This window comes from Asterias rubens, unplaced genomic scaffold (assembly GCF_902459465.1).
Source record: "Asterias rubens unplaced genomic scaffold, eAstRub1.3, whole genome shotgun sequence".
NCBI lineage: Eukaryota > Metazoa > Echinodermata > Asteroidea > Forcipulatida > Asteriidae > Asterias > Asterias rubens.
In genome coordinates this window covers 310,781-454,959 of record NW_022985698.1, presented here as the reverse complement: position 1 = coordinate 454,959, position 144,179 = coordinate 310,781, and the positions used below count along the sequence as shown (strand labels likewise).

Below are 144,179 nucleotides of genomic sequence, written 5' to 3'. Positions count from 1 at the left end.
GTTGTAACTTGTGTTTTTTCTGTGCACAAAAATCCCATAGGTAGGCTTGTTGAGTTAGCTTCGGAGCACAGCCGCCTACTTGTCATTTTCGTTATCAAGAAGTCCGGAAGCCGCCCTAAAACTTTCAAATTCGGATGCAGGGACATACAAGGATGACTCAGGTACAAACCGCGTCTCTCTAGCATTTTTAGTTCCGGAATGATTCAAGAGCATAGCTGACAGTTTTTATAAGTCCGGGCTTTTTTTTCAATGAATATATTTTTTCCCATTTATCACCACGCGCCGTGTAAATCATGCATTAAATTCACCGAATTTTGGGGTGTGTGTCGGGTCTACTCCCTGACCTCTAGCCTCGCTTTGAAAATGCCCACAACACTAAGTTTGATACGAGAAGAAAGCCCTTGATCATATCTATCCAATGGTGTAAAACTTGTTTAGATTGAGCAAGTATTTGGGGTCGAATTGACCAGTTGTAACTTGTGTTTTTTTCTGTGCACAAAAATCCCATAGGTAGGCTTGTTGAGTTAGCTTCGGAGCACAGCCGCCTACTTGTCATTTTCGTTATCAAGAAGTCCGGAAGCCGCCCTAAAACTTTAAAATTCGGATGCAGGGACATACAAGGATGACTCAGGTACAAACCGCGTCTCTCTAGCATTTTTAGTTCCGGAATGATTCAAGAGCATAGCTGACAGTTTTTATAAGTCCGGGCTTTTTTTTTCAATGAATATATTTTTTCCCATTCATCACCACGCGCCGTGTAAATCATGCATTAAATTCACCGAATTTTGGGGTGTGTGTCGGGTCTACTCCCTGACCTCTAGCCTCGCTTTGAAAATGCCCACAACACTAAGTTTGATACGAGAAGAAAGCCCTTGATCATATCTATCCAATGGTGTTAAACTTGTTTAGATTGAGCAAGTATTTGGGGTCGAACTTACCAGTTGTAACTTGTGTTTTTCTGTGCACAAAAATCCCATAGGTAGGCTTGTTGAGTTAGCTTCGGAGCACAGCCGCCTACTTGTCATTTTCGTTATCAAGAAGTCCGGAAGCCGCCCTAAAACTTTGAAACTCGGATGCAGGGCCATGCAAGGATGACCCAGGTACAAACCGCGTCTCTCTAGCTTTTTTAGTTCCAGAATGATTCCAGAGCATAGCTGACAGTTTGTATAAGTCCGGGCTTTTTTTTTCAATGAATCTATTTTTTCCCATTTATCACCACGCGCCGTGTATATCATCCATTAAATTCCCCGAATTTTGGGGTGTGTGTCGGGTCCACTCCCTGACCTCTAGCCTCGCTTTGAAAATCCCCACAACACTAACTTTGATACGAGAAGAAAGCCCTTGATCATATCTATCCAATGGTGCTAAACTTGTTCAGATTGAGCAAGTATTTGGGGTCGAATTTACCAGTTGTAACTTGTGTTTTTTTCTGTGCACAAAAATCCCATAGGTAGGCTTGTTGAGTTAGCTTCGGAGCACAGCCGCCTACTTGTCATTTTCGTTATCAAGAAGTCCGGAAGCCGCCCTAAAACTTAGAAATTCGGATGCAGGGACATGCAAGGATGACTCAGGTACAAACCGCGTCTCTCTAGCATTTTTAGTTCCGGAATGATTCAAGAGCATAGCTGACAGTTTTTATAAGTCCGGGCTTTTTTTTCAATGAATATATTTTTTCCCATTTATCACCACGCGCCGTGTAAATCATGCATTAAATTCACCGAATTTTGGGGTGTGTGTCGGGTCTACTCCCTGACCTCTAGCCTCGCTTTGAAAATGCCCACAACACTAAGTTTGATACGAGAAGAAAGCCCTTGATCATATCTATCCAATGGTGTAAAACTTGTTTAGATTGAGCAAGTATTTGGGGTCGAATTGACCAGTTGTAACTTGTGTTTTTTTCTGTGCACAAAAATCCCATAGGTAGGCTTGTTGAGTTAGCTTCGGAGCACAGCCGCCTACTTGTCATTTTCGTTATCAAGAAGTCCGGAAGCCGCCCTAAAACTTTGAAATTCGGATGCAGGGACATACAAGGATGACTCAGGTACAAACCGCGTCCCTCTAGCATTTTTAGTTCCAGAATGATTCAAGAGCATAGCTGACAGTTTTTATAAGTCCGGGCTTTTTTTTCAATGAATATAACTTGTGTTTTCTGTGCACAAAAATAGGTAGGCTTGTTGAGTTAGGCTTGTTGAGATTGTTTCTGAGCACAGTTGCGTACTTGTCATTTTCGGTATCAAGAACTCTGGAAGCCGCCCTAAAACTTTGAAATTCGTATGCAGGGACATGCCAGGATGGTTTAGGTACAAATTCCGTCTTCCTAGCATTTTTAGTTCCAGAATGAATCAAGAGTATAGCTGAAGGTTTTTATAAGTCCGGGTATTTTTGTCAATGAATACATTGTTTTTCTCCAATGTTGAACACGTGCCGTGTGTATCATGCATTAAATGCCCTAAAATTTGGGGGGGTGTCGGTTCCACTCCCTGGCATCTAGCCTCGCTTTAAAAATCACCATAGCACTACGTTTAGTACGAGATGAAAGCCCTTGAAAATGTCCTTCTAATGGTGCTAAACTTGATTAGATTGAGCAATGATTTGGGGTCAAATTTATCCGTCGAACTTTTGATGTTTTTTTTGCACAAAAGTCCCGTAGGAAGGCTTGTTGAGTTAGCTTCGGAGCACAGCTGCGTACTTGTCATTTTCGGTATCAAGAACTCTGGAAGCCGCCCTGAAATTCGTATGCAGGAACATGCCAGGATGATTCAGGTCCAAATTCCATCTTCCTAGCATTTTTAGTTCCAGAATGAATCAAGAGTATAGCTGAAGGTTTTTATAAGTCCGGGGTTTTTTTTCAACGAATAAATTGTTTTCCTCCAGCTGCCTACTTGTCATTTTCGGTATCAATGAAGAATGAATCAAGAGTATAGCTTTTATCTTCATGTAAACAAGTACAAACATTTAGTGTACAGGTATGGCTTTTGGGTAAAATAAATGCATTGGTCATGTGAAAAAGGAAACAATTGTGTAATATAGACTGATCATTGTAAAAAAATAATATAAACACCCCGCCCTGTAAAACAACTGTGCATTGTTTTGTCAAAAATAATGTCAAAGGAAAAGGGGCCTGTGTGAATTATGACTTGTTTACCTGTACAAAAATTCTGCAAAATCTTGAGGTATTTGGTTTGTATCCTACTCCAGTCATTTTGTCTTTGTTAAATCCAAAATCATTTACAATTTGCCTAGATTTCCCTTAACATATCTTGAAACTGTGCACGGAGGAAGTTTCATTAAAGAGATAGTACACAGTAAAAATCTGTTTTGAGAAATGTTTGTTTTAAAGCTCGTTTGTCGTTGGTTAAAGACTCTTTGTTCCAGAATTTTAAACCTTACTTTGTAGTAGGCCTATACACTAGAGTTAATCTGCGAAAAATAAATTCAAAAAGCGTTTTTGAGAAACTGCCAGTAACTCCATTGCGATTTGTGTCAACATAGGAAGAATTTTCCCTTTAGGAATACAACCTGGAAAGCATTACTGCGGTAACGAGTCTTATGTTCATTTCTGAGTGGGGTTCAAAATTGTTACCCCTTTTCCATCCCCATATGTACCAATAAGTGAAATGTTTCTCAAAATGCATTTATAAAGCTGCTGTACTAAGCTTCACCGCATTTATAAGTTTGTATACTGACCATTATTTCAGAGTTGAATATTATCTATAAAAATATCATCTGAGAAGCATTAACGCGGTAATGCTTGTTTTGATCGTTGGGGAGGGTGGTCAAGTGTTTGTACCAAGAAGTGAAAAATATGTAAAATTTGCTTGTAGGGCCTACTCTTCAACTGTTGTAGGGCCTAGGCATTTTATAAAGTTTTATGGCCATTATATTCCAGAGTTCCATATTGTCCAAATAGAAAGAATTTAGTCAAAATAGCATACAATAGGGATACAATATGAGAAGCGTGACAGCGGTAATGTTTTTATATTCAATGTTGGGGTAATGAAAAGTGGCACCCCGTTACCCGCACGTATGTACTTCTCAACCGATGCAATGTACTATCCAAAGCTGTTGTACTTCCTACCACATAAGTTTGTTGCCATTAAATTTTCAGAGTTTCATTTTCCAAATAGGAAGAATAGTTCCTGAAGAAACACAATCTGAAAAGCATTATCGCAGTGACGCTTCTTACATTCAATTTTTGGGTGGCCAGTTTCTGTTAAGCATATACTTGTTGGTGCTTAGCAAGTTTTTGTGCTTCCAGGCATATTGAAATTAGGCCTACATTCAAGTATTTTTCCTGGCAGGCAATACATTTCACTGCTCATATGAACAATGCTGTATAATAGCGACCAAATAAATAGAAGGCTGGATTTTTGATCAAACATTTTCTTATATCTTTTTAAGCTCAATGTTTAGACAGTATCGATACTGAAAAAAATCGATTATTTCGGTGTCGGTTCTTTCAGTGTATATTTTTTGGGTATCGATTTTTTTGTATCGTCATTGAAATAATCGATTCTTTTTAGCATCCATTCTTTTGGTATCGTTATTTCAATAATCGATCTTTTCAGTATCGATTTTGTCAGTATCATATTGATTGTTCCAGAGAAAATCTAGAATATTCTAGATACAATATCACGTGGTTACGTGGGTTGCCAGTTTTCTCACCGAAAGAGAACAAAGTGTTCGCTACCAAGGTGAAACCAGCGATTGGATCAAGTTAAATGGTGGAGTACCCCAAGGCACTCGCATTGGCCCACTTGGTTTTGTAACCATGGTGAATGATGCAGCCTCTGATACCTCCCTTACATTCCTGAAGTACGTTGATGATCTAACCTTGATTGAGACAAGAGCGCATAAAGAACCATCTGTCATGCAAGATCATCTGGATGAACTTGAGAACTGGGCCGCAGTGAACCATATGAAACTTAATCCTGAGAAATGTGCTTCCATGCAAGTATCTTTCATGAAACACAGCCCCGTTCAACAATCTCCCAAAATTGCCAATGTTACTTTACAGACTGTGGAAGTTGCAAATATTCTAGGTGTTCACATACGGTCTGATTTAAAATGGGATAGTCAGTTATCCACATTGTTTGATAGACGAGAACAGCTTTGCCTTAATTTATTCAAATCACTAATGAAATCAGAGCGTTTCCATATTGGGTCCCTCCAAAGAAGAGTACCATCCACAAACTATGATGGCGACCAGTCAACAAGCTTCACGTTGTGCTCTCACTCTTTTGCTCTTTTGGGTAGTTCTGAGCACTCTAACCTGTTTGAATTTTACTTCATGTGATAGAGGTTCCCTTGCTGACAACTTTGGTGTATTTCATCATCAGTTTCATGTCAACACTTTTAAGATTTCCAGTGTTTTCCAGAAAGTTTGTGATCAATCTGATCAAGAAAATGAAATCCAACTGTCCAAGCTGCTCCTCATGCCTGAGCAACTGCATTGTCATGCAGGAGCATGGAGTCTTGCTAGGCCACCTTCTTTGTCATCATCCTGCTTTGTTGTACCAAGCTCCACTCATCAATGGGTGAAGTACAACATTAAGCTCTCCAGGAACAGTACACTCTATTATGCAAACTCCACTGCATGCTTCAACATTATTCTTTCTGGTGACATCGAGCTTAATCCAGGACCTGAAGCACCATCTGATGAGTCATATACAAACACCTTCACCCGGAGCCCTCCAAATTCAACATGCCAGATGTACATACAAAATGTAAGAAGTTTGAAAAATAAGCTTGACTCTTTCCACACTTCCTTGGTTGCTCATTTGCAACCTGGTGGCTTTTACAACTTCTTTGCTTTAACTGAAACCTGGCTCACTACTGATGTGATGGATTCCGAGTTAAATATCCCCAACTACACCATCTTTCGTAATGACAGAGTAAACAGACGCGGAGGAGGTGTACTTCTAGGCTGTCACAATAACTTTGTATGCCGTAGAAGGCAAGATTTCGAGCGTAATGATCTGGGGCTGTTATTGGTTGAGGTACGTCTGTCTAGCCGCAACAAAATGCTTCTTGGTGTTTTTTATAGGCCACCGAACAGTGGAGTTGAGCCACTAGAGGCACTGGCTGACACCTTAACTATTGTTTCCAGCCACTACAATAACATTTGTATTGTTGGAGATTTCAATCTCCCTACTTTACAGTGGAACCCTAGAAGTAAGCTGGCAGTCTCAAGTGGATCGACGATTGATGATGTTTTTGTTGATGCTGTCATGTCTGCTCACAATTTGCAACAAGTAAACTTTTGCTCCACGAGAGGAGATAACATTCTCGACCTTGCCCTTACTTCTAGTAACCTCCTAGCTTCGTCTACAACTGGTGATGACTTTTTTCAATCTGATCACAAGTCAATAAGATTGAGCTTTCTTTTCAATGATACTTCAATGCCTGTTTTACAGCCTACCAGTCGGCCCATTTTCAACTTCCGTAAAGCAGATTTAAAAGACCTCAACAGAACACTCGAGTGCATTCCCTGGAATCTGCTCGAAGCCACTGACAATATTGATGATGCTACATCTCTCTTCTATGATCTTGTTGAAGCTGCCATCATCGATGTTGTCCCTGTTGTCCGTCCATGACGTCCCTCACCTCCTTGGTTTGATGGACAAGTTCATTTTGCCCTAAGAGCCAAAGAACGAGCATTTCGCCGCAAGAAGTCCAATCCTACTCCGGAGAACATAGCATCTTTTCAGCAATCAAGAACTGATTTCAAGAAATTGGTAAAGATTAAGTATGCATCATATCTTCAATCAATCACTGATGACATTGGTAAAAATCCAAAACGTTTTTGGAGTTTTATTAAGGCTCGATCCCGCCGGCATGCCTTGCCTTCAACTCTTCGTCATGAAACCTCAGGTCTAGAAGCTACCGATTCGTCTAGCAAAGCAGCTCTTTTTATGGACTTTTTCCAGTCTGTCTATCTTCCACCATCTGATGAATCTGATGCAACGGAGACTATGCCTACTCTTCAGTCTGCTAACTTGAATGCCATGCCTGCTATCCAAATAACTGAATCTGATGTTCTAAAAAAGTTAAACAATATTGACTGTTCTAAAGCTAGTGGATCAGATAATGTATCAGGTTTTGTTTTTAATTCCTGTGCTGGTGCCCTCTGTGGTCGTACATTTTCACAAGAGCATCCAAGTAGGGATGCTTTCCTTCAAGTTGGAAAACTGCTAACCTTGTTCCTATCCATAAGACTGGTAAAAGGTCAAGTGTCTCTAACTATAGGCCAATTTCATTAATCCCTCAGGTAGCCAAGGTTTATGAAAAAATACTATGTGAGCAGATTTTTTCCCATGTTCGACCTGCGATTTCTGAGCAACAGCACGGTTTTGTCTCTGGAAGGGGTTGTTCTACAAACCTTACTTCACTTTTACTGGAGGCATACCGTGCTGTTGATCAGAGAGAGCAGTTAGATGTTATATATACTGATTTTTCCAAAGCATTTGATCGAGTCAACCATGATTTTCTTTTGTACAAACTAAATTCCTACAATATTCATCCAAATGTATTAATTTTGTTACAAAGTTATCTAACTGGCAGAAAACATAGAGTAGTTGTGGATGGTTTTTCTTCCGAATGGAAAACAGTGCCCTCTGGAATTCCACAGGGTTCAATTCTAGGACCTCTCTTATTTACATAACTTGTTAACGATCTTCCTGAATGTTTAAGTAATACATGTTTACTTTATGCTGATGATCTAAAGGTTTTTCGTCAGATTGGTTGCACAGCCGATACTATTTCTTTGCAGGCTGACTTAGATAGAATTCTTGACTGGTCTAAAACATGGCGTCTATTTCTTAACGTTAACAAATGTAGCATTTTAACCCTGACTCTTAAGAAGAAGCCTGTAAAATTTGATTATACCTTAGGTGATAATATTCTTACTCGTGTTGATGTCCAAAAAGATCTTGGTATTTTCATTGACAGCAGACTCACTTTCAACTCGCATGTTAATACTATTATCAAAAAAGCCAATCGCATGAGTGGTTTAGTATGGCGTAACTTTCGCTCCTTAAAGAATGAGCATGTTTTACGTACCTTGTTTTGTTTTCTCATCAGACCTAATCTTGAATTTTGTACCATTGTATTTAACTCTATTTCAGCCCATCAAGCACATAGACTAGAGGGAGTTCAGTTTCGTTTTCTCAAATTTATTCATAGGACACTAAATAATGGCACTGTTTATAACTTGGATTATCTTGACCTATGTAAAATGTACAGACTTCCACCCCTTAGACTGTCTATTTCTATACAAATCTTTCCACAATCATTTTAGCAACACTGAGTTCAACCCCTTTGCCTTACATGTTCCTAACCGTAACACTAGACAGTCTATTAAACACATCTTATATGTGCCACGGAATCGGGTAGATGTGACAAAGCGTGGCTTTTTGTCAAGGATTTCCTCCACATATAGTAGTATCCATGGTTCTTGTGATGTGTTCGGAGCCCCTTCTCTTAATTCCTTTCGTGGTCAGGTTTTGAGTGCCATATCATCTTCCAGTAACTAATGTATACATGTATTTACAGTGTTTTGTTTCATTAGCTGTTCCGAACTTTCAGTCGGAACAGCTATTGTTTTCGTCCCGATTATTATTTTTTTTTATTATTATTATTATTATTATTATTATTATTATTATTATTCTTTGTTTCTACCAAAAACCCATTGACTTAACACATGAACTTTCTTAATAACATAATATTAATTTACCATTATAAGAAACAAGTAAATGATATACCACATGAAAGCCTATGATTTGACTTACTTTTTAAATGTCGTTTGATTAAAATTCTTAATTAATTATTCACGTTACAGGGGTGTGAATATTTAATTAGCCAATTTTGTGACAGTCATATCTCAAGAAGTATTCATCCGATCCTGAAACTTTTTTCAGCTATACACTGGTCAGGTCCTGTTAATGTGATTTCCGACATAAAATTCTGGACGACGTCACCATGACGTCATGTAATGCACGTTTTGTGTCTGTGCACAAACACAATGTCTCTTGAAGTGTAAACAAACCCAGCTTTCCAAAACATAATTTATTCGATTAAAATTAAATTACATGTTGTACACTTCCCAAAATTGCTTTAGATTAAGATATGTTATTGATGGTCATTTTAAAAGCATCAGAACTTATAGAAACAGTGTAATTATTTTAAAAAACCTGTATTTCCGGGGAAGTTTTTTCAAAGATCATGGGTACGGCGTAAAACTTGATTTGAATAGTCAAAATTGTAAAACTGTTAACGTGACCAAGTCCTTATACCATTTTCGACCGGTGTTATTGCGTTTTTTTGTTCAATATACATAGATTTCTTACGGTAACCGACTAGCACAAGTCTAAACTTGTTCCCAAAATTTGACAAGCCTGAGCATGGTGCGTCGTGGACCGGGTTCATTTCAGCCGACGAGCGTGGACGACGAAAACAGACCGCCCGGGATTTGGAATTATTTACGGGTAAAGTCACCTTGTTCGCGCCGGGGACCATTTGCCTAAACTAATTCCAGTATTTCGCGTTACGTTCGGAAATTAGACCATGACAAACAAAAACTCTTTGACAGGAATACAAAAGCAGAGATTTTATTATGCTGACGTTTCTCTGGTGGTTGAGTGGCTCAGTTTTATAGAGCTGCTTATAATAAACAGGCAAAACATTTTGCTTTACAAAATTGCAGAAATTGAGCAGAATACCTGGATTGACAACTTGAACATGAGGCATGGTTAAGCTGCTTTTTGTGTTTAAAAAGCTATTATGTAGTTTGGTCCTGGGCCAATGGCTTTTAAAGGAAAGAATCGCAGCGCTTACGTAATCAGGGAACTGTGCTTACGCTAAGCGTATTTTACAGCTTAGCAGGGAATGTGTTCTTCACGTCACAATTCGCATAAAAAATTTTGCTACAGTTGACTAATTGTGCTCAACTCCTGCGAAACTTTCACTGCGAAAACAGTGACTTAAAAATTTGATTTGCATTCGCAGGAAAAACCGTGCTTTACTTGTGACAAAAGTAGGCAGGGGCGACTAGTGTGCTTTAGTGTTAAAGTCGCGACTACAATTATTATTTGAGTCGCGACTAATGTTTTTCTCTACTCCGTTATAATCGTGTCCACACATCGACTACAAAATTTGTCCCGACTACCTGTTTGGTGAACCAGTTGTGTTGCTTACTACTATTCGCAACATAATTAATATTGCCCTTGCGGCATAGCGGCACAAACCTTGAGAATCTGTACTTTATCTCGACAAGTGTCGTAGTTAGGTTTGAAGTGCGACTAGTCGAGTAGTAAATTTCACTAGTCACACCCATTCGCAACATAATTAAAAATTTGTCCCGACTACCTGTTTGGTGAACCAGTCGTGTTGCTTAAATTCGCAACATAATTTATATTGCCCTTGCGGCATAGCGGCACAAATCTTGAGAATCCGTACTTTATCTCGACAAGTGTCGTAGTTAGGTTTGAAGTGCGACTAGTCGAGTAGTAAATTTCACTAGTCACACCCATTCGCAACATAATTAATATTGCCCTTGCGGCACATAGCGGCACAAATCTTGAGAATCCGTATAATTTTTATCTCAACAAGTGTCGTAGTTAGGTTTGAGGTTCCACTAGTCGAGTCATGATGGGAACTTGCTTAATGAAAAAGATTCAATGCTCTGCAGAAGCATTGAATTCTGCGCTTACGTCAAGCGAAATAGACTGCTTATAGCAGGGATTTCTTTTGTTTGTGTGCTTTTAAGTTCGCACATTATTTTCCAAGCTTGCACATCACAGTAAAGCGGAAAACGGTGATCGTAAGCGCAGACTTTGGTGGTCATGAGAACCATGTAATTTTGCCCTGTTAGTAGGTTTGGTAAGGCCTACACTTCAAACATGTAAAGTCAAAAAAGATTGTTAGTACATGAGGGGAAATCTTGTGAATCTGGTCCAATTTGACTCTGCTTCACCGCGTAAGCAAAGAATTGACACATCAGAAGCGCGGATATTATCGTTTACTTAAAGCATATTTCACAGCTTAGCAGGGATATTTTTGCTTGTGCGCGGGGAAACTTATCATATGTAATCTTTGCTTTGAACTAGTTGTACAGATATTTCAGCGCCTGCACAGTAAGCGGAGAATGGTGGTTGTATAACAAATGGGCAGAGTTTGGTTGAAGCAGACAGAGCCATAAAACTGGGCCGTGTTCTATAGGGGAAATTATAGCTTGACATTTTGTGACAGTTTTGGTCTCTGCGACGTACACATACAAATACAGAGTCAGATACAGAAATTACGGTGCAGAAATCGTGCAATTGAAATGTCTCATAAGAGCGCCCCCTATCGGCAGGAGTAGGAAAATAAAGGAGTATATACAAATTAATTATGTGTTTAAAGACGTAAAATAATATCAAATGGAAGCTTTAGGATGTTTAGCTTAATTCCTATCATAAAACATATTAAAATTATTTATTAATTAACCACCAGTGACCCTCATATGCATATTAATTAGGAAATCTTTGCAGCATCATCTCAAGAACTTCACGGCCGACTTTTCAACTGTTTGTTTTTAAAGACTCCTTGGGGGTTGGAGATTAATTTGAAAAAACTGTGACCTCAAGTTGACCTCTACTTCCGCGTCAACCGGAAGTGTCACCATATCTCAAGAACTATACAGCAGATTTTCAAAATATTTTCAGTTATAAACTCCTTAGGCATAAAATATTAACTTTAAAAAACCGTGACCTCAAGTTGACCCCTACTTCCTGGTCAACCGGCAGTGGGACCATATCTCAAGAACTATACAACAGATTATCAATTTTGGTTCAGTTATAGACTCCTTGGGCATTCAATATTAGTTTGAAACAACTTTGACCCCATGTTGACCTTTACTTCCGGGTCAACCGGAAGTGAACCCATATCTAAAAAAGTACAAAGCTAATGTTCAAACTTCAGTTGTAGACTCTTAGGCAATAAATATTAGCTTTGAAAAACTGTGACCCCAAGTTGACCTCTACTTCTGGGTCAACCGGAAGTGGGACTATATATCAAGATCTACACAACCGATTTTATAGACTCCTTGACATTGCAGATTATGTCATAAGGTTGTAATGTTTGTGAATTTTCGCAACTTCGATACACTTGCGACTTTTGAAAGGAAACGATGTACCTAATTTGATCTTTACTTGAAGCTTGAAATTAAGCAAAATTACCGGAACAGCTCTGTGATTGTTAGTAACAATCACTATCTCTAGTTTTATTTGGTATTGTTTACATCCATTTTTTGTCTTTTTTATCGTTTATTCTGTTTTTAATTTATTTTAAATATATTTTCACAGTCGTTCATGGTGGTCTGTTTCTGTTCCCTATTTTATTTTACTTAATCTTCTATGTATGCTTTAATTTTCTTTCCTAAGATGATTCTATTTTAATTGTTAACTTTGTACATATCAGATTGTTTTTATATAGGCTATATGAATATTTCTTATTGTTTTTTTTTGTATCCTTTCCTGTAACTGGCGGCTCGTCCGCTGTTGGTTTGGTGAATAAATATATAATAGAGACCTAAGGAACTCAAACAAACTGTCCGTTCCTAGATGTAGAACAACTCGCTGTCAGAAAAACCCTCTCATATATATGGCTAATATGTGGAACAACAGTTCTGTTTTACTTTGATTTATTTTTCAAAGTTTTTTTTTTTTTCCCCATCCGGACCCCATAGTTCTCCGGCCTGTGCTTATGACTCATGGCTTGTTGTATTTTGTTACCTGGTTCGATTTGTACAATATTGATTTTTTTTTATTGCATTCCGTTTTATAAAGCTCTTTTGGTCTTGTTTGTGTTGCAGAGTTCTTGTTAAATGCTGGGTTTTTTTAGTCCAAGTGTGTACATGCGTTTTTGTTCCTTTTTGTGTGTGCTGGTGTGGTGTGTGTCTTGCCAAAGGTGTGTGGTTGCTGTTTAATTTTATTCCCCTTTTTGCTTGTGTATTTTATATATATTTTTTTTGTATATTGTTTGTTGTTCTCTTAATGATGTCCTTTTAATCTTTTTAAAATATTGTATCATAGTTGCAATTCAGTTTTTATGCTGTGATGGCTAGTGTCAATAAACCTTTTATCTATCTATCTATCTATCTATCTATCTAATGGTTCTGCAAACACCCTCATAATTTAACACCATAGACAATGTTCAGTATGATCAAAATGTAGCAATTGCTTTTAATGGCCTTTCAGTTCAATACTCTATTGGCTAGTAAAATGGCCACACTATAGACGATGTGAGCTCTGACGTCACACGAAAACCGTAACATGATTCGCGCGCATACCGCCGGGCAAAACCTTTGTGTTTTGGCAGCCAGCTAGAAAGTGTACGCAATCTTACTGTGACTGCGCAACTCAGTGCCCGGCGAAACATGACGTATAGAGTGTTTTGTCAACAGAGGGCGGTTTGAATGTAAACATAGGTTACATCTATACTATTAAAAGCGTAACCCGCGCCATCTTGGATTGAAAATTAGAAGGTGCAGTGGCATGGCATCCTTGTGGAAATCAACACGGTCAAGTGTGTGGAATTCAATACCTTTGTGTGGTTTCAGACGTCGGGTTGCAAAACCCTGACCCAAACTCCCACTTACAAGTCATCTGATTGGAGAAAGTTTGGGCAGCGACCGTGTGTCAACCACTGGTCGATGTTGTTACCAGACTTCCTAGAAATCTTTCTGACAGGCGACTCATTGGACAGTGTTTCGTAGATGTTTCTCCGGATTGGTTCACTCATTGCACCTTGCCCGCCCACCCGCCATTCGATCCGCTCTTTTTGGTAGGGTTACTTTCATGTTGTACTAAGCATGGTTCTCCGGATTGAGAATTATCATGATGGACAAGGATGGGATCAAACGGAAGCTTTATAATTTGGAAACATTGGGTAGGGCCGGGTATAGGTTGGAAGGTGTCTAAGGGAACTTTACAATTAATAACATTTTGGAGTTGGGGGGGGGGGCCTTACACAAAGGGCCTAACCGCTCATTACATTCTGGTCAGTGTATTGTGAGTGGTGTGTTGTCTGGTTTTGAGACAGGCCACCTGTTGCTTGGTGAAGGAGGTCGCCGTGGGACCACTTTAGGTTGAAAGTGGGTGGCGACCTCGGACTTACAAAAGTCTCCATACAGAAATTGCGCTATTGATGCAAAACGTATCTTGCTGTTTTTAAACTATGGACACTATCTTTTGCTTGTAAACTCAAATGAGTACTTGAATACCGTTTTAGAATACGGTCTGTTCATGGAGGTATAGTGTTGCAGTTTCAGAGTTTAACCCATCACGGAAGTTTGTGAAACTTATACACGTAGGTCAAAGGCTGTTTGAAGCTGTAAAAAAGAAGTTTGCATTTGGTCAAAGTTGTTAAGCAAAACGACATTAAGTTTCCTTTTGAATAAGTCCATTCACAAAATTGGTTAGAGCAGTGTGTCGGTCAGGTCTCAGAATGTACATTTTGCCAAATCCATTTTGTAGCCTAATTTAGCAATCGGCCCGTCGGGTTGGTTACTGGAGATAATATTAACAAAAGAGACCTCATGCGGCTGAATGGGGTACATTTTTAGGAGTTTGTCTATTGACCCAAACTGGACGTAACAAACTCTAAAAAATAACTTGACATGCTTTCTGAAAGTGAAATAAGTTAGAGAAAATTAAGGAGTGACGATGAATTTATCGTTTTTATTTAGTTTGTACGATATAGGGTTCCAGAGATATGGGATGTATGGAGGTTTGTTCCTAGAGCAGCGTGAACATGAACGCGGTCAGAAATTGTGTCGTTTGTCGTTAAAATTTCGCGAGATGCAATAAGCCCAAAGTGACAATAAACAAAACACTTTTTTGACGTTCACGTTTAGTGCTCCCGTAACGTGCAGCCTATTGACCAGAAAGTTTACAAGACCAATTCAGATGAGAATAAACTAAAAAGAGGCCTACGCTCTTACCGGCCCCCCCCCCCCCGAAAAAAACCCCAAAACATTAGATAAATTAGATTTGTGGCACACAGCATGTTCCGAAAACTCGCTTTACTTATAGTGCTGTAGCAACGCTATGTATCGTGGGTTTTAAAATGTCATTTTTTACGATGTTTTTAAAAAAGGAAATGCAAGCATTATGAATGTATATTGAGTGTGTGGGGAAAGTTGTGGTAGTGTAGTACAAAAGAAACTTTAGTTATTGCTGGCTAACGGTCAGTTTCACCTATTAACGCTGATTTGAAAAACGTGTAGCGTTAAGGAGGCCCAAAATGTTAGACCCCTATAAGGCTCACGGGGGAGCCTTTTAGTTTCTAGAAGTATGCATAAGGTACGTCGTCTAACCCAAAACGAGGTGGGCGCAGCCACTGCAAGTAGTGGCGGACGTGCGCAATAGCTTCATTTTGGGTTAGAATTGTGACGCCATGCATACAAATATTTATTATGTGTAAAGGATTTTCATCATCTAGCGGGGTGCCGCGCGAAGCGCGGCATCCCGCTAGTGGTCTATAGTTTGTAAAATTAGAACTTTTATAGCGCCCTCTAGTGGCAGCCTTCATTAAATCACTGTCTGTAAATATCGCCAATATCACCAATAATTTCACGAAATTGTACCTCAAAATCACAGATTAATCTTCATCCATCAACCAGTTAATTCCCGCCAATGCGTGCCGTACAAAAGTGAGTAGCACTTTTTTTATTTTATTATTCTTAAGATGGGATATATCCTCCTCTTAACAGTTTTCACGCTATATGGCTTTTTCTTTGAATTGTGAAAAAAATAATGATGCCATATCAACCGATGCCCTCATTATCTTCATTTGTTAATAATATTATGAAGTATGCAAACATTTTTTATATTAAATTTGATGGACATTGAAATGTTCACACTACACACCGATCTTCGATGACTTCAACTGGCCCCATTCGTTTTGAGTTTTTCCAGTTTTCACGGCAAACAAGAAAGTATGGTTTCCCGGTGAAGCCATACATACTCAGTCATGGTCATATAGGCCTACATGGATTGGAAGAAACATCTGCAGTGACTACACAAGTGCTCTTTGAGATTCTGTGTATGACTCTATAGCCAGCAGTTGTCTTCGTTTTATTCAAAAAATGTTTTTATGAAATTTTAAAAATTACAATGGTAATTTGCAAAAAATAAAAAAATTAAATAATTTTAATAAAAAGTGTGAATTATATTGGCTTTCAAATCTGATTTTTATTTAGTATTTTTCCTTTTTTTTCTTAAAATTTACAATAAAGCGTATAAATAAACAGTGATAATTGAATCAACAAGCTGATGTTTAAATTTTAATATTAATAATAATATTGATACGAGGGTTAAAAAATAAAAACCTCAAAAAGTATTAGAAAACGATGTACGGCACATGGCTTCTTTAAAGTCACCTGGAAATAGAATTTTTTTTCTTTCAAACATAAGAGTTTGCTTACGAACAATAAACTAATTTTTTTAGTAATTGTTTGTCGTGATTTATATATGTTTAAATAATATATAAAGTTATTTGGGGGGCTGACTACGCCTACCCCTTTTGTGACGTCAATTGAGGCAGACATGCCTGCAATACGTATAGTAAACACACGTGCAAAGTATGTACGTCCAAGTGGTGAGTTGGTACATTTCAAAAAGTGTTTTTCTGCATTCAGCAGTAATACACCTGGTCGGCATTGCCAGAAAAAAAAAAACTCACGACTTGGTCCGTACATGTACTTTGCAATTGTGTTTACTCTACGCATAACAGGCAGAGTCTGCCTCGATTGACGTCACGAACAGCGCCCTCTCGGGTCGGGGTCTACTCTTAAATTTGTAAGTAACATAAGAACTGACTTTTTAAAATCTAAGTTAACTGTTTATTCACATTCCACTCATCAAAACACATATATTAGTGACAAAAGCTTTATTTTGAAAAAAAACCACTTCCAGGTGACTTTAAGCCTAGAGCCCCTGTATTTTTTTCTCCAGAATGCTCAGCAAAATGTTCAGTCACATGATTTGATCATCATGAATTGTCAATTGAAATAGTGTTTGATGAAACTCTTTGGGTGGGCAAATATTTTTATATGGCCTCAACATTAAATGACATATTTTTGTACCTTGTAGAAATGCCTAAAACACCAAACTTCTTGCATTTACAAGTGCAAATAACCAGTGGAGCCTTACATGTTTCTAAGTTTTGGTCAAGGGAGATTAGACTCTTTGCTTGGCAAATAAAACCAAATATTTTATCTAGGGACTAATTTCATCGCGCACAGAGAGGTAGGCCTAAAAGATTTGCCACGATTTTAGGGACACCTCGAAAACAGGACCTCCTACGATAGGCCTATTGGTAGTTTGGGGCTCATGGATCAGTATAATGATTTCCATTGATGGCCTGCATGCCCTGTCCTGTGTGCATGGGAAAGTTTGTTATTTACCAGTTACTACATGTATATCCTGGTGTCATGTGTTTTCAGTAGGATAACAGGAAAATTGTTCACAATCAAAAACTGAATGTTTTTTTTCAAATCATCTATCCAATTTTTTAACAATAACACTTGGACTTTATGGTGTGTTGAAATTTTTTAAGTTTTGGTTACATTGCGAGAGACAGTCTGCCATTAACAGTGCTTATGCATGCACGTCATTGATTGGAGCAACGTCATATGTTTTCACACCTTTCATTGGTTGGTATTTTATAGAATATTCAGTAGCTAGTATGGTGTGCAAAATAAATCAAAAATTATATTCAATTACTACTTAAAGCCATTGGACCCTTTCGGTAAACAGTATTGTCCAAGACCCACACTTCGTGTATCACAACTTCTATATCAAATAATTCCCAAATAACGAACCTGTGAAAATTTGGGCCTAATTGGTCATCGAAGTCAGGAGAAAATAACGGGAAAACCCACCCTTGTATCCGCGCGTTTCGCCGTGTCATGACATATCCCAGCAGGCACAAGATGGTCATAGTATCGACCATGATACAAGGTAATTTTTCCGACCACAAACCGACGACGACAGACGGTCAATAAACGAACGTCATTTCGACGTCGGCAAATTTCCCAAAACATGGCGTCAAATCCCGACGTTGGGTGATGGTCGGCTCATGGTTCTATGTCAAAGTTTGTAGGACGTCTGTAATCGACCATGATACAACGTCATTTTTCCGACCACAAACCGACGTCGGCATATTGTCAATTAATGACATCGTTTAGACGTCATTGGAATACCCCAAACCTAACATTACATCAACATTATCTACGTTTATTATTTATTAGTTAAATAATTTTTAATTATTAACATTATCAACTAATACAATGCACACACACAATCCACTTGATCTCCCTGCATTGACCTCTAGTCACCTCACCTATGCACTATTCAATGGTACAGCATGTGTATTATATATACCAATCGGTTTCAAGAATTTGAAAGAGCTGTCAAATTTAGTTCACACATTTAATTTATCATAAAATCTATTGGTATTTAACACAAACAAAACAAAGCATGTGTTTGTAGTATCTATTACCGATTAATTTGTTGTATAATTGTTGCAGTATGCAACCACATCTAAGCCGGACCTCAAAATTTGCATAATATGCAAATGATGTCGTGACGGTAAATTGCCGTCACAAGCTGACCATAATATGAGGAAATACTGTGTACATATTATGACGTCCTACTGACGTCACAGGTTGCCCAAAATATAATTACGCTACTAACTTGTTGTAATACAAACAATAATATGACGTTTGTTTATGGTCGGCTTATGGTAATACAATTATGGTTACAAAGGGACATACAAAAGACGTCTATGCAACGTCTACTCCTTGAGGTTACTATCTGGTTAAAAGACAAACATTAATGCGACGTCTTATTATGGTCAGACTGTTGTAATAAAACGATGGTTAAACTATGACAATAAAATTACGTCTAAGCAACGTCTGGTCAATGACGTTTCTATTTTAAATCTACCTAAAATGTAACGTTCATTTTCGGTTACATTTTAATTATCATTGTCATGACCATCTTACGACGTCCATACGATGTTATTAATTTACGTTTGATACTTGTCGCCAATCTGACGTTGTATTTTAGTAACTTTTTGGTAATCTGGCGTCGCAACTCAAAATCAACCATAATATGACGTCAGAAAGACGTCGTGTGCCTGCTGGGATGTGTTTAAAATAAATCCGTAATTCTCGTTAACTACTACCTTCTGTAAACCCTGTAAGTTATTTGTAAATCTGTAACTTTTTTTTTTTTTTTTTCTGTGCCGAAAGGGTCCAATGGCTTTAAAGGAACACGTTGCCTTGGATCAGTCGAGTTGGTCTTTGAAAAGCGTTCTGTAACCGTTTCTTATAAAATCAGTATGGTTAGAAAGATGTTGACTCCCATAAATGGCCGACCGTGTTAGTTCGCGACTTAAAATGAAAACCGTGCAATTTTGAGTGATAATTGTGTGGATCATTATATTTTACTTTGAAACATCTTTCTAACCATTTATAACAAATGGTTTTCATAGACCAACTCGTGCGATCCAAGGCAACGTGTTCCTTTTAAAGGCAGTGGACACTATTGGTAATTACTCAAAATATTTATCATCACAAAATCTTTCTTGATTACAAGTAATGGGGAGAGATAGATGGTATAAAACATTGTAAGAAACAGCTCCCTCTGAAGCGATGTAGTTTTCAAGAAAGAAGTAATTTTCCACGAATTTGATTTCGAGACCTCGAGTTTAGAATTTGAGGTCTCGAAATCAAGCATCAGAAAGCACACAACTTCGTGAAACAAGGCTGTTTTTTCTTTCATTATTATCTAGCAAATTCGACGACCGATTGAGCGGAAATTTTGACAGGTTTGTTATTGAATGCATATGTTGAGATACACCAACTTTGGAGACTAGTCTTTGACAATTACCAATAGTATCCACTGTCTTTAAAGGCAGTGGACACTATTGGTAATTACTCAAAAAATTTATTGCCATAAAACCTTTCTTGGTGACGAGTAATGGGGAGAGGTTGATGGTATAAAACATTGTGAGAAACGGCTCCCTCTGAAGTGCCATAGTTTTCGAGAAAGAAGTCATTTTCCACGAATTTGATTTCGAGACCTCAGATTTAGAACTTGAGGTCTCGAAATTAGCCATCTAAACGCACACAAGTTCGTGTGACAAGGGTTATTTTTCTTTCATTATTATCTCGCAACTTCGATGACCGATTGAGCTCAAATTTTCACAGGTTTGTTATTTTATGCATAGGCCCCTACTTGTTGAGATACACCAACTGTGAATGCTAGTCTTCGACAATTACCAATAGTGTCCACTGCCTTGTCCGAAGGCACTGGGTACTATATTAGAATCCAGAGATATCATGAGGCATGAAAGTAAAACACTCCCCCCCCCCTTGAAGCACACACACTTCATAACAATCCGTTTTCCCCCATTTCAGACCAGTAATGTTTGGTTTCAGGAGATAAGAAACCAATCTATGATATTTTCTCTTTAATGTAGAATTAATATTTATTACGCTTTTAAATCGGAATTTATTACAGTATGCAGTTAATAAATATATTTTAAAAAATTAATTTTCACTTAAAATATTTAAAATTTTTCCCCATATTGGCACACCATAGAATCCCAAATAGTAACCACCTCACGCAATCCATCTAGTGACTAAAACAGAATGAAACTTAATCTTGCAGATAGTAATTTTGTTTTGAACTTGCGAGGTTGGATGGTGTTTCTTTGACTCATTTGAATGTGGGCATAATAATGCACTAGTGATTTGTACCAAAAATCAATCATTTTATAAATGTTTGAGCATAACCAATGACACAGGAAACTTTATTCTCAGCATGATTAAGCCTGATGAAAATACAGACCGTGAGTAAACTACATAGCTTCTGTCACCGGTGCAGCTTGCACAATCTCGCGGTAAACGGTAATCAAAGTTGGGGTTCGAAAACATATGAGGGTCGATAACGTATGATTTACCGTACATGTAGTTACAGAAGTTCCCGAGTACTTGATCATCAAAGTTATTGGTTATTTAGGTTACTATAGTGCTCTTTTTCTTCTATTTGGGCCTAACAATAATCCAGTTGCTTTCCTCATTGATTTGTTTACAGTATGCCAGTAGAGTAAGTTACTGTTCCAGTTATTAAGCCTTTCTTGTTATGGTGGAAAGCACGCAGTGTCGTGGCCGAGCGATTAAGTAGAGCACCAACACTTACTACACTGGTGTTTCTGATCAGCACAGTATGGGTTCGAATCCTCAGTCGTGACACTTGTGTCCAAAAGCAAGACACTTTACCATTGCTTTGTCCTTCGGATGGGACATAAAGCTGTTGGTCCAATGTGTTGTGTAAAGTTGAACGCATGTAAAAGTACCCAGTGCACTTACCGAAAAGAGAGGGGATTTGCCCCGGTGTTCCTGGCTGGATTGGCAGCATATTGCACCACAGCACCTTCTAAATCATTACATTGTGCTATTAATTAGAATGGACCCTTCCCATGAAATATGCTAATCACATTCACGCATGCGTACAGACCCTGTTGGTTGGCAAACGCCATAGAGTTGTGCACAAAGCAGACGCGCAATCGCGTCTGTGTCACGCACCCATTAGCCGTGTAAAAAAAAGCGCGATATTCCCTCATTTTGCCAACCAAACCAAACTTCGTCCCAATCCTTGCAGTAATAATACCTGGCGCTTTGTATCCTTTGGCAAAAGGCTGGTTTATAAATAGTTATTACTATTGGATTGTTTGGGTGTGAAGATTGACCCTGTGCCTGTTTATGGAGTTGATTAATGGACATTTTAGTCTTTTTCTGTTTTCCTTGTAATAATCTGTGCCTGTATGTCAAACCTTCGCTCAAAGTAATTGTTTTGTTCCTTTATTTGTAGAACCACGGGTAAAGCTCACATAAAGCTCAGGACACTCAACATGATTTAACACACAGTTCACCACCAGTCTGGCTGTCACATTTTGTTCAACCTACTTGCATGCCCTGTTTCTGCTGTATTGTCTTTAATAATTGACACTATGTGTGTGTTTTGTGTAGATGGATGTGATGTGTGCTTTGTCTACCCATGCCTGCTTCTACTATTCAGTCATCATCAGTGGTAAAGTTCGTTCATTTCAACAATGGATGAAGGTAAGCAAAGAATTAACAATTTACTCCCGATTTCTCCTCCCCCTTTTCTTTTCGAGATACTTACCTTAATTTGTTTGTTACTGTTTGTATCCTATTTTTCCTAGTTTTCCCTCTAGATTGCCCCTTTTTGAATATTGTGTCATCATATTTGACATGTTTGTACCTTGTCTTTTTGTATTATTTTTGTAAGTGCACTGCTCTTGTTATAATTTCAGCAACTCCTAGATTAGTGTTTGTTTTTGATAACCTTTTGTTGTGTAAAAGCCCCAATAAAAAAAATATTGAAATAGGTTAATACAACAATTCATGATGGCCTCACATTTGAACCTTAGATGAGTCTTTCCAAAAAGCTAAAATCAACTCCTCTAGCATTGAAATGTGCGGCCATTAACATTGTTTTGTATTTATACTATTGGTCATTTTGGTTTGTAAGCAGTGTGAAGCAGCTAATTCTATTTATTTTTTCAAATGAATTAATAGTGGTGTGGGGAAACCTATAAACAAAGGTGCCTGCAAAACAAATCAATAAAGTCTATCCTTCCTCTCTGAGTCTCATAAATCCAAATCTTATCTCTCGACCCTCATGAAGATCGTGAAGAAGGAAGCAGCCCAAGAGAATGCCTGTAATTGAAACTCTACAGGATTAATTCAACAATGAGAAAGTCTTAAAGAGAGAGCACACTGAGATTCTGTAAGAACTACTGATGGAGTTACATTATGGTCGCCGTTCACGAGAAACAACTGACCAAGCTGAATGGACAACACAAGAAGTAGGTAAGAAGCAGGCAAGCTCTTTCATACAAGTACCACATATTAGCCTGGTATGGCCGAGCAACCAAGAAGACTTGATTCAGGCTCTGTTGTTTCTGGTCAGCATAGTGTGGGGTCCAGTGCTTGTCACTTTGTCCTTAAGACGCTTGACCATTATTGCTTTATACTTGGTGATGAGTGTGCAAGGTGGATGCGAAATTTTCATGCTAACCCGTGAGCAAATTTGCATTCCGTAAAGCAGCAACAGAAAATGGCCTCAGTGCTTGAGTTGATGTTATGAATTTCTTGAAAAAGAAGGGGGAAAATATCATCAACACTTCTATCAAAGTGCAGTTTTTAATTTGTAGGAATGGCTGTAACAAAAACCTTGGAGTATCAAGAAGACGATACCCATACCAGATTAAAGGGACACACCAGCTGAATTGGGCTATTTGGGCTACAAAACAGACTAAGATATGACTTTCCAGTGGTCTTCCAGGAATAAAGAACAGTCCTTAAAAAAAATCATAAAATGTAGCCGTTTTTGAGCATTTTAAGACAAAAACGAAGGTCGCGTGATTTTTCTAAGCAAAAAGTGTTACAAACAAACACGTGACCTTCCGGGCTAGTTTTACTTCCGAACCAAATTTAAATCTTTTTATTTACAAAATTATGAATGAGTAATTGACGATGAAGATCATGTATTCAAATTATTGCTAGAAAATTGAAATAATGGTGAAAAATCTAGCGTAAGATTCGCATTCAAAGAGTCCGTGTAACGGAAGCTTGCTATGTTATTATGGCCCCACGGCGCGGAGCAATCGGAACGTAAGCCTTGGGGCATATCACGTACTGCACATGCCGTGTCTGGTGGGGCTGGAGGTGTAATCCTGGGCGCTATGAACTCCCAGCTTGCGGGTCTCGTCGAGGAGCTTGGGAGGGGTTGGGAGCCAGACATCAAAGTACATGTTTGTCATCGTGGGTTTGTCAGTCAGTACACATCGTGTCGATTCTGTTATTTCTTATGATCGCAACGTTCCAAAATAATGCTCTGTTTTTTTTCACGGCTCCTAACTTCTTTTTGTTAGGAGTTTTCAGGTAACTAAAAAAGATTGATGATATCAAAACGTAGGAATACCGCATTTTGTTATATTGACAGTGTTATTGTGTGAGTAACAATAAGTAAGAATAGGCTTCAGTAAAGTGTCAAAAATTCTCATAAGCAGATGGGGCTTAAGATCATTCCCTACATGTTTACGAATTGTAAAAGCAGCTTTAGAAGCTTTGTCAAGAAGATTTTTGTTGTGCTTCTTAAAGGAACCAGATGATTGAAAAACAACACCTCAACATGTATAAAAACGACACACTTTCAATTTCTTCTTGGTTAAAATCAAATGTACCGGTTTGTCCATTCCGAAACTTAGAAAGATCACTGTTGAAAGTGACAACTTTGGTTTTCTGAGTGTTAACAAAAAGGCTCCACTTATTACAACAGTTTTCAAGCCTTTTGCGTGAGAATTGAAGATCGTCTTGCGAATCTGATAAGAGAACCATATCGTCAGCATACAATAAAGAATTGATTTTCCGGGTACCAATTTCTACACCATAAAAAGGAGCTCGGCCAAGCTCAGTCTTCAGGTCATTTAAAAACAGAGAGAAAAAAAAGAGTGGGCTTAAAACTGCACCCTGCTGAACACAAGTGTACAGGAAAAAGTATTAGTAACTCCATGCATTTAACACAACCATTAACCGAACTATACATACTTTTCAAAATGTTTAGGCATTTATGACTTGTACCCTAATTCCTTAACTTAAACCAGAGAAGAGAACGGTCAACACAATCAAAAGCTTTTTTGAAGTCAACAAAACAAGCGAATATTTTTTTTCATTTTTGCTGCGGGATTACTGAATGACAGTATTTATTAAAACAAACACATTGTCAATGGTGCAACACCCTGTTTTAAAACCAGTCTGGTTATCCACTAAAAAGTCATCAGCTCATTGTTGAAACCTGTTCCTAATAGCTCTGTGAAATAATTTACCTAAACAGCTCAATAAAGTGATGCCCCTGTAATTTCCTGAGTCACTTCGTGACCCTTTCTTATGAATTGGGCATATGAAACCATCAGACCATGAGGACGAAACTTGCTCTGTATTCCAAATAAAATTAAATAATTTAGTAATTGGCTTGCACAAATAAAAACAAGCAGAAGAGATCATCTCGGACCTAATGCCATCTTTGCCAGGTTGTTTGTTGTTTTTCATGGCTTTGACGGCCTTTCCTACCTCTTTCTCTGTAACTGGACAATCAAGTAACTCCAAAACATCACGCCTATACTAGTATTACCCATTTTTAACAGACAATGTAAAGGCATCATCAAAAGAATCATAGTTAGTTGAAGGGTTGCATAAATTAGAGAAAAAATCATACCACTCATCAGGATTAACATTGTCCAAACCATTGTTTTGAGTATTCTCATTGCTACTCAAGTCCCTAAGTTTACTCCAGAAAAGCTTAATATTTTCTTTACAAGAGGCTTCAAGTTCACAGATTTGCACCCTTCTAAAATAGCGTTTGTTTGCTCTAATTGTGCGCTTGTAACATTTATTCTGTTTACAATAAAGACCTTGGAGATGAGAGTTTTTCCTATCTCTAATAAGAGCTTTACAAGTACTCTGCACTTCTTTTCTTAGCTGAGTACAATTGTTATCAAACCATTAACAACATTTCTTGTGATAACTCTGAGAGTGCTCTTGATGTTTACTTTTAAACCGAGCTGTTTTGGGAAGCACCCTATTAGCAACATAATAAATAATATCATGAAAGCTATCTAAAACTTCATCAGCACTACTGTCAGTAAAGTAATCGCCATTAAAAGTTGTCAATTTCTCTTGAATATCTAGAGCATCATATTCATTACTACATAAAAAATATGCATTGATATACTCTCCAGACCACTTGTAATGTGGTGTATTTAAACTCTGAATATTTTGACTACTCAAACTGTTATCATATGTATCTGTACTCACCACATTGTCAACCGATGATTTGAGCGTAACCTCTAGCAAACAGTGATCAGAAAATGGATTCATTGGAGTGACATCCAATTTAATAATCTCGCTTAGAAGCATCACTTCTGAGGCTACTACATAATCAACCACACTACATTCAACCGTGCTGTCTTTACGAGGCTGATAACAAGTCATTTTCCCATCATAATCATTAGAAATTCTACCAATGATTTAAAATGCTAAGTCCAGCAGAAATATGTACCTAGATGTAGACCGGACCTAAATGTAGCCCCAAACATGTAACTAGATGTAGCCCGAACCTAGATGTAGCCCAAACATGTACCTAGATGTAGCCCGGACCTAAATGTAGCCCCAAACATGTAACTAGATGTATATAGCCCGGACCTAAATGTAGCCCTAGGTGCCGCACACTGGACGGAAAGCTGGCCAGATGTGGTGTTTGATGAGACACGTTGCAGTAATGTTGGGACATCTTGTTCCAGAAGGAAATGACCATTGGGAGGTACTTCTGTTGCTTTTGCAATGTATGAATCTCCTTTTCGCCCCTGTAATCAGCAATGAAGAAACAATCTACTTGAAGCATCTTATTAAATATCACCACAGTTCGTTCTTGAGGTTTTTAGCGATCGCCACTTAAAGCCCAAACATCACTTAATGGCACACTACCCACTGGCTATAAAGAAACTTGGACCTTTAAAAAACGTTTTGGGGCCATGCGATTTGTGGCGAGCTAGCTCATATCGTGTTATTGTTGTCACTCTGGATGATGCCCAGAATTTTTACAAAGGTTGTTTCCATTTTTATTTTTGCAGGTGATCAGTCACACAGACCAACATGAAGCTGCAAGCGCATCAAAAGCTATCGGAGCAGATTTTGTACGTGTACTTCTTTAAATATTGCACATTTTATACTTCAATGCTTAATATTTGTCGAATCAAATCATTAATACAAACCATTTTGAGAACATAAAGTCTTTAAAATGGATCAGATAAGACTTTTGTTGAGCTCCATTCTCAATTTCGTATAATTGTTGTAATTAGCACCTGTTCGAAGTTCTCAACTCAAGATGATACAGTTAAATTGAAATTTATAGACTTAGTAGTTTTAAATAAATGCTACACTTTAATGTTTAAGAGGCCCTGGTGGGGAAAAAAAAATTGGGCTTCAGAGTATACACTCTGCAAAATGATGTATTTTTTATTGTATTGTATTTATGTTAAGATTGTACAAAATTACAAACATTTCAGGTAGTCAGGGACATCTTAACGGCTGATGGTGGTTGTGATGAAATTATTCAAGAAATGGATAATGGCGAAATTAGCCGAAAATCACGAATTAAAGTAGTTAGGATACTAGTGTCCTACTTATGGAACACCATGGCAAAAGGTAATTTATTTTTATAATACAAATCACACAGCTTTGCCCCCCCCCTCTCTAATGGCCCCCATGTCTCACCCTTATAGTCTTTTGTACATTGTCTAAAGGCTATATATTATGTCAACACTACATGTACCTCTCTACTTGCAATGTGGCTACTAAACATTGTGCAATCTACTAGCTTAAAATGCTAAAAAACAAATCCATTCAGATGTGAAATAATCAATTTTAAATGTTTAAACAAAAATTAGTGTAAATTTATGTTCCTTTAGTACTACACAGGTTGTGATGGCTACTGTGTATGCATCAGAAAGATACATTTATGACAATACAATCCATGGTTAAAATCATGGCTACTAAAACTTCCTGGGGGCAAACTTAGCCATGTTGGCTACTTAACTTAGCTTTTAAAGAGCAAAAGGCCCTTTTGGTTTTAAAGTCACCTGGAAGTGGTATTTTTACAAAATTAAGCTTTTGTCACTAATATATGTGTTTTGGTGAGTGGAATGTGAATAAACAGTTAACTAAGGTTTAAAAAAATCAGTTCTTATTTTATTTACAAATTTAAGGGTAGACCCCGACCCGAGGGGACGCTGTTCGCGACGTCAATCGAGGCAGACTTTGCCTGTAATGCGTAGAGTAAACACAATTGCAAAGTACATGTACGGACCAAGTCGTGAGTTTCTACGTTTCAAAAAAAAAAGAAAATGTTTTTTCCGGCAATGCCGACCAGGTGTATTGCTGCTGAATGCAGAAAAACACTTTTCGAAATGTACCAACTCACGACTTGGACATACATGTACTTTGCACGTGTGTTTACTGTACGCATTGCAGGCAAAGTCTGCCTTGATTGACGTCACAAAAGGGGTAGGCGGAGTCAGCCCAAAACAACTTTATATATTTTTTAAACATATAAATCGTGACAAACAATTACTAAAAATATTGTTTTATTGTTCGTAAGCATATACTCTTATGTTTGAAAAAAATTCTATTTCCAGGTGACTTTAAAGTATAACAGCTTAACTTTTTATAATAAATAAAGAGGTAGGTGCTTGCAAGTCACATTGTCTCATGTTCAAACGTTGTTTATTTATTAATTTGTTGCTTGTTTTGTTAAACAGACCAGAAGCATCTGTAAAACTCGCGATGGCAAAGGCCATCGTTCAGGAGTTTCCACTCCTTCAAGATGAAGACAGTGATGGCCATGTAAGTTGATACTATGTCTTAGCAAACAAATTTTGAAGCATAATTACACCCTAGATTTAAAGTGTTTTATTTATCATTAGGCAAACTTTATTCAAATAGACAAATTCAAATTTCACCCTTTGACGCACTGTTCTTTGCGAATGAATACAACATTTCTTTCTTTAATTTTTTGTTGCCAACCACATTTTCAATTTGAAGAAATGATAAAGTGGATGATATAAACTTCATATTGTAGTTTGTGGGTCTCGAATATTAACCAGTTGTAAAGTATGTTATTATTAAGCATTGTTAAATATAACATTTTTTTAATAGGAGGCGTGGTACAGTTCGTGTCGAGGAAGGCACTGCGCCACCGGCTTCCTCGAAGAACGACTAAGAAATGTGCGGAAAAGAAGCAAAAAGGGAGGAGGACAATAGCGGGTTGATTTATTAAAAATCACTATAAAACAGAAATTTGTAATGTTGTGTTCAGCTATCAATTCATTGTTGTGGTCATGTTTTTCTCCAAATAATTTGGCTACAATTTGACCGTAAAAACTTGACCCCGATTCTTCGGTTTTGAATTTTTCCGCCCTGTACTGGTTCCCGGCTATTAATCCAACACTAAAATCCAAGCGGATCTGCGAACGCCATGAACGTGGTCAAAAAGTGATGACGTCATTCATACCCATAAAGCAACGAGAGTGAACTAAGATTACGCCATTTTATATTCCTCGTATTATCCGAAGCTCGTCTTAAACGCAGAGCGCTAAATATAGATACATACGTCGTCATTGTGCATGCACACAACAGATGCATGGCAGAGCTGCAATTGACTACTGTGTGCGTAGAGTAGTGTGTGCGATGTACTGCACAAACAAGAACACTATTGGGCTAATAAAACTTGTTTAACTAAGTTAGTTTAGTTTTAAATATGTTTTGGGAAGTTTCCCTTGCTAAACTTTGGTCGCCGGCAGTTTTTTGCTAATGCAATAAATAGAGTCTTCGTTTTCATTGGTCACTACCTATTTAATGCTGGATGGTTCATTGCTACTGCGAGATACCAGGGAAAACCTTGCTGCTGCAATGCATATTGCACACGCTGTGAAAATAAACGAACGCACCCACACCGATCCAGTAAGCCCCGCCCCATTTGTCATTGACCAATCACAGCCGCGAAATCCGTGATCACCATTGGAGCAGCCATTTTGGTGATCTTTTGCCCGAGCCGCGAGGTGACGGTGTACTGAACAGCGGTATATTGAACAGCGGTATTTCCGTACTGAAAAAAAAAAACAATACCGCCCTCAATATATTTCCAAGTGCAATCATAACAACCAAGATGTCAAACTGTGTAGTTGAAGGCTGCAACAACAGGGCAGGAGAGCTTGGGCTTTCTTTCTATAGATTTCCTGTCGATCCTGAAAGAAGAAAGAGGTGGATAGCCGCCGTCAACAGAGGTGACTTATGGAGTCCAAGTGACCATTCGCGACTCTGCAGTGCACATTTTATTTCCGGTAAGAATTTAGAATGGAGTAGCACGTAGGAATAGGATACATTAAGTTAACATTGTGATTACTTCTAGTTCTAGAAACTATAAATAAGGCACAGGGGAGCCTGTGAGCCTGATAGTTTCTAGAAGTACATTGTGATATTCATGATCACCAATATAATAATCATCACCATGTATTTAAAATCATGAATTTATAACAAAAGTTATATTAATTTTTATTTTTATTTTATTTTTTGGTTTACCCATACACCGATGTGTGTTAGCAAACCAAAAAATTAATATTCTTTATCACCGATGCAACATTAACATCTATTACAATTTATATTAGTTAGTACTTTACTTTTGATTGATGAGTCCTATCCGAACCACCTGAATGGGGTGGAATGTGCAAGATATTTGTCTCGGTGACTTGTCTTTATTCTGTGCCAAAATCTCCTCCTAGCTGCCTAGCCCTATGTGACTTAATATTAATACAATAATAAATACTGTACATGTACTACGTACTAGTACTAGTTTTGTAGTACTTGTCTACCCCATAGTAAACGAATTCAGACAGTAGTTGTTGTACGTAGGATAGCATGGTTCGCTAAGCTTTCCTTTCGTACCGTACTACCAGTACTGCTACCCTTACTAGATGCGAAGTAAAGCTTGACGAGCTAACTTGCTTCTCCTGACTTGCTTACTCAAGCTTTTTCGAGGGTGTTGGGCCTACCTTTGGCAATTGGCATTGATTTCCCTTTTTTGTTTTATTTCCTGCAATGTGTAGAGGGGAAAACCAATGACTTTCTGTCGCCAGACTTTGTGTCCAGTTTGTTTGAGCACATCACACCACCCAGCAGAGAGGAAAGACAAAGAGCCATTGACCGCTATAAAAGAACCAAGACCAGATTGTCGAGGAAACACGCCTTTCTCAGAGATGGATTGAGGTATATAATATGAGCCGTTTTAACACGAAATAACATCAAACATAACAAACTTTAAATCGCCACTTTTTTGAAAGCTTTATTCATCTGCATGTTGTTGCTTAAAACAAATCTGTTGGCATGCTCTGATTTGTGTACAGTGAACACCTAGCCATCATGCCTATCTTCTGTCACAAAGCAAACATTTGTCATTACTATACCTCATACATATTCACGACAGAGAGTCGAGTTCTCATTGGTCCATTCATCATCTCGTGCCAAACGCGAACATGAGTATTCACGCAAGTGGTAAATTTGATGACAATTAACAGTTCCCGGGAGCTTTTCTTCTTGTTATGTGCATATTACCAATTGCGCGACGTCATCCCCGGGTGCTATTGATTGTGTTTTGGCACCGTTTTGTATACATGCACGAACAGCGCTCCCTAAGCGACATCCAACACATGAACAAACTTATCATGTGCATTTTGTTTCACAGTAGTAATAATTTTCTCTTGCTCAAAACTTATGTTCCGGTAACTGGATGTGCATGAAGTATATTAAAACAATTATAACATGGGAACTAGTTTGTCAACTTCCAATACCGAGGGGAGCTAATATTGACTAGTCACCCGAAATAAACCATGATATATTTGTATATTACTGGCTAGATAGCTTGATTTCAACACAACTGAAAAAAAGTAGAACTCAAGGAATCATGAGTGTTTGCACCACCAGCCATCTTTTATTTGATCAATCTGAACTTGTGCACTAAACCAACTAAAGTTGACACTAGATAAAACATTTCTTACAAGAATTTGTCATTTCTGGCAGCACCATTTTAGTTCTGTTTTAGAGTCAGGTCAGATTTTTTTTTAATTCGTAATTTATTTTAACCCAACAGTGATAAAAAGGGAACACCAAAACTGGCCAAGTGTACGCCACCCCTACGATCAGTTTATAGTAAAACTGCAAGTTTGTCTACACAAACAGAAGAAACAAGTAAGTAGCACAGTTTACCTAGCTGGAATGTTGTAGCTGTATTAAAAAAAATTGTATTCTCCAGACAAACCCAAGTAAAAAGCCTATTCTAGTTGCAAGACATTCTGCATCTGTGTTAGATGCATTGTACTTAAATTTCTCAACTGTCTGCTCCAGGCAATAACACTATTCATGAGTTCATATTAAGTGTGATTTTGACTTAGAATTCTGAAATGCCCTTGGAAAAACATAGATTGAAATACGTCATAACATTTAAGTTCTAACAATGGCTTAACCCTATCTGGACCTGTGTGTGTGTTTGGGGGGGGGGGGGGGAGGTTATTTATTCAGGAATATTTTAGGCAAGTAAGGAGGGCATAAATGTGTGTCCTACCCTCACCGTTTTATCAACATTCCAAACAGTCTGGTCAAGATAGGTTTAAGAAAGGCATGGCATGTACTGCATAAAACTTTGCCAAAGTTAAAAGCATTTCAGACATGAAATTCTTGTCTGGCAAAATTCGTTGAATGTGAACGTCCTTCTTGGTAAAAACAACAAAATCACAAAATGGAGCTCCAGTAACCATTAGTTGCCCTTGGACTTGATAATAGTAAACATGCTTTGGATTCAGAATTATTTCTCCTTCTTGTTTGAGGCAGAAGTTTTTAACCTTCAAAATTTCCTCTTTCGCTGTCATGTCCCTGGCTGCATATGGGCACTTAACCTCAAGAACACCACAGAGTAGTTCATCACAAATCTTTTCATCAGGACTGGCTCCCAGAAATGAAAATTGTGGGTTAACTACAAGGCCACAGTCATGAATGTGAACATTCATTATGTCACAGTAAGCTTTTTTCCTTTGTATTTCATGAGATCTGCCATATGATGTAGCTTCTGTAGAAAGCTCTTGGTTCAAACAGAGACTTTAAAAATAATACTGTTTATGTCCTTTTTGTGTGTACAAACTTTTCCAACACTTGATGAGGTTAAACGTTTCTGTTGCTTGTTAAACCACAGTTTGCATTTGTTCTGCTGACATGTGTTATGCTCTAATTTATGAGCATCTTGTATGCTGATATGGAAGGCACCATTACATGCAAAATATTGTTTTTCCAGTTCAACATGCGACTGCTTGGGGAAGAGTGTGTCACCACGAGGTGTTGCTGTTGTTGCCACTGGGACGTCCTTGTAGCTCTTTAACTGTATGGTACATTTGAAGCAAAAACAGTTTAATATTAAAATAACACCTGATTTTTCATGTTTTTACAGTGTTTCATCACTTGACATGTTAGCTACCGAGTCAAGAAAGAGAGAACTTGAAGATGAAAGCAGCACACTGTCAAAACAGCTTCATTGCCTGAAGCAAGAAAATACAGAGCTTAAGAAGATACTTGAAAACTCTGAGAAAGAACAACATGCTTTAACCTTTGATCCAGATGTTGTTAACACACACAGTACAGGAAACTTCAACAATTTGTTTGTTTATTATACTGGCTTATCTTATGTTATGTTCATGACATTATTAAATTTTCTTATTCCTGATCCTCATAATAGCCCTTTTCATTATTCTGAAACTAGACGTGAGATTCAGAACTTCACTCTGAAACAACAGCTTTTCCTAGTTCTTTGTAGACTAAGAATTGGATTTCATTTGAAGGACATTGTTTTTAGGATTCATGTGAAGCCACAGACAATTGGTACTATATTTAGTAGCTGGATTAAATTCATGTATGCAAAACTTGGATTCTTGTCTTTTTACGATTTGTTGGGCAGTTACAAGAAGTTGGGTTTAATTGAAGAAGGAGATGCGATAATGGCCGACAAAGGTTTTCACATTGAAGAACATCTGATTAAAATAGGACTTCAGTTGAATGTGCCTCCGTATCAACTTGCTCCGTATGCATCAGCAACCTCACAAATGAGGCCAGAAGATGTGAAAAAACACGACAAATTGTTGCTCACAGAATACATGTAGAGGGGGCCATTAACAGAATCAAGAGATTCCAAATTGTTGGCAGAAGAGTTCCAATAAGCCTGTGTCATCAAATTAATGAAATATGGTTTGTGTGTGGTGTGCTTACCAACTTCCAAGATACATTGGTTAGATTGTAGGTAATGCTTTAATCTGTTTCCTTCATTTACACAGAGAAGCTTGGTATTTGTTGACTCTTTTGACAAGGTGAATAATGGGGTTAATTTTAGCTGAAAAGTGGGTTCCAAATTCAAAGAAATTCAGCAAGCACTCTAAGGGTAAAGGTTTTTTGTACTTCTTTGTTAGTCTTAAAGGTACACCAAATTGTAAAGCTGAAAATTTTGATTTGAAACCTTAAATTTTGAGGATTTGGTAAGCACAAAGTTATAATATATTTGTGTAACTCTACTAACAAGAAATGGAAGAGCTGAGCCAATTTGGATATGGCCTATCATGTAATGGCCTATCATAATTATGGCCTATCATGTAACGCGATGTGCATCCAGGAGAAACGCGAGAGGGGTTGATGCACAGCTCCTAAGCAGGTCAATTTCTTCTTTGGTTGGAGGTGTGAATCTGTGGTGTTGAACAAAATATAGAGTTAAAAAAAAATGTATTAAGAACGTTAATTGTTTTTTATGAACAATACATCAAACAAAATTCCTGTGTTGAGTATTTGAAGGGAACTCTTTGTCGGGACCTGCCTTGCGCCAAATTTGCTGCTTGGGTAGCAAATAGTGACTAAAAAATTTCCGCTAAGCAAAAATTTACAGGATACCAGTCACAGATGATGCATGTGGAATGGTATTTTGGCTGTTAACTTTTCTGGTATAAAGTAGAATTTTGTGGTATTTTAGCTACTTTTTGTACTTTAGCATCTCTATGAAAAGTTTCAACAAAATACCACTGTTTAATTTTGTTGTATTTGTGTTTGTATTTGAAATCAAATTATTTATTGAACAACATAAATTATGAATATACTTTTCTTATAAAAATAGCAGGATACATCTGGTACTACTGTTTTGTTCTGTATATTATGTTTGTACTTTGTTTGTGTTTTTATGCTGTATAAATAATAGTAATAATAATAATAATAATAATAATAATAATAAAGGAAGCTATCATACACTTGTATTTATCAGAAGTACGGATTATAACTTTTCCTGACCAAGTTGAAAATGTAAATAAAAATAACTACCTCCGGGATGAACTCAGAATAATTGTGTATAATTATGTTTAACAATTGTTTTTGTCCATTTTAAAGATCTAATGAATTTTTATAAGATTTGTAAAAATTGTATTTACCCTTTGGGTTTCTTGGCAAGATTCGGCTTCCTTTTCCTGGGCTTGTCCTTAGTTTGGGACTGATGATTTTTCCTCTAGGTTTGTGCCAAACTTGTCACAGATGGAAAGGCTGGCACTTCCTTCAGTCCAAGTTGTTGGAAATGGGACACAGTGTAAACGACACCAATTGTGTGGCAACATGTCCCAGAAAGCCTAGTTGTAGTAAAAAAAAATATGACTCGCATTAAAATTTGTAATGAAAAGAGTGCAGTTTGTGCGAACTTATTTTTTATACATTGTGATTTTCAAAACAAATTTAAAATGCCCCAAAAAGTTCAAGTTGATTATGTTTCACTATCATCTCCTGCAAACTAACGCACACTCCATCTTCTAAAATTAAACACCCTCTACTGTTTAGTAAAGTGATGTATACTTAGCATAACAATTCCAACCCATTCTCTGCTTCGTGAATCAGGTTGACAGTCCCCCGCCAATAGTTTATAATATTATAGATTTGTAATGTAATGTTATTATTTTTTCCCGCACGGTACGGTGCTATCACAAACCGGATTAACCATGTCAACAGAGCTCTTTATAACTTTAACAATTAGCTGGTTAGAAAAGCCAAGTTCAGTATTTTCTTGTGTCAATATCAAACTTACCCTGCAACACAACTGCAAGTGCTTTCTGTAATGCGATTCTTTCTACCGTCGTCTTGTTGGGTTGGTGGGGAGATGATTAAATTAATTTTATGAGGGGGCTGTGACTTGCGCATCGATCGGTAGCATTTCGCTTTAATTTCCACGACGTCGGAATCGTTGTTTTTATAGATTACTGTTTCGTGAACATATCCCTGACGGAAAAATAAATACCCCCTCTCTTTCGATCGTTTAGTCAATGGTGTATCACCAAACAAAGAAATACCAACTTCTACGGAAGCCGGATAGTGCCAGGAGATAAGAAGTGAAATATTTTTTTCATGAGTGCGAGAATATTTTTTTGTACCATTTATCTGGCGGCCGCCACATATTATCTGGCGGCCGCTACATAATTATCTGGCGGCCGCCACATAATATTCTGGACTACACGTTCTTTACTTTGCGGATTTCGAGTGCGTGTTTTGATGCTCTCGTGTTACCACGACGACTTGCTCCACCCTGATCCTGCTGCTTCGCTTCATGAGGTAAAAATCACCTTTAATCTACTTTTAGTCCTTATTTTGTATACGTTTAGCATGACCAAGTGTCAAAATACAATGTTCAGGAGTGAGCATGTGGAGCAAGCCGTTGTGATGTACTCGGGGGAAGGGGCATACAAAACACACCCGCACGCACTCAAAATCCGCAAAATAAAGAATGAGTGGTACAGATAATTAAGTGGCGGCCGCCGGATAATTAAATGGCGGCCGCCGGATATTAAGTGGCGGCCGCCAGATAATTATGTAGCGGCCGCCAGATAATATGTGGCGTCCGCCAGATAACTAAGTGGCGGCCGCCGGATAATATGTGGCGGCCGCCAGATAGTTATGTAGCGGCCGCCAGATAATGTGGCGGCCGCCAGATAAATGGTACAAAAAAATATTCTCGCGCTCATGAAAAAAATATTTCACTTATCTCCTGGCACTATCTGGCTTCCGTAAACTTCAAACTTTATAGATGAAATATTCGTTCGCACTGAACGTGAAAAGAAAGTTTGTACCGCCGCCATGTTTTGCAAACTTCGTCGCTAGCGCTATTAGGTCATGGAGGTAGCTAGAGGTCATGGAGGTAGCTGTCAAACCAATCGGTGTACACACGTGCTCGCACGTGTGTACACGTTGCTAGGCTGTTGCTAAGTAGGCGGGGCTTACTGGATCGGTGTGCACGCGCTGTGACGGAGTCCATGGCGTTTTGTACACTCAAGGGGGAAAATGGAACCCAAGGCGAGTTCAAGGGTGCCATTTACCCTCGAGGGTGTACAACACCCATGGACCCTAGTCACAGCGTGCAACAATTGTTCTGCTATACCTTTGTATATCCTGGTGTCATGTGTTTTCAGTAGATGACAGGAAAAATGTTCACAATCAAAAACTGACTTGGTTTTTTTTTCAAATCATCTATCAAATTTTTTCCAAAAACACTTACACTTCATGGTGTGTTGAAATTTTTAAAGTTTTGGTTTTATGTTGCGAGAGACAGTCCGCCATTAACAGTGCTTATGCATGCGCGACATTGGAGCAACGTCATATGTTTTCACACCTTTCATTGGTTGGTATTTTATTGAATATTTAGAAGCTAGTATGGCGTGCAAAATAAATTAAAAATATTATTCAATCATTATGGCTACTATATTAGAATCAAGAAATATCATAAAGGCATGGTAGTAAAACACCCCACCCCCTTAAAACACACACATTTCATAACAATCCGTTTTCCCCCGTTTTAGACCGGTAATGTTTCGTTTCAGGAGATAAGAAATCAATCTATGATATATTCCCTTTAATATAGACGTAATATTTTTTACGCTTATCGGAATTTATTACAGAATGCAGTTAAAGGCAGTGGACACTATTGGTAATTGTCAAAGACTAGCCTTCACAGTTGGTGTATCTCGACATAGCCATATAATAACAAACCTGTGAAAATTTGAGCTCAATCGGTCATCGAACTTGTGAGATAATAATGAAGGGGAAAAAAAGACCGTCAAACGAAGTTGTGTACGTTTAGATGGTTGATTTCGAGACCTCAAGTTCTAAACTCGTGGAAAATTACTTCTTTCTCGAAAACTATGGCACTTCAGAGGGAGCCGTTTCTCACAATGTTTTATACCATCAACCTCTCCCCATTACTCGTCACCAAGAAAGGTTTTATGCTAATAATTATTTTGAGTAATTACCAATAGTGTCCACTGCCTTTAATCAAAAAAATAGTTTTTTTGTCATTTTCACTTAAAATATTTAAGTTTTTTCCTAATAATTGGCACATCATAGAATCCAAAATAGTAACCACCTCACGTGATCCATCTGGTGACTAAAACAGAATGAAACTTATCTTGCAGGTAGTAATTTTGTTTTGAACTTTCGAGGTTGGATGATGTTTCTTTGACTCATTTATAAAATGATTGATTTTTTGGTACTTACCACTCGTGCATGTGCATTATTATGCCAATATACAATGTTTGAGCATAACCAACGACAGGAAACTTAATTCTCAGCATGATTTATGCCTGATGAAAATACAGTACGTGAGTAAACTGCATAGCTTCTGTCTCATGGGTGCAGCTTTCACAATCTCGCGGTAAACGGGAATCAAAGTTGTGGACCGAAAACATATGAGGGTCGATATCGTATGACGCTGCGATAATTGTTATTCCTCTTCTGGAAGTTCGTTGTCATCTTCAAACATTATTATGACGGACTATTCATTGTTTAATAAGCAGACGAACAAGAACATTTCCCTCGAACCCGCGGTGATTTCGTACATAGGCTACAACGCCGGATACGATCATGTTCGTCGAGCCATGTAACATGCGTTTTTGTTGCGCGTCACATGATTGGTTCTCGACCAATCAAACTTCACAGTTTGTTAGCGAGGTTATGCTGCTCGTGCATTGACGACGTCGGCCGAGTAATTCTCGGCTTCCTCTGCCGGTTCCGCTGGTCTCAAAAGAATCGGGTGGCATTCCAGAAAAGAGAGGGTGAGTACTTGTTAATAATGAACAAATCTATAACTACTATTAGGATTCCATTATTAATTCAGGCCCAATACATGTAATATAAAAAATAGTAAACAATCTCTACTCTTTTGATGCAAGGAACAATCATCGGAAAAGTTTCCGTATGGCGCCACCACTTTTTCAATCGATATGAAATAATATAGTATCTTATTTACCTCAATGAGATATCCCTTTTTGTAAAAATGAGTGAAAAAGTGGTGGCGCCATACGGAAAGTTATCCGTAAATCATTTATTGATTTCCAGTCATCTCGCCCCCTGCAAAGTTGCCCCCTACAAAGTCACCCCCAGCAAGCCCGCCTCTCCGGGTATAAACTCGCCCCCTCACAATGTTGCCCCCTACAGAGTCGCCCCCCCCCCCCCGACACAGTCGCCACCCCCCCCCCCCACCCTGACAAAGTCGTCCCCTAAAAAAGTCCGCCCCCCCCCCCCCAACACAGTCGCCCCCTACAAATTTTGTCATATTGATGGATGTCGGACACTTCGTACCTTTGCCACTTCGTACCCTGGACACTTCGTACCTTCGGGACACTTCGTACCGTACCCAAATTGGTACCATCAGATAAGTCACTTCGTACCGTCAGCCAAGTCACTTCGTACCTTCAGTAAAATTATAAAAGTATATAACTGAATACCTCATGAATTGTTATTAATGTCTAAAATGTGAAAGTCCTTGTCAGTGTGAAGTTTAAAATATCATAATTTAATATTGTAACATTCGTGCGGATCAGCCATTCGTTCCAGTCAGCCATAGAGGGCGCCGCTCCGCTGGAAGTTTTTGAGGCCCGGTGTACATTACGTCATCCGATGTTTCCGGATATAAAGGAAAAGATGGAATACCAGTTTTTAAGTTAAAAGTATTTATTTTTAAAACGTGTTTTACTATGATTTACTAGGATTTTTTCTATGATTTATTTATTTGATATGGACTGTAGAGTGAAGTTCATTAAAAATAATGATTACTGTTAAAAATATTTGTGGAATATCCTTGGGGTTGTGAAGTGTTTGGGTGTTTCTTGTAAGTGTTTTTAAGTTGTTCGTAAGTTACATGCTTTCAGTCGGTATTATGATTTATTTATTTGAAAATAATATTGATTTATTAATTTGATATTACAAATAATGTTTGTTTCCTTGAAGGTACGAAGTGTATCACGGGAAGGTACGAAGTGTCTCAAGGGAAGGTATGAAGTGTCCAGGGTACGAAGTGGCAAAGGTACGAAGTGTCCTGACACCATATTGTTTCAATGATTTTCTAAAGGGAATTTTTAATTGTTTTAACTTGATTCAAAAAAGGGAATCGTTATATAAAGACCTTACCTTATACATTTTTGCTGAGAATTTTCGCACACGTTCGTCTGTCCTAGAATTAAAAAAAGCACTTGATCCGTGCTTTGTGTACAAAACATATGGACACACCTCTAGGAATCAGACGTCTGGTTCCCAGACGCGTGTCCATATGTTTTTGTACACAAAGCACGGAACAAGTGTTTTTTATTCAAGGACAAACGTGCACATGTGTCAACCACCACGCAGTTCCTTGGTGGAGAAAAACAACAACATAGCTTATCTGCAATATCAGTTTAAATTGATAATGTATGAATTTTGCCAATAAGTTATAAAACGCAAGACAAAATTACCCCTCCCCTTACATTTCTACTGACGTAAGTGCATGTGTTGTTTCAATGAATCACATACATCATAGATGTATTATAACGTGAATGGAGGTAAACAATAAACCTTGTCCATCATGTTCGTTCATGTTTTAATTTAGTCAAGGATAGCCTTCAACTATTTTTGGCAGCAGAAATAAACTCATCAAACGAAACATCATTCAGTATAATTCATGAAACGTTTTGTGGCCTTACCAGTCTGTCTTTAGCGCCGTCGAAAAAGTGGTGGCGCCATACGGAAAGTTATCCTCGACTCAAGGATAACTTTCCGTATGGCACCACCACTTTTCACTTTTTCACTCATTTTTACAAAAAAGGATATATTAACCAGGTAAATTAGATACTATATTATTTTATTTCGAATGAAAAAGTGGTGGCGCCATACAGAAACTTTTCCCTACCTCTATGACTACATGTACTCGTAACACGGCTTCGGCTTCTCTCTCGTCCGGTGAGCTCCCCTCAAGTGCCTCCCTGATATGCCTTTTCCTCATTTATACTGTGGTTTTCCCAATACTCGCTGCCATCGGACATTTTCGCTGTTTTTTATTTTGTGTCAAAAAAATGCAGCCTATAGTGTCAGATTAAATTCCGCATTCAATGTACATGTACAGTATATAAAAATGCATGCATACGATCGACCCGACACACTGTGTACAGAGCTTCGGTACGTGGTGTGACGTCACACACTGTGTATGAATGGTTCGTGGGTCACTGGCTTTGCCGAAACTGATTCTTCTGGGTCGGAGTACGCCACGCGAATTTTGTGGGTTTTTTTGCACGAAGGAAAAGGTTCGATTGAATACTACTAAAATATCAGTCCTGTTTTTACATTTCATATTTTACATTTTTTCAACAAAAATAGTAATAATATAGGCTATATCAATAATCTGTTAAAACCGATCTTTAACAAATAAAAAAAACATACAGGAAAAGTTAACATTTGTCTATGTGCTTTATTGTTGATTGCTGTTTGAGCTATTAAACGAATAGATGTTAAAAAGATATTAAACATTTTAATGTAATAACGTTTAACTTCTTAACGTCTAATGTTTCAACTTAACATGTCAGTGTTTAATGTCTAAACATGTAATATTTAATATCTAAACACCAAGTGTCCTACTGCTAAACATTAAACATGTTATAGCACCTGAACATGTTTACAAAGTGTTTAGAGTGCAAGGCAGGGCTCTCCATAAGGGTCATTTCAGTATACCTACCAAGGTCATTGTTATGCACTTGTGGTAAGAACGCTGTTTACCAGCTTGGTGAGGGTAAGGGGAAACCCGAAACTTTGGGCTGTGTTGGTCATTGGGGGCTTTTCTCAATTCTAAACAATAAGTATCCTTACCCTCACTTTAGTATGGTGGGGTGGCCCTGAAGGGACATCGCAAATATTTGCGATGTCGCAAATATCTTTGCAAATACTTGCGATGAATACTTGCGATGTCGTAAATATCTTTGCAAATATTTGCGATGTCGCAAATATCGCTTTGCAAATATGTTTGCAGATATTTGCGATGTCGCAAATATCGCTTTGCAAATATGTTTGCAGATATTTGCGATGTCGCAAATATCGCTTTGCAAATATCTTCAAAGATATTTCGTTATTTGCCATGTCGCAAATATCTTTGCAAATATTTGTGATGTCGCATAGTTTGCATATTTGTGTCCGATATTTTTTCAAGAGCCTAGAAGGTTGTTTGGGTTCCAGTTTTTATTCCATTACTATGTGCACAGCGAGTTGTACTTTGTACACAATGAAGTTAGTAAAGGCACTTCGCGGCTTCGTTGCTCACCTCGATAGTCTTTTTTCCTGCGTTACATTTTTGGGGCTGTGCGTGCTATCCGGTGTGCTGCGTGTGCATCTTGTAATGGCATAAAAAAAACACATGCGGACTCTATCCGCCTATCCACCTGTGTGTACATGTTAGTGGAATGAGAAGGCTGGAACCCAAACAAACCTTTAAGCTTTTGAAAAATTTCTCGCCACAAAATATGCAAACTATGCGACAAAGTATGCGATAAAATGTTCGACATCACAAATATTTGCAAAGATATTTGCGACATCGCAAATATTTGCAAAGGTACTTGCGACATCGCAAATATTTGCGAAGAAATTTGCGACATCGCAAATTATTTGCAAAGATATTTGCGATGTGCGATGTCCCTTCAGGGCCACCATACTTTAATGATCGCAACTTTTGCATAAAATAACAAACCTCTGATTATTTTGGCTCAATTGGTCATTAAAGTGTAAGAAATCATGAAAGAAAAATATTGTTGCATAGAATTGTGTGCTTTTTGATGCATAAGAAACACTCATTTACGCCGAAAGCCTAACTCAGATTCTTAATTTGGGGCAGGATATTACCTATTTTTTATGTTTTATAATTTCAACAATTCTTCAGTGCTATTTACCAAGTAGTTTGTTTACTGTTATTATTATTTTTTTCGTATGCGAAAAATATACCCTTCCTTTAAAGGCAGTGGACACTGTTGGTAATTACTCAAAATAATTATCATCATAAAACCTCATTTGGTAACTAGTAATGGGAAAAGGTTGATAGTATAAAACATTGAGAAACGGCTCCCACTTTCGAGAAAGAAGTAATTTTCCACGAATTTTATTTCGAGTTTGAGGTCTCGAAATCAAGCATCTGAAAGCACACAACTTCGTGTGACAAGAGTGTTTTTTTTTCTTTCTTCCATAGTTATCTCGCAACTTATAGTTATCTCGACGACCACTCAAGCTCAAATGTTCACAAGTTTGTTGTTTTATGCATATTGTAGCGGAATATGCATTGCGTGCTGGAGGGAATTTCCCTTTTGCTTGGCGCTGGTGCGCGGGCTGCGGTCCGTGCATCAGATAGCGTTGCGGGTACCCCGCGCGGGTATATAAGCGCGTCGCACGTGCTCATTCGGTCTGTTTTCTCCCCGCTGTTCATTGAGTGTCGTGCTTCTATCTCTGTTGTTTTCTGCTGCCGGCTGTGTTACTGCTCGGGGCTGTTCTGTTTAATTGTCCGGGATCCGGGAGCAAGTGAAAGACCAAATTGTTGCATTGGAAGCGCCGCCGGACTAGGGTGAGTAGCTGCACCTCGTAAATTAAATCAGTCCCGATGTCCATTCATAATTAGTTACTAAATTCTAGTGATTCTATAGATTGCCTCTCATTTAACAACCAATCAGCCTCGGCACCTAATCAGGAACTCTAATCAATGCCAGTAATTATTCAATAAACCAGCCCAATTCCGAATATTAATCAGTGTCAAGTGCGAACTAATTGGAGTCTCAGCCCTGTGTGTGTGTGTGTGTGATTAAGCTAGGCGCCTGGTAGTCTTGGTTCAAGACTCTCCTGGATTTGTCACAACAGGGCGCGCAATCACCCCCAACGCGCTATCAACCACGAACCGCTATCACCCGAGAACCGCTATCACAGGAGAGTCTTGGCACATTCGTTAAATCTCCCCCCCAAAAAGGGGCGGGCTCTGCGGGAAACCTACACACGCGCATTATGTTTCCCCCCGATTTTGGGGGGAGATTTAACGAATGTTCCAAGACTCTCCTGTGATAGCGGTTCGTGGTTGATAGCGCGTTGGGGGTGATAGCGCGCTTTCTTGTTACAAATCCAGGGGAGTCCTGAACCAAGACTAGGCGCCTGGGGGTAGATTTCACCCGAAACGAGTCCGCCCCACCGGTCTCTGTGGTAACCGCTCATCCAGAGGCCGAAGTCCCGAGGTACCCGGCGAGATACCGGGGTGAATCCGCAACAATATGTTGAGATACACCAAGTGAAATGACTGGTGTTTGACAAAAATTACCAACAGTGTCCATTGTCTTTTAAGGCACTTGGTGTATCTCAATTACATGCATAAATAACAAACCTGTGAAAACTTGAGCTCAATTAGTCGTTGCGAAAATGGACAGAAACCAACTGGTTTATAATTTAAACCTAGTTACACACAGTTAAACCTAGTCAAAATCAGTTGGTTAATTTGGAAAATGGACGAGTTCTATCACTATGCAGTTAAACAGTTGACCCCAGTTAACTTGGTTCAACTGGAATTTTGACCTGGGATAGTTAGTAGGTGTACACATAATTATTTTTGCGCTTGATGACACACCCCAAAATGCATCGTCGAAATTCCTAAGAATTTGGAGACCGCTTACTGTGCAGAGCGCCCTCTGTTGATTGATTGTTACAACCAGACTTTAGAGTGAGAGTGTCATCAGCAGGGTTTAAAAAAACATAATCAACTGGGGCCAGCCGAAGTTACACGAGCTGATGAATAATATCCGGTACCGGTATGCAAATAGTTTGTTTTATACTGTAGCACTATTGGTAATTGTCAAAGACCAGTCTGCTCACTTGGAATGGTGTATCTCAGCAGATCTTTGCACACATTGTGAGATAATAATGGGGAAGAAATATCCTTGTCACACCATGGTCACATAAAGTTGTATGCCTTCAATTGCTTGATTTCAAGACCTCCAAATCTAATTCTGAGGTTTCAAAATCAAATTCTTAAAAAATTACTACTTTCGAAAAATATGTTTTCTTAGAGGGAGTCTAGTCTAACATTATTAGTAAGAATGTTTTATACATCAACAGGGGCCAATTTCATAGAGCTGCTTAAAGCAAATAAATTGCTTAAGCTCGAAAATAGCTCGCTTGTTTTACACATACTATCTGGCCAACATTTCATGCCATATACATTTGTGACTGGTATTGAGCTGTTGCTTACTTAGCATAACAATGAGCGGAGTCTTGGCCGGTATTCTGACTTTACTAAGCATTGATTGATTATTTTGCTTAAGCAGCTCTATGAAATTGGGCCCAGGTAGCTCTCTATCACTCGATATCAAGTCATGTCCACCATTTAAAGTCTCAATACCCAATCCTTTATTCAACATCACGGACGACTTTTGCATTCCTGCACATTTCTTTACATTTCGCTTTTCTGGTAAAATTAGGAAACTTGACCCCATGCAAGCCAAAGTTTTGCTTCATGAATGTGAATGAGATATATACGTGACAGCAATAGTGAGAAGCTGGGCGGGGCTTATTTTCCACTTGAGATTCTAAGCGTACGATTGGTTGAAATTTGACATGCAGCTTATAACGGAAGAGATTCCCCGTTGTTATGCAATTCACACTTGTTATGGGTGTGCCATTTTTTAGGAAAGTCCTCACACAAGAGGATGTGCTACAGCTGTGCTCTAAACGCACGTGTTGTACCATGGTTGTACCACCCTCCCACCGGACAGGAGACATTTTCATACTCTTTGGAATTAAACTGTGGCTCATATAATTGGCAAAATTCTGTGTTATTGGGAAACCGGCTTTGAGAGTGGGACCTCCAACGAGAAACAACATAACGTCTGCAACATACTGACTTCAATGTGGAACCGTACTCATGGCTGTGCGAGTTCCACGGAGTTTGTCTGAACTTTTAAGCCAACAGCTGGACTAAATTCATTCGATGGGCCTATGTAACCGCAGGAGGTATTCGAGCCATTTGTTATTCTATTTATTGTTCAAAATTTGGCGACAACTGTGTTGAGCTTTGCTTTGAGAGTTCTACATCGTTTGTTGTGGAACTCTTGTCTGTGCGAATTCCACGAGTTGGCCTCATGGCCTGATGAAGACTGTAGCTAATGGAGCCATTTGAATACATGGTAAGCTGGTACGGTAGGGGAGCACAGGGACGGACGACATGACCGGGGAGGCCGACACGAGCATGACGGGGAGAGAGAGCCAACCACACGGCATGCATTCAGCCACGCGCCTACAGGGGCCCGGGTGCGTGCGTGCGTGCGGGTGTTTCAGCAATGGCGAATAGTGTTTCTTCAAATCAAGCCAATTTTCTTTTTCAGATCATGGCCCATGAAAGCTAGAAATGAACATGAACTTCACTTACTTAAGACATGATCTTTTGGAGAAATATGTGTGATATTTTGTCTCATGATGATCAGCAATGTCTATAAGAAGGAAGTTTTAAACTTCAATCGAGAAATCTTCAAGTTCACTATTTTGTCTTATGAGCGATATGTCATGACAAGTTCTCAAGAAAGCAATATTCAAGCAAGAAATCTTCAAATACACAGGTATTTTGTTTATTTGTCGCGATTTGTCCAGATACTATAGTGTTCACAAGCTAGAAATCTTCATTTTTCTATTTTTATGTAATGTAATTTTTTAGTCTTACCCATGCTTTGCCCAAGTCTTGCCTGAAACCTTTGCATTAGAACCAAGGTAATGTAAATTTAAATTATGTATCCTCCGACACCCCACATCTGCGCGTTACAAATAATCCCGCAGGCACCTTTACCGCCGCGTAACTTTTTGTTTACAAAACGCAATGACATAATTTTTTGATTTCATGAAAGTATACAACATAATCTTCAATCTCTGCAAAGATGGGACAAATCATAGCCTTTCTGGTTGATATTTTAGATAATCTATAATTTTAGTAGAAAATCTTACCTTTAGACTAAACACAAAATATGCTTAGCTAAAATGGTTGATAAGAACACTTAAAAAACCCTGAAAGTTCTTTGCGTTAGTTGTCTGCCATACTTCACTACTTCAATAACAAGATTACATGATTTTTACATGACAACAGAGGGGATAGGTTGAAGTGGATGTGCGCCTTATAGGCAAATTTCTAGAAATTACGAATTTATTGGAATTTGCACATGGGTTAAAAAAAAAAAAAAAAACTTCGGAAGCCTTATTGATAAAAAATACGCTCATTTATTATTCATAATTTGTTATGAGAAAATAGAATTAGCTGTTGCAAACAACTTACAAGCCAAATGGACGAGAGTATAAAAAATGCAAAAAATAGTTAATGGCCTGACGCTTCGACCCTAGCAGAGTCTTTTTCGAAGGCTAAATGACAACACAACAAACATGAACAGGTAAGTACCTGTTTCCCTGCCGCAAAAAGGCGGCATAGAAAGGGTCCCAGTATTGGATGTGTCAAAACAAGTGCGTGAATTTATGTGACGCAAAACTAATGCCGACAAATTGGGGTCGTTTGCATATGACTACCTCCGTTGTGCTTCGATGGCGTTCTACGGGCTTGAAATTCTCCTCTCAGGTGGGCTATGACATCGGACAAATAAAAATAAAGCTCAAAGTTGTTCTTGGTTCTGTTGATTAAACTAAAATTCTATCTCAAGTCTTCAGTGCGTGAATATAGGGTACAGGAGGATACATAAACTCTTAACTGAACCTTACAACCTATCACATATGTGAACTGAACTGAACTTTTTCCCCCTTTTTTTCCCCTCCCTTTTTTAAAAATTGGTGTTCAATTGAGCATAATACTCAGTCCGCACTGATACAATGTCTTCAGTAGTATCTTCTGTATCATTTGAAAGCATAAAATAAACAGACCTTCGTTTATAGAAATAGAAGAGCTCTTTTAATCGCTCTCCTGAGAATACTCAGGAGCTCAATTTGAGCTCCTAAAAAAATCACTCTTCTTAGATTGTCCAGGAGCTCAATTTGTTTGATTAGCATACTCGGTTTATGATGACTAAAATGGTCAGGTCGGATCGGACTCGGACGTACACAAATAAAATTTACAGACAAAATAAAATAAAACAACCCGATCCCACTCCCGTTTGTGACAAAATACCGCACGATTTTAAGGTTTTATGTTTTTATGTTTCCATTTTTTCTAACATGTTTTCACATTTGATATAAAGCATTAGAAATACGTCGTTGATCCATGGTTGATCTATTAGTAGTTCTAGTATTGCACAGACGACGTATACTGTACCGTTTGTGTGTGTACATTCGTGTAGTAATGTACCCGGCTGCAAGTTCGTAAAGCTAGCAATCTGTTAATTTCGCTGCTCAATCTTGAGATTGCACCACAGATGTTGATCGAGCTACGTACGCTGACGGTATGCGCTTCGCCCTCGCATTTGCGCCGCCTGGAAATGCGCTAAAACTCCCACATGACGTGTCGAGTCTTGTCTCAATGCGTTTATTACTGGTTCGCGTAGATTTTACCAATAGAGGGCGTTTAGTATCACACTAGTGCATCGTTCCAAAGTGACCTCTAGTGTTCCATGTTTCTTTTATTTATTGTCGCACGCAAAGTAACAACGACTTCCATGAAATCTGCTTTTGTGTTATAAATAAAATACACCGTAATGATCAAGGAGGAGCACTGTCGATCGCGCACCTAAAAACAGCCCCAGGAGCGCGGTAAGAGCGCGAGCGTGATCGCACTCCTTAAAAACGAAGGTCTGAATCAACAAAATTTTGTCCACCCCAAATCTTGAAAAATCGACCCATGTCGGCATCACAGATTTTGTTTTGATTTTTGACCAATAACACAAACTCATAAAATTCTTAATAAATCTCAAACTTTCGCTAATATACTCAGTTTGCACTGATAAAATGTCTTCAATATTATCCTCTGTCATTTGAAAGCATAAAATCAACAAATTTTTTTCACCCCAAATCTGAAAAACCGCCCCTCGAAGATTTTTTTTAATTTTTGACCAAAAACACAGACTCACAAAATTCTTACTAAATCTCAAACTTTCGCTAAAATACTCAGTCCGCACTGATAAAATGTCTTCAATATTATCTTTTGTATCATTTGAAAGCATAAAATCACCGAAAATGTTTTCTCCCTAAATCTGAAAAATCAACCCATGTCGACATTACAATTTCTTGGGGGATTTTTGACCAAAAACACATTTCAAAATTCTTAATAACTCAAACTTTCGCTAATATACTCAGTCCGCACTGATAACATGTCTTCAGTAGTATCTTCTGCATCATTTGAAAGCATAGAATCATCGAAAAAAAAAATTCTCCCAAAATCTGAAAAAATCGACCCATGCCGGCATTACAGATTTTTTTTGTATTTTTTGACCAAAAACACAAACTCACAAAACTCTTAATAAATCTCAAACTTTCGCTAATATACTCAGTCCGCACAGATAAAATGTCTTCAATAGTATCTTCTGTATCAAATGGGGTTGAACAAAGAATTGACTAGAGTGGGATTTGAACCAACGACCTCCGGATTAACGTGCCGGCGCTCTACCAACTGAGCTATCTAGCCCTATATTTGCGGTGTCCCTATTTTGTCAATATCTTTTTTCAGGGGTGCCAGTCAGAAGCCATACAACCGTTATCTGCCGTGTAGCCAGTGATCACACCCAAACTACGATACAACCTGGGAAGCGACAGCCAGGGGATGCGACTTTTTGTTTCAGAAATAAATATAAACCACAAGGGAAACTGACTGGGTAAATTTTGAAATGATTTTTGGGGTTGAACAAAGAATTGACTAGAGTTGGATTTGAACCAACGACCTCCGGATTAACGTGCTGGCGCTCTACCAACTGAGCTATTTTGTCAATATCTTTGTTCATAATGCTTTGCCACGCCACCAACTTCAGCTGTGACTGCACGAAATACTTTTTTTATCTGCTTATAAACACTATCCCATTTTTCCCGTTTTTCAAGTTCGTAAGCCTACTTCATATATATGGTACTTTTGTACTAAAATATCTTTTAAATATGTTAGGAACATTTCATTGTAATAAATGTGTATGCTACAATGATTTGTCTTTTATTAAGAGATATTACCTTTATTTTTGTTTCTTTTATTTTTAAAGCCTTGTATTTGAAAGATGTAGCCCTGCTGGAGTATGAGCAGAATAGAGCCCCAGCAAAGGAGTATCTTCATGAAAAGGGGATATAGTAGTTACGGCAGTTGCCTTCACCAAGGCAATGTATGCAAGGGATGTAGAGCACACAACCGAGGATGGCCTGTCCACCCACTTATCTACCCTCAGCAAGCCATGGTAAGTGTAGTATTTGTTTGTGTAGCGGATATTTTGCATTATGGTTAAGTTTTCTCTCTTTTGCCTTTTTTTTCAGGTTATACCATTTAGCTTATACCATTTTGCTCATTATTGGAGAATTGCACATTATTTTAGAGAATATTAATCCCTTACTTATTATCTTAGATCACATAGATTTGTAATATACCCTTGTAGTATATTTAACGACTCAATCCCTGGATGACCTTGTGCATGTTGCACCACTCTGTCCCTGCCTAACCCCAATGCATGTAGCTTTCACCTACTGGACTTTCTGATTTATGACCTCGTGGGAAACTCTCTGGGCAGTCAATACCCTGGTTACCAAGGTCTTAAACCCATGTATACCTTCCCACCAAGATGGTAGATTTAAAAAAAAGCCGCGAGTCGATCGACTTGTGAAAAGGATCCGATGCAATTGGTAGTCTACAGATAGCGCGGCAATACGTAGACTCGCCACATTTCCAAGGTCCCATGATGGGATATCACGCCAAGATTACGTACACATTTGACCAATGAACTAAGGTAGGGTGGATTTAGAACTATTTTGATTTAGTTATGGGAGACGATAGCGGACAACCCCAAAATAGTTCTAGAAGTAGGGTAGATTAAGAGTGGATTTGAACTGGGAGAGCTGGCAGTGACAACAGGCAGAGGAAGATTGTTCCATGCAGGGGTAATTCTGGGGAAAACAGTTTTTATAGATGTTGGTGCGGGGTGAAAAGAGATTGTGTTTGTTTTTGTTTTTTGGTAATCAATACCGATGTTCCGATGTTTTAGAGTTTGGCTCTTTGGTTCAGACATTTATTTTATTTGTCATATTCACTACAATTAATATACAAAAGGGTATTGTTTTATTGCTGATTTTTTAACAAAGCCATGCGTGTCCAGAATACGAATTCTTCATCAAAGAAAGTGGTCCGATTCGTGAAACTGTTTTGTCCAACATGTTCCATTCAATAAGCCTATCAATGACTGGCATTCAGAACGTAGGTTTCATCGAGATTTTCTAATTTTCTCACATTTTCCACTAAAGCTTTGTTAATCTTATTTATGATTTTTTTAAGGTAAAATACCACTCAGTGAGTCCCTTAATTATTGTGCACCCTGGGCGTGCATACCGCATACTACTCTGCTGCTATACAGTTTGCAAACTTATCTGCGCCGGGGGTGTTTTTTTTAAATGGTTTTCTAAACGCCTGATCATTCGAATGAAGGCAATCAAACACTGCAATTCCCTTAAAAAACAACTTATGTAGCATTACTGATTTTATCATTCAAACTTAGCCAACTAAAGACTGCCATTCCCTATACAACTTAGGACTTGTGTAGCATTACTGATTTGACACCGCGAGTCCCTTTGCAGCATACACTGCCATGCGTATAGTGTACAAACTCATCAACGTCGTGGGTCGATTTGTAAAACGATTTATCAACATGTTATCATTCAAACACAGCCAATCAAAGACTGACATTCCCTATACAAAGGATTCATTTCATGCTCCTTCGCTCCGCTCATACGCATGAAAAACAGTTTATAGGCCTATCTATTGGAGACAAATAATCACAAATTAAGACACAGGTATATGATTCTGGCTGCTGTGTGTGTGTGTACTACACAATCATTCCTACAGTGTACAAACTCATCAACGCCGCAGGTCGATTTGTAAAACGGTTTATCAACTCAATATCATTCAAACTCAGGCGTCTTGTCAAAACCTCCAAGCTGTTCCATTCCGCGTGCATTCTGCGGGAGGACGCGTTTCTTTGCCAAAAATCAGCGGCGTCTCATTTACATATGTCAATAAACAAGAACATTTCGGCGGCTCTGCGGAGCGACCAGTCGGCCATTGTGAGGTCCAGCATATTAGCTGACCGGCTGAGCCCGGAGGAACGCAGGTGGTTAACAATGGTTTTACCTTTGCAGATTGAAAAGCAAGGTGAGAGTGGATGTGTAGCTAAAAGCCATTTCCTCCAATCTTGGTGGGACCTACTACATGCCCCAAACATGAAATGGTTTTCTTTATTCCGGGCTTCGAGTGACAAAAGTTTCAGGCTACGTGCAAGCTCCATTCCGAGTGAGCGTCAGAGTATAGCAGTGACAGAGGGCAATTTAACACTTATATAAATCTTTTGCAGCGATCATGATTAGCATAAAACTACCTACATGTACATACATGTATACATGTAGTTATTATACAGGAAATTTGATTTTACTCAACAGAATGCTATGCAGGAAAACCTTGTTAAGAATACTAGGCCTACATTAAAATATCTGAGCTGGAAGTTAAAAACCTGTTTAAGAAACTAAATTCCCATAAAACAAATGGGCTCGACTTCATCACCTTCAAAGTGCTAAAGGTTTGTGCAGACAAACTTGCTGTTCCGTTCCGTACATTGTTCCAAGCTTCTATAAATAGTTCTTGTGTTCCTACACTGTTGAAAATCCACTATTATTCCTATTCCAAAGAACTCGAAGCCCAGAGAGATGAATGACTTGCGCCCACCCCCCTATTCCTATGAAGTGCCTTGAAAAAGTTGTCATGACCAGATCACTGCCATATATCACAAAACGTTTAGATGAGTGTCAGTTTGCGTACAAACCTCGTAGCAGAACGGAAGATGCGGTATTGACATCTGGAGAAAGCGGGAACATACTTTAAAGTTTTGTTTGTTGATTTCTCTAGCGCTTTCAATACCATCCAGCCAAATCTGCTAGTTAGAAAAGTTATTACCTTTTTGGTCTTGTATAATGCTAAAGATTGAAGATTTAGGATTGAAATATGAAGTACATTATAACAAAGGATATAAATATAAAGAGGACATAGAGGTCATGTCAATCTATCCTGGATGAAGTAAACGCATTATCCGCATAAATGGATTATTTTGTCTTTTGAGCATATTTTAATTCAATGGGCTATGTCATTGTATTAATTTTATCTCAACTGCACTGAGTATTTCCTCCCTAAGCCAAAATTTACCTAGTCGACTGAAAAATATAACACACGTACTGCTATAATTACACACTTATTTTCTTGTACTGAGCGCATTGGGTATAAATCACTTGCACGCATATAATAGTGTCGTCAAGAGCCAATTAAACAAAAACATTTTTCTAACCTGATAAATTTTGCTTCAGTGGTATTTTGGTTCCCTTCTCAACAACTCATAGGTACCTCCATGAACAAATCCATAGTCACCGTCAATAGCCGCGCGGAGTTACTCAACCAAATTGGCTCGTAAGAGACAGGTACATAATATCCTCCTCAACAATAATCATGGGTACTAAATAGCAGAGGAGATCCGACTAAAAAGGCTTGAAAAGTCACAGCTAAAATCCGCAGAGTTTATCCGACTGAAAAGGGAAGAAAGTAAATAGCTGATAAAAAAAAACACCGGTTGGCGGTCCGCAGGTTCAATCGTGTTGAACAGATGGTAGCGAAAAAGTTCAGCAATAATAAATCTGCAAAACTTTATTGAAAATAAACACATTGAATGATTGGTTGCTTTGTTGAACTATTTATTACTTTGTGTAAAATAATGCTACGCGATTTTAGAATCTTGGACCCTTTACATATTCATCGCAAATTAATCGAGCGTCACGTCCCACGATACATAGCGTTGTTACAGCATTAGCGTTGTTACAGCACTTTTTTTATTCAGCTTCAAAACTGCCTTTGACGTACGTGTATTAGTTTCATAAACTTCCGTGATGGGGTAAACTCTGAAACTGCAACAGACCCTATTCCCAAATGGTATTCATGTACTCATTTGAGTTTACTGGCAAAACTTATACGAAAAGAATCAGAATGTGTACACTCTCTTCTTGTAAATAATTTGTTCTAAAGATAGTGTCCATAGTTTAAAAATAGTGAGAAATGTTGCAATTTCTGTATGGAGATTTATTGTAAGTCCGAGGTCGTCACGAGTCCTTTGTATTGGGGATGGCAGTCTTCAATTGGCTTCATTGGGATGATTGATAAATCGGTTTACAAATCGACCCATGGCGTTGAAGAGTTTGTACACTGTACTCATGGCAGTGTAGTACACATGCACAGTTTGCTGCAAATGGACTCGTGGTGTGAAATTTTCAAAAATCTGAATAATGGGGCTTCCAAAAAATATGATAAAATCAGTAATGCTACATGTACGTGAATCCTTAGCATAGGAGTGGCAGCTTTTGATTGGCTTAGTTTGAATGATAACATATTTGATAAACGGTTTTACAAATCGACCCGCGGCGTCGATGAGTTTGTACACTGTAGGCATGGCAGTGTATTTTGTAGTATACACACACAGTATGCTGCAAAGGGACTTGTGGTCTTTCAAAAATCTGAAATAAATATAATGTAGCTTTTTAAAATTATGATAAAGTCAGTAATCTTATATGGATGTAACTTGATTATATAGATCACAATCAAGTCAAATGTCAACATGGCTCTCTTATAGGAGAGTTGAGCCAATGAGCATGTAACAAAAACATAGCCATAACAAAATATAATTTGTCAGAATTCACTAAGAAAATTGTGGGGAATAGTTTTAAAATGCCAGTTTGAATCAAAGCATTATTACAATTATAAGTACATTTCACTTTTACCATGGATAAACCAACTTCAGAATTTGTTTTTCTGATTTCCAATATCCCATTGAATATTGTGGTGGTTCAACTTACCAACAGGTGGCTCAACTTACCCATAGTTCAGGAGGGAGATAGGGCCACTGATTTTCCGCGATCGCGGAAAACGGACGGAATTCGCGGAATCTGCCCTTTGAAACGGAAAACGGGATTTCAGAAAATTTGATTTTTTTTTTTTTTTTTTTTTTTTTTTTTTCTTGACGCCAAAACTATTGAAATTGCATTCTTTATTAAGATTCTTTTTGTTAAACTAAAAAGGCATCAGAAATCAGACCATTAAAAAGTACGAGATTGTAACCGTGGATCATTCTGTTCTACTTCACACCATCCTCAATGTTTACACACATGATGTACACACGTTGTTAACATGGTTAAGCAAAGGGCATTATTCGCGGCACGTTTTAAACATTTTTTGTTCACCCAAATTGCATTTTCTCCCTCTCTTTTACCAACAATAATACACAAACTAGCTTACCTATGATCTATAAGAACACATACAATGTTTTTTCATCTCGGAAAGGTCTAAAATAAAACCGTAAACTGTCAACATTCTGTCGCCAAAGCGAAAACAAAATGGCTGACATTTTGTTTGTGGATGGAGAATGGTCACGTCCATAGACTTGTTCCCAAGTCTTTGATCATGCTGAAACAGCGCCCTCTTGTGGATACACTCCTGTCATTAGCCTACAATGTGGCTGATGCAGAGAATCAACTGCAGTTTTAGACTTGGAATCAAGTCTATCACATCATGTGCATTGATACTGCAGTCACAGTGCAACCTTTTTAGAACAGCAGTATACAAAATAATCCACAATTATAAAAAAAAGTATTTTTTTGAAATTTGTCAGTTCAAATGAACATTTTACGAAGTCAACAGTGCAACTTATCTCAAATTGATTTTTATAAGTGTGTCCCTGGGTATTAAACAACCTTTTATCTAATTAAAAAAACATGAAACAGAATTTTTTGTGCCTGAAACGGAATTCATGTTTTTGCCAAACGGAATTTGCACTTTTCTGAAACGGAAAATCAGTGGCCCTAGGGAGAGTTGAGCCACGTTACCAATTATTTTTCCGAGTCACTTTGCCAATTTTTTGAGCCACTTAGCAAATTTTTTTTTCAAGCGTCTCCTTTGAATAAACAATAGCAGTTGGTTCAATTATTTTATTATACATAGAAAGTCAAAACTTTAAAGCTTAACATTTAGTTAGGGATCCATCCTACATTTCATCTTTGCAGAATGGTGCAGTGTAAAAAATGGCTCAACTCTCCCGCATCTCCCCCTGTCATTGCTTATGCACGCACATAAAAGGGACTCTTGGTCTTTAATATTAACAAACCTAAAATAAATACTAGAAATTAAGAGCTTGTAAACAAACACGAGGTGTTCGTTTTCCTGGGAGTAAAAGCCTGGTGTTAAAAAAACCCAAATATTACACCTTGCTTTGTTCTCAAGATGTGTAATAAATGATAAAAATTGTCAAAACAACGTGATGCAACATCAAGATGTAGTTAAAGTTGAAGAAGTTAATGTCATTGACTAACAATAAACCAAGTTTCACCTCAGTTGAACTTAAAAGCCTGCTGGACAATAATAAACGAAGCGACAAACCCATGAAGTTAAGCCTATTCAAAGCATTTTACATTCCTTTTTGATTAAGACAGGCCAAAATGTCAAGAGAAGGTCACCAACGTACCAATTTTTGTGAAGTACGTAAAGCCCTTTCATGATGTATAGATTGTCAAAATAGCTTTTGTGGTTGAGGAAATAATAGGAACTGATGAATAATGACGACTGGAGAAGAGACTAACTTAATATGGTCGTAAAAAAAAAATGTATTTTTTTGACGGAAATATACAAAAATCTTATTTGAACCAGAAGACAAGGTTAAAATGGGGTCATGTCATGTTTTTAACGACTTTTACGATGGTGTATCGATTGTAAGAATCCATTATGTGGATCAAAAGTTATGATTCTTAGAATTAATGAACTTTGAATTTTCATAACTCAGGAGTTGATGACGTCATCATGACAGAACTAATACATTTTTCCTCCCCTAGTGAATATCTAACTATGTGCGAAGTTTCAAATTCAAACGAGTTTGGGAAAGTTGTTTTGGTAGGGGACAAGGGATGCTGAGAAGAAGAAGAAGGAAAAGAAGTATGAAGAAAAAAATAAAGAAAAAAAATAAGAGTTGTTCAGGGCCGTTGCCATGAACACGTAATTAGACAGCTTTATAAAAAAAAAATGATAAAATCAGCAGAACTAGATGAATCCCCTGTGTACGGAAAGGGATTGCTGGTCTTTGATTGGCCTAAACTTGAATGATAACGTGTTGAGAAGTTTTGCAAAGTTAATTGACTCCGATCGTAAGGTCTAATAGCACCTGCAAAGACTGCATGCAACTCTTCAAGGTAGAATACAACAAAATTATAAAGAACAAATAAACATAATTGCACATCTATATTATAAAAGCGCATAAATCGCATGGGCGCCGCCATGTTGTTTTCCCGTTAAATGATGCCCGCACCCTGCTAAAATGATGCGTCCTGGGGTCAATTTCGGGGTACCCATGGGATGGGGATATGTGTTGTTTGTGACGTCACAGTCAAAGCGTGAGGGCGTGTATAACTTTTTGATTGATTCCTTTGTGTTGCACAGTCACAGCGCGACCGTCCAGTACATACAGTAAAGAGCAATGCATAAGGGGGGAGTTAGGCACGACGGCCGGCTGTTGGGGGTTGTTAGAGCACGTTGACGGACAAGGAGAAGGAAGGGGCATGCAGTGTGGAAGGGGGCGGGGTAACGGCAAAATATGAAGGGAACATAGTAAAAGGGCTGGGAAAAATAATACGGAAAGGGGAAAAAGAAAAAGGGACTAATGATGACATTGGACGGGGAAAAGTAAACTGGACAGGGAAAAATACACGAAGTGGAGAACCACCTGACTGGCTGGACCCGCTCGGGACGGGGAAAATTATGGGCCGGAAGAAAGTGCACAGAACAATTCACGGGTGGGATGTAGGGAAGGAAGTACGGGTTAGATTTAGGTTTGGGACAGGAGGAAGGGGCACGAAGTGGTACGTCTGTGTAATGGGGGACGGGCGGGGGAATGGCAAAAATATAATGACGGGGAAAATGAACAGGGCTGGGGTAGGGATTGAAAAAATGAAAAAGGACTATCATGATATTGGACATGGAACAGGAAAATATTAAACTGAATAGGGGGAAATCAAGACCATGAAACGGGAAAGAACCACAAACGGGACCTGCACGAAACTGGAAAATTTGAGTTATTGGCAAACGGTGGCAAGCAAAGAACAATGCCAATGCATGGTATTGCGGGGACGGGAGGTGTACGGAGGCGTGGGTTAGATATGGGACGGGATAGGGAAGGGGCACACGGTTGGACAGGGAAGGGGGGAAAAATGAACGGAGCTGGTGAGGGGGAAAACAGTAAGGGGACTTGAACACGATATAGGACAGGAAAATAATAAACTGAACAGGAACAAAATAAACGGGATATAAACCGGACTGGGAAAGAACCACTATCGGGACCCAATGGAAACTGGAAAACACTGGATGGGGTTGACAAATAATGCCGAAATGGAAAAAAGATGGACAAGGATTAGTGTACGATTTCACATTTGAAGCACTAAGATTCGTCTTAACTTTTGATGGGTGGTTTACCAGAGTGATTTTTATTTTGACCCTGCCCAGCCACTTTAACCCTCCCCTGTACACAACGCTACACTTGCAGCATTTTACAGTCCCGCTAGTAAACATTAAAACATGTAAACAAATTATGGTTGATTTGTTAAATATTACGTGCAACGACTCACAGAGTTTCGCGTGCACCCCACCAGGATCGCAAAGATGCGCAAAGTATAGTACACGCAGCTAAAATGTAGGCATTTTCCACTCCCGTCAAGCACATTCAGCAACAAGAGAAATGCTGGACAGACTTGGTCAAGTCTAAAAGCGTGCTTACCAGTGTGGTTATACTTCGGATATTTTTTTAGTTATGAACCCATTTTTATGCATACCCTCTTTCTTTCCTGAAATCACTCAATACACCGATCCAGTAAGCCCCGCCCCATTTGTCATTGACCAATCACAGCCGCGAAATCCGTGATCACCATTGGAGCAGCCATTTTGGTGATCTTTTGCCCGAGCTGCGAGGCGACGGTGTATTGAACAGCGGTATTTCCGTACTGAAAAAAACAACAATACCGCCCTCAATATATTTCCAAGTGCAATCATAACGACCAAGATGTCAAACTGTGTAGTTGAAGGCTGCCACAACAGGGCAGGAGAGCTTGGGCTTTCTTTCTATAGATTTCCTGTCGATCCTGAAAGAAGAAAGAGGTGGATAGCCGCCGTCAACAGAGGTGACTTATGGAGTCCAAGTGACCATTCGCGACTCTGCAGTGCACATTTTATTTCCGGTAAGAATTTAGAATGGAGTAGCACGTAGGAATAGGATACATTAAGTTAACATTGTGATTACTTCTAGTTCTAGAAACTATAAATAAGGTATTCATGATCACCATAATCATCACCATGTATTTAAAATCATGAATTCATAACATAAGTTATATTACTAGTTAGTACTTTACTTTTGATTGATGAGTCCTATCCGAACCAGCTGAATGGGGTGGAATGTGCAAGATATTTGTCTCGGTGACTTGTCTTTATTCTGTGCCAAAATCTCCTCCTAGCTGCCTAGCCCTATGTGACTTAATATTAATACAATAATAAATACTGTACATGTATCGTAGGAGGTCCTGTTTTCGAGGTGTCCCTAAAATCGTTGCAAATCTTTTACCTCTCTGTGCGCGATGTAAACAGTCCCTAGATAAAAATTGTGTGGTTTTATTTGCCAAGCAAAGAGTCTCCTCTCCCTTGACCAAAACTTAGAAACACGTAAGGCTCCACTGGATATTTGCACTTGTAAATGCAAAAAGTTTGGTATTTTAGGCATTTCTACAAGGTACAAAAATATGTCATAATGTTGAGCCCATTTAAACATATTTGCCCACCGAAAAAGTTTTATCAAACACTATTTCAATTCACAATTCATAATGATCAAATCATGTGACTGAATATTTTGCTGAGCATTCTGGAAAAAAAATACAGAGGCTTAAAGAAGCCATATGTGCCTTATATCATTTTCTAATATTTTTGGAGATTTTAATTTTTTAACCCTCATATCAATATTATAATAAATATTAAAATTTAAACATCAGCTTGTTGATTCAATTATCACTGTTTATTTATACGCTTTATTATACATTTTAAGAAAAAAAAAGGGGAACAAATTAATAAAAATCAGATTTGAAAGCCAATAATTATTCACAGTTGTCAAATGCCCTTATATGGTAACGGTCGTTTTGTGAACGGACGAATCCAGTTTGCAAAAGAAATTTTGCCAAAATAAAGACACAAAAGATATAGAGCGCCTGAAGCGAGATTTTTATAAGATAAATTTAAGAACTATGCCCCCCAAATAAAACAAACGAAACTTTTTGGGATGATTTGTTTTTTATGTCTTCTTCATTGAAATTAAATTGGTTTTATTTTGTACTTGTCTTCTTTTGACAAAGAAAATTATATTTAATTAATTGACAAGGGTTTCTATATGAAATAGGATATGATTAATCAATGTCTTTAAGATATGATTTATCAATATCTTTTTTTCATACAAAAAAACCTGTTCCATTGGGTTAACCACCCGAAGGGAAACCTCTGCCCAATTTAAAAAAGAAAATTATTTTATTTTATTTTTATTTTTATTTTATTTTATTTTATTTTATTTTATTTTATTTTACATCTTTTTCTTCAAGTTTTAATTAACTAGTTTAATAAGGCTGTTTGATAACTTAATGACCTTCACACCTTCTCTATATTACGTTTACGCGTGATTAAAAAAAAATACAGGTTTTTGATGCAAATTACAGGTTTTGGGGTTTCATAATACAGTTTTGTGATCCCAGAGGTTGGCATGTCTGTATTTGTATATTACTGGCTAGATAGCTAGATTTCAACACAACTGAAAAAAAGTAGAACTCAAGCAATCATGAATGTTTGCACCACCAGCCATCTTTTATTTTATCAATCTGAACTTAAATCAACTAAAGTTGACACTAGATAAAACATTTCTTACAAGAATTTGTCATTTCTGGCAGCACCATTTTAGTTCGGTTTTAGAGTCCGGTCAGATTTTCATTGAATTCGTAATTTATTTTTAACCCAACAGTGATAAAAAGGGAGCACCAAAACTGGCCAAGTATACGCCACCCCTCCGACCAGTTTGTAGTAAAACTGCAAGTTTGTCTACACAAACAGAAGAAACAAGTAAGTAGCACAGTTAACCTTGCTGGAATGTTGTAGCTGTATTAAAAAAAATTGTATTCTCCAGACAAACCCAAGTAAAAAGCCTATTCTAGTTGCAAGACATTCTGCATCTGTGTTAGATGCATTGTACTTAAATTTCTCAACTGTCTGCTCCAGGCAGAAACACTATTCATGAGTTCATATTAAGTGTGATTTTGACTTAGGATTCTGAAATGCCCTTGGAAAAACATAGATTGAAATAGGTCATAACCTTTAAGTTCTAACAATGGCTTAACCCTATCTGGACCTGTGTGTGTGGTTGGGGGGGGGGGGAGGTTATTTATTCAGGAATATTTTAGGCAAGTAAGGAGGGCATAAATGTGTGTCCTACCCTCACCGTTTTATCAACATTCCTAACAGTCTGGTCAAGATACATGTAGGTTCAAGAAAGGCATGGCATGTACTGCATAAAACTTTGCTAAAGTTAAAAGCATTTCAGACATGAAATTCTTGTCTGGCAAAATTCGTTGAATGTGAACGTCCTTCTTGGTAAAAACAACAAAATCACAAAATGGAGCTCCAGTAATCATTAGTTGCCCTTGGACGTGATAATAGTAAACATGCTTTGGATTCAGAATTACATCTCCTTCTTGTTTGAGGCAGAAGTTTTTAACCTTCAAAATTGCCTCTTTCACTGTCATGTCCCTGGCTGCATATGGGCACTTTACCTCAAGAACACCACAGAGTAGTTCATCACAAATCTTTCCATCAGGACAGGCTCCCAGAAATGAAAATTGTGGGTTAACTACAAGGCCACAGTCATGAATGTGAACATTCTTTTTTATGTCACAGTAAGCTTTTTTCCCTTGTATTTCATGAGATATGCCATATGATGTCGCTTTTGCAGAAAAAGCTCTTGGTTCAAACAGAGACTTTAAAAAAATACTGTTTATGTCCTTTTTGCGTTTACAAACTTTTCCAAAACTTGATGAGGTTAAATGTTTCTGTCGCTCGTTAAACCACAGTTTGCATGTGTTCTGCTGACGTGTTATGCTCTAATTTATGAGCATCTTGTCTGCTGATATGGAAGGCACCATTACATGCAAAATATTGGGGAAGAGTGTGTCACCACAAGGTGTTGCTGTTGTTGCCACTGGGACATCCTTGTAGCTCTTTAACTGTATGGTACATTTGAAACAAAAACAGTTTTATATTAAAATAACACCTGATTTTTCATATCTTTTTACAGTGTTTTCATTACTTGACATGTTAGCTACCGAGTCAAGAACGAGATAACTTGAAGATGAAAGCAGCACACTGTCAAAACAGCTTCATTGCCTCAAGCAAGAAAATACAGAGCTTAAGAAGAAACTTGAAAACTCTGACAAAGAACAACATGCTGTCACCTTTGATCCAGATGTCGTTAACACACACAGTACAGGGAGCTTCAACAATTTGTTTGTTTATTATACTGGCTTATCTTATGTTATGTTCATGACATTATTAAATTGTCTTATTCCTGATCCTCATAATAGCCCTTTTCATTATTCTGAAACTAGACGTGAGATTCAGAACTTCACTCTGAAACAACAGCTTTTCCTAGTTCTTTGTAGACTAAGAATTGGATTTCATTTGAAGGACATTGCTTTTAGGACTCATGTGAAGCCACAGACAATTGGTACTATATTTAGTAGCTGGATTAAATTCATGTATGCAAAACTCGGATTCTTGTCTTTTTGGCCTCACAGAGATGTTCTTGTCAGCAAAATGACACCTGAATACAAAAAGAAGTTCTCGAACTCCTTGGCTATCATAGATGGAACTGAAATAAGACTTGAGAGACCATCATCATTGAAACATCAGAGTCAGTGTTTCTCAGATTATAAATCAACCAATACACTAAAATCACTGGTTGTGGTCGATTCACGAAGATCCGTTATGTTCCTCTCTGAGCTGTTCTCTGGCTCAATATCAGACAATCCGATCTGTGAGGACAGTGGGTTTTACGATTTGTTGGGCAGTTACAAGAAGTTGGGTTTAATTAAAGAAGGTGATGCGATAATGGCCGACAAAGGTTTTCACACTGAAGAACATCTGAATAAATTAGGACTTCAGTTGAATGTGCCTCCGTATGCATCAGCAACCTCACAAATGAGGCCAGAAGATGTGAAAAAACACGACAAATTGCTGCTCACAGAATACATGTAGAGGGGGCCATTAACAGAATCAAGAGATTCCAAATTGTTGGCAGAAGAGTTCCAATAAGCCTGTGTCATCAAATTAATGAAATATGGTTTGTGTGTGGTGTGCTTACCAACTTCCAAGATACATTGGTTAGATTGGTTAGGTGAATAATGGGGTTAATTTCAGCTGAAAAGTGGGTTCCAAATTCAAAGAAATTCAGCAAGCACTCTAAGGGTAAAGGTTTTTTGTACTTCTTTGTTAGTCTAAAAGGTACACCAAATTGTAAAGCTGAAAATTTTGATTTGAAACCTTAAATTTTGAGGATTTGGTAAGCACAAAGTTATAATATATTTGTGTAACTCTACTAACATGAAATGGAAGAGCTGAGCCAATTTGGATATGGCCTATCATGTAATGGCCTATCATAATTATGGCCTATCATGTAACGCGATGTGCATCCAGGAGATACGCGAGAGGGGTTGATGCACAGCTACTAAGCAGGTCAATTTCTTCTTTGGTTGGAGGTGTGAATCTGTGGTGTTGAACAAAATATAGAGTTAAAAAAAAAAATGTATTAAGAACGTTAATTGTTTTTTATGAACAATACATCAAACAAAATTCCTGTGTTGAGTATTTAAAGGGAACTCTTTGTCGGGACCTGCCTTGGGCCAAATTTGCTACTAGGTAGCAAATAGTGACTAAAAAATTTTCGCTAAGCAAAAATTTGCAGGATACCAGTCACAGATGATGCATGTGGAATGGTATTTTGGCTGTTAACTTTTCTGGTATAAAGTAGAATTTTGTGGTATTTTAGCTACTTTTTGTACTTTAGCATCTCTATGAAAAGTTTCAACAAAATACCACTGTTTAATTTTGTTGTATTTGTGTTTGTATTTAAAATCAAATTATTTATTGAACACCATAAATTATGAATATACTTTTCTTATAAAAATAGCAGGATACATCTGGTACTACTGCTATTACTGAGTATAGGGGTATAAGTACCAGGGATATTAGAATTGAAGGCCTTCGGGCTACAGTTTTTAGGTAAACTTGTTTAATTCCATGCACATGTCCCTGGCTTTTGTTTTGTTCTGTACATGTTTGTTTTTATGCTGTATAAATAATAATAATAATAATAATAGTAAAGGAAGTAATCATACACTTGTATTTATCAGAAGTATGGATTATAACTTTTCCTGACCAAGTTGAAAATTGAATAAAAATAACTGCCTCTGGGATGAACTCAGAATAATTGTGTATATGTTTAACAATTGTTTTTGTCCAATTTAAAGATCTAATTAATTTGTATAAGATTTGTAAAATTGTGTTTACCCTTTGGGTTTCTTGGCAAGATTCGGCTATCTTTTCCTGGGCTTGTCCTTAGTTTTAGCAAAGACCATTGATGATACAGGTCTGGGACTGATGATTTTCCCTCTAGGTTTGTGCCATTGTTGTGGCAAACTTGTCGCAGATAGAAAGGCTGGCACTTCCTTCAGTCCAAGTTGTTGGAAATGGGACACAGTGTAAACGACACCAATTGTGTGGCAACATGTCACAGAAAGCCTAGTTGTAGTAGAAAAAAAAAATATGACTCGCATAAAAATTTGTAATGAAAAGAGTACAGTTTGTGCGAACTTAATTTTTTACATTGTGATTTTTAAAACAAATTTAAAATGCCCCAAAAACTTTAAGTTGATCATGTTTCACTATCACCTCCTACAAACTAACGCACACTCCATCTTCTAAAATTAAACACCCTCTACTGTTTAGTAAAGTGATGTATACTTAGCATAACAATTCCAACCCATTCTCTGCTTCGTGAATCAGGTTCACAGTCCCCCGCCAATAGTTTATAATATTAATAGATTTGTAATGTAATGTTATTATTATTTTTTCCCGCACGGTACCGTGCTATCAAAAACCGGATTAACCATGTCAACAGAGCTCTTTATAACTTTAACAATTAGCTGGTTAGAAAAGCCAAGTTCAGTATTTTCTTGTGTCAATATCAAACTTACCCTGCAACACAACTGCAAGTGCTTTCTGTAATGCGATTCTTTCTACCGTTGTCTTGTTGGGTTGGGGAGATGATTAAGTTAATTTTATGAGGGGGCTGTGACTTGCGCATCGATCGGTAGCATTTCGCTTTAATTTCCACGACGTCGGAATCGTTGTTTTTATAGATTACTGTTTCGTGAACATATCCCTGACTAAAAAATAAATAACCCTCTCTTTTGATCGTTTAGTCAATGGTGTATCACCAAACAAAGAATTACCAACTTCAAACTTTATAGATGAAATATTCGTTCGCACTGAACGTGAAAAGAAAGTTTGTACCGACGCCATGTTTTGCAAACTTCGTCGCTAGCGCTAAAAAAACAGAGGTCATGGAGGTAACTGCCAACCAATCGGTGTACACACATGCTCGCATGTGTGTTCACGTTGCTAGGCTGTTGCTAAGTAGGCGGGGCTTACTGGATCGGTGTATTCCATTCTATCCTCTCCCCTCACAGTTTTGAGTTTGTTAAAGTTGCCCGCAGACATGTGAGCATACCAATTGTGAGTCCAAACCATCTTTGGAATGGTGCTGCAGTGAAGCGCTTGGCAGGCCAGGGTAATCTGTTTGTCCGGGCAACAGCACCACTGCCCACCAGTGAGGTAAATTAAGTACACAAGATTATAATACCGGCCATGTTCAATATCAAGTTCTTATGTATTTGCTGAATTTTCTTTAAAGCACACATGTATTTTGAGAAAAAAATACAATTAGACATGCTGAGGTTGTCCTTTTTTCAAGAGATTTAAAGCCCTTATCCACTTCCGGTACAGGAAAAAAGTTCACAGATTTACAAATAATTTACAGGGTTTACAGAAGGTAATGGTGAAAGACTTCTCCTGAAATATTAGTCCATGAAATGCTTTACTTTTTGAGAAAACATTAAAACAATATCAATTCTCGATAGCGAGAAATACGGATTTATTTTAAACACATGTCATGACACGGCAAACTGTGCAGAAACAAGGGTGGGTTTTCTGATTATTTTCTCCTGACTCCGATGACCGATTGAGCCTAAATTTTCACAGGTTTGTTATTTGATGTGATACACGAAGTGTGGGCTTTGGCCTTGGATTAATTCTACATGATTTGGTGGAACTTGCTGTACTGAGTTTATTCTTCAATGTGTTCATTGCATGTGGGATAATGAAGTTGGTCACATAAATCGATATAAGACTTTACAGATATACTGAACCATTGTAAAAAATACACAGGAGCTACATGAGCAATTAGCTCCACAAGTCTTGCATGTATGCAGTTTATATACATAATTTTAACTCAAATAGCTTTTTTGTGAGTGCTGTGAAGTTATTTCATTTCCACAAACATTCAAAATAAAAGTGTGTTTTTCCACCACCAGATCCATGATTGTGACACTGACAAGCTACTGGGGCAGGCAACAGATGATGCCATGGAGCTTCTGCAAGAAATTGGACTGAGGAGACGCATGCCACTATCAAATAAGAAAGAAGTGAGTTGGAGTTTCAGACTTTTTCGACCAAAAACACAAACTCACAAAATTCTTAATAAATCTCAAACTTTCGCTAATAGACCCAGTCCACACTGATAAAATGAATTCAGTTATATCTTCTGAGTCATTTGAAAGCATAAAATCAACAAAAAAATTTTCTCCCCAAATCTGAAAAATCGACCCATGCCGGCATCACAGATTTTTGGGGATTTTTGACCAAAAACCCAAACTACATACATACATACATACAACTAAGTATTTATAAAGCGCCTTTACATCAAGATCAAAGCGCTGGAAAGAGCAAGACCAATGGAACTACAAATACAACAAATTACATCTGATACAAGTGAGTTTTGAGAGATTTTTTGAATAAAGGCAAAGAGTTACAATTTCTGATGTGTACTGGGAGGTTGTTCCATATTCGCGGAGCAATAAAGGAGAAAGTCCGGTTGTGAGCAGATGAGAATGTTCTGATGGTTGGGTGTTCGGTTAGGCGTGTGTTGTCAGAAGCTGATCGCAAGCTTGAGCGTGGCGGTTGGTAGAGAGCAAGGCAAGATGATAAGTAGCCTGGTGCTATTCCTTGAAGACATTTAAACACAGTAGCTAAAACTTTGAAAGTTACTCTCTCTTTGACCGGGAGCCAATGTAACTGCTGAAGAACTCACAAAATTCTTTTAAGTTTCGCTAATATACTCAGTCCGCATTGATAAAATGTCTTCAGTAGTATCTTCTGTATCATTTGAAAGCAAAAATTCAACGAAAATCTTTTCACCCCAAATCTGAAAAATCAACCCATACCGGCATCACATTTTTTTTTTTTGGATTTTTGACCAAAAACTCAAACTCACATAATCTTAATAAATCTCAAACTTTTGCTAATATACTCAGTCCGCACTGATAAAATGTCTTCAGTAGTCATGGTAGTATCTTTTGTATCATTTGAAAGCATAAAACCACTGAAAATTTGTTCACCCCAAATCTGGAAAATCGACCCATGCCGGCATCACAGATTTTTTTTGATATTTATATTTCTCAAACTTTCGCTATTATACCCATTCCGCACTACTTGGATTCGTGACTTTCGGCTTAGGTTTCCCTGGTCCATTTCAGACACAATTACCTTTCACCATATTGTTCCATTAAGCTGATGGACACCAGGGGCTGTATTCACGAAGCCCTCGTAAATTGGTCACTTTCGTGGCTCTTAGTAAGACTTTAGTAAGCCCTTACGTGTTATTCATGAAGCATTCTTACCGCTTTACTACCGCGTTACTTACTAAACCTCTCGTAACGCCTTCTTAAGCGGGAACGTGCTTGAGCTGAACAGTCATGGATTTTTATGTCATTCACTGAAACGTGATCTCATTGTCCAGAACGAGTATTTATACAGTGTACAAGATCTACATTGGCTACCCATTAAGGACAAAATCATCTTCAAGATCCTTGTGTATATCGCTCATCAAAAGGCACTTTACCACCATATCTCTAAGAAGGACTCCAACCTCATATTTCCAACCGCCAGTCTATGCGATTTAATAACAAGCACCTTTTAAGGAAACCCCTTAAGGGAGCCAGACTAAAGCAAGGAGGAAGACCGTTGTCCCGCAACGCGAGGAGGAGTCAAAGGGGAATCATTCGAAGGCGAAGTTTCTCGCCAACTGAGATAGTGAAGTTAGTTGACCTTGTTGTATTGAATTGGTAGGTGCTTAACAACAAGTTTTCAGATGTTGTAACGCTGAAGAGAAAGGCCGACACCTGGGCAAAAAAATCGCGGAGAAGTCCTCGGAACTACCAAAGTGGTTCTTTACAAATGGGATGACATTCAGAGATTTTGCACGCTTTCACACGACGCAAACATGCAATGAGAGTGCAAAATGTAGTTGGTTACCCCTGAACTAAAAAATAAAAATAAAAAAAATAAACGAAGTAAATAAACGAAGTAAATAAATTAAATGAAGTAAATGCTACAGAGCAACTCGTTCACACCTTTGTAACCTCCCGACTTGACATGGGAAACTCTCTCCTCTATGGATAGCTAATAATCAAATTTACTGCTTGTCTCGCCTTCAAAATATTGCCGCCATATTTGTAACCTGGTCCAACACTAGAGTACACATCACACTTATCCTACAAGATCTACATTGGCTACCTATTAAGGACAGAATCATCTTCAAGATCCTTGTGTGTATGTCTATCGCTCATCAAAAGGCACTTTACCACCATATCTCTCAAAAGGACTCCAACCCCATATTTCCAACCGCCGGTCTATGCGATCTAATAACAAACATCTTTCAGGGAATCCCCTGGCCAAAACATCATGGGGTGAAAGATCATTAATTACTTCTGCTGCTCCTTCATTATGGAACGACTTGCTGGATCATGTTAAACTTTCTCCATTAAAAGCTTTGTTCAAAACTTCCCTCAAGACTCATCTAATGAGGACTTCATAACTTGTCCATTTCCGACACAATTACCTTTCACTGTATTGTTCCTTTAAGCCGGACACCATTATCCTAGGTTGCCCTGTTCCATGAAGATGGACGTCGGTATCCTAACTACTTGGATTTGTGACTTTCGGCTAAGGTTTCCCTTGTCCATTTCCGACACAATTACCTTTCACCATATTGTTCCATTAAGCAGGACACCAGTATCCTAACTACTTGGATTCTTGACTTTCGGCTTAGGTTTACCTGGTCCATTTCCCACACAATTACCTTTCACCGTATTGTTCCATTGCGTTGGACACCAGTATCCTAACTACTACTTGGATTCGTGACTTTCGCTTTGGTTGCCCTGATCTATTTCTGACACAATTACCTTTCACCATGTTGTTCCATTAAGCTGGACACCAGTTCTAACTACTTGGATTTGTGACTTTCTGCTGAGGTTGCCCTGTTCCATTAAGATGGACACTGGTATCCTAACTACTTGGATTCATGACTTTCTGCTAAGGTTTCCCTTGTCCACATTCGACACAATTACCTTTCACCGTATTGTTCCATTAAGCTGGACACCAGTATCCTAACTACTTAGATTCGTGACTTTCGGCTTAGGTTTCCTTGGTCTATATCAGAGACAATTACCTTTCACTGTATTGTTCCATTAAGATGGACACCAGTATCCTAACTACTTGGATTTGTGACATTCGGCTTAGGTTGCCCTGTTCCATTAAGATGGACACCAGTATCCTAACTACTTAGATTCGTGACTTTCGGCTAGGGTTTCCCTTGTCCATTTCCGACACAATTACCTTTCACCGTATTGTTCCATTAAGCCGGACACCAGTATCCTAACTACTTGGATTTGTGACTTTTGGCTTAGGTTTCCTTGGTGTATATCAGAGACAATTACCTTTCACTGTATTGTTCCATTAAGATGGACACCAGTATCCTAACTACTTAGATTCATGACTTTTGGCTAAGGTTTCCCTTGTCCATTAATTGTTAACAACGTGTGTACATCATGTGTGTAAACATGGAGGATGGTGTGAAGTAGAACAATGATCCATGGTTACGATCTCGTACTTTTTAATGGTCTGATTTCTGATGCTTTTTTAGTTTAACAAAAAGAATCTTAACAAAGAATGCAATTTCAATAGTTTTGGCGTCAAGAAAAAAACAAAAAGAAAATCAAATTTTCTGAAATCCCGTTTTTCGTTTCAAAGGGCGGATTCCGCGAATTCCGTCCGTTTTCCGCGATCGCGGAAAATCAGTGGCCCTACCATTTCTGACACAATTATCCTAACTACTTGGATTCGTGACTTTTGGCTTAGGTTGCCCTGTTCCATTAAGATAGACACCAGTATCCTAACTACCGGTACTTGGATTCTTGATTTTCTGCTGAGATTTCCCTTGTCCATTTCAGACACAATTACCTTTCACCGTATTGTTTCATTAAGCTGGACACCAGTATCCTAACTACTTGGATTCATGACTTTCTCCTTAGGTTTTCCTGGTCCATTTCTGACACAATTACCTTTCACCGTATTGTTCCATTAAGATGGACACCGGTATCCTAACTACTTGGATTCGTGACTTTCTGCTAAGGTTTCCCTTGTCCATTTCCGACACAAATTCCTTTCACCGTATTGTTCCATTAAGTCGGACACCAGTATCCTAACTACTTAGATTCGTGACTTTCGGCTTAGGTGGCTCTGTTCCATTAAGATGGACACTGGTATCCTAACTACTTGGATTCGTGACTTTCTTCTATGGTTTCTCTTGTCCATTTCCGACACAATTACCTTTCACCGTATTGTTCCATTCAGCTGGACACCAGTATCCTAACTACTTAGATTTGTTCGGCTTAGGTGGCTCTGTTCCATGAAGATGGACACCAGTATCCTAACTACTTGGTTTTGTGACTTTCAGCTTAGGTTTCCTTGGTCCATTTTTGACACAATTACCTTTTACTGTATTGTTCCTTTAAGATGAACACCAGTATCCTAACTACTTGGATTCGTGAATTTCGCCTTTTGTTGCCCTGTACTATTTCCGACACAATTACCTTTCACCATATTGTTCCATTAGGCCATATCCTAACTACTTGGATTCGCGACTTTCTGCTTAGGTTGCCCTGGTCCATTTTCGACACAATTACCTTTCACTGTATTGTTCCATTAAGCTGGACACCAGTATCCTAACTACTTAGATTCGTGACTTTCGCCTAAGGTTTCCCCTGTCCATTTCCGACACAATTACCTTTCACTGTATTGTTCCTTTAAGCCGGACACCATTATCCTAGGTTGCCCTGTTCCATGAAGATGGACGTCGGTATCCTAACTACTTGGATTCGTGACTTTCGGCTAAGGTTTACCTTGTCCATTTCCGACACAATTACCTTTCACCGTACTGTTCCATTAAGCTGGACACCAGTATCCTAACTACTTGGATTTGTGACTTTCGGCTTTGGTTGCCCTGATCTTATTCAGAGAAAATTAATTTACCTTTCACCGTATTGTTCCATTAAGCTGGACACCAGTATCCTACATGTAACTACTTAGATTCTTGACTTTCGGCTTAGGTTGCCCTGTTCCATGAAGATGGACACCAGTATCCTAACTACTTGGATTCGTGACTTTCGGCTAAGGTTTCCTTGGTCCATTTTTGACACAATTACTTTTTACTGTATTGTTCAATTAAGATGGACACCAGTATCCTAACTACCGTATTTTCCTGCAGATAAGACGCCCGGCGGACAAGACGCCGGATGCTAAAATGACCGAAAAAAATTCCAACTGTCAGCAGGCAAGGCACATCGCCGCACAAGGCGCATGTTTAACAGCACACAAAAGAACACCTGGCGCCACCCGGTGTCGGTACATTGACACAAAGACGTAATTTGTCGCCTTTGAGAACCTACGTATACCGACCTTCATCCAATCAGCCAACGCTGTACATTGTTAAACATAAAGTCCGGCCCAATCATTGGGCAGAAACCATGGTCAATGCACTGCAATGAACACAATGCCTCCCTGGACATCTGATGTCCCATAACGAGGATCCTTGCTATATTAGATACATTGCAAAACAGAGCAAGGACAGACGGACGTAGCGTGTGTGTGTAGTAATGTATCCGCCGGCCGGGATGTCGCTGCATGCACATTAGTATGCACATGTACACTGTGGATTGCGCTGCTCAATCTCGAGATTGCACAACTGATGTTGGGGACATGTGGGCACCGTATTGAGCGATGTTTCGCCGATGGGTTGTGCTACGCCCTCTTTGTGCTGCCTGGAAATGCGCTAAAATTTCCACGTGACTGTGCGGATCCTAAGCATGCCCAGACACGTCGAGTCTTGTCTCTATGCATTTATTGCTGGTTCACGTTGTTGAGGGCCAAATAATGTTTTATTGTCATTGCTATTTTCATCAAGAATGTGCGAATGTACGGTTCCGTCTTTAAAATAAGTAATTTCTCACTAAAATATTATAATTGAATTTGAGACCTCTCAGCTGAGGTATCGAATTCAAAGCCTGAAAGCACACATCTTTGTGCTGCAAGGGTGTTTTTTTTTTCCATTAATCTCTTGCAACTTCAATGACTAATTTGGTTAAGTTTTTACAGGCTTGTTATTTTATGCATATTTTGAGATACACCAAGTGAGAAGCTTTGACAGTTACTAAAAATGCCCTTTGTCGTTAAAGGAAGGGTATACTTTTGGCAAAGACTTTACAGTAAAAAAATTACAGTAAACAAACCTACTTGATAAATAACACTGAAGAATTGTTTCTATTATAAAACATTTAAGAGGTAATTTCCTGCCCCATGCATCATCTGGTCCAGGATCTTTCTTTCCTCTTTTCCGAACATTTTGTATCCTTTCTTCAATAAACCCAGTTGCGCAGTGCCTTCCTTTGCAGGAACTGTACCACGTCTCCTATTGAACAAAAAGTTATATTTAACAATGCTTAATAATAACATACACACAAACTACAACATGAAATTTATATTACTCACAGAATCATTTCTTCAAATTGAAAAATGTGGTTGGCAAAAAAATATTAAACAAAGAAATGTTGTATTCATGCGCAAAGAACCGTGCTTCAAAGGGTGAATTTGATTTTTTTTATTTTGCAAAAACTTTGCCTAATTAAATAAAATAGTTTAAATTTTGGGTGTGATTATGCTTCAAAATTTGTTTCCTAGGATATAGTATCAACTTACATGGCCATTACCATCTTTATCTCGAAGGAGTGGAAACTCGTATTGAACAATGGCCTTAGCCATTGCAAGATTTACATGCGCTTCTAGTCTGTTTAACAAATTAATAAATAAACAACATTTGAACAATTATTGCCTAACACTGAATTCTTTATATGTGATGAGCAAAAACAAATTCTTGATAAAACAGGATTTATTGGTAGAGCTACAAAAAACACACTTGAGACAATGCGACTTGCAAGCACCTACCTCTTTATTTATTATAAAAAGTCAAGCTGTTATATTTAAAGACCAGAAGGGGTGGTTTGTTGTGGGTGCAGTTTTTTTTCTTCAATAGCCTGGTTTTGCTTGTGTTTTAATGTTTTCTTTTATGTGATTTTCAAATGTTTCAGTGCAATTACCTTTTTTTATTTTGTATAACTATATTTTTATCGTTGGCAGGGGTCTGGTTTTACACATCTTTTGATGACAGTTTTTATACGTTAAAACTTTGTTTTAACCTTGTCAGCCCCTGTACAACTTGTAACTATTGTGTAGGTCTAAAGATTAAAAAAAAAAAACTAACAAAAAAATAAAAGCTTTTTGTAGCCAACCTGGCTAAGTTTGCCCCCAAAAGGTTTTAGTAGTCATGGTTTGAAACATAGAATGTATTGTCAAAAATGTATCTTTCTGATGCATGCTTAGTCACAACCAGTGTAATACTAAAGGAACATAAATTTACACTAATTTTTGTTTCAGCATTTAAAATGTATTGTTTCACATCTGACTGGAAAAAAATACGCAATTTAAACTAGTAGATTGCACAATGTTTAGTAGCCACATTGCAAGTAGAGAGGTACATGTAGTGTTGACATAATATATAGCCTTTAGACAATGTACAGCATCCTATAAGGGTGAGACCTGGGGGCCATTAGAGAGGGGGGGGCAAAGCTGTGTGATTTGTATTATAAAAATAAATTACCTTTCGCCATGGTGTTCCATTAAGTAGGACACTAGTATTCTAACAACTTTAATTCTTGACTTTCGGCTAATTTCGCCATTATCCATTTCTTGCATAATTTGTTCACAACCACCATCAGCCGTTAAGATGTCCCTGACCACCTGAAATGTTTGTAATTTTGTACAATCTTAACATAAATACAATACAATAAAAAATACATCATTTTGCAGAGTGTATACTCTGAAGCTCAAGTTTTTTTTCCCCACCAGGGCCTCTTAAACATTAAAGTGTAGCATTTATTTAAAACTACTAAGTCTATAAATTTCAATTTAACTGTATCATCTTGAGTTGAGAACTTCGAACAGGTGCTAATTACAACAATTATACGAAATTGAGAATGGAGCTCAACAAAAGTCTTATCTGATCCATTTTAAAGACTTTATGTTCTCAAAAAGGTTTGTATTAATGATGTGATTCGACAAATATTAAGCATTGAAGTATAAAATGTGCAATATTTAAAGAAGTACACGTACAAAATCTGCTCCGATAGCTTTTGATGAAGATGCGCATGCAGCCTCATGTTGGACTGTGTGACTGATCACCTGCAAAAATAAAAATGGAAACAACCTTTGTAAAAATTCTGGGCATCATCCAGAGTGGCAACAATAACACGATATGAGCTAGCTCGCCACAAATCGCATGGCCCCAAAACGTTTTTTAAAGGTCCAAGTTTCTTTATAGCCAGTGGGTAGTGTGCCATTAAGTGATGTTTGGGCTTTAAGTGGCGATCGCTAAAAACCTCAAGAACAAACTGTGGTGATATTTAATAAGATGCTTCAAGTAGATTGTTTCTTCATTGCTGATTACAGGGGCGAAAAGGAGATTGTATTGTCATAAATGTATCTTTCTGATGCATACACAGTAGCCATCACAACCTGTGTAGTACTAAAGGAACATAAATTTACACTAATTTTTGTTTAAACATTTAAAATTGATTATTTCACATCTGAATGGATTTGTTTTTTAGCATTTTAAGCTAGTAGATTGCACAATGTTTAGTAGCCACATTGCAAGTAGAGAGGTACATGTAGTGTTGACATAATATATAGCCTTTAGACAATGTACAAAAGACTATAAGGGTGAGACATGGGGGCCATTAGAGAGGGGGGGGGGGCAAAGCTGTGTGATTTGTATTATAAAAATAAATTACCTTTCGCCATGGTGTTCCATTAAGTAGGACACTAGTATCCTAACTACTTTAATTCGTGATTTTCGGCTAATTTCGCCATTATCCATTTCTTGAATAATTTCATCACAACCACCATCAGCCGTTAAGATGTCCCTGACTACCTGAAATGTTTGTAATTTTGTACAATCTTAACATAAATACAATACAATAAAAAATACATCATTTTGCAGAGTGTATACTCTGAAGCTCAAGTTTTTTTTCCCCACCAGGGCCTCTTAAACATTAAAGTGTAGCATTTATTTAAAACTACTAAGTCTATAAATTTCAATTTAACTGTATCATCTTGAGTTGAGAACTTCGAACAGGTGCTAATTACAACAATTATACGAAATTGAGAATGGAGCTCAACAAAAGTCTTATCTGATCCATTTTAAAGACTTTATGTTCTCAAAATGGTTTGTATTAATGATTTGATTCGACAAATATTAAGCATTGAAGTATAAAATGTGCAATATTTAAAGAAGTACACGTACAAAATCTGCTCCGATAGCTTTTGATGAAGATGCGCTTGCAGCCTCATGTTGGACTATGTGACTGATCACCTGCAAAAATAAAAATGGAAACAACCTTTGTAAAAATTCTGGGCATCATCCAGAGTGGCAAAAATATCACGATATGAGCTAGCTCGCCACAAATCGCATGGCCCCAAAACGTTTTTTAAAGGTCCAAGTTTCTTTATAGCCAGTGGGTAGTGTGCCATTTAGTGATGTTTGGGCTTTAAGTGGCGATCGCTAAAAACCTCAAGAACAAACTGTGGTGATATTTAATAAGATGCTTCAAGTAGATTGTTTCTTCATTGCTGATTACAGGGGCGAAAAGGAGATTGTATTGTCATAAATGTATCTTTCGGATGCATACATAGTAGCAATCACAACCAGTGTAATACTAAAGGAACATAAATTTACACTAATTTTTGTTTAAACATTTAAAATTGATTATTTCACATCTGAATGGATTCGTTTTTTAGCATTTTCAGCTAGTAGATTGCACAATGTTTAGTAGCCACATTGCAAGTAGAGAGGTACATGTAGTGTTGACATAATATATAGCCTTTAGACAATGTACAAAAGACTATAAGGGTGAGACCTGGGGGCCATTAGAGAGGGGGGGGGGGCAAAGCTGTGTGATTTGTATTATAAAAATAAATTACCTTTCGCCATGGTGTTCCATTAAGTAGGACACTAGTATTCTAACAACTTTAATTCTTGACTTTCGGCTAATTTCGCCATTATCCATTTCTTGCATAATTTGTTCACAACCACCATCAGCCGTTAAGATGTCCCTGACCACCTGAAATGTTTGTAATTTTGTACAATCTTAACATAAATACAATACAATAAAAAATACATCATTTTGCAGAGTGTATACTCTGAAGCTCAAGTTTTTTTTCCCCACCAGGGCCTCTTAAACATTAAAGTGTAGCATTTATTTAAAACTACTAAGTCTATAAATTTCAATTTAACTGTATCATCTTGAGTTGAGAACTTCGAACAGGTGCTAATTACAACAATTATACGAAATTGAGAATGGAGCTCAACAAAAGTCTTATCTGATCCATTTTAAAGACTTTATGTTCTCAAAATGGTTTGTATTAATGATTTGATTCGACAAATATTAAGCATTGAAGTATAAAATGTGCAATATTTAAAGAAGTACACGTACAAAATCTGCTCCGATAGCTTTTGATGAAGATGCGCATGCAGCCTCATGTTGGACTGTGTGACTGATCACCTGCAAAAATAAAAATGGAAACGACCTTTGTAAAAATTCTGGGCATCATCCAGAGTGGCAACAATAACACGATATGAGCTAGCTCGCCACAAATCGCATGGCCCCAAAACGTTTTTTAAAGGTCCAAGTTTCTTTTATGGGTATGAATGACGTCATCACTTTTTGACCACGTTCATGGCGTTCGCAGATCCGCTTGGATTTTAGTGTTGGATTAATAGCCGGGAACCAGTACAGGGCGGAAAAATTCAAAACCGAAGAATCGGGGTCAAGTTTTTACGGTCAAATTGTAGCCAAATTATTTGGAGAAAAACATGACCACAACAATGAATTAATAGCTGAACACAACATTACAAATTTCTGTTTTATAGTGATTTTTAATAAATCAATCCGCTTGTCCTCCTCCCTTTTTGCTTCTTTTCCGCACATTTCTTAGTCGTTCTTCGAGGAAGCCGGTGGCGCAGTGCCTTCCTCGACACGAACTGTACCACGCCTCCTATTAAAAAAATGTTATATTTAACAATGCTTAATAATAACATACTTTACAACTGGTTAATATTCGAGACCCACAAACTACAATATGAAGTTTATATCATCCACTTTATCATTTCTTCAAATTGAAAATGTGGTTGGCAACAAAAAATTAAAGAAAGAAATGTTGTATTCATTCGCAAAGAACAGTGCGTCAAAGGGTGAAATTTGAATTTGTCTATTTGAATAAAGTTTGCCTAATGATAAATAAAACACTTTAAATCTAGGGTGTAATTATGCTTCAAAATTTGTTTGCTCAGACATAGTATCAACTTACATGGCCATCACTGTCTTCATCTTGAAGGAGTGGAAACTCCTGAACGATGGCCTTTGCCATCGCGAGTTTTACAGATGCTTCTGGTCTGTTTAACAAAACAAGCAACAAATTAATAAATAAACAACGTTTGAACATGAGACAATGTGACTTGCAAGCACCTACCTCTTTATTTATTATAAAAAGTTAAGCTGTTATACTTTAAAGTCACCTGGAAATAGAATTTTTTTCAAACATAAGAGTATATGCTTACGAACAATAAAACAATATTTTTAGTAATTGTTTGTCACGATTTATATGTTTAAAAAATATATAAAGTTGTTTTGGGCTGACTCCGCCTACCCCTTTTGTGACGTCAATCAAGGCAGACTTTGCCTGCAATGCGTACAGTAAACACACGTGCAAAGTACATGTATGTCCAAGTCGTGAGTTGGTACATTTCGAAAAGTGTTTTTCTGCATTCAGCAGCAATACACCTGGTCGGCATTGCCGGAAAAAACATTTTCTTTTTTTTTGAAACGTAGAAACTCACGACTTGGTCCGTACATGTACTTTGCAATTGTGTTTACTCTACGCATTACAGGCAAAGTCTGCCTCGATTGACGTCGCGAACAGCGTCCCCTCGGGTCGGGGTCTACCCTTAAATTTGTAAATAAAATAAGAACTGATTTTTTTAAACCTTAGTTAACTGTTTATTCACATTCCACTCACCAAAACACATATATTAGTGACAAAAGCTTAATTTTGTAAAAATACCACTTCCAGGTGACTTTAAAACCAAAAGGGCCTTTTGCTCTTTAAAAGCTAAGTTAAGTAGCCAACATGGCTAAGTTTGCCCCCAGGAAGTTTTAGTAGCCATGATTTTAACCATGGATTGTATTGTCATAAATGTATCTTTCTGATGCATACACAGTAGCCATCACAACCTGTGTAGTACTAAAGGAACATAAATTTACACTAATTTTTGTTTAAACATTTAAAATTGATTATTTCACATCTGAATGGATTTGTTTTTTAGCATTTTAAGCTAGTAGATTGCACAATGTTTAGTAGCCACATTGCAAGTAGAGAGGTACATGTAGTGTTGACATAATATATAGCCTTTAGACAATGTACAAAAGACTATAAGGGTGAGACCTGGGGGCCATTAGAGAGGGGGGGGGGCAAAGCTGTGTGATTTGTATTATAAAAATAAATTACCTTTCGCCATGGTGTTCCATTAAGTAGGACACTAGTATCCTAACTACATGTACTTTAATTCGTGATTTTCGGCTAATTTCGCCATTATCCATTTCTTGAATAATTTCATCACAACCACCATCAGCCGTTAAGATGTCCCTGACTACCTGAAATGTTTGTAATTTTGTACAATCTTAACATAAATACAATACAATAAAAAATACATCATTTTGCAGAGTGTATACTCTGAAGCTCAAGTTTTTTTTCCCCACCAGGGCCTCTTAAACATTAAAGTGTAGCATTTATTTAAAACTACTAAGTCTATAAATTTCAATTTAACTGTATCATCTTGAGTTGAGAACTTCGAACAGGTGCTAATTACAACAATTATACGAAATTGAGAATGGAGCTCAACAAAAGTCTTATCTGATCCATTTTAAAGACTTTATGTTCTCAAAATGGTTTGTATTAATGATTTGATTCGACAAATATTAAGCATTGAAGTATAAAATGTGCAATATTTAAAGAAGTACACGTACAAAATCTGCTCCGATAGCTTTTGATGAAGATGCGCTTGCAGCCTCATGTTGGACTATGTGACTGATCACCTGCAAAAATAAAAATGGAAACAACCTTTGTAAAAATTCTGGGCATCATCCAGAGTGGCAACAATAACACGATATGAGCTAGCTCGCCACAAATCGCATGGCCCCAAAACGTTTTTTAAAGGTCCAAGTTTCTTTATAGCCAGTGGGTAGTGTGCCATTAAGTGATGTTTGGGCTTTAAGTGGCGATCGCTAAAAACCTCAAGAACAAACTGTGGTGATATTTAATAAGATGCTTCAAGTAGATTGTTTCTTCATTGCTGATTACAGGGGCGAAAAGGAGATTGTATTGTCATAAATGTATCTTTCGGATGCATACATAGTAGCAATCACAACCAGTGTAATACTAAAGGAACATAAATTTACACTAATTTTTGTTTAAACATTTAAAATTGATTATTTCACATCTGAATGGATTCGTTTTTTAGCATTTTCAGCTAGTAGATTGCACAATGTTTAGTAGCCACATTGCAAGTAGAGAGGTACATGTAGTGTTGACATAATATATAGCCTTTAGACAATGTACAACAGACTATAAGGGTGAGACCTGGGGGCCATTAGAGAGGGGGGGGGGGCAAAGCTGTGTGATTTGTATTATAAAAATAAATTACCTTTCGCCATGGTGTTCCATTAAGTAGGACACTAGTATTCTAACAACTTTAATTCTTGACTTTCGGCTAATTTCGCCATTATCCATTTCTTGCATAATTTGTTCACAACCACCATCAGCCGTTAAGATGTCCCTGACCACCTGAAATGTTTGTAATTTTGTACAATCTTAACATAAATACAATACAATAAAAAATACATCATTTTGCAGAGTGTATACTCTGAAGCTCAAGTTTTTTTTCCCCACCAGGGCCTCTTAAACATTAAAGTGTAGCATTTATTTAAAACTACTAAGTCTATAAATTTCAATTTAACTGTATCATCTTGAGTTGAGAACTTCGAACAGGTGCTAATTACAACAATTATACGAAATTGAGAATGGAGCTCAACAAAAGTCTTATCTGATCCATTTTAAAGACTTTATGTTCTCAAAATGGTTTGTATTAATGATTTGATTCGACAAATATTAAGCATTGAAGTATAAAATGTGCAATATTTAAAGAAGTACACGTACAAAATCTGCTCCGATAGCTTTTGCTGAAGATGCGCATGCAGCCTCATGTTGGACTGAGTGACTGATCACCTGCAAAAATAAAAATGGAAACGACCTTTGTAAAAATTCTGGGCATCATCCAGAGTGGCAACAATAACACGATATGAGCTAGCTCGCCACAAATCGCATGGCCCCAAAACGTTTTTTAAAGGTCCAAGTTTCTTTTATGGGTATGAATGACGTCATCACTTTTTGACCACGTTCATGGCGTTCGCAGATCCGCTTGGATTTTAGTGTTGGATTAATAGCCGGGAACCAGTACAGGGCGGAAAAATTCAAAACCGAAGAATCGGGGTCAAGTTTTTACGGTCAAATTGTAGCCAAATTATTTGGAGAAAAACATGACCACAACAATGAATTAATAGCTGAACACAACATTACAAATTTCTGTTTTATAGTGATTTTTAATAAATCAATCCGCTTGTCCTCCTCCCTTTTTGCTTCTTTTCCGCACATTTCTTAGTCGTTCTTCGAGGAAGCCGGTGGCCCAGTGCCTTCCTCGACACGAACTGTACCACGCCTCCTATTAAAAAAATGTTATATTTAACAATGCTTAATAATAACATACTTTACAACTGGTTAATATTCGAGACCCACAAACTACAATATGAAGTTTATATCATCCACTTTATCATTTCTTCAAATTGAAAATGTGGTTGGCAACAAAAAATTAAAGAAAGAAATGTTGTATTCATTCGCAAAGAACAGTGCGTCAAAGGGTGAAATTTGAATTTGTCTATTTGAATAAAGTTTGCCTAATGATAAATAAAACACTTTAAATCTAGGGTGTAATTATGCTTCAAAATTTGTTTGCTCAGACATAGTATCAACTTACATGGCCATCACTGTCTTCATCTTGAAGGAGTGGAAACTCCTGAACGATGGCCTTTGCCATCGCGAGTTTTACAGATGCTTCTGGTCTGTTTAACAAAACAAGCAACAAATTAATAAATAAACAACGTTTGAACATGAGACAATGTGACTTGCAAGCACCTACCTCTTTATTTATTATAAAAAGTTAAGCTGTTATACTTTAAAGTCACCTGGAAATAGAATTTTTTTCAAACATAAGAGTATATGCTTACGAACAATAAAACAATATTTTTAGTAATTGTTTGTCACGATTTATATGTTTAAAAAATATATAAAGTTGTTTTGGGCTGACTCCGCCTACCCCTTTTGTGACGTCAATCAAGGCAGACTTTGCCTGCAATGCGTACAGTAAACACACGTGCAAAGTACATGTATGTCCAAGTCGTGAGTTGGTACATTTCGAAAAGTGTTTTTCTGCATTCAGCAGCAATACACCTGGTCGGCATTGCCGGAAAAAACATTTTCTTTTTTTTTGAAACGTAGAAACTCACGACTTGGTCCGTACATGTACTTTGCAATTGTGTTTACTCTACGCATTACAGGCAAAGTCTGCCTCGATTGACGTCGCGAACAGCGTCCCCTCGGGTCGGGGTCTACCCTTAAATTTGTAAATAAAATAAGAACTGATTTTTTTAAACCTTAGTTAACTGTTTATTCACATTCCACTCACCAAAACACATATATTAGTGACAAAAGCTTAATTTTGTAAAAATACCACTTCCAGGTGACTTTAAAACCAAAAGGGCCTTTTGCTCTTTAAAAGCTAAGTTAAGTAGCCAACATGGCTAAGTTTGCCCCCAGGAAGTTTTAGTAGCCATGATTTTAACCATGGATTGTATTGTCATAAATGTATCTTTCTGATGCATACACAGTAGCCATCACAACCTGTGTAGTACTAAAGGAACATAAATTTACACTAATTTTTGTTTAAACATTTAAAATTGATTATTTCACATCTGAATGGATTTGTTTTTTAGCATTTTAAGCTAGTAGATTGCACAATGTTTAGTAGCCACATTGCAAGTAGAGAGGTACATGTAGTGTTGACATAATATATAGCCTTTAGACAATGTACAAAAGACTATAAGGGTGAGACATGGGGGCCATTAGAGAGGGGGGGGGGGCAAAGCTGTGTGATTTGTATTATAAAAATAAATTACCTTTCGCCATGGTGTTCCATTAAGTAGGACACTAGTATCCTAACTACTTTAATTCGTGATTTTCGGCTAATTTCGCCATTATCCATTTCTTGAATAATTTCATCACAACCACCATCAGCCGTTAAGATGTCCCTGACTACCTGAAATGTTTGTAATTTTGTACAATCTTAACATAAATACAATACAATAAAAAATACATCATTTTGCAGAGTGTATACTCTGAAGCCCAATTTTTTTTTCCCCACCAGGGCCTCTTAAACATTAAAGTGTAGCATTTATTTAAAACTACTAAGTCTATAAATTTCAATTTAACTGTATCATCTTGAGTTGAGAACTTCGAACAGGTGCTAATTACAACAATTATACGAAATTGAGAATGGAGCTCAACAAAAGTCTTATCTGATCCATTTTAAAGACTTTATGTTCTCAAAATGGTTTGTATTACTGATTTGATTCGACAAATATTAAGCATTGAAGTATAAAATGTGCAATATTTAAAGAAGTACACGTACAAAATCTGCTCCGATAGCTTTTGATGAAGATGCGCTTGCAGCCTCATGTTGGACTATGTGATTGATCACCTGCAAAAATAAAAATGGAAACAACCTTTGTAAAAATTCTGGGCATCATCCAGAGTGGCAACAATAACACGATATGAGCTAGCTCGCCACAAATCGCATGGCCCCAAAACGTTTTTTAAAGGTCCAAGTTTCTTTATAGCCAGTGGGTAGTGTGCCATTAAGTGATGTTTGGGCTTTAAGTGGCGATCGCTAAAAACCTCAAGAACAAACTGTGGTGATATTTAATAAGATGCTTCAAGTAGATTGTTTCTTCATTGCTGATTACAGGGGCGAAAAGGAGATTGTATTGTCATAAATGTATCTTTCGGATGCATACATAGTAGCAATCACAACCAGTGTAATACTAAAGGAACATAAATTTACACTAATTTTTGTTTAAACATTTAAAATTGATTATTTCACATCTGAATGGATTCGTTTTTTAGCATTTTCAGCTAGTAGATTGCACAATGTTTAGTAGCCACATTGCAAGTAGAGAGGTACATGTAGTGTTGACATAATATATAGCCTTTAGACAATGTACAAAAGACTATAAGGGTGAGACCTGGGGGCCATTAGAGAGGGGGGGGCAAAGCTGTGTGATTTGTATTATAAAAATAAATTACCTTTCGCCATGGTGTTCCATTAAGTAGGACACTAGTATTCTAACAACTTTAATTCTTGACTTTCGGCTAATTTCGCCATTATCCATTTCTTGCATAATTTGTTCACAACCACCATCAGCCGTTAAGATGTCCCTGACCACCTGAAATGTTTGTAATTTTGTACAATCTTAACATAAATACAATACAATAAAAAATACATCATTTTGCAGAGTGTATACTCTGAAGCTCAAGTTTTTTTTCCCCACCAGGGCCTCTTAAACATTAAAGTGTAGCATTTATTTAAAACTACTAAGTCTTTAAATTTCAATTTAACTGTATCATCTTGAGTTGAGAACTTCGAACAGGTGCTAATTACAACAATTATACGAAATTGAGAATGGAGCTCAACAAAAGTCTTATCTGATCCATTTTAAAGACTTTATGTTCTCAAAATGGTTTGTATTAATGATTTGATTCGACAAATATTAAGCATTGAAGTATAAAATGTGCAATATTTAAAGAAGTACACGTACAAAATCTGCTCCGATAGCTTTTGATGAAGATGCGCATGCAGCCTCATGTTGGACTGAGTGACTGATCACCTGCAAAAATAAAAATGGAAACGACCTTTGTAAAAATTCTGGGCATCATCCAGAGTGGCAACAATAACACGATATGAGCTAGCTCGCCACAAATCGCATGGCCCCAAAACGTTTTTTAAAGGTCCAAGTTTCTTTTATGGGTATGAATGACGTCATCACTTTTTGACCACGTTCATGGCGTTCGCAGATCCGCTTGGATTTTAGTGTTGGATTAATAGCCGGGAACCAGTACAGGGCGGAAAAATTCAAAACCGAAGAATCGGGGTCAAGTTTTTACGGTCAAATTGTAGCCAAATTATTTGGAGAAAAACATGACCACAACAATGAATTAATAGCTGAACACAACATTACAAATTTCTGTTTTATAGTGATTTTTAATAAATCAATCCGCTTGTCCTCCTCCCTTTTTGCTTCTTTTCCGCACATTTCTTAGTCGTTCTTCGAGGAAGCCGGTGGCGCAGTGCCTTCCTCGACACGAACTGTACCACGCCTCCTATTAAAAAAATGTTATATTTAACAATGCTTAATAATAACATACTTTACAACTGGTTAATATTCGAGACCCACAAACTACAATATGAAGTTTATATCATCCACTTTATCATTTCTTCAAATTGAAAATGTGGTTGGCAACAAAAAATTAAAGAAAGAAATGTTGTATTCATTCGCAAAGAACAGTGCGTCAAAGGGTGAAATTTGAATTTGTCTATTTGAATAAAGTTTGCCTAATGATAAATAAAACACTTTAAATCTAGGGTGTAATTATGCTTCAAAATTTGTTTGCTCAGACATAGTATCAACTTACATGGCCATCACTGTCTTCATCTTGAAGGAGTGGAAACTCCTGAACGATGGCCTTTGCCATCGCGAGTTTTACAGATGCTTCTGGTCTGTTTAACAAAACAAGCAACAAATTAATAAATAAACAACGTTTGAACATGAGACAATGTGACTTGCAAGCACCTACCTCTTTATTTATTATAAAAAGTTAAGCTGTTATACTTTAAAGTCACCTGGAAATAGAATTTTTTTCAAACATAAGAGTATATGCTTACGAACAATTAAACAATATTTTTAGTAATTGTTTGTCACGATTTATATGTTTAAAAAATATATAAAGTTGTTTTGGGCTGACTCCGCCTACCCCTTTTGTGACGTCAATCAAGGCAGACTTTGCCTGCAATGCGTACAGTAAACACACGTGCAAAGTACATGTATGTCCAAGTCGTGAGTTGGTACATTTCGAAAAGTGTTTTTCTGCATTCAGCAGCAATACACCTGGTCGGCATTGCCGGAAAAAACATTTTCTTTTTTTTTGAAACGTAGAAACTCACGACTTGGTCCGTACATGTACTTTGCAATTGTGTTTACTCTACGCATTACAGGCAAAGTCTGCCTCGATTGACGTCGCGAACAGCGTCCCCTCGGGTCGGGGTCTACCCTTAAATTTGTAAATAAAATAAGAACTGATTTTTTTAAACCTTAGTTAACTGTTTATTCACATTCCACTCACCAAAACACATATATTAGTGACAAAAGCTTAATTTTGTAAAAATACCACTTCCAGGTGACTTTAAAACCAAAAGGGCCTTTTGCTCTTTAAAAGCTAAGTTAAGTAGCCAACATGGCTAAGTTTGCCCCCAGGAAGTTTTAGTAGCCATGATTTTAACCATGGATTGTATTGTCATAAATGTATCTTTCTGATGCATACACAGTAGCCATCACAACCTGTGTAGTACTAAAGGAACATAAATTTACACTAATTTTTGTTTAAACATTTAAAATTGATTATTTCACATCTGAATGGATTTGTTTTTTAGCATTTTAAGCTAGTAGATTGCACAATGTTTAGTAGCCACATTGCAAGTAGAGAGGTACATGTAGTGTTGACATAATATATAGCCTTTAGACAATGTACAAAAGACTATAAGGGTGAGACCTGGGGGCCATTAGAGAGGGGGGGGGGCAAAGCTGTGTGATTTGTATTATAAAAATAAATTACCTTTCGCCATGGTGTTCCATTAAGTAGGACACTAGTATCCTAACTACTTTAATTCGTGATTTTCGGCTAATTTCGCCATTATCCATTTCTTGAATAATTTCATCACAACCACCATCAGCCGTTAAGATGTCCCTGACTACCTGAAATGTTTGTAATTTTGTACAATCTTAACATAAATACAATACAATAAAAAATACATCATTTTGCAGAGTGTATACTCTGAAGCCCAATTTTTTTTTCCCCACCAGGGCCTCTTAAACATTAAAGTGTAGCATTTATTTAAAACTACTAAGTCTATAAATTTCAATTTAACTGTATCATCTTGAGTTGAGAACTTCGAACAGGTGCTAATTACAACAATTATACGAAATTGAGAATGGAGCTCAACAAAAGTCTTATCTGATCCATTTTAAAGACTTTATGTTCTCAAAATGGTTTGTATTAATGATTTGATTCGACAAATATTAAGCATTGAAGTATAAAATGTGCAATATTTAAAGAAGTACACGTACAAAATCTGCTCCGATAGCTTTTGATGAAGATGCGCTTGCAGCCTCATGTTGGACTATGTGACTGATCACCTGCAAAAATAAAAATGGAAACAACCTTTGTAAAAATTCTGGGCATCATCCAGAGTGGCAACAATAACACGATATGAGCTAGCTCGCCACAAATCGCATGGCCCCAAAACGTTTTTTAAAGGTCCAAGTTTCTTTATAGCCAGTGGGTAGTGTGCCATTAAGTGATGTTTGGGCTTTAAGTGGCGATCGCTAAAAACCTCAAGAACAAACTGTGGTGATATTTAATAAGATGCTTCAAGTAGATTGTTTCTTCATTGCTGATTACAGGGGCGAAAAGGAGATTGTATTGTCATAAATGTATCTTTCGGATGCATACATAGTAGCAATCACAACCAGTGTAATACTAAAGGAACATAAATTTACACTAATTTTTGTTTAAACATTTAAAATTGATTATTTCACATCTGAATGGATTCGTTTTTTAGCATTTTCAGCTAGTAGATTGCACAATGTTTAGTAGCCACATTGCAAGTAGAGAGGTACATGTAGTGTTGACATAATATATAGCCTTTAGACAATGTACAACAGACTATAAGGGTGAGACCTGGGGGCCATTAGAGAGGGGGGGGCAAAGCTGTGTGATTTGTATTATAAAAATAAATTACCTTTCGCCATGGTGTTCCATTAAGTAGGACACTAGTATCCTAACAACTTTAATTCTGGATTTTCGGCATAGTTTTCCATTTCTGATATAATTGCCTCGCAATCACCGTAAGCGGTTATGATGTCCCTGACCAGGGCCCCATAAGTAAGCAGAAATTTACATTAAAGTGTAGCATTCGTGTAAAACTACTAAGTCTATATAATTTCAATTAATTTACTGTATAATCTTGACCAGAGACCTTCGAACAGGTGCTAATTATATCATTTAGGATTGAAATATAAGTTGTGCAAAATTTCAAGTAGTACACATATCAAATCTGCTCTGTGCTTCTTAGCTTTGGATGAAGACTGGCTTTGATGGTCATCTTCCATGGATCCACATGAAGATGCGCTTAAACTTCTTATGGAGACTGTGGGGTTGTGTGACTAATCACCTGCAAAAATGAAAATGGAGACAACCTTTGTAAAAATTCTGGGCATCATCCAGAGTGGCAACAATAACAGAAGAGCCTGGGCCAACTTCTATGTCTTGACCTTTTTTGTGTTTGATTGACAGCAGATTGTGGCAGAGTAGCAGTTGGTTTCTGACTGACAGTGACTTTGCTATATTCTGGAAGTTGCACAGGATATGAGCTAGCCTTTTCGAAGTATTATATTTCGCCTCAAATCGCAAAAACGTTTTAAAGGTCCAAGTTTCTTTATAGCCAATGGGTAATGTGTCATGAAGTTAGTTTGGGGTTTTAAGTGGCGATCGCTAAAAACCTCAAGAGCGAACTGTGGAGATATTTAATAAGATGCTTCAAGTAGATTGTTTCTTCGTTGCTGATTACAGGGGCGAAAAGGAGATTCATACACAGCAAAAGCAACAGATGTACCTGTCTTGGGTTTGCTGAGGTTGAATGTCTTTTATTCGTTGAGTTGATGTGATGTCTTGATGTGGTGTAGTTCCTGCTTCAAGCCTGTCCTTGTCACAGGTGTTGAAGGCACGGTGGACCAAGGTGTTGCAGACAGCAGACTTGAAGGGTTGTGAAGGTATCGGTAGGTGTGTGTTGTTGGCTTGAGGTGTAACGTGTGAGCTAGAGTGCCATCATCTTGTCTTGTGACTTGTACATCGAGGAAGGAGATAGTGGTGTTCTCTTCTTGTTCCATGGTGAATTTGATGCGCGGATGTTGACTGGTCAGTTGATGGAGGAACTCTTGGAGTGCTGTGTTGCCGTGGGGCCAAACCACAAAGTGCTGGGTCTGGAAGTGTAGGATCTGGAAGTGTAGGATCGGCTTGAATGCGTAGTTTGGTGATGTTGCAAGCTTCTTCAGTAGGTATGTTGGTGAATATAGTGACACGACGTCAAAGCTGACAAGGATTTCAGTTGGACTGAGATGTTTGTTCTTGATGATGTCAACGAATTTGCTTGAGTTGTTGATTTGATGTTTTGTTAGGCCAACTAGTGGATGGAGGATCTTGGTGAGGTGTCTTGCTAGCCATGTAGTACGTGGGTGAACCCCGGGACGCCACAATGGGGTGCAGGGGAACATCTGGCTTGTGGATCTTGGGTTGGCCGAAGAAGTGTGGGCAGGCGGATGCAGATGGCTTGAGGTGACAATACGAGTGTTGTCGATGACTTGAGCTTGATAGAGAGTGCAGAGCTTGGTGGTGATGGTGCGTTCGATGGCTGGAATGGGGTTCTTTGGCAGGCGTCGGTATCTGTTGACAGGATGTCTTTACCTTGGGGTCGTAGTCCATTGTTGACATGACCATGGTGGCATTACCTTTGTCCCCTGACATGATGTGGATGGATTGGCGGATGGCGGCGTTCTCTTGCTTGCTTGTGTTTGGTCTAGGTAACTTGGCTTGCTTGAGTGTTTGCACGATCTGGATGCGGACTTGGTTGGCGGCTGTCTTGTCTAGATGTTTGAGTGCTGGCTCGGCTGACTGGATGATGTCTTTGACTGGAATCAGTAATGTTTAGGTGTGAGGGCGAAGTTCATGCCTTTGGCTAAAACCTTGGTTTCCACCGGAGTGAGGAAACGTTGGCTGAGGTTGACAAGGGTGTGCTGGGTGAAGAGTTTGGCATTGCGGAGGTGGGGCTTGGTAGCAAAGAGTCGGGTGCCACGTGAATCTCTTTTGTTAAAATCTCTTTTAGAAGTGGACTCGACTCTCTTGCTGGACCAAAGCTGAGTGAACTTGTTGACTTGCTTGTGCCGGATTACCTGGATATGGTGGCTGGATGAGGCTTGGTTGAGCTCTTGGATCTTGGAGGAATCTTGTTGGTTGACAGTGAACTTGTGTGCCTTGCTGAGGGTTGATGTTTCTAGGTCTAATTGCGCTAGTTGGGCTCTTGTATTGTATTGAGAATGTCTACTTATTGAACATGACATACCTCGACCCCATGTCTGTCAGTTTTCTCGGCCTCCTTGAATATTTTCAAACTTTGTAGAAACTTCATCCTGTGCTGGGTAACCTGGAAATGGTGGCTGGATGAGGCCTGGTTGAGCTCTTGGATCTTGTCGGTTGACAGTGGACTTGAGTGCCTGGCTGAGGGTTGATGTTTCTAGGTCTATTTGCGCTAGCTCGGCTCTTGTATTGTATTGAGAATGTCTACTTATTGAACATGACATATCTCGACCCCATGTCTGTCAGTTTTCCTGGCCTCCTTGAATATTTTCAAACTTCGTAGAAACTTTATCCTGGGGAATAAACTCCTTCGGCGACTCGTAGCACATATCAAGAAGCAAAAAGCTCTCGTCAACAACTGCATGTTCTAAAATGATAATATTGAAAAACACTATGATAAAAATACTCAACAAACACTGACAGCTTTGCTTTAATAGTCACATTTCATAAGTAAAGAAAACAGTCTAATTCATCATCGAAATATTTAACAAAATATTACATATGGCCTACTTGGAACTGAAACCATAAGCAGAACATTTTATTAGTTTGTTGTCCCTGACCTGCTCTGGTTTTAAACACAGTGCGTAACTTTCGAGTGGCGTTGTTGTGGGCCAAATAATGTTTTATTGTCAATTTTGCTATTTTCATCGAGGATGTGTACTATGTATGGTACCGTCTTTAAAATAAGTAATTTCTCACTAAAACATTATAATTGAAATTGAGACCTCTCAGAGGTATGGAACTCAAGGCATCTGAAAGCACACAGCTTTGTGCAACAAGGTTTTTTTTTATTTTCCATTAATCTCGCACAACTTCAACATCTAATGTGGTCAATTTTTTACAGGCTTGTTATTTTATGCATATTTTGAGATACACCATGTGAGAAGCTTTGACAATTGCTAAAAATGTCCGCTGCCTTTAAAGGAAGGTTGTACTTTTGGCAAATACTCAAAAAAGTAAATACAGTAAACAAACCTACTCGATAAATAGCACTGAAGAATTGTTGCTATTATAAAACATTTAAAAGGTAATTTCCTGCCCCAGGATCTTTCTTTCCTTCTTCCGAACATTTTCATATTCTTTCTTCAATAAAACCAGTTGCACAGTGTCTACCTTTGCATGAACTGTACCACGCCTCCTATTAAACAAAAAGTTATATTTAAAAATGCTTAATAATAACATACATTACAACTGGTTAATATTCGAGACACACAAACTACAACATGAAATTCATATTACTCACTTAATCATTTCTTCAAATTGGAAATGTGGTTGGCAAAACAAATTACAGAAAGAAATGTTGTATTCATGCCCAAAGAACAGTGCGTCAAAGGGTGAAATTTGAATTTGTCTATTTGGCATAAAGTTTGCCTAATATAGTTTTCATTTTGGGTGTGATTATGCTTCAAAATTTGTTATCTAGGACATAGTATCAACTTACATGGCCATCACCATATTCACCTCGAAGGAGTGAAAACTCATGAACAGTGGGCTTTGCAATTGCAAGTTTCACATGCGCTTCTAGTCTGTTAAACAAATAAATAAACAAACAACATTTGAACAATTATTGCTTAACACTGAATTCTTTATGTGATGAGCAAAAAACAGGACTTATTTGGCAGAGCTACAAAAAACACACATGAGACAATGTGACTTGCAAGCACCTACCTCTTTATTTAATATAACAAGTTAAGCTGTTATATTTTAAGACCAAAAGGGCTTTTGCTCTTTAAAAGCTTTTTGTTATGTAGCCAACCTGGCTAAGTTTGCCCCCATAAAGTTTTAGTAGTCATGGTTTTAAACATAGATTGTATTGTAAAAAATGTATCTTTCTGATGCATGCATAGTAGCAATCACAACCAGTGTAATATTAAAGGAACATAAATTTACACTAATTTTTGTTTAAACATTTTAAATGTATTGTTTCACATCTGAATCGAAAAAATTAAGCAATTTAAACTAGTAGATTGCACAATGTTTAATAGCCACATTGCAAGTAGAGAGGTACATGTAGTGTTGACATATATAGCCTTTAGACAATGTACAGCAGACTATAAGGGTGAGACCTGGGGGCCATTAGAGAGGGGGGGGGAGCAAAGCTGTGTGATTTGTATTATAAAAATAAATTACCTTTCGCCATATCGTTCCATTAAGATGGACACTAGTATCCTAACAACTTTAATTCTGGATTTTCGGCATAGTTCTCCGTTATCCATTTCTGATATAATTGCCTCGCAATCACCGTAAGGGGTAATGATGTCCCTGACCAGGGCCCAATAAGTAAGCAGAAATTTACATTAAGGTGTAGCATTCGTGTAAAACTACTAAGTCTATATAATTTCAATTAATTTACTGTATAATCTTGACCAGAGACCTTCGAACAGGTGCTATTTATAACATTTAGGATTGAAATATAAGTTGTGCAAAATTTCAAGTAGTACACATATCAAATCTGCTCTGTGCTTCTTAGCTTTGGATGAAGACTGGCTTTGATGGTCATCTTCCATGGATCCACATGAAGATGCGCTTAAACTTCTTATGGAGACTGTGGGGTTGTGTGACTAATCACCTGCAAAAATGAAAATGGAGACAACCTTTGTAAAAATTCTGGGCATCATCCAGAGTGGCAACAATAACAAAAGAGCCTGGGCCAACTTCTATGTCTTGACCTTTTTTGTGTTTGATTGACAGCAGATTGTGGCAGAGTAGCAGTTGGTTTCTGACTGACAGTGACTTTGCTATATTCTGGAAGTTGCACAGGATATGAGCTAGCCTTTTCAAAGTATTATATTTCGCCTCAAATTGCAAAAACGTTTGTTCTTGATGATGTCAACGAATTTGCTTGAGTTGTTGATTTGATGTTTTGTTAGGCCAACTAGTGGATGGAGGATCTTGGTGAGGTGTCTTGCTAGCCGTGTAGTAGGTGGGTGAACCCCGGGACGCCACAATGGGGTACAGGGGAACATCTGGCTTGTGGATCTTGGGTTGGCCGTAGAAGCGTGGGCAGGCGGATGCAGATGGCTTGAGGTGATGGTACGAGTGTTGTCGATGACTTGAGCTTGATAGAGAGTGCGGAGCTTGGTGGTGATGGTGCGTTCGATGGCTGGAATGGGGTTCTTTGGCAGGCGTCGGTATCTGTTGACAGGATGTCTTTACCTTGGGGTCGTAGTCCATTGTTGACATGACCATGGTGGCATTACCTTTGTCCCCTGACATGATGTGGATGGATTGGCGGATGGCGGCGTTCTCTTGCTTGCTTGTGTTTGGTCTAGGTAACTTGGCTTGCTTGAGTGTTTGCACGATCTGGATGCGGACTTGGTTGGCGGCTGTCTTGTCTAGATGTTTGAGTGCGGGCTCGGCTGACTGGATAATGTCTTTGACTGGAATCAGTTTAGGTGTGAGGGCGAAGTTCATGCCTTTGGCTAAAACCTTGGTTTCCACCGGAGTGAGGAAACGTTGGCTGAGGTTGACAAGGGTGTGCTGGGTGAAGAGTTTGGCATTGCGGAGGTGGGGCTTGGTGGCAAAAAGTCAGGTGCCAGTCATGTGAATCTCTTTTGTTTAAATCTCTTTTAGAAGTGGACTCGACTCTCTTGCTGGACCAAAGCTGGGTGAACTTGTTGACTTGCTTGTGCCGGATTACCTGGATATGGTGGCTGGATGAGGCTTGGTTGAGCTCTTGGATCTTGGAGGAATCTTGTTGGTTGACAGTGGACTTGAGTGCCTGGCTGAGTGTTGATGTTTTTAGGTCTAATTGCACTAGTTGGGCTCTTGCATTGTATTGAGAACGTCTAGGAAATCACATGGAATGTGGTAAATGCGCTGGCTTTGTCTTGAGTTTCTTGCTTATCCTTGTGTGTGTGGAGTGATGCTTGAGTCTTGTTTGGTGCTGAAGATGCTCTATCGACTATCCCTGGTCCTGGCGGATTTGTTCATGGAGGAGTTGAACTAGACACCATCGAGAACGCCGATCTTCGGCCCAACCTCTGGCTCCGCTACGTTGACGACACCATTGTGGCTTGGCACCATAAATTCTTATAAATGTTGTAATTAGCACTAGCTGTTCGAAGTTATCAGCTCAAGATTATATAGTTAATTTGAAATTGATAGACTTTAACGTAAATTTCTGCTTATTTTTACGAGGCCGTGGTGGTAAAATTACCAAACTTGAGCTTCAGATTATATACTCTGCAAAATGATTGTGCAATGTACTAGTTCAAAATGCTCATTTTTTTTTCCATTCAGATGTAAAATAATACATTTCAAATGTTTAAACAAAAAATAAGTGTACATTTTTGTTCCTTTAGTATTACACTGGTTGTGATTGCTACTATGTATGCATCAGAAAGATACATTTATGACAATACAATCCATGTTTGAAATCATGGCTACTAAAAGTTTCTGGGGTCAAACTTAGCCAGGTTGGCTACTTAACCAAAAGCTTTTAAAGAGCAACAGCCCCTTTTGGTCTTAAAATATAACAGCTTAACTTTTAATTATAAATAAAGAGGTAGGTGCTTGGAAGTCACATTGTCTCAAGTATGTTTTTTGTGCTACTTCGTGAAAACCCAAAAAGGCATATTTTGCACTTTATTGGTTTCACGAAGTAGCACTGATCTTCTGTCGTGTCTAGTTTTATAATTAATTATGCAAATGAGTAAAAATAAGATTAATTGTTAAGCTCAAGTCATCAAGTAACTACATTGAGAAATTCAAATGGAAATACTTTGAAGTTTTGAAGGGAGGCGGGTTTCTAAAAAGTTTTCAACTTTAGAGGCCGTTTTCTCTGATTGCTATTTTTTGCTGGTATAGCAGCGAGTGCTACTTCGTGAAACTGCTGACGATTTCTTTCTTAATTTTTTTTGCCAACCACATTTTCAATTTGAAGAAATAATAAAGTGAGTGATATAAATTTCATGTTGTAGTTTGTGTGTCTCGAATATTAAGGAGGTTGTAAAGTATGTTATTATCAAGCATTGTTAAATATAACCTTTTTTTAATAGGAGGCGTGGTACAGTTCGTGTAGAGGAAGGCACTGCGCCACCGGGTTTTTAGAAGAGAGGCGAAGACATGTTCGGAAGAGAGGCAAAAAGAATGGTGCTACAGTTCTTGTAAAAGTTAACATTGTCAACTGGCTTCACCGAAGAAAGACTAAGAAATGTATCCAGAAACGACACAACTCACAAAGAAATATTCACATGGGGTAGGTATTTTCTCATATTCAAAGAATTGTTTCAATTTGAATTTTTCGCCCCAGAAACGGGCCCTATTAGTTAGGGCTCTGTATCTGTGTACAGCGCAGAGGAAGAGTCCTATATACATGTATGGCTAGTTTCACCCATACGCTGATGGGTGGAGAGCACTGTAATCCTGTATCCTTCCAGGTTCCTGTAAAAAGAATCCATGGGGGGTCCAAAGAGTCCTAGGGGTATGATAAAGTGCTATGAAAGAACCTACTATTATTGTTGTTTGTGTATTTACGGTTTTTATTCATCATCATCATCATCATTTGGCAAAGACTTTAGCCATGGCCTCCCTCATCCTCAAATTGTAATGGCGGTGCACTCCTGGAGTTGCAGCCACCAACTGCTCTCTTCAAATCGCTTCTCTTCTCAGCTCTCCTACACTTCTACCATTCCACTCTTTCACAATGTCTCTCCATTGTCTATTCTTGAATGCTACATTATTAATGTTTTGTTCTCTTTGCATCTGTTAGACATAGATGTTCCAAGCAGCACTTAAAAGCTTCGGTATATGCTACTTCATGGTGAATCTCAGAGATTTTCTGGATAATCGAGTAAGTAACATCCGGTTCAAACAGGCGCTCCAGAGTTGCGCCGAATAGATTAGGAGCGACTCTGGGTCGACCCAATTAAATTCTGGTTATATACAGGTGAACTTAACATAACATTCACATTCAAATTGTGGAAAGAAATAAATTAATTCTACCGGGAATCAAAGTTTATTGTCCCTTTAAATAAGTAAAAATTTCAAAAACCGCTTTCAATATGACTTTTTATAGATGAGACGTGGTGTGTGACAAGAACCCTGCCAGCCAAGAGCTAAAGATGAGAATTTTTCAAGACCCTGAAGAATTTCCACAAGTTGGACTCTCTATCGATATGATGCAGATGATGGAGTGCCATAGAGACAACCAAAGCAGCTTTGAAGGTAAAATATACCGTTCACCAGTTGACCCCTCTCAAATGATGTCACTATTTAAAAACACTCACTATGCTAGAGTGCTTTTAATTAATTCAACATTTTTTGGTCTTAAAATATAACAGCTTAACTTTTAATTATAAATAAAGAGGTAGGTGCTTGCAAGTCACATTGTCTCAAGTATGTTTTTTGTGCTACTTCGTGAAAACCCAAAAAGTCATATTTTGCACTTTATTGGTTTCACGAAGTAGCACTGATCTTCTGTCGTGTCTAGTTTTATAATTAGTTATGCAAATGAGTCAAAATAAGATTAATTGTTAAGCTCAAGTCATCAAGTAACTACATTGAGAAATTCAATTGGAAACACTTTGAAGTTTTGAAGGGAGGCGGGTTTCTAAAAAGTTTTCAACTTTAGAGGCCGTTTTCTCTGATTGCTATTTTTTGCTGGTATAGCAGCGAGTGCTACTTCGTGAAACTGCTGACGATTTCTTTCTTAATTTTTTTTGCCAACCACATTTTCAATTTGAAGAAATAATAAAGTGAGTGATATAAATTTCATGTTGTAGTTTGTGTGTCTCGAATATTAAGGAGGTTGTAAAGTATGTTATTATCAAGCATTGTTAAATATAACCTTTTTTTAATAGGAGGGGTGGTACAGTTCGTGTAAAGGCAGGCACTGCGCCACCGGGTTTTTAGAGGAAAGGCTAAGAAATGTTCGAAAACGAGGCAAAAAGGATCCAGGAGGACAAGCGGATTAAATTTTATTAAAAATCACTATCAGAACTTTGTATTGTTGTGTTCAGCTATCAATTCATTGTTGTGGTCATGTTTTTCTCCAAATAATTTGGCTACAATTTGACCGTAAAAACTTGACCCGATTCTTCGGTTTTGAAATTTCCCGCCCTGTACTGGTTCCCGGCTATTAATCCTATTTTCCTAGTTTTCTCTCTAGATTGCCCCTTTTTGACTTTAAAGTATAACAGCTTAACTTTTTATAATAAATAAAGAGGTAGGTGCTTGCAAGTCACATTGTCTCATGTTCAAACGTTGTTTATTTATTAATTTGTTGCTTGTTTTGTTAAACAGACCAGAAGCGTCTGTAAAACTCGCCATGGCAAAGGCCATAGTTCAGGAGTTTCCACTACTTCAAGATGAAGACGGTGATGGCCATGTAAGTTGATACTATGTCTTAGTAAACAAATTTTGAAGCATAACTACACCCTAGATTTAAAGTGTTTTATTTATCATTAGGCAAACTTTATTCAAATAGACAAATTCAAACTTCTTGACGCACTGTTCTTTGCGAATGAATACAACATTTCTTTCTTAAATTTTTTTTGCCAACCACATTTTCAATTTGAAGAAATGATAAAGTGGGTGATATAAACTTCATGTTGTAGTTTGTGGGTCTCGAATATTAACCAGTTGTAAAGTATATTATTAAGCATTGTTAAATATAACTTTTTTTTTAATAGGAGGCGTGGTACAGTTCATGTAAGGGCAGGCACTGCGCCACAGGGTTTATAGAGGAAAGGCTAAGAAATTAGCACCTGTTCGAAGTTCTCAGCTCAAGATGATACAGTTAAATTGAAATTTATAGACTTAGTAGTTTTAAATAAATGCTACACTTTAATGTTTAAGAGGCCCTGGTGGGGAAAAAAACTTGAGCTTCAGAGTATACACTCTGCAAAATGATGTATTTTTTATTGTATTGTATTTATGTTAAGATTGTACAAAATTACAAACATTTCAGGTAGTCAGGGACATCTTAACGGCTGATGGTTGTGAACAAATTATGCAAGAAATGGATAATGGCGAAATTAGCCGAAAGTCAAGAATTAAAGTTGTTAGAATACTAGTGTCCTACTTAATGGAACACCATGGCGAAAGGTAATTTATTTTTATAATACAAATCACACAGCTTTGCCCCCCCCTCTCTAATGGCCCCCAGGTCTCACCCTTATAGGATGCTGTACATTGTCTAAAGGCTATATATGTCAACACTACATGTACCTCTCTACTTGCAATGTGGCTACTAAACATTGTGCAATCTACTAGCTTAAAATGCTAAAAAACGAATCCATTCAGATGTGAAATAATCCATTTTAAATGTTTAAACAAAAATTAGTGTAAATTTATGTTCCTTTAATATTAAACTGGTTGTGATGGCTACTATGTATGCATCAGAAAGATACATTTATGACAATACAATCCATGTTTAAAATCATGGCTACTAAAACTTTCTGGGGCAAACTTAGCCAGGTTGGCTACTTAACAAAAAGCTTTTAAAGAGCAAAAGCCCATTTTGGTCTTAAAATATAACAGCTTAACATTTTATAATAAATAAAGAGGTAGGTGCTTGCAAGTCACATTGTCTCATGTGTGTTTTTTGTAGCTCTGCCGAGTAAGTCCTGTTTTTTTGCTCATCACATCAAGAATTCAGTGTTAAGCAATAATTGTTCAAATGTTGTTTATTTATTAATTTGTTTAACAGACTTTTTTGAGTATTTGCCAAAAGTACAACCTTCCTTTAAAGGCACCGGACGTTTGTAGTAATTGTCAAAGCTTCTCACATGGTGTATCTCAAAATATGCATAAAATTACAAGCCTGTAAAAACTTGACCACATTAGATGTTGAAGTTGCGCGAGACTAATGGAAGAAGAAAAAACCTTGTTGCACAAAGCTGTGTGCTTTCAGATGCCTTGAGTTCCATACCTCTGAGAGGTCTCAATTTCAATTATAATGTTTTAGTGAGAAATTACTTATTTTAAAGATGGTACCATACATAGTACACATCCTTGATGAAAATAGCAAAATTGACAATAAAACATTATTTGGCCCACAACAACGCCACTCGAAAGTTACGCACTGTGTTTAAAACCAGAGCAGGTCAGGGACAACAAACTAATAAAATGTTCTGCTTATGGTTTCAGTTCCAAGTAGGCCATATGTAATATTTTGTTAAATATTTCGATGATGAATTAGACTGTTTTCTTTACTTATGAAATGTGACTATTAAAGCAAAGCTGTCAGTGTTTGTTGAATATTTTTATCATAGTGTTTTCAATATTATCATTTTAGAACATGCAGTTGTTGAAGAGAGCTTTTTGCTTCTTGATATGTGCTACGAGTCGCCGAAGGAGTTTATGTCCCTGGATAAAGTTTCTACGAAGTTTGAAAATATTCAAGGAGGCCAGGAAAACTGACAGACATGGGGTCGAGGTATTTCATGTTCAATAGGTAGATTTCTCAATACAATACAAGAGCCGAGCTAGCGCAAATAGACCTAGAAACATCAACCCTCAGCCATAAAAGTGTGTTTTTCCACCACCAAATCCATGATTGTGACACTGACGGGCTACTCGGGCAGGCAACAGAAGATGCCATGGAGCTTCTGCAGGAAATTGGTTGGAGGGGACACGTGACACTATCAAATAAGAAAGAAGTGAGTTGGAGTTTCAGACTTTTTCGACCAAAAACACAAACTCACATAATTCTTAATTAATCTCAGTCCACACTGATAAAATGTCTTCAGTTATATCTTCTGTGTCATTTGAAAGCATAAAATCAACAAAATAATTTTCACCCAAAATCTGAAAAATAGAAGGCATCACAGATTTGTTTATTTATTTAAAACTCTTAAAAAATCTCATAACTTTTGCTAATATACCCAGTCCGCTCTGATAGTTTGTCTTCAGTAGTATCTTCTGTATCATTTGAAAGCACAAAATCACCGAGTTTTCCACCCCAAATCTGAAAAATCGTCCCATGCCGGAATCACAGATTTGTAAAACTATTTTTGACCAAAAAACACAAACTCACAAAATTCTTAATTAATCTCAAACTTTCGCTAATAGGCCCAGTCCGCACTGATAAAATGTCTTCAGTAGTATCTTCCGTATCATTTGAAAGCATAAAGATGAGTTTACCTGTCTTCCTGCCAAAGCTTGCTTAGCTGTTTAATTTACCTGTCCCCTATCCAAGCCTGTTTAGCAGATGCATTTATCTGACTCTCAACCAAAATTTGCTATGTAGATGAGTTGTCATTTCCCCCAACACAAGTTTGCTTAGCAATGAGTTTACCTGTCTTCCTGCCAAAGCTTGCTTAACTGTTGAGTTTACCTGTCCTCTATCCTAGCCTGTTTAGCAGGTGCATTTATCTGACTCTCAACCAAAATTTGCTATGTAGATGAGTTGTCATTTCCCCCAACACAAGTTTGCTTAGCATATGAGTTTACCTGTCTTCCTGCCAAAGCTTGCTTAACTGTTGAGTTTACCTGTCCTCTATCCTAGCCTGTTTAGCAGGTGCATTTATCTGACTCTCAACCAAAATTTGCTATGTAGATGAGTTGTCATTTCTTAGCAGATGAGTTTACCTGTCTTCCTGCCAAAGCTTGCTTAACTGTTGGGTTTACCTGTCCTCTATCTTAGCCTGTTTAGTAGATGCATTTATCTGACTCTCAACCAAAATTTGCTATGCAAATCATTTTACCTTTCTCCCAACACAAGTTTGTTTAGCTGATCAGTTTACCTGATTCCCTGCCAAAGCCTGCTTGGCTGTTTACCTGTCCGCTACCCTAGCCTGTTTAGCAGATACTTTTGTCCGACTCTCAACCAAAGCTTGCTTAGCAGATGAGTTTACCTTTCCCCCGACCTAAAAATTGCTTATCAGGTGAGGTAACATGTCCCCAAACCAAACCTTGCTTAGCAGATGGGTTTACCTTCCCCTACACAATATTGCTTAATAACAGACGAGTTTACCTGTAACCCAACCAAAGCTTGCTTAGCAAATAACTGTCTGTCTCTACACCAAAGCTTGAATAACAGATCAATTTATCTGTCTCGAAACCCAAGATAGCTAAGCCGATGAGTTTACCAGTCCCTCTACTCAAACTTGCTTAGCAGTCGAGTTTACCTGTCACTCAACCAAACCTTGCTTAGCAGATAACTGTCCGTCTCTCAACCAAAGCTTGATTAACAGATCAGTTTATCTGTCTCCAAACCCAAGCTAGCTAAGCAGATGAGTTTACCAGTCCCTCTACTCAAATTTGCTTAGCAGATGAGTTTACCTGTTGCCCTACCCAACTTTGCTTAGCAGATAAATTTACATCTTTCAACCAAAACTTGCTTAGCAGATGATTTTACCCGTCTCTCAACCAAAGCTTGCTTAGCGAATATTAAAGTTGGTCTGTCTCTCAACTAAATCTGAGGTCTCGAAATCAAATCCATTTCTCACAATGTTTTATACTACCAACCTCTCCATTACTCATAACCGAGAAAGGTTTTATGCTAATAATTATTTTGAGTAATAACCAATAGTGTCCACTGCCTTTAATGACATGTTATTGTTTTGTTGTTATTGAGAATGGTCAGTGGCTCGTGGCTTTCAGGCGTCAGGGAGGTGGTGTCATCTCAAAGGGAATAATGGCAGGCAGTTTGTGGACCTCGAATGCAGAAACCTGATGGTGCAGAGAGTAACCATACTTCAAGCAAATAGGGTAAGAATTAATATCTGAAGTGTTAAAGGCACCGGACACTATCGGTAATTACTTAAAATAATTTTCAGCATAAAAACTGACTTGGGAACAAGCGGATGGAGAGCTGTTGATAGTATTAAACATGTGAGAAATGGTGGCTTCCTTTGAAGTAACATAATTTTGAGAAAAGAAGTATATTTCTACGGATTTGATTTCGAGACCTCATAATTAAATTTTGAGGTCCCGACATCAAGTATCTGAAAGCACACGATTTAGTTTGACAAGGGTGTTTTTTCTTCCAGTGTTATCTTGCAAGTTCGACAACTATTGAGTATAAATTTTCACAGCTTTGTTTTTTTTATGCATGTGTGGAGAAACCCCAAGTGAGATGACTAGTCTTTGACAAATACCGATAGTGTCCAGTGTCTTTAAAAGTCTTTTTAATTATTTGTTGATGATTTGACCCATGAAACTTCATAGCGCTGCTTATAGTAGAGAATTATGAGGGAACACCTTTCTGCTTAACACAAGTAGGCAGGATACCAGTCACAAATTGTACATGTGACACAGCAGTATGGTTGGTAACCTTATTTTGATAAGCACAATTGTTTTGTTCTTAAGCAGCTCTATGAAACTAGGCACTACTTTTAGGTAAACCAACGAGACTATAATGGATTTTAAAGGAAAACTAGATTTGAAGATGCATTAATGAAAGGTAATTATTTCGAACCTCACTATTGGGTTAATTATTTAGTAAGGAACTGGACAATACCAGTAGTCTCACTTTGTGTAACCCAACATGTCCATAAACAAACAAATCTGTGAAAATCTGAGCTCAATTGGTCGTCCAAGTTGCACGAGAACAGTTAAAGAAAAAACGCCCTTGTTGCACAAATTGTCAGATGCCTGAAAAAGGCTTCAGTCCTGTTTTTTTTAAAATTATATTTGAGTTAGAAATTACCTCTTTCTCAAAAACTACTTTACTTCAGAAGGAGCAGTTTCTCACAATGTTTTATGTACTATCAAACGCTTTCCATAGCTCATTATCAATTAAGTTTTTATGCTAACAATTGTTAAAGGATTTGGGTTCATTTTGTATCAAAAAACACAATGTCCACAGATTTACATTAAACTTACACCGTTTGAAGATAATGATAGTAGAAAGCATAACTTAAAATATTAGTTGCTGAGGTGCTGCTGTGTTTAAGAAATGAGTAGAAAAATGTCATGAATATATGTTTTTATCATGCTAAATAAGCTTGGGCGATATCGATTTATTTTATTCACGATTTATCGCCGACAATATATCGCGATATTCGATTTAATGGCGATTAATTAAATTTGACATCATCAGTCTTCAAACTCCAATTGAAAGTTGTAGAAGAGACAGTCATAGCATAAGAGAGGTTTTCTAATGACCTATTCTTCTGGTTTTACTCCAAACCTACGGGGTGCAAGATGACTCAGCTAGCAAATACATCGAGATATTTAATCGATATCGCGATTATCGCGATATATCGCGATATATCGATATTTCGATAAAAACCAAATCTATCCGATATCGAAATCGATTCCAAATTAATATCGCGATATTCGATAATATCGTGATATCGCCCAAGCTTAATGCTAAATTAATTTTCGTCTCATGATCACTAAGACAAAAGTTATTTTCATGACATTGTTTTACAAATTTCTCAAAAACTACAGCACCTCATCAGCAAGAAATATTTTCAGATTAGCTTTCTACTATCATTATCTTCAAAGTGTGTAAGTTTAGTGTAAATCTGTGGGCATTGTGTACAATTAGACCCTTCAAATGTGTTGTGCCTTTAAGTTCAAATTTTGTAAAAACTTGAAACTTGTTTGTTTGCGTTCTCAGTGCACTGAAATCATTCGGGAGATTGGCCTTCACATGCAAGCCCATGCATTCAGCAAGCACCCAAATCAACCATCCGATGACATCACAATAACATTCAATATCCTAACTGTGCTGGACTGACAATGTGACAACGTGGAGTGGTAGAAGCGTAGGAGAGCTGAGAAGAGCTGCAGATGAGACAGACCAGGTGATGGAGGCGACTCCAGGAGTGTGCCCTCCGGTTACAATTTGAGGATGAGGCGGCCATAAACGCAAGTCTTTGCTGAATGACGACGTTGATAATGGTGATCTTAACCAGCATGACAAACTGCGGTGATGACAGCCCACCAAACCCTACATGACATTCGCTAGTGTGACCCGCTCTCCCAGTGATCTTTCGGATATGAATGGAGGTGTACAGTCCCCTCGGAGATCCTCTCCAGCTTCATCAACTGGTGAAGCTTCTGGAGCCTCATCATGGCCCAATTTCATGGCGCTGCATACCGTAAGCAAAGAAACTGCGCTGAGCGGAAGCAGGGAATTCCGCGCTTACCTCAAGTGTTTTGCACATTTGAGCAGGAAATTTTGGCTTGTGTGAGTGCGTACTCCATGTTACTAGGCATGCTGTACTTACATGTTTACAACTATTGCATAGATTCGACACCTGCACGTAAGCGGAAAGTGGTGTTGTAAGTGCAAATTCGGCAGTAAGCAGAGCCATGAAGTTGGGCCTTGATGCACAGATGACACAACAAGGACATTAGAAAGCCATCTCAGAGCTGCTGAAGGACTCTCCTTCAATCCAAACAAAATCCCTCAGAGAGATGGACATAAACGGACCCCATCATTGGACCAGTCATCAGGTGGGGCTTGCATCCCTCCGGCCCCCCTCCCCCCTCCTCCTCCACCACCCACTGAGAACATTCTTCATATAGGTCAACCATGCTCTGTCGGCTCTCAGTAAAGCTAAACATCAGTTTGTCTTGTGAGCTCAACAATCTATCAATTGAATAGTTCTGTCAGATAAAACAAGAAAGGACAGACACTGTTCTTTATTCCTGTTCTGTACACATTTTGTTATTGATTGTATAGTTTTTACATTGCAGATTGTACATGAGAGTGAGTGATCATAATATACTCTATTACGTGCTATTTAGCCAACCAGTACCCATGCAAGTCCATAAAGTCAATAAAAGGCAACCTGCGAGGGCGTATTGTTGCTCTGGCCTAATTTCATGGCTCTGCTTACTATAAAAAAAGAATCAGCGCTTACAAAGCAGGGAATTACGGCGCTTATGTCAAGCGTATTTCACAGGTTAGCAGGAAATTTTTGCTTGTGGGCATGCTTACTCCATGGTACCTAGCACTTGCACAGTAAGCACAGAATGTGACGGTAAGCAGAGCCATGAAATTAAGCCCGGTTAATTTTGGGCATGGAACTCTTTTGGGAGATGAGCTGAGTTGCAGATAATCAGAGCTGAGCAGTAGATCAGTGCAGCAGGATGCAAAGTTGCAGAGCAGCTAGCCCACTGGTGGTTGCTGATAGAGATGGTTAGTTAGCTGAATGAGCAGAGACAGAATAGATATCCAGTGACACACACAGCAGGCTACACAGAGCACACAATAAATCAAACCGTATGCTATTTACTAGAGCAGCGCAGACTCCCTACCCCCTACACATTTCCACAATTCATAAGATGCACAGTATACAAATTGAATCACTCAATCTGATATTACATACAAAGTGTACTAATTGTGAATATTGATGGTTGAAGTTTGCATCAATACATAACCACAATTCTTCTGTTGAAATTAAATAAAACGTTTCAAAGACTGATTTATATTGCTGTTTTAGTTGTCAGATAATAAGTAGACTGGCTCCTTGATCTTCCCCAAACTCTCCTTTATTGACTCCAAGATCATCATGACCTATCTGCCAACTGTTCAGACTTGATTGGAATTGCCAGATTTTTAAGATTACAGATTACAGGCTGCAAAAAATCAGAACATTCCTACTTCTGAAAAGAAACCACTGTGAACAATTTCTGGCAAAAGTGTGTTCCATTTGTTTGTGACAGCAGAGATTTTCTTACAGAGATTTGAGCACATTGTATTGGTGTACATAATTTGTTATGAATGTAATAAGCTTTACTGCATAACCTTTTGTGTTTCTATCTGAGAACTTTAAAAACTGGTGTTCCTATTGTTGAGGTTTCACGGTTGGCAGGTATGGATTATGCCCCTTTTAGTTTCCATGTTTATATCATCAGCCTCTGTGGGTAAATGCTCTCCCATAGACAAAACCCCAAACACCAAGTCCACCCTCCCCCAAAACACTAAGCCCACCACACCCCTCCCCTCTACTCCCATCAGCGATGAAACATTGGCGTTAACAATCCTGTTCCTAATCAGCGGATGCAGATCAACTACTTCCGGGTCCCATCTATCCCTACAGCTTAATCAACCCAGTCTAATCTTATATTATTCTTAACTGTAAAGGTGTATTCTAAAATAAATGAACCCTAAATCTTGAAAACATCAGAATAAATGTGTACTGCACACCTCTGTTAAACACCAACAAATATTTTGTTCTCTGATGCCTTTATGTTTTGTTAAGTATGTACTTCATTTTAATCAAGACTCTAGTCTTATCTTAGTCCTTGTTGTGACAACTGACAAAAATTTTGTAAATAAAATAGTTGCAGGCAGGCTTGTCATTGTATTGTAATTGTTTAAACCATGGATGGAGCTGTAAAAAGGGACAAAAGGGACAAACAAGCCCCAATTTGATGGAGTTCTTTTCAAACGTTTGATAGGATAGTCATAACTGTGAAGTTCCAAAATTTCTTCTAAATCTAAGCATAATATAAAATGCCGATATAAAATGGCGATATAATCTTGGCAGTCATTAATGAATCCGAGAAGTTGACATTTACCTTAAAAAACAATCTTCATTTGTACTTATTGGCCATCTGATGTGAACAAAAAGGAGTGAGATCAGATGATCGTGCACATGCACCTGGTCACTCTTCGCGTTTGTTTACATCAACATCCGGGACATTTCACATGTCTCACCTTGCCATAATGGCGTCCGCTGGCCCCCACGATTATTTCACGTATTTGCACTGCGTCTGCGTTGAGTTATCTATCTTGCGCCGCGTAGCGGCGCTATACGATCGTTGCTGGAAAGACGCACACTCGGTCTCGTCTGCTAATAGACCTTATAGACCTTTTCGCAAATACCGGGGCGCGCGCGTAAAGCTTGGAATTAGGTGCATTGTGGTCTAGCTGGTATCCAAATTTGGTCCATATATATCCCACAATGCACCTCATTCAACAGTCTGCGCTTGCGCATTGGTATTTGCGATAAGGTCTATGCACATGATGTCATTTCAGTAGGGCGCCCTCACCTAGAGGTAAAAAGGAGGTTGTTCATTGGCCAATCCTGTGCGCCGCGCATACAAATCTGTGCGTTTCGATTTCGTCACCGTTTTACCTATAAGATGGTGGCTGGATGACGTCAATGCATAAGGTCCATTGATCTCTACTATATTGATAGAAGAGATCAATGATAAGGTCAATAGACGCATTGCATAAGACCTCACACTCATACAATAGACCTTATCGCAAATACCAATGCGCAAGCGCAGACTGTTGAATGAGGTGCATTGTGGGATAGATATGGATCAAATTTGGATACCAGCAAGACCACAATGCACCTAATTCCAAGCTTTACGCGCGCACCCCGGTATTTGCGAAAAGGTCTATACCTAGATTGGTCGCGCGTACATACGCATAATAAGCCGTACACAAACATTCCTGGTTCTTCATGGACGCGCTAAACAGTCACGTGCTGGTTAACGCGCTGAACCGCTATGGAGGCGCTTAAAGTCACGTTTTGGTTTGCTTGAATGTTTAGTGGAGATAAAGGCTAATGGCTGCCCCAAAGCCAGTAAATTAACTCACGTGTGTTTGGGCAGCTGATCATCTAGGTAATGCTCATACACTCTCATAAAGGACAGGCATCACTGGACAATAGCTGTTCTCCTGTGCGTAAAAACATGTGCGTAAAATTGTAGCATTTTGCGTTATGCAAGGGGGAGCTATTGGTTTTTCACACAATACATATACTGCGCTTCCAAATAATGCGCGTAATTTTGGATGCCAACTCTCTTTTGTGCATGCTTGTACACTATTTGACCAAAAATTACACCCAGGATAGGCACATGTGAGTAAGCTGCATGCATTTTCAAGGGGTCTATAGATCAATTTGTTGCGGCAATAGAACCCCCTCCCTCCCCCCCCCAAAAAAAAAAAGAAAAGAAGAAAAAAAAAAATAACCACAACCTAGAGCTCTATGCCACAACCAGACCCCAAATGTGTCGACCATGTTTATAGTAATCTTGTTTACCTAAAGATTTACCAAACAGTTGTTTTCATGTTTATAGTAATCTTGTTTACCTAAAGATTTACCAAACAGTTGTTTTCAAAGTATTTCTGGCAGGCAAGATTTCGATAATTTAATTTGATACAATTCTTTATACATGGCACAATTTGGGTGCTCTTATCATGCTAAATTTGCGTTTAAAAAATCTATGCAAAATGCATACATCCCTTCATTGCCCGTCTCACAGTTGGTATATTATACTAAACAGTTTCATGCAAAACTTATTCATAAAATTGGCCAGTCAACGTTTGGTTAAACCATTGAGTTAAACGTTGTGTTGGACTGTTTTGACATTGCTAGCCTATTCCACACTCCTGCTAAAATAACGGTGCAATTTCTATTAAATGTTGGACTTTATGTTTTCTTTTTGTGCTTTCCCAAAAATATTTAAAAACATTTATGTAGCTCTTGCGTATCATTGTGACGTCATAGGAAACGTGACGTCATAGGAAATGTGGTCTATTGACCAATCACAGCAGCTGTGTATTTGAAGAAACCAAACGATAGAAGTGCGCCCTCTGTCTTTTGGAAGCAAATTCTGTACTTTTTTGCACAAGTTTAAAAAAATAATTCTCTGCGGGTTTTTATTTGACATTGGAAAGCCTTTATTGGGGAATCTCTTCCTTTTGCTCATTCGAATTTGGGCTACTGAAGGGAGAGGCACGTGAGGAACATGCTCGTTTGGGCTCCAGGGAGTGAATTCCATAAAGAAGACCGTTACAATGGGACAAAAGACGGGTCTTTTGTCCCATTGTAAAGGGCTACTCGGCTCTGTATATTATTACGTGCGCGCCTAGTTTTTAAGTATTCAGACTCTTAGTTACGACAACGAGAAGGCCGCGATCCCCGCGCATTTAACGATGGAAAATTCCTGGATCCAGCGAGCTCAGGAAGCTTCTGATTTCTTCGTCAAGGACACCTGTAAGTATGACATTTGTTGCACGAGTACTGTTGTAAAAATCTGCGCTGTTGGTGTGGTATTTTGGACTGAGTTTCCATGTTGTAAAAATACAGAAATAAATGCGTTGCCCTCGAAGATTTTGAATGAATTTCTGGTAACCATTGATTGAGTTTCAAGACATTCCTCTACAAGTCAACATTTACTTAGTTCTTTAAATTGTGTTAGCCTGTCCACACCAAGGATTAATTGTCTTTTTCGTTTATGTGTTGCTGGCTTGTAAGTTGTATTTTTTTTAAAACAAAATTAGGCCCTATTCTTTTGTGGTTTTTTCAAACTTTTTCGTTATACATTTAAAATGTTTATTTTTCAAACCAGAGCCAGTGCATGATCGACACTATAGTTTTTCAATTTCAATTCACTTTATTGTACACGATGGGAAATTCATTTCGGCCTTTCATAAAACAAATTTACAAAATTTACAAAATTTCGACCCGAGAGGGTGCTGCTCGTGACGTCAATCGAGGCGCGATGAATCGCAAGCAGTGCCAACACAAGATAGTGACGCATGGCGCAAGCTAAAAACATGCCCTCAAAGTTGAAACAATACCTGATTTTTTTCACATTAGGCAAATGCTCCTTTAGGTTCGTTACGTCATTCAGGTACTACTAGTCCTATCAGGTACCTTCTTTGACTTCCCCACTAGCTGGAAAAATTGTTGGGATGGTGTAATGTTATAGAAAAGAACTTTTCTCTTCATGTCAAAATGTGTAGTGTATTCCAGACTCTCGAAGCATGACGGCTCGAAGTGTTTACTGCACAGCGCTGGAAAAGACTTGCAAACTGACCCCATCTTTAGTTGTTGATGCAGCAATACACCTGGCCACATTGCCGGAAAAATGCAAGAAAAAACCTTTTTCGAAACGTACAAACTCACGATTAGGACTTGAATGTACTTGCACGTACGTGTGTAGGCGGAGTCACCCCCACACAACTTTTTTTTTTTTTTTTTTTTACATAAAATCGTTAACAACAATTACTCAAAATTATTTTATTGTTCAGAAACATATATACTCTAATGTTTGAATACTCAAAATTATTTTATTGTTCAGAAACATATATACTCTAATGTTTGAAGAAAAAAAAATATATTTCCAGGTGACTTTAATATATTGTTTGGGCACAGCAATACAACAAATAGACAGGGAAAGTAAATACTTTCTACCCCTTTACCAGGCCTGTGAAATCCTCGCTTTAAAGCGGAAATCAGGACGGTTTTATATTTCTTTTTTTCTTCTCTCTTTTTCCCCTTTTTTAAAATTCCTTTAGTACCTTACATGTATATATAAGCTTGGAAACAATAATGTAGAGCTACATTAATGTAAGTTACTGGATTAAGGGGGGGCCCCTTCGACCAGTGTAAATGCATGACGCGTGCTCACTTGACGTTACACTAAAGCTCTTGGTTTTTAAGGGTCCACTCACAGGCCTGCTTACCCAACATATGCCCTTTTCGAAACACAGCTTCGGCTTCAGACTCGGCTTGGGCTAGATTGGCCCTGCGACTGTTTGATCGTGCTTTGCGTAAAACGTGCTCGCGTGCTTAAGACAGCCTGAAGCCAAAGCGGAAGCCATGGTTTTGAAAAGGGCCATAGTACTCCTACTATGTACTAGCCTTTGTATGAATTTGTTTCCCCAGCCAAATAGGTGAATTAAATTAGTAGTACAACAAATATACATAATTACTTGCATCTCCTTGATGGCTGTGCTACTGCCAAAATTGTTTCAAACAATGTGGTCTAAACATTCTAGTGGTCTAAATTAATCTATGAATGACAGTTATGCACAATTTATTGTAAACTGACAGAAAGGTTATCACCTCACATAAGAAGGAAATAATATTTTTAGTATAGTAAAAAAGTCTTGGGCATATAGAGTAGGGGCTTTCCAAATCTACAATTTCCTGTCAGTTTTGTCTTTGTTTTGCAAAGTACATGGTTCTAGGATTGAGATTTTGCACTCCTAGTTCCTGCTACGGGACTTCATGGTGATGCACAGTCCACAATGTGTTTTAGTTCATGCCTTACTAGTGGCTGGTGCTGTATTTGTAAATGACTTTTTAGTCACAAGTAGCAATATAGCCAACAATTTGTTGATGTTGAACATTTTAACAGCCATAATTTATATTGTAATAATTACACAAAATCCTCAAAATTGTCCAATTCCTACTAGCCTTTGTAAAAGTTTTTTCCAACCAAATAGGTGATTTAAATTAGCAGTACAGTATAATTCCTTGACCGAGTAAGGTTTTGTGCTAAAATTATTTTGAGTAGTTCCCAATAGTGTCCACTGCCTTTAAAGTGAAGTCATAAAATGAAGGCTTATTTACTTGATATTTGTTTTCACTTTTTTCATGTGCCCCCTTTTGCCCGAGTGTGCTGGATGAATTCCACCAGCCACCATCTTGTGATGTTTGCTTCTAGGCCCTGTACGCAGGCACCAGGAATGAATTTCCATCCAACGGTTACTTGTAGAGTGTCATGGCCGAGTGGTTAAGAGCATCGAATTCAAGTTTTGGTGCGTTTTCACCGGAGGGTGGGTTCGAATCCTGGTCGTGACACTTGTGTCCTTGAGCAAGATACTTTACTATAATTGCTTCTCTTCACCCAGGGGAAGAAATGGGTACCTGCGAGGGTAGAGGTTGATATTGTGTATGAAAAAGCCTTTCGAGCGATATAAACTGTTGCCCAGGTTGTATACTCCCAAGGGAGCTGAGAAACATTAAAAAGGGATGTTTTTGGCCCTATGACCAGGGTACTAATGTAAAGCGCTTAGAGAATTAAGTGTTAGTTATTAGGCGCTATATAAATCAAAAGTTATTATTATTATTATTTAAAGTCAACCCAACTCTTTGGCCATAAAATGTACATTAGAATGGTGTAAACTTATGTTGCATCACATTGTCAGTAAATACCAAGTTCAGCATTTAGCGTCATGAATGCATCATGCAGTGATGTTTTTACTTACCATGCAATGTACTTTTCGGATGGAACAAAAAATGCATGCTGAATGGAACGGAAAAGGCACGGTGAGTGACGTAGCGACTTAGAGTGCAATAGTACTTTTATTTGCAATCACGTGATGGACAATCCTCCAATCAAATGGCAAGGATCTGCTTGGGTGTTATATAAACAGTGCTAACACACATTGGTATATGGGTTTTAAAAAAAAAATTAATATTCTTTATCCCGATGTAAATTTAACATCTATTAAATTATTTTCTTATTGATTAATTGGCATCAGAATAAATATAAGCAAACATAATTTGAAAATTTAAAACATTACATGTAGGGCTTTTTCAAAAAGCCTTAATTAAGTAACCCAAATGAGGACCTATTTACTTCATATTTGTTTTTGCTTTTCTTTCATGTGCCCGTTATCTTGAGTGTGCTTGTTGAATTCAACATCTTGTGATGTTTGCTCCTAGGCCCTGTATGTATGCACCATGGGTGAAATTCCATCTAACAACTACTTGGTAAGTCGGCCCAACCCTATGGCTAAAAAATACAAGTGTTTATTTTGTATCTCAGTGTCAGCTGATACCAAGTTCAAAATTTAGGGTCATGCATAATGCATCACTAGTCTGATACATTTTGGTAAGTGTCAAAAAGGTTTTTAAAGACCCTGGACACTATTGGTAATTGTCAAAGACCAGTCTTCTCACACTTGGTGTATCTCAACATGCATAAAATAACAAACCTGTGAAAATTTGAGCTCAATTGGTGGTCGAAGTTGCGAGATAATAATGAAAGAAAAAAACCTTGTTGTCACACGAAGTTCTGTGCTTTCAGATGCTTGACTTCAAGACCTCAAATTCTAAATCTGAGGTCTCGAAATCAAATTCGCGGAAAATTACTTTTTTTTCTCCAAAATTACGCTACTTTAGAGGCAGCCCTTTCTCACAATGATTTATACTATTAACCTCTCCCCCATTACTCGTTAGCAAGTAAAGTTTTGTGCTAACAGTTATTTTGAGTAGTTACCAATAGTGTCCACTGCCTTCAAAACAATTTATAAGTGTTTACTCTAGGACCAAATGTCCATGAAAAAGATTTTGTCTGAAGTAAAGCCGTTTGCAAAATGATTGCCCCTATCAATAAACTTCTCATTGATTGTTGTCATCAAAATAAATGTCAGCACAATTGAAATTTGAAAGCTTTTAACATTACATGTAGTTGTCAACTTAAATACATCACACATGCTGTATGCGTACATCAATTGATGTTCTTTGTTTCACTCATTAAATCCATCTTTTATTTAATTGTGAGATGAGATTAGCCACTTAGCATTTCTTGATCATCATATTAACAAAAATCTGATAGCCTGTTTTGTTGTCCGTCAAATGATAGATACATGTACTAGATAGTTTTGTTTTGAAGCTTGTCTTCAATATCTATAGTGCTACTGATGGATGCATTCCTTAAAATTGTTCATTTTTTTAATTTATGTTTTACAAAAGTAAACAATTTGACATTTGTGTTTTTCCTGTGTCACTGACTGAGTGAAGGGAACCAGGGATGGAGTGGTTTCTGTCCAACCCATGTCTCTCCCTCGGACAGACAGATGGATAGTTGAGTCAGTTGAGCGAGAGGATGTCTTCCACGCATCCCGTTTCAGCATCAGCGTCCTAAGCTCAGATGTTTCCTGTTGTGTTGCGTCCCTCTTCGGCTGGTCTACGAATGTAATTCTCCCCTCCTGCCCTTGCTCCTGTTTCCGTCAATGGGTTCCCAGAGAACTAGGGGGCTCACAGCTAGCTCTGGATGGCGGACACAGTGGCCAGCAAGCCTCATTCTTCATTCTCCGATCTTGACAGATACTCTTGGTAGGGCAGCGTAGAGCTGGGAGTTTGGCATATATGGTCTTCCCAGTGCACATCAAGGGCCATCCGTAGCAATCTTGTATAAACGCTGTCTAGGGCTCTTTCTTGATTTGCAGTCAGAGTCCATGTCCGATCGGCTCCATACAGTAGTACAGATTCAACTGTAGCAACGAACAGACGTCTTTTGATGTCATCATTGAGACCACCTCTCCACACTCGTCCAGAGATGGATAGACTCTAACTAAAACAGGATGTTTCACTTCATGTCCAGTAGCATCTGATCTAGTCAGCTTGGATCATCAATGTTGGTGAGGTAAGTTTAATCCTGTTAAATCATTTATTTTTTTAAGATACTGCAGAAATAACCTGTGCCGAAATTCATGGCTCTGCTAACTGCTGAATTCTGCGATTTTGATCACTATTCTTTGCTTGCCTCTACGCTCCAGGCCCCCAATAATTAATACATAAACTACAGTTTACATTTGCCTCTCAGAAGATGAAGAGCCCCTCAGAAAAAGATTATGCCCCATCAAAAATGCGATAATAATAGCCGGTTTTTATAAAGCGCTTTTCACACCCGGAGGGCGTCCCAAAGCACTTCACCTTATTACCTCTGGCCACTGGGCCTTAACTCACTCCTTAAACCATCTCAGCTCCCTGGGGGGAAGCCTGTGCAACATAAATATGTGCTACTCGGCTAAATCAATCACAAGAACCATCTCTGCCCTCACAGGTACCCATTTACCCCTAGGTGGAGAGAAGCAATTGTAGTTAAGTGTCTTGATCAGGGACACAAGTGTCGAGACCAGGATTCGAACCCACGACCCCGTTCAAGCATGTAGCTTGTCTCTATCAATAACAATTTCTTCTTACATTTTTAACGAAAATTTATTTAATGGGCTTTTGACTAAATTGAGATGTTTAGTTGCCTTGATTTTTTATGTAAGTGTTTCAATTTTTCTACATTATCCAAACTTTATAACTGCCGCAAAAACAAGAGTATTCAACAGTTGTTTTATTGAGAAAAACAATACACTCTCTGTATGAATTTGCCAAAACCAGCACGTGTGTCCAAGTTATAATTTAAATCGCTTGGGCACTTTATAAACTTTTTAGTTGCAAAGAAATCTTTCTTTGGAACTGACTCGTTGGTTTATCAATTGTCAATACAACCTGTCCTTTATGACCGGCCTGCACCTATTTTATTTCTTGGGACTGTCTAATGCCAGTGAAAAACATGTGCTTACTGCTTCCCATCTTGTCAATACAAAGTTTACTTTTGCAAGCCTTAATTGAGATCAAAATGCCAGCTCTTACATTTTTAACGAAAATTGATTTAATGGGCTTTTGACTAAATTGAGATGTTTAGTTGCCTTGATTTTTTATGTACGTGTTTCAATTTTTCTACATTATCCAAACTTTATAACTGCCACAAAAACAAGAGTATTCAACAGTTGTTTTATTGAGAAAAACAATACACTCTCTGTATGAATTTGCCAAAACCAGCACGTGTGTCCAAATTATAATTTAAATCGCTTGGGCACTTTATAAACTTTTTAGTTGCAAAGAAATCTTTCTTTGGAACTGACTCGTTGGTTTATCAATTGTCAATACAACCTGTCCTTTATGACCGGCCTGCACCTATTTTATTTCTTGGGACTGTCTAATGCCAGTGAAAAACATGTGCTTACTGCTTCCCATCTTGTCAATAGAAAGTTTACTTTTGCAAGCCTTAATTGAGATCAAAATGCCAGCTCGTTTACTCAACAGTTGTTTTTGCTTTTCTTTCATCTACCCCTTTACCCTGAGTGTACTTGTTGAATTCAACCAGCCAAGATCATGATGTTTCATGCTTTTGTCCCTGTATATACACCAGGAGTGGAATTACATCTAACTACTTGGTAAGTCAAGCCAACTCTTTGGCCATACAATAATTGTATATCAATGGCGCATTAAGAAGTGTTTATATTGTATCACACTGTCAGTTAATACCAAAGTTAAAAACTTAGGGTCATGCATAATGCATCATAATTGTCTGATGCATTTTGGTAATGATCAAAAAGGTTTCAAATACAATTTAGTTTTAAGACTTCCATAGTTTTACTCTTGGACCAATTGTCCAAAAAATGCATTTCTGTCTGAAGTAATACCGTTTGCAAAATGATTGCCCCCTAGATATATCAATGATTTCCTCATTGCTTAATTGTCCTCAGAATAAATGTAAGCACACTTGAATTTTTTAGTAAGACTTCAAAACTTAAAACATTACATGTAGGACTTTTTCAAATCTTTAGTTTTGATTATAACAGACACCTTTGATTTTGTTAACTGTCTACTCAACCTGCCCTCTACCTGTGCAGATATTGATTGTAAATCAAGGTTGGCAAGCAATATTTTAGACACTAACTTGTGTAGAGTTGTTCTATAGGACCCGCAGAACTTTTCTAGAGGGGTTGCCCGGCTAAGGTGACATAGGTCAAGGTCAGCCTCAAGGTCAAAGGTCACATGGCATATAATACTGTTGAAATGCAGGTATTGATAGCAAATCAAGATTGCCCCCAAGCGATTAGTTTATTATTTGATTTGTCATCAGAATAAATGGGAGCACACGTAAAAAAAATCAGTGTGCATATCTAAATTATTGTTAATGTCCTGGGCACTTTCAAATATTGATTATATTTTTAGAAAATAAACCTTTCCTTGGAACTACCCACTGATTTGTTAACTGACTACCAAGTTAGATTTTATGTCAATAATTATTTTGAGTAATTACCAATAGTGTCCACTGCCGTTAACATTTGTTTTTGCTTTTCTTTCATGTGCCCCTTTACCCTGAGCGTGAAATCAATCAGCCAAGATCTAATGATGTTTGCTTCCAGTCCCTGTATGCATGCACCCTGGGTGAAAATCCATCTTACGATTACTTGGTATAACCTTAAAAAGTGTCTGTAATAAATTTGTAAATTTGCTGTAACACTACGCACAGAGCACACAATGTGCTGTCATGCCGTTTTGTGACTGTATTTATCATGAGACCGAGTAAGGTGGTTAACTTGTAACCCTGAAGAGTGTGTTTTTTTTTCTTTTTTTACAGGTCACCTTGAAATACTTTCAGAGGTTAGGCTGGAGCTAGCATCGATGATCATTGGTACCCTGCACAGTCATCCAGATGGTCGGGTTGGATTTGAATCGCAAGAAACTCTTAAATGGATGTCATAAGCTCCATTTAGACGTGAAGGGAAATATGTGCAGATGCGCCTCTCACTTCAGCACAATGCACTTGCACCTAATAACTCTGCATGATATTTAACAAGCTAACATATTTTTTAACCTCCTGCTTTTGATATTGCATCATCTCTAATCCACTAATTAATCACACTGGGTCCTATAACAATGGTTTCCATGCACCTCAAATAACCCCCAACTATTTGTATTGAATTGAGATTATATATATTTGTATTTTTCTGTTTTGTTTATACTGCAATGATGGCACGCTGAGAGCATGGGGCTAAGATGACATCAGATGGGTGTACTGGTCAATGGACAACAGTTCGTCTCTCAGTTGGAACCTGGATGACCTTGGATAGGTGTGTTATGGTAAGAAGGCAGTGAGATGTGAACTTTTAAATGGTAAGTTGACTTACACAAAGCATGATAATTATTGAGAATAAAATTAATTAACTACCAAATTTATACCAGTACCGATTCCCTCCAGAGAAATACTTCAATTCAATTCAACTCTATATTTATTTCCATAAGGCAAAGTCTACATGTTTTAAAGATAGAGTGAACAAAGATAATATGTGAAGAACTATTCGAATAATAATTACATGAGACACAATGAAAAAGAGGCAAATGTACTTCTATCTGAAATACTTAATTGTCAAGGAAATATCGTTTGAAGATGTCATGATGCATATTTTAATTGCTGCTTTCAAAATGAGCCTAGTTTTAATGTGCATATAGTCATAGAACAAAAAATAATAAACTATATAATACAATCACAAAGGTCAATGTTTTTCGGTTTGTAAATGAATTAGTCTTTCTAGTTGTATTTTATTTTAGAGATGTTCTAACATGGGGCAGTTTTTATGTTTTTTGGAAGAAAATTCCACAGGTTCAACGCTCGGAGTCAGAGGTGTGCGTTGCTGTAAGAAGATTTACATCTACTCATTAACATGTTACAGACTGGAACCTTAAGGTAAGATTTATCTATTAATTCCGCTTGATAACTAAATGTACGTATATGCGTACCTCTATTTGAACCATGAATGTATGTTTAAATTACTATCCGCTTAGCCAAACTTTTACAAACAGAATTTTTCTGTACAGTCAAAACCCAGACTATTTGATGTAAAACCTTAAAAAACTTCAACAATAGCCCAGTGGTGCAACTATAGATCAAATTACATATTTTTTTTAAACAAGACTTCGTAGCTTGTGTATAGTATTCTTCAAACAAGTATTTGGGTGGCATGGTTGGCTTGCTTGATAAAGCACTCGCCTCTCACCAAGGTGACCCTGGTTCGATACCCGGCCAGGGCCATGTGAGTTGAGTTGTGCGTTGGTTCTCAGCTGTGCCATGAAGGTTTTCCAGACCTTCCAGTTTTCTTCCTTCGGGGAAAATCGAGCACTTTCGATCTCTCGCTGTGCCACGTGGTCATAATGGATTGATTTGGCTGGCTGCCAAAGGTGCCCTTGCATTCCTGCTTTTCAAACACATTGTAGCAGTGTCCTTCGCAATTCAGCTCTTAGCTGCGAGTAGGGATGATTAGCCTCCAGAATTATTAAGTACTTGTCATGTCTCATTTGATTTGTTTATCAGGACTGAAGATGGAGTGACATCATTGAGGCTATCAGTTGGAACCTTGATTACCTTGGATAGGTGTGTTATGGTAAGAAGGCAGTTAGATGTGAACTTTTAAATGGTAAGTTGACTTACACGAAGCATGATAGTTATTCATATTAAAATGGATTAGTTTTAATCTGAAAGATCAATAATTACTTAATGTATACCAGTACCAATTCCCCCCGCAGAAATAGTTCAATTCAACTCTACTTTTATAATTTCCATAATGCAAAGTCTACACGTATCAAAGATATATTGGACAAAGATATGTGAAGACCTATTAGAATAATAGCTTCATGAGACACAATAAAAAGGAGGCAAATATACTTCTATCTGAAATACTTTATTGTCAAGTAAATAGCATTTGAAGATATCATGTTGCATATTTGGATTGCTGCAGTCAAGTAAGCCTAGTGTTAATGTGCATTTAGTCATGAACAAAATATTAACTATAGAATGCAATCACAAAAGTCTATGTTTTTCTAGTTGTATTTTGTTTATGATGTTCTAATACGGGGCAGTCTTTATGCTTTTTGGAAGAAAATTCCACAGGTTCAACGCTCGGAGTCGGAGGTGTGCGTTGCTGTAAGAGGAATGACATCTACTCATTAACAAGTTACAGACACTGGAACCTTGAGGTAAGATTTCTCTATTAACTCAGCTCGATAGTTCAATGTATTTGCGGACCTGTACTTTGAACCATGAATCTACATTTAAATTACTATCCGCTTAACCAAGACTTTTACAAACATAAGATTTTTTCTGAGGAGATGTACTATGTATGTGTATGAAGAAGTTTACCTCGAGTCACAACTGTCGTTGTTTTGATATTCAGTCAAACCAAGACTATTGTTGTGAAACCTTTAAAAACTTCAACAATGGGCCAGTGATGCAACTGTAGATCAAATTACATTTTTTGTGTAGCTTGTGTATAGTGTTTTTTAAACAAGTATTTGGTTGGCATGGTTGCCCAATGCGTTAAGTGCTCGCCTATCACCAAGGTGACCCTGGTTCGATACCTGGCCAGGGCCATATGTGAGTTGAGTTGTGCGCTGGTTTGGAAAATCAAGCACTTTCGATCTCTCGCTGTGCCACGTGGTCATAATGGATTGATTTGGCTGGCTGCCAAAGGCCCCCTTGCATGCCTGCTTCTCGAACACGTTGTAGCCCGGTCCTTCGCTATTCAGCTCTTAGCTGCGAGTAGGGATGATTAGCCTCCCGTAATTTCTTGTAAGGTTATCATGTCTCAAACAGTGGTATTTGATTTGTTTATCAAAAAAGTATTTGGGTGGCATGGTTGCCCTATGCGTAAACCGCTAGCCTCTCACCAAGGTGACCCTGGTTCGATACCCAGCCAGGGCCATATGCGAGTTGAGTTGTGCCCTGGTTCGCAGCTGTGCCTTGAGGATTTTCCAGACCATCCGGTTTTCCTCCCTCGGGAAAATTCAAACACTTTCGATATCTGGCTGTGCTCCTTGGTCATAATGGATTAATGTGGCTGGCTGCCAAAGGTGCCCTTGCATGCTTGCTTTTCGGACATGTTTTTGCCGTGTCCTTCGCTATTCAGCTCTTAGCTGCGACTAGGGATGATTAGCCTTCCAAATTATTAAGTACTTGTAAGGTTATCATGTCTCAAACAGTGTTATTTGATTTGTTTATCAGGACTGAAGATAGAGTGACATCATTGAGGCTATCAGTTGGAACATGGATGACCTTGGCTAGGTGTGTTATGGTAAAAAGGAAGTTAGATGTGAACTTTTCAATGGTAAGTTGATTTACACCGTGCAAAACACATTTATGATATTATTTATAATAAAATGGATTAGTTTTAATCTGAAAGATAATTAACTGCGAAATTTATACCAATTCCCTCCAGGGAAATTCTTTTATTCAATTTATTTCTACATTTATTTCCAAATTGCAAAGTGTACATGTATCTAATATATATTGAGCAAAGATATTTGAATACTTATAGGAATAATAATTACATGAGACACAATGAAAAAGAGGCAAATATACTTCTATCTGAAAAACTTAATTGTCAAGGAAATAGCATTTGAAGATATCATGTTGCATATTTTGATTACTGCATTCAAAGTAAGCCCAGTGTTAACGTGCATAATGTAGTCATAGAACAGAATAAAAACTATATAATGCAATCACAAAAGTCTATGTGTTTCTGTTTGTAAAAGAAATAGTCTTTCTAGTTGTATTTGTTTTCAGAGATGTTCTAACCCAGGCAGTCTTTATGCTTTTCGGAAGAAAATTCCACAGGTTCAAAGCTCAAAGTCAGAGGTGTGCATTGCTGTAAGTAGAATGACATCTACTTATTTACAAGTTACAGCCTGGAACCTTGAGGTAAAATTTCTCTGTTAACTCAGCTTAACTCAATCTAAATGAGGACCTGTATTTTGAACCATGAATCTACGTTTAAAAGACTATCCACTTAACCAAGACTTTTACAAACTTAAGATTTTTTTCTGTGGAGTGAAAACCCAGACTATTTGATGTAAAACCTTTAAAAACTTCAACAATAGGGCAGTGGTGCAACAATAGATGAAATTACATGTTTTTGTTCAAGGAAATAGCATTTGAAGCGATCATGTCAAAACAAGCCTAGTGTCAGTGTGGACAAAGTCATAAAACGAAATATAAACTTTATGCTTTTTGGAAGAATATTCCACAGGTTCAACGCTCAGGGTGTGTCTTGCTGTAAGAAGGATGTACATCTACTCATCAACAAGCTCTCAACAGGAGCCATGACACCACGAAGGTGTGTCACTGCGAGGGGTGACATCTACTCATCAATGAGTTGTTTACGGGAACCATGACTACATGGAGTGTTGCTGTGTGAGGGATGACATCTAAATATCAACAAGCTTACCACGGGAACCATGACAAGGTTGTGTTACTTTGCGACGAGGGATGACATCTACTCACCAACAACTTGGTTGAAGCCAAGTCCAGGTAAGAACTAATTTATTTTTGTCTTGAAACTTGGAAGGTTGAGGGTGTGGAAACAATTTAAAATGCATTTTTTTTAAAATTGCTTTTGAATATTTGTTGTTTATGAACAAATTTAACCACCTGCATGTCAGGAATATGTTTGATTGAATGGCTCAAATACATGTACACTTGAAAACTAAATATTGTTTCTACAACTTCCACGACTTCAAAGGTTTCACTTGTCACAAGCACTACATCTGCAAGTGCAACATGGACAAAATGACACTTTTCCTGTAAAGTTTGTGTATTTATTGGGGTCTTTGAAAATTTGTATACAATTTTCAAATGTAAGAATTTATTGTCTATTTATTTTGGTTTTTACCCATACACCAATATGTGTAACAAAATGTATTGTCTGTTAAGACTGATGTAGTCAATGTTAAATTTTGGCATGAAGATAATTGAAATCGTCATCTTTTGGAAATTATACATTGCTAAAGTTGAACTAGAGACTTCTTTGTTAATTTGACCACGGTCTTCATCTAATGTTGACTTGATTTATGACTGTTCCAGATTGTCAAGAGATTATTCTGATGCAGTGTTCCTCCAACAACGTGGATATTGAAAGCATCAATCAGGTGTGGCTTGGCTAGAGGAAATAACATCCAAGGACACTATTACTACCAAGCTGAAGTATTCAACTTCAAGGTAAGTTTTTGAAAAGGAAAGTAAAGTGTTTTTGTGGTGTGCTGTAAACAAATCTATGGCCGAATTGAAGTTTAATCTTTGGCACATTTCAAAACAACTGTTGGCTTGTTGTGTATTAGGTTATCATCTGGACTTCGCATCTGCGTTGAAGCCCTGTTGTCAACATGGACCATAAAGATGCTAATGATGGGAGTCTTGTCGGAGGTCAGGAGTGTGACATCTTTGTACTTTCATCACCTCACCGCTAAGATGAACAGAAATAACTGACTGATAAAGGGTGTGTGTATCTTTAAGGTATGAACAATCAAAGATTGCAAATTATATTTGCAGTTGATTAACATTAACTTGAAAAAGATATGCATTTTGGCTCTGGTATTTGGCAAACAGGTTTAAGCCAGGCTGTTAGCGCTAAATCAAATTTCGTTTGAAAATTCTCAAATTCTCCAATCAATAACATAGATTTAATAGTTCAATTTAACATGTAGTCTCTGGCTTGCTTTGATGTTTAAGTTGAAAGTGACCTTTATTTTACCCTTTTTACTCATGTAGACCTATTTGATGTTCGGAGGCAGTTGAAAGCAATGGCATACATCAGTGGAATTTTCGATGTGCAGTTCAGCATGCAGTTCAGCATGAGTGAGACTATTCATTTACAATTCGTGCGGATGGGACATTAGGGCAAGCCAGCATTTTAATATCTGTTGGAGCTGAAATTGGACATGAGTGAATTAAATGATCGATTCACCTGAGGATGTAAACAATATGGAACAGTTTATTTTGAGTCGTCTTCATTCTGGACAAGCTTTCCCATGAACAATAATGGAGCACTTGATCTTCTAGAACTCATCTGCAGCAAGATTGAACTTCACCACAATAATGACTATCTTTTTGGTAACAATAAAAGTGGTTTCCTATACGAAGTTGATGCTCAGAATGTTGTCAACATACTTGTAATGGGGTACTTCATTGCAAGTATGTTGACCAAATACATGTATATTACTTGTACATGTATTTCTATGAATGATTGCATTCTTGTAATGAGGTACTTCATTACAAGTATGCAAGAATATCAAATTTGCAATAAAGTACCCTTATTGCAAGTATGATTAAGTTTCATGCTGGTATATGAAGTACCTCATTACAAGCGTAAAACATTCATCGTTCATAAAACATGGGCTTATCAGTAAACATACTTTGTTTCTTTGAAAGGAAGTAAATTTATTAAATCTCTTGTAATGAGATGCGGCTGCAGTAACGTATGTTTTGGTTGTGTGTAAATTTAGCGTGTATAGGGTGTATGGGTTCTCAATAACGAGGTTTTAATTGACATGTACCTGGTTTTGATTAATACTTTATTAGAGTGGTAAATAATTGTGTGGCACACTGGTATAAGTAACTCTTGTAATTGTTCTAAAGTATCTGTTGTGGGGTGGGAGATGACAACCTTCACGTGGTCCACCCTGTTCTAGACTAATGTCATCAAACCAATCTATGTAGCAACAAGCTATTTTTGTATAGTAATATCTGTAATAAATAAATAAAAGTTAAGTTTAGAAGTTCAATTACTTATATCTGGTAGTTGAACAGTATACGTGTATGGCTTACAGGGTGAAATAAATACATATGTTGATGATATGGATTAAAACTCAACTGTGTGCTGTGGATTGTTATGTAGGTTCATGCATTGTTATGTAGATTAACTTAGGGTTATGAAAACTGCCCCATTACATTGTGTAAGTATCGGTATGAAAAGGACGTTTGTGTTACATTTAAGTTTAAATGTTCAACTTCTCTTGCCAGTTAGTTGAACATTAAACATGTATGGCTTAAAATGTGAAATAAATACATATAATAATGTGTTGATGATATGAAAAAAAAACAATTGTGTACTTTTGATTATCTATTGTTATGTTGCTTACCCCCATTGTTATATTGAAAACCCTATTTTTCTGTCGATCATCCCATCGTTATGTTAATCCCCGTTGTTTTGTTTATAACCCTATTGTTATGCAGATCACCCATTGTTATGTTGATTCTCTATTGTTATGTTTAAAACCCAATTGTTCTGTATATCATCCCATTGTTATGTTGATTCTCTATTGTTATGTTTAAAACCCAATTGTTCTGTATATCATCCCATTGTTATGTTGATTAACCTATTGTTATGTAGATAAGCCGATTGCAGATCACCTATTGTTTAGCACCTGTGCAATGTATGTATATATATATAAACATCGAAGGACGAAGGACGAAGGACGAAGGACGAAGGACGAAGGACGAAGGACGAAGGACGAAGGACGAAGGACGAAGGACGAAGGACGAAGGACGAAGGACGAAGGACGAAGGACGAAGGACGAAGGACGAAGGACGAAGGACGAAGGACGAAGGACGAAGGACGAAGGACGAAGGACGAAGGACGAAGGACGAAGGACGAAGGACGAAGGACGAAGGACGAAGGACGAAGGACGAAGGACGAAGGACGAAGGACGAAGGACGAAGGACGAAGGACGAAGGACGAAGGACGAAGGACGAAGGACGAAGGACGAAGGACGAAGGACGAAGGACGAAGGACGAAGGACGAAGGACGAAGGACGAAGGACGAAGGACGAAGGACGAAGGACGAAGGACGAAGGACGAAGGACGAAGGACGAAGGACGAAGGACGAAGGACGAAGGACGAAGGACGAAGGACGAAGGACGAAGGACGAAGGACGAAGGACGAAGGACGAAGGACGAAGGACGAAGGACGAAGGACGAAGGACGAAGGACGAAGGACGAAGGACGAAGGACGAAGGACGAAGGACGAAGGACGAAGGACGAAGGACGAAGGACGAAGGACGAAGGACGAAGGACGAAGGACGAAGGACGAAGGACGAAGGACGAAGGACGAAGGACGAAGGACGAAGGACGAAGGACGAAGGACGAAGGACGAAGGACGAAGGACGAAGGACGAAGGACGAAGGACGAAGGACGAAGGACGAAGGACGAAGGACGAAGGACGAAGGACGAAGGACGAAGGACGAAGGACGAAGGACGAAGGACGAAGGACGAAGGACGAAGGACGAAGGACGAAGGACGAAGGACGAAGGACGAAGGACGAAGGACGAAGGACGAAGGACGAAGGACGAAGGACGAAGGACGAAGGACGAAGGACGAAGGACGAAGGACGAAGGACGAAGGACGAAGGACGAAGGACGAAGGACGAAGGACGAAGGACAAGGACAAGGACAAAGGACAAAGGACAAAGGACAAAGGACAAAGGACAAAGGACAAAGGACAAAGGACAAAGGACAAAGGACAAAGGACAAAGGACAAAGGACAAAGGACAAAGGACAAAGGACAAAGGACAAAGGACAAAGGACAAAGGACAAAGGACAAAGGACAAAGGACAAAGGACAAAGGACAAAGGACAAAGGACAAAGGACAAAGGACAAAGGACAAAGGACAAAGGACAAAGGACAAAGGACAAAGGACAAAGGACAAAGGACAAAGGACAAAGGACAAAGGACAAAGGACAAAGGACAAAGGACAAAGGACAAAGGACAAGGACAAAGGACAAAGGACAAAGGACAAAGGACAAAGGACAAAGGACAAAGGACAAAGGACAAAGGACAAAGGACAAAGGACAAAGGACAAAGGACAAAGGACAAAGGACAAAGGACAAAGGACAAAGGACAAAGGACAAAGGACAAAGGACAAAGGACAAAGGACAAAGGACAAAGGACAAAGGACAAAGGACAAAGGACAAAGGACAAAGGACAAAGGACAAAGGACAAAGGACAAAGGACAAAGGACAAAGGACAAAGGACAAAGGACAAAGGACAAAGGACAAAGGACAAAGGACAAAGGACAAAGGACAAAGGACAAAGGACAAAGGACAAAGGACAAAGGACAAAGGACAAAGGACAAAGGACAAAGGACAAAGGACAAAGGACAAAGGACAAAGGACAAAGGACAAAGGACAAAGGACAAAGGACAAAGGACAAAGGACAAAGGACAAAGGACAAAGGACAAAGGACAAAGGACAAAGGACAAAGGACAAAGGACAAAGGACAAAGGACAAAGGACAAAGGACAAAGGACAAAGGACAAAGGACAAAGGACAAAGGACAAAGGACAAAGGACAAAGGACAAAGGACAAAGGACAAAGGACAAAGGACAAAGGACAAAGGACAAAGGACAAAGGACAAAGGACAAAGGACAAAGGACAAAGGACAAAGGACAAAGGACAAAGGACAAAGGACAAAGGACAAAGGACAAAGGACAAAGGACAAAGGACAAAGGACAAAGGACAAAGGACAAAGGACAAAGGACAAAGGACAAAGGACAAAGGACAAAGGACAAAGGACAAAGGACAAAGGACAAAGGACAAAGGACAAAGGACAAAGGACAAAGGACAAAGGACAAAGGACAAAGGACAAAGGACAAAGGACAAAGGACAAAGGACAAAGGACAAAGGACAAAGGACAAAGGACAAAGGACAAAGGACAAAGGACAAAGGACAAAGGACAAAGGACAAAGGACAAAGGACAAAGGACAAAGGACAAAGGACAAAGGACAAAGGACAAAGGACAAAGGACAAAGGACAAAGGACAAAGGACAAAGGACAAAGGACAAAGGACAAAGGACAAAGGACAAAGGACAAGGACAAAGGACAAAGGACAAAGGACAAAGGACAAAGGACAAAGGACAAAGGACAAAGGACAAAGGACAAAGGACAAAGGACAAAGGACAAAGGACAAAGGACAAAGGACAAAGGACAAAGGACAAAGGACAAAGGACAAAGGACAAAGGACAAAGGACAAAGGACAAAGGACAAAGGACAAAGGACAAAGGACAAAGGACAAAGGACAAAGGACAAAGGACAAAGGACAAAGGACAAAGGACAAAGGACAAAGGACAAAGGACAAAGGACAAAGGACAAAGGACAAAGGACAAAGGACAAAGGACAAAGGACAAAGGACAAAGGACAAAGGACAAAGGACAAAGGACAAAGGACAAAGGACAAAGGACAAAGGACAAAGGACAAAGGACAAAGGACAAAGGACAAAGGACAAAGGACAAAGGACAAAGGACAAAGGACAAAGGACAAAGGACGCTATTTTCTTGGACTAGCGGCAGCTATTTTCTTGGACTAGCGGCAGCTATTTTCTTGGACTAGCGGCAGCTATTTTCTTGGACTAGCGGCAGCTATTTTCTTGGACTAGCGGCAGCTATTTTCTTGGACTAGCGGCAGCTATTTTCTTGGACTAGCGGCAGCTATTTTCTTGGACTAGCGGCAGCTATTTTCTTGGACTAGCGGCAGCTATTTTCTTGGACTAGCGGCAGCTATTTCTTGGACTAGCGGCAGCTATTTTCTTGGACTAGCGGCAGCTATTTTCTTGGACTAGCGGCAGCTATTTTCTTGGACTAGCGGCAGCTATTTTCTTGGACTAGCGGCAGCTATTTTCTTGGACTAGCGGCAGCTATTTTCTTGGACTAGCGGCAGCTATTTTCTTGGACTAGCGGCAGCTATTTTCTTGGACTAGCGGCAGCTATTTTCTTGGACTAGCGGCAGCTATTTTCTTGGACTAGCGGCAGCTATTTTCTTGGACTAGCGGCAGCTATTTTCTTGGACTAGCGGCAGCTATTTTCTTGGACTAGCGGCAGCTATTTTCTTGGACTAGCGGCAGCTATTTTCTTGGACTAGCGGCAGCTATTTTCTTGGACTAGCGGCAGCTATTTTCTTGGACTAGCGGCAGCTATTTTCTTGGACTAGCGGCAGCTATTTTCTTGGACTAGCGGCAGCTATTTTCTTGGACTAGCGGCAGCTATTTTCTTGGACTAGCGGCAGCTATTTTCTTGGACTAGCGGCAGCTATTTTCTTGGACTAGCGGCAGCTATTTTCTTGGACTAGCGGCAGCTATTTTCTTGGACTAGCGGCAGCTATTTTCTTGGACTAGCGGCAGCTATTTTCTTGGACTAGCGGCAGCTATTTTCTTGGACTAGCGGCAGCTATTTTCTTGGACTAGCGGCAGCTATTTTCTTGGACTAGCGGCAGCTATTTTCTTGGACTAGCGGCAGCTATTTTCTTGGACTAGCGGCAGCTATTTTCTTGGACTAGCGGCAGCTATTTTCTTGGACTAGCGGCAGCTATTTTCTTGGACTAGCGGCAGCTATTTTCTTGGACTAGCGGCAGCTATTTTCTTGGACTAGCGGCAGCTATTTTCTTGGACTAGCGGCAGCTATTTTCTTGGACTAGCGGCAGCTATTTTCTTGGACTAGCGGCAGCTATTTTCTTGGACTAGCGGCAGCTATTTTCTTGGACTAGCGGCAGCTATTTTCTTGGACTAGCGGCAGCTATTTTCTTGGACTAGCGGCAGCTATTTTCTTGGACTAGCGGCAGCTATTTTCTTGGACTAGCGGCAGCTATTTTCTTGGACTAGCGGCAGCTATTTTCTTGGACTAGCGGCAGCTATTTTCTTGGACTAGCGGCAGCTATTTTCTTGGACTAGCGGCAGCTATTTTCTTGGACTAGCGGCAGCTATTTTCTTGGACTAGCGGCAGCTATTTTCTTGGACTAGCGGCAGCTATTTTCTTGGACTAGCGGCAGCTATTTTCTTGGACTAGCGGCAGCTATTTTCTTGGACTAGCGGCAGCTATTTTCTTGGACTAGCGGCAGCTATTTTCTTGGACTAGCGGCAGCTATTTTCTTGGACTAGCGGCAGCTATTTTCTTGGACTAGCGGCAGCTATTTTCTTGGACTAGCGGCAGCTATTTTCTTGGACTAGCGGCAGCTATTTTCTTGGACTAGCGGCAGCTATTTTCTTGGACTAGCGGCAGCTATTTTCTTGGACTAGCGGCAGCTATTTTCTTGGACTAGCGGCAGCTATTTTCTTGGACTAGCGGCAGCTATTTTCTTGGACTAGCGGCAGCTATTTTCTTGGACTAGCGGCAGCTATTTTCTTGGACTAGCGGCAGCTATTTTCTTGGACTAGCGGCAGCTATTTTCTTGGACTAGCGGCAGCTATTTTCTTGGACTAGCGGCAGCTATTTTCTTGGACTAGCGGCAGCTATTTTCTTGGACTAGCGGCAGCTATTTTCTTGGACTAGCGGCAGCTATTTTCTTGGACTAGCGGCAGCTATTTTCTTGGACTAGCGGCAGCTATTTTCTTGGACTAGCGGCAGCTATTTTCTTGGACTAGCGGCAGCTATTTTCTTGGACTAGCGGCAGCTATTTTCTTGGACTAGCGGCAGCTATTTTCTTGGACTAGCGGCAGCTATTTTCTTGGACTAGCGGCAGCTATTTTCTTGGACTAGCGGCAGCTATTTTCTTGGACTAGCGGCAGCTATTTTCTTGGACTAGCGGCAGCTATTTTCTTGGACTAGCGGCAGCTATTTTCTTGGACTAGCGGCAGCTATTTTCTTGGACTAGCGGCAGCTATTTTCTTGGACTAGCGGCAGCTATTTTCTTGGACTAGCGGCAGCTATTTTCTTGGACTAGCGGCAGCTATTTTCTTGGACTAGCGGCAGCTATTTTCTTGGACTAGCGGCAGCTATTTTCTTGGACTAGCGGCAGCTATTTTCTTGGACTAGCGGCAGCTATTTTCTTGGACTAGCGGCAGCTATTTTCTTGGACTAGCGGCAGCTATTTTCTTGGACTAGCGGCAGCTATTTTCTTGGACTAGCGGCAGCTATTTTCTTGGCCTAGCGGCAGCTATTTTCTTGGCCTAGCGGCAGCTATTTTCTTGGCCTAGCGGCAGCTATTTTCTTGGCCTAGCGGCAGCTATTTTCTTGGCCTAGCGGCAGCTATTTTCTTGGCCTAGCGGCAGCTATTTTCTTGGCCTAGCGGCAGCTATTTTCTTGGCCTAGCGGCAGCTATTTTCTTGGCCTAGCGGCAGCTATTTTCTTGGCCTAGCGGCAGCTATTTTCTTGGCCTAGCGGCAGCTATTTTCTTGGCCTAGCGGCAGCTATTTTCTTGGCCTAGCGGCAGCTATTTTCTTGGCCTAGCGGCAGCTATTTTCTTGGCCTAGCGGCAGCTATTTTCTTGGCCTAGCGGCAGCTATTTTCTTGGCCTAGCGGCAGCTATTTTCTTGGCCTAGCGGCAGCTATTTTCTTGGCCTAGCGGCAGCTATTTTCTTGGCCTAGCGGCAGCTATTTTCTTGGCCTAGCGGCAGCTATTTTCTTGGCCTAGCGGCAGCTATTTTCTTGGCCTAGCGGCAGCTATTTTCTTGGCCTAGCGGCAGCTATTTTCTTGGCCTAGCGGCAGCTATTTTCTTGGCCTAGCGGCAGCTATTTTCTTGGCCTAGCGGCAGCTATTTTCTTGGCCTAGCGGCAGCTATTTTCTTGGCCTAGCGGCAGCTATTTTCTTGGCCTAGCGGCAGCTATTTTCTTGGCCTAGCGGCAGCTATTTTCTTGGCCTAGCGGCAGCTATTTTCTTGGCCTAGCGGCAGCTATTTTCTTGGCCTAGCGGCAGCTATTTTCTTGGCCTAGCGGCAGCTATTTTCTTGGCCTAGCGGCAGCTATTTTCTTGGCCTAGCGGCAGCTATTTTCTTGGCCTAGCGGCAGCTATTTTCTTGGCCTAGCGGCAGCTATTTTCTTGGCCTAGCGGCAGCTATTTTCTTGGCCTAGCGGCAGCTATTTTCTTGGCCTAGCGGCAGCTATTTTCTTGGCCTAGCGGCAGCTATTTTCTTGGCCTAGCGGCAGCTATTTTCTTGGCCTAGCGGCAGCTATTTTCTTGGCCTAGCGGCAGCTATTTTCTTGGCCTAGCGGCAGCTATTTTCTTGGCCTAGCGGCAGCTATTTTCTTGGCCTAGCGGCAGCTATTTTCTTGGCCTAGCGGCAGCTATTTTCTTGGCCTAGCGGCAGCTATTTTCTTGGCCTAGCGGCAGCTATTTTCTTGGCCTAGCGGCAGCTATTTTCTTGGCCTAGCGGCAGCTATTTTCTTGGCCTAGCGGCAGCTATTTTCTTGGCCTAGCGGCAGCTATTTTCTTGGCCTAGCGGCAGCTATTTTCTTGGCCTAGCGGCAGCTATTTTCTTGGCCTAGCGGCAGCTATTTTCTTGGCCTAGCGGCAGCTATTTTCTTGGCCTAGCGGCAGCTATTTTCTTGGCCTAGCGGCAGCTATTTTCTTGGCCTAGCGGCAGCTATTTTCTTGGCCTAGCGGCAGCTATTTTCTTGGCCTAGCGGCAGCTATTTTCTTGGCCTAGCGGCAGCTATTTTCTTGGCCTAGCGGCAGCTATTTTCTTGGCCTAGCGGCAGCTATTTTCTTGGCCTAGCGGCAGCTATTTTCTTGGCCTAGCGGCAGCTATTTTCTTGGCCTAGCGGCAGCTATTTTCTTGGCCTAGCGGCAGCTATTTTCTTGGCCTAGCGGCAGCTATTTTCTTGGCCTAGCGGCAGCTATTTTCTTGGCCTAGCGGCAGCTATTTTCTTGGCCTAGCGGCAGCTATTTTCTTGGCCTAGCGGCAGCTATTTTCTTGGCCTAGCGGCAGCTATTTTCTTGGCCTAGCGGCAGCTATTTTCTTGGCCTAGCGGCAGCTATTTTCTTGGCCTAGCGGCAGCTATTTTCTTGGCCTAGCGGCAGCTATTTTCTTGGCCTAGCGGCAGCTATTTTCTTGGCCTAGCGGCAGCTATTTTCTTGGCCTAGCGGCAGCTATTTTCTTGGCCTAGCGGCAGCTATTTTCTTGGCCTAGCGGCAGCTATTTTCTTGGCCTAGCGGCAGCTATTTTCTTGGCCTAGCGGCAGCTATTTTCTTGGCCTAGCGGCAGCTATTTTCTTGGCCTAGCGGCAGCTATTTTCTTGGCCTAGCGGCAGCTATTTTCTTGGCCTAGCGGCAGCTATTTTCTTGGCCTAGCGGCAGCTATTTTCTTGGCCTAGCGGCAGCTATTTTCTTGGCCTAGCGGCAGCTATTTTCTTGGCCTAGCGGCAGCTATTTTCTTGGCCTAGCGGCAGCTATTTTCTTGGCCTAGCGGCAGCTATTTTCTTGGCCTAGCGGCAGCTATTTTCTTGGCCTAGCGGCAGCTATTTTCTTGGCCTAGCGGCAGCTATTTTCTTGGCCTAGCGGCAGCTATTTTCTTGGCCTAGCGGCAGCTATTTTCTTGGCCTAGCGGCAGCTATTTCTTGGCCTAGCGGCAGCTATTTTCTTGGCCTAGCGGCAGCTATTTTCTTGGCCTAGCGGCAGCTATTTTCTTGGCCTAGCGGCAGCTATTTTCTTGGCCTAGCGGCAGCTATTTTCTTGGCCTAGCGGCAGCTATTTTCTTGTATTTTAGGCTGTTTTTGGGAAACATCATAGGTATCTCTTGACCTTTGACCCCTGACATTTGATCTTTGACCCCTGACCCTTCACCCCTGAACTTTGACCTTTGACCCCTCTAAAAAAAAAAGGTTATCTCACGTTTATACAGTCTCTATAGGGTTTTATTCTATTTAAATTATAGACTCAAATAAAGGACTCTTTAATACAAGTTGTTTCTGTTTTATTTATTTCTTTATTTCTTACTCTCAAATACAACACAATAAAATGCACTTTACTACAACTGTTAAAATTTAAGTTTAAATTTAAAAATTAACTGCAACATTAATGTAAAATTAGAGAGAAGTTGTTAGGCGTATGCAGGGAAGTTGTTGTTAGACGTATGGAGAGAAGTTGTTAGACGTATGAAGGGAAGTTGTAGTTAGATGTATGGAGAGAAGTTGTTAGACGTATGAAGGGAAGTTGCATTTAGACATATTGAGAGAAGTTGTTAGACGTATGCAGGGAAGTTGTAGTTAGACGTATGGAGAGAAGTTGTTAGACGTATGGAGGGAAGTTCTTAGACGTATTGAGAGAAGTTGTTAGACGTATGGAGAAAAGTTGTAGTTAGACGTATGGAGAGAAGTTGTTAGACGTAAGGAGAGAAGTTGTTAGACGTATGGAGAGTAGTTGTAGTAAGACGTTTAAAGAGAAGTTGTTAGACGTAAGAAGGGAAGTTGTACTTAGACGTGGAGAGAGAAGTGGTAGTAGACGTATGAAGAAAAGTGAATTAGACGTATAGAGAGAAGTTGTTTAGAAGTATGGAGAGAAGTTTTAAGACTTATTGAGGGAAGTTGTTAGATGTATGGAGGGAAGTTGTTAGAAGTATGAACGGAAGTTGTAGTTAGACGTTTAGAGAGAAGTGGTAGTAGACGTTTGAAGAAAAAGTGAATTAGACGTATGGAGAGAATTTGTTAGACGCATGTAGAGAAGTTGTTAGACGTATGGAGAAAAGTGAATTAGACGTATAGAGGGAAGTTGTTAGATGTATGCAGGGAAGTTGTTAGAGGTATGGAGAGAAAGCTGTTAGACATGTGGAGAGAAGTTAGGTTAGACGTATGGTGGGAAGTGCTAGTTAGATGTATAGTAGAGACCTGGTAGTAGACGTACGAAGAGAAGTGAATGAGACGTATGGACAGAAGTGGTAGTTAGACGTAAGGTGAGAGAAGTGGTATAGTTAGACGTATGGAGCGAAGTGATTTAGACGTATGGAGAGAAGTTATGAGATTTGAAGGCAAGATGAAGATTACCATGCGGAGGGAAGTTGTAGTTTGAAGTTAAGAATTTACGTATGGTGGGAAGTGCTAGTTAGATGTATAGTATAGACCTGGTAGTAGACGTACGAAGAGAAGTGAATGAGACGTATGGACAGAAGTGGTAGTTAGACGTAAGGCGAGAGAAGTGGTATAGTTAGACGTATGGAGCGAAGTGATTTAGACGTATGGAGAGAAGTTATGAGATTTGAAGGCAAGATGAAGATTACCATGCGGAGGGAAGTTGTAGTTTGAAGTTAAGAATTTGTCCATAATAAAGTGAAAGCAGTCTTTAAATAAGCACAATCTGTTCAAGATGACTGCCTTGATCCTTGGTCTTCTCATTCTCTAACGTCAGCTCCATGATGGCTGATGAAGATTGTACCCAAGGTCCTGCAAAGACAAAAGATAAAGATATATGCACGGTTAAAAAAAGTTAGACGTATGGAGAGAAGGTGTTAGACGTATGGAGAGAAGTTGTTAGACATAAGGAGAGAAGTTGTTAGACGTATGGATAGAAGGTGTTAGACGTATGGAGAGAGAAGTGCTAGTTAAATGTATAGTGAGAGTGTAGTCAGACGTTATGAGAGAAGTTGTTAGATATATGGAGAGAAGTTGTTAGATGTATGGAGAGAAGTGAAGGCTTGACATAAATTTGTAGGGAAGTTGAAGATTACCATAAGGAAGGAAGTAGTTGTTTGACTGAGAGAAGTTGTTAGACGTATGGGGAAAAGTGGTAGTTGGACGTGTTGAGAGAAGTTGTTAGACGTATTGGAGAGAAGTGGTAGTTGGACGTGTTGAGAGAAGTTGTTAGACGTATGGAGAGAAGTGGTAGTTGGACGTGTTGAGAGAAGTTGTTAGACGTATGGAGAGAAGTGGTAGTTAGATGTGTGGAGAGAAGTTGTAAATCGTAGTGGGAAAAGTGGCAGTTGGACGTGTTGAGAGAAGTTGTTAGACGTATTGGAGAGATGTGGTAGTTGGACGTGTTGAGAGAAGTTGTTAGGCGTATGGAGAGAAGTGGTAGTTAGATGTGTGGAGAGAAGTTGTAAATCGTAGTGGGAAAAGTGGCAGTTGGACGTGTTGAGAGAAGTTGTTAGACGTATTGGAGAGATGTGGTAGTTGGACGTGTTGAGAGAAGTTGTTAGGCGTATGGGGAGAAGTGGTAGTTGGACGTGTTGAGAGAAGTTGTTAGACGTATGGGGAAAAGTGGTAGTTGGAAGTGTTGAGAGAAGTTGTTAGACGTATTGGAGAGAAGTGGTAGTTGGACGTGTTAAGAGAAGTTGTTAGACGTATGGAGAGAAGTGGTTATTGGACGTGTTGAGAGAAGTTGTCAGACGTATAGAGAGAAGTGGTAGTTGGACGTGTTGAGAGAAGTTGTTAGACGTATGGAGAGAAGTGGTAGTTAGATGTGTGGAGAGAAGTTGTAAGGCGTATGGGGAAAAGTGGCAGTTGGACGTGTTGAGAGAAGTTGTTAGACGTATTGGAGAGAAGTGGTAGTTGGACGTGTTGAGAGAAGTTGTTAGGCGTATGGGGAGAAGTGGTAGTTGGACGTGTTGAGAGAAGTTGTTAGACGTATGGGGAAAAGTGGTAGTTGGACGTGTTGAGAGAAGTTGTTAGACGTATTGGAGAGAAGTGGTAGTTGGACGTGTTGAGAGAAGTTGTTAGACGTATGGAGAGAAGTGGTAGTTGGACGTGTTGAGAGAAGTTGTTAGACGTATGGATAGAAGTGGTAGTTAGATGTGTGGAGAGAAGTTGTAAGAGGTGTGGAGAGAACTGGTAGTTGGACGCGTTGAGAGAAATTGTTAGACATATGGAGAAAAGTGGTAGTTAGATGTGTGGAGAGAAGTTGTAAGAGGTGTGGAGAGAAGTGGTAGTTGGACGCGTTGAGAGAAGTTTTTAGACGTATGGAGAAAAGTGGTAGTTAGATGTGTGGAGAGAAGTTGTAAGAGGTGTGGAGAGAACTGGTAGTTGGACGCGTTGAGAGAAGTTGTAAGACGTATGGAGAAAAGTGGTAGTTAGAAGTGTGGAGAGAAGTTGTAAGAGGTGTGGAGAGAAGTGATTTAGACATATGGAGAGAAGTGAAGGCTTGACATAAATTTGTAGGGAAGTTGAAGATTACCATAAGGAAGGAAGTAGTAGTTTGACTGAAGAATTTGTCCATGATAAAGTGAAAGCAGAAGAATCTGTTCAAGATGACTGCCTTGATCCTTGGTCTTCACATTCTCTAACGTCAGCTCCATGATGGCTGAAGAAGGTTGTACCCAAGGTCCTGTAAAGACAAAAGAAAAAGATGTATGCACGGTTACAAAAAAATCTACTTCGAATCCAAGACTGAATAGTATGTTCACTTGAGTGTATTACTTGAACATGTTGATTTCGAACTCAATCATTTTGATCGAGTGTTCAGTCTAAATGGCATGGTCTAAAAACCAAGATTGATAAGTTTCAGTAAACTGATTTTTGTACACTTTAGTGTTTCAAAAACAACTCCCAGTTTTGTAACAATTTTGTCTTCTACCTTCAAGTTTTGTGAGATGACTGTCATCTTAGTGTAATTGTGAACAAAAACGTAGTGAGTTTTTCGTTAGGCTGCCAACGAGACAAGCCTCTGCCTGCCAACGAGCCCAGCCTCTGCCTGCCAACGAGCCCAGCCTCTGCCTGCCAACAAGCCCAGCCTCTGCCTGCCAACGAGCCAAGCCTCTGCCTACCCACGGACCCAGCCTCTGCCTGCCCTCACGCCAAGCCTCTGCCTGCCCTCGAGCTAAGCCTCTGCTTGCTCGAGAGCCCAGCCTCTGCCTGCCCTGAGAGCCCAGCCTCTGCCTGTCCGAGAGCCCAGCCTCTGCCTGCCCCGAAAGCCCAGCCTCTGCCTGCCTGAGAGCCCAGCCACTGCCTGCTCGAGAGCCCAGCCTCTGCCAGCCCGTGAGCCCAGCCTTTGCTTGCCTGAGAGCCCAGCCTCTACATGGCCCGAGAGCCCAGCCTCTGCCTGCCGGAGAGCCCAGTCTCTGCTTGCCCAAGTGCCAAGCCTCTGCCTACTCACGAGCCCAGCCTCTGCCTGCCAACGAGCCCAGCCTCTGCCTGCCAACGAGCCCAGCCTCTGCCTACCAACGAGCCAAGCCTCTGCCTGCCAACGAGCCCAGCCTCTGCCTGCTAACGAGCCCAGCCTCTGCCTGCCCCCGACCAAGCCTCTGCCTACCCTCGAGCAAAGCTTCTGCTTGCTCGAGAGCCCAGCCTCTGCCTGCCCGAGAGCCCAGCCTCTGCCTGCCCGAGAGCCCAGCCTCTGCCTGCCCGAGAGCCCAGCCTCTGCCTGCCACGAAAGCCCAGCCTCTGCCTGCTCGAGAGCCCAGCCTCTGCCTGCCCGGAAGCCCAGCCTTTGCATGCTCACAAGCCCAGCCTCTGCCTGCCAACGAGCCCAGCCTCTGCCTGCCAACGAGCCCAGCCTCTGCCTGCCAACGAGCCCAGCCTTTGCCTGCCAACGAGCCCAGCCTCTGCCTGCCAACGAGCCAAGCCTCTGCCTACCCACGGACCCAGCCTCTGCCTGCCCTCAAGCCAAGCCTCTGCCTGCCCTCAAGCTAAGCCTCTGCTTGCTCAAGAGACCAGCCTCTGCCTGCCCTGATTGCCCAGCCTCTGCCTGTCCGAAAGCCCAGCCTCTGCCTGCCCCGAGAGCCCAGCCTCTGCCTGCCCGAGAGCCCAGCCTCTGCCTGCCCGAGAGCCCAGCCTTTGCCTGCCCGAGAGCCCAGCTTCTACGTGCCCCGAGAGCCCAGGCTCTGCCTGCCGGAGAGCCCAGTCTCTGCTTGCCCGAGTGCCCAGCCTCTGCCTACTCACGAGCCCAGCCTCTGCCTGCCAACGAGCCCAGCCTCTGCCTGCCAACGAGCCCAGCCTCTGCCTGCAAACAAGCCAAGCCTCTGCCTGCCAATGAGCCCAGCCTCTGCCTGCCCCCGACCAAGCCTCTGCCTACCCTCAAGCAAAGCTTCTGCTTGCTCGAAAGCCCAGCCTCTGCCTGCCCGAGAGCCCAGCCTCTGCCTGCCCAAGAGCCCAGCCTCTGCCTGCCACGAAAGCCCAGCCTCTGCCTGCTCGAGAGCCCAGCCTCTGCCTGCCCGAAAGCCCAGCCTCTGCCTGCTCGAGAGCCTAGCCTCTGCCTGCCCACGAGCCCAAAAAGATACTAAATGCTTTTCTAACTTTAACTTTTAGTAAAATTTTTGATATAATGAATTTTGGGAACAATTTGTTTTCAAATTGGTCATTTCTCTAAATGTTTTTTTTATAAAAACGTACCTTGTGCCAATTTTTCTTGCATAACAGTCCAACTTGGTTGCCCTTACTGCAGAGATTGCCCTTCAGACTGAAAACATGAGCGGCGTCTTCTCAGTTCTGTAACGTCAGCTCCATGATGGCTCAAGAAGATTGTACTCAAGGTCCTGTAAAGACAAAAGATAAAGATGTATGCACGGTTACAAACAAATCTACTTCGAATCCAAGAGTGGATAGTATGTTTACTTGAGTGTATTACTTGACATGTTGATGTAGAACTCAATCATTTTGATCGTCTAAGTGTAAATGTGAACAAAATATTAGTGGGTTTTCGTTAGGCTGCTCACAAGCCCAAAACATTAGCAGACATCACAACAGAAACAAGTTGTACGTTGGATAGGTTAAGTCAGGTTTTGTGAGACTGTCGAGCATTGTTTGAGAAAATGTAAGCAGTACACAACATCAGCTTCAGGGGAGTTGAGACCGCACAAAATTGTCTAAAAAACTTGTCACCTGCAAGTTTGCAAGGGGCTGAAAAAACATGTGCTTTGAGAATCCTTTCGTTGACATCACAACATAGGCTCAGGAGAAAGTTGAATGTTGGTAATAATTAGCAAGTTTTTGCAGAAATAGGAAACTAATTTTGAGAAAACTTAAGCACTGTACAGCTTTAGAGATTTGAGACCATAAAGATTCCAACGGGGTTCAGTTTGAAAGTTAAAAAAAAACATTAGACCTGCAAGATTTTAACGAACTGAACAAAACATGTGCTCTGGGAATTTTTAGCTGACATCCAAACATTGGCTCAGGGATAAATTGTACGTTAGCATTAGGTTGACAAGTTTGCCAGGACTTGTGAAAATTGTTTGGGAACATTTAATCACTGCACATCAACGCTTTGGAGATGGCACATAATCAACTGGGTTTAGTTTTTAAAAAAATCATGAAACTTGCAACTCCAAAATGTATACAGAGACTCAAAAATGTATGCAAAAATTTAGCAGACATCACAACGGAGGCTCATGACTAAATTTTACGTTGGATAATTATAAGGTTGACAAGTTTTGTAGGACTGGAGAAACCAACCATCTTGAGAAAATTTAATCACTGCACAGCATTGCTTTCTTTTCAGAGTTGAGATGGCACAAATTCAAAAGAAAAGAGAGTTTAGTAATGAGAGTTAAAAACATTAAATCTGCAAGTTTATAAGGGACTGAAACAAAAGAGTGTTTGAGAAACTTATACACTGGCAATAGGGTAATAGGTTGGTAAGTTTTGTGGGACAGGAAAACATTATTTGAGAAAATTTATGTACTGCACAACATAAGAAATTGAGATGTCGTAGAATCCACTGGGGTTTAGTTCAAATGGAATTCAACAAGATTTAAATGTCAAGTTTTTAAGGCACTCAAAAACTTATGCCCCAGTAAACTTTAGCAGCCGTAACAATGTTGGCAAGTTTTTAACGACAGCATTACATCTGGTTCGAGCAAATTTAATAATAACAATAATAGTGGCTTCTTATATAGCGCGCAGGTCCGTCAAGGAGTAGTTTAAGAGTTGAAGATCATTGTGCAGTTTTTCAACACTAGGAAGAATTCATATGTTTCAATATACCTTAAAATAGGAAGGAGTGATACAAAGCTGTCCCAACTATGACAATCCAAGTTGAGCTTGATAAAAACATCTTCTCATGAAGAAAGTTTTTGTCCATGATCAGATAGATACTGTTCTTCAACCAGTGAATAACCTGCAAACAAAATAACATACACTGCTGTCATAAACATTTCATCAAATGCAATCATGCTCAGGGGCAATTCCAAGCAAACACAGACATGAAACCAAGAAATGGAATTTGTGTCACCATGTTTTTCCACTCTAACATATGAAATCAATTTATTTAAGTTGTTGACAAGGTATAAACCAAAATTACCAAATAATAACTCAGTTTGGGCTCCATGTATATACATGTAGGTGCGGCAATTTGACCTGAAAAACTGAATGCGACTGGGGATGACTGAAATGCGACTGACTGTAAAAGTTCATGCTGCTATCCATTTATCCTGTTGGATACTCATGTATAATAATAATAAGGGTTACGTGTTACAGGTAGAGGAAACTTGTGAATTGTGATATGTGTATTTTTGACCAAGTCCTTCTTGTGTAATGCAACTGACTATTTTAACAACGTTATAACATCCAGAGCACAGAGCCCACGACATTTATAATATCATCACTTCAAAGCCTTGGGTGTCAAGTACAAATCAGTCTATAAACTTAGTGGAAATAATGTCTCACATAGAACTACTAGCACCAAGATCAAGAAATGACACAGAAAAGTGTAATGCGACTGACCATGGAATTGCCCTTAGGAAAAATTTCAACTGCTCGTCAACTATTTGAGAGTTTAAACATTATATAGAGCCAGAAACCTTCAGTGTCTAGACAACAGAGCCTCAAGGAAAACCAAAACAGCACAGCATTTTAGAGATTGCACAACATCAACACTCGAGAGTTGAGATGGCACAGGATGGCTTAGTTTGAGAGTTCAAAAAACAATAGAGAGTAGCAGTGAGACGGCACAGATTCTAACAGGGTTTAGTTTTAGAGTTAAAAAAACATTAGACTTGTAAGTTTTTTTAAGGCAATTAAAGTTTTGGGAAAATTTAATCACTGCACTTCATTCCTTTCGCGCGTTGAGACTGCACATAAGCTACTAGGGGTTAAGCTTGAGATTAAAAAAACACTGTGGACTTGCAAAATATTAAGGGACTCAAAAATATGTGCTTTTGGAAACTGTTGCAGATATCACAACAATTGGCTGAGTAAAAAAATGTATGAATTTTATTATTAGGTGAACATGTTTTGGGAAAATTCAAGCACAGAACAACATTAAGATTTGGGCAGCACAGTTTGTGGGTGTAAAAAACATTTTGACCTGCATTTTTTTTAGGTACTGAAAAACCTATGCATTAAGCCCCAACCCCATTAAGGGTCCCTCTACATACCCTGCCAAATACATCAGAATGCAACACAGTTGAACTGAGAACCATGCCAAAGGCAACAAATGTAACAAGGGATTCTGTTGCATTGTGCAGGCATGTTACATGTACATGTTGACTGAACAAGGGTGTACATGCCCTGATAGATTGCACAGGGTTCAACACTAAAAAGAATTCACATGTTTCAACATACCTTAGAAGAGGAAGGAGTGATGCAAAGCTGTCCCAAACATGACAGTCCAACATGTCTAAGTTGAGCTTGATAAAAACATCTTCTCATGAAGGACGCTTTTGTCCATGGTAGATTCTGCTCTTCAACCAGCAAATAGCCTACAAACAAAATAATAACCATTGTCATAATCATTTCATCAAATGTCATCATACCTGGGGGAAATTTAAGAAACAAAACAACATTGGCTCTGTAACTATTTGAGCGGTCAAATATCGTTAGGGCCCAAAACATTCAGTGTCTAGACAACATGAGCCTCAAGGAAAACCAAAATAGCACAGCATTTTAGAGACTGCACAACATCAACATTCGAGAGTTGAGACAGCACAGAATCCACTGTGGTCTAGTTTGAGAGTAAAAAAAGCACACCAGACTTGCAATTTTTTAAGGACTATACAAACGTGCAATAATTGTGCATTGGACATCAACACATTGGTCCATTAATAAATTGTACATGGAAATATCATAAGGTTGGCAGGACTAGGAAAAGTTAAGCACTGCACAGCACTGGGTTTCAGTTTGAGAGTTAGAAAAAAACATGACATTTGCAAATTTTTAAGGGAATCAAAAACATGTGCTTGGAAAAACTTTAGCAGACATCACCACATACTGTACAATGAAGGCCCAGGAATAAATTGTACAGTATGTTGGTAAAAGGTTGGCAAGTTTTGTGTGATCGGAAAACGTATTATTAAAAAATTACGTACTGCACAGTTTCGCTATAAAGCGTTAATAAGGAACAGAATCCAATGGGGTTAAGTTTGAGAGTTCAAAAGTATAAGACCAGCAAGTTCTTAAAGACAGTGTACACTATTGGTAATTGTCAAAGACCAGTCTTCTCACTCGGTGTTATCTCAACATATGCATAAATAACATAAAATGAGCTCGATCGGTCGTCGGAGTTGCGTGATAACTATGAAAGAAAAAACCCTTGTCACACGAAGTTGTGTGCTTTCAGATCCACTTGATTTCGAGACCTCAAGTTCTAAACTTGAGGTCTCGAAATCAAATTCGTGGAAATTTACTTCTTTCTCCAAAACCACTCCACTTCAGAGGGAGGCGTTTCTCACAATGTTTTATACTATCGACCTTTCCCCATTATTCGTTACCAAGTAAGGTTTTATGCCAATAACTATTTTGAGTAATTACCAAAAGTGTCACTGCCTTTAAAGACACAGGACACTATTGGTAATTGTCAAAGACCAGTCTGGTGTATCTCAACATTATGCATCAAATAACAACAAAATGTGAAAACTTAATAATAATAATAATAATAGTAATAATGATAATAATGACGTCTTCTATAGCGCCGGTATCCACAAAAAGGTGCTCATGGCGCTTGCTCCAATAAAAATATTCCCCCTTGGTTGTTCTTCAGCAGTGCAAAAAACAAGAACAATTACAAATTCCAATGTCTAGTGAATGTTACTGAAGTGTTTTTGAAAAAGATGGGTCTTCAGGGTTGATTTAAAAGTGTCTATTGTCTGGATGGCTCAAGCGGTCGTCAAAGTTGCGAGATAATAATGAAAGAACAAACACCCCTGTCACACAAAGTTGTGTGCTTTCATACTGTATGCTTGATTTTGAGACCTCAAATTCTAAATCTGAGGTCTTGAAATCAAATTCGTAGAAAAGTACTTTTTTCTCTAAAACTATACTTCTTCAGAGGGAGCCGTTTCTCACAATGTTTTATACTACAAATTACTTGTTACCAAGAAAGATTTTATGCTAATAATTATTTTGATTAACTACCAATAGTGTCCACTGCCTTTAAGAGACTGAACAAAACATGTTCTTTGATGTCACAACATTGGCTCAGGACTAAACTGTACGTTGAAGTATCATTATAGTGGCAAGTTTTGCGGGACTGGTGAAAACAAATTTGGGAACATTTATAACTGCACAGCAACACCTTCGAGATGGCACAGAATCAACTGGGTTTATTTTTTGAGTTAAAAAATCAAAATCAACATGCAACTCAAAAATATATGCAGAGACTCAAAAACATATGCTTTTGCAAACTTAAGCAGAGGCTCAAGACAAAATTTAATGTTGGAATATTATTACATTGAGATAATTTAAGCACTGCACAGCAACGCTTTTGAGAGTTGAGACGGCACAAATTCAAAACAAAAGGGGTTAAA

At 38.8% G+C, this 144,179-nt stretch overlaps 2 protein-coding genes, 4 long non-coding RNA genes and 1 pseudogene across 9 annotated transcripts in view; 4 read left to right on the top strand and 3 right to left on the bottom strand.

Annotated features, from left to right (window-relative positions):
* Positions 1-32,343: 32,343 nt before the first annotated feature.
* Positions 32,344-40,210, bottom strand: LOC117305735. Its single transcript, XM_033790613.1, has 4 exons — positions 40,202-40,210; positions 35,835-36,025; positions 34,380-34,464; positions 32,344-32,820 (listed from the first exon to the last, which is right to left on the bottom strand). Exons 1-4 carry the CDS (start codon positions 40,208-40,210, stop codon positions 32,344-32,346), a joined length of 762 nt encoding a protein of 253 aa, XP_033646504.1.
* Positions 40,211-62,677: 22,467 nt separating this feature from the next.
* LOC117305739 lies at positions 62,678-64,769 on the top strand (annotated as a pseudogene).
* Positions 64,770-64,923: 154 nt separating this feature from the next.
* Positions 64,924-69,115, bottom strand: LOC117305734. The gene is made up of 3 exons (XM_033790612.1): positions 69,092-69,115; positions 65,643-65,805; positions 64,924-65,169 (listed from the first exon to the last, which is right to left on the bottom strand). Exons 1-3 carry the CDS (start codon positions 69,113-69,115, stop codon positions 64,937-64,939), a joined length of 420 nt encoding a protein of 139 aa, XP_033646503.1. The 3' UTR covers positions 64,924-64,936.
* A 26,391-nt stretch (positions 69,116-95,506) lies between these two features.
* LOC117305736 lies at positions 95,507-100,136 on the top strand. 3 transcript variants are annotated; one of them, XR_004520717.1, is made up of 6 exons: positions 95,507-96,015; positions 96,529-96,609; positions 96,835-96,983; positions 98,061-98,145; positions 98,728-98,864; positions 100,057-100,136. It is a non-coding gene; the product is annotated as an uncharacterized LOC117305736 (long non-coding RNA). The 3 variants fall into 3 exon arrangements; XR_004520716.1 differs by having other exon boundaries at positions 98,061-98,864; XR_004520718.1 differs by lacking the exon at positions 98,728-98,864 and having other exon boundaries at positions 100,057-100,133.
* Positions 100,137-100,161: 25 nt separating this feature from the next.
* Positions 100,162-106,877, top strand: LOC117305738. The gene is made up of 3 exons (XR_004520719.1): positions 100,162-100,420; positions 102,340-102,473; positions 104,332-106,877. It is a non-coding gene; the product is annotated as an uncharacterized LOC117305738 (long non-coding RNA).
* An 11,726-nt stretch (positions 106,878-118,603) lies between these two features.
* LOC117305752 lies at positions 118,604-122,994 on the top strand. The gene is made up of 4 exons (XR_004520721.1): positions 118,604-118,736; positions 119,361-120,022; positions 122,059-122,351; positions 122,904-122,994. It is a non-coding gene; the product is annotated as an uncharacterized LOC117305752 (long non-coding RNA).
* A 10,496-nt stretch (positions 122,995-133,490) lies between these two features.
* The window catches only part of LOC117305753, a 16,169-nt gene continuing 5,480 nt past the window's right edge, over positions 133,491-144,179 (bottom strand). The window contains exons 4-9 of one of the 2 annotated variants that reach the window (XR_004520723.1): positions 142,000-142,136; positions 140,422-140,554; positions 138,829-138,971; positions 136,676-136,825; positions 134,631-134,949; positions 133,491-134,397 (exon numbers count right to left, since the gene is read on the bottom strand). This is a non-coding gene — a long non-coding RNA (uncharacterized LOC117305753). Of the gene's footprint in view, positions 134,950-136,675; positions 136,826-138,828; positions 138,972-140,421; positions 140,555-141,999; positions 142,137-144,179 lie in introns of both variants that reach the window. The other variant, XR_004520722.1, reaches the window with a different exon arrangement.

Coding starts and splice junctions, on each gene's coding strand:
- LOC117305735 (XM_033790613.1), bottom strand. Junction 34,465..35,834: donor ACTTGCAGTTGTGTTGCAGG/GTAAGTTTGATA, acceptor TCAACACCACAG/ATTCACACCTCCAACCAAAG. Junction 32,821..34,379: donor TTCTCCTGGATGCACATCGC/GTTACATGATAG, acceptor TTGAACCAAGAG/CTTTCTACAGAAGCTACATC.
- LOC117305734 (XM_033790612.1), bottom strand. CDS start 69,115: ATGTCAAGTCGGGAGGTTACAAAG. Junction 65,806..69,091: donor CAAGTCGGGAGGTTACAAAG/GTGTGAACGAGT, acceptor ATCAAAAGAGAG/GGTTATTTATTTTTTAGTCA. Junction 65,170..65,642: donor CCCAACCCAACAAGACAACG/GTAGAAAGAATC, acceptor TTTTTATGCGAG/TCATATTTTTTTTTTCTACT.